Source organism: Zeus faber, assembly GCF_960531495.2.
Source record: "Zeus faber genome assembly, chromosome: 11".
In the NCBI taxonomy this organism is placed as follows: domain Eukaryota; kingdom Metazoa; phylum Chordata; class Actinopteri; order Zeiformes; family Zeidae; genus Zeus; species Zeus faber.
The window spans coordinates 11462713-11606891 of record NC_137205.1 but is presented as its reverse complement, the minus strand read 5'-3'; the positions used below and the strand labels follow the sequence as shown (position 1 = coordinate 11606891).

The 144179-nt window shown below is 43.4% G+C and overlaps 7 protein-coding genes across 7 annotated transcripts in view; 2 read left to right on the top strand and 5 right to left on the bottom strand.

The window, feature by feature from the left end:
• Positions 1 to 22002, bottom strand: part of srebf2 (sterol regulatory element binding transcription factor 2) — a 22917-nt gene extending 915 nt beyond the window's left edge. The window contains exons 1-20 of the mRNA XM_080009745.1: positions 21822 to 22002; positions 17216 to 17601; positions 14859 to 15051; positions 14454 to 14617; positions 14227 to 14364; positions 13839 to 14123; positions 13364 to 13478; positions 13117 to 13268; positions 12800 to 13007; positions 12032 to 12207; positions 11501 to 11750; positions 10656 to 10825; positions 10247 to 10418; positions 9819 to 9936; positions 9587 to 9696; positions 8476 to 8608; positions 6943 to 7114; positions 5232 to 5408; positions 2817 to 2928; positions 1 to 1843 (exon numbers count right to left, since the gene is read on the bottom strand). The exon at positions 1 to 1843 is cut by the window's left edge and continues 915 nt beyond it. Of these exons, the coding sequence (XP_079865871.1) occupies positions 1626 to 1843; positions 2817 to 2928; positions 5232 to 5408; positions 6943 to 7114; positions 8476 to 8608; positions 9587 to 9696; positions 9819 to 9936; positions 10247 to 10418; positions 10656 to 10825; positions 11501 to 11750; positions 12032 to 12207; positions 12800 to 13007; positions 13117 to 13268; positions 13364 to 13478; positions 13839 to 14123; positions 14227 to 14364; positions 14454 to 14617; positions 14859 to 15051; positions 17216 to 17601; positions 21822 to 21912 (3540 nt within the window). The 5' untranslated portion in view covers positions 21913 to 22002 and the 3' untranslated portion in view covers positions 1 to 1625. The remainder of the gene's footprint in view (positions 1844 to 2816; positions 2929 to 5231; positions 5409 to 6942; positions 7115 to 8475; positions 8609 to 9586; positions 9697 to 9818; positions 9937 to 10246; positions 10419 to 10655; positions 10826 to 11500; positions 11751 to 12031; positions 12208 to 12799; positions 13008 to 13116; positions 13269 to 13363; positions 13479 to 13838; positions 14124 to 14226; positions 14365 to 14453; positions 14618 to 14858; positions 15052 to 17215; positions 17602 to 21821) is intronic.
• Positions 22003 to 22541: 539 nt separating this feature from the next.
• LOC307236397 (uncharacterized protein) lies at positions 22542 to 26204 on the bottom strand. The gene is made up of 2 exons (XM_080008809.1): positions 26107 to 26204; positions 22542 to 25202 (listed from the first exon to the last, which is right to left on the bottom strand). The coding sequence occupies exons 1-2, from the start codon at positions 26126 to 26128 to the stop codon at positions 23194 to 23196; spliced, it is 2031 nt and encodes a 676-aa protein (XP_079864935.1). The 5' UTR covers positions 26129 to 26204; the 3' UTR covers positions 22542 to 23193.
• A 7063-nt stretch (positions 26205 to 33267) lies between these two features.
• ccdc134 (coiled-coil domain containing 134) lies at positions 33268 to 40447 on the bottom strand. The gene is made up of 7 exons (XM_080008988.1): positions 40299 to 40447; positions 36785 to 36892; positions 36450 to 36571; positions 35615 to 35699; positions 34569 to 34750; positions 34046 to 34117; positions 33268 to 33399 (listed from the first exon to the last, which is right to left on the bottom strand). The coding sequence occupies exons 2-7, from the start codon at positions 36885 to 36887 to the stop codon at positions 33274 to 33276; spliced, it is 690 nt and encodes a 229-aa protein (XP_079865114.1). The 5' UTR covers positions 36888 to 36892; positions 40299 to 40447; the 3' UTR covers positions 33268 to 33273.
• A 951-nt stretch (positions 40448 to 41398) lies between these two features.
• Positions 41399 to 114577, bottom strand: mei1 (meiotic double-stranded break formation protein 1; the record flags this gene model as incomplete). The annotated part of the gene is made up of 29 exons (XM_080009587.1): positions 41399 to 41557; positions 47671 to 47777; positions 48364 to 48445; positions 57966 to 58150; positions 59895 to 59979; positions 60285 to 60430; positions 62524 to 62634; positions 63532 to 63645; positions 68966 to 69152; positions 71801 to 71974; positions 75759 to 75909; positions 77649 to 77829; positions 80820 to 80917; positions 82565 to 82622; positions 83896 to 84007; positions 86015 to 86156; positions 87105 to 87196; positions 87316 to 87430; positions 87698 to 87832; positions 95652 to 95751; positions 98322 to 98441; positions 100387 to 100501; positions 102231 to 102421; positions 103317 to 103535; positions 108682 to 108787; positions 109493 to 109566; positions 111005 to 111055; positions 114141 to 114264; positions 114434 to 114577. 29 exons carry the CDS (start codon positions 114575 to 114577, stop codon positions 41399 to 41401), a joined length of 3678 nt encoding a protein of 1225 aa, XP_079865713.1.
• A 6962-nt stretch (positions 114578 to 121539) lies between these two features.
• Positions 121540 to 132514, top strand: LOC307237263 (ankyrin repeat and fibronectin type-III domain-containing protein 1). Its single transcript, XM_080009966.1, has 18 exons — positions 121540 to 121902; positions 122172 to 122472; positions 122728 to 122928; positions 123487 to 123600; positions 123842 to 123939; positions 125339 to 125429; positions 126001 to 126108; positions 126321 to 126420; positions 127035 to 127164; positions 127423 to 127542; positions 127683 to 127789; positions 128002 to 128116; positions 128353 to 128519; positions 128605 to 128782; positions 128896 to 129058; positions 129866 to 130032; positions 130131 to 130335; positions 130600 to 132514. The coding sequence occupies exons 1-18, from the start codon at positions 121741 to 121743 to the stop codon at positions 131301 to 131303; spliced, it is 3231 nt and encodes a 1076-aa protein (XP_079866092.1). The 5' UTR covers positions 121540 to 121740; the 3' UTR covers positions 131304 to 132514.
• Positions 132515 to 133377: 863 nt separating this feature from the next.
• Positions 133378 to 135055, top strand: LOC307236986 (GTPase IMAP family member 9; the record flags this gene model as incomplete). Its single annotated transcript, XM_080009586.1, has 2 exons — positions 133378 to 133411; positions 134013 to 135055. 2 exons carry the CDS (start codon positions 133378 to 133380, stop codon positions 135053 to 135055), a joined length of 1077 nt encoding a protein of 358 aa, XP_079865712.1.
• A 624-nt stretch (positions 135056 to 135679) lies between these two features.
• kdelr3 (KDEL endoplasmic reticulum protein retention receptor 3) lies at positions 135680 to 139696 on the bottom strand. The gene is made up of 5 exons (XM_080009634.1): positions 139370 to 139696; positions 138705 to 138805; positions 138370 to 138528; positions 137548 to 137800; positions 135680 to 136972 (listed from the first exon to the last, which is right to left on the bottom strand). The coding sequence occupies exons 1-5, from the start codon at positions 139458 to 139460 to the stop codon at positions 136929 to 136931; spliced, it is 648 nt and encodes a 215-aa protein (XP_079865760.1). The 5' UTR covers positions 139461 to 139696; the 3' UTR covers positions 135680 to 136928.
• Positions 139697 to 144179: the final 4483 nt, after the last annotated feature.

Below are 144179 nucleotides of genomic sequence, written 5' to 3'. Positions count from 1 at the left end.
CATGTAAGACTTTTTTCCCCTCCAGTTTACAGGAGGAAGGGCTGACAGTGTGAGTTGGTTGGACCGCAGACTGCGATCCTGGTCACAGCCTTAAGATTACGAGCCTTAGATCCAGCCTGTGCTTGCTTTTTTTTTTTTTTTAAACCGAAAGTTGACCCAAGAATGAGTTGCTGTGTGATGTGCGTCTCTCTATCAGTAGGGAAGGATATATCCTATACAATCTATTTAGGAACGTTCATCTTATCTGATTATGTACAGCCTATGTACAGTCACATGAAAGTATGTGTGTATTCATGTATGAGTCTGTGCCTATCCATTTATTGGACTAGGCTTTTAACCCCCCCATCTGTATATGCAATTGGCTACTCTCCTGTTTAAATATGCTTATAAAAAATTGTTTTCTAATCCAATCATCCCAAGTTTCTTTCTTTCCTTCTTGTTAATACGCCTACATAAGGCTGCTTGGTATACCAATTTGATCATGTTTATTGAACTCAAGTATCACTTTACTTGCTAAATTACTTGATTTCAATTGAAGTAGACCGACGTGGTCTTAGGATTTCCTATATCGCGCCACAGTACAATGTTGCTGTTGCACAGTGTTTGAGGTAGAAAGGAAGACACCGCTCAGCAAAGCACAGATGAAAAACAAAACAAAAAAGGTAAACAAACCAGCCAGCTAGACAGTCAGTCTGCTCTCTATAGTAAAGCCAAGTTCAACTGTATCCAGATGGCTTCTAAGCTCAAAATGCACTGAAGCCCTTAACCGAAGCTTAGTTGTTATAGAAAACATTCTGCTTGTTGCCGTGCAGGCAGTTCCATGTGCACTGGCAGTGATTGTACAGCTTGCTACCCTAGAGCCCATTAACGCAATGTGCGCTGCATTAATTCAAATAGCCGTTAGTTAATGGTCCCTTATTCCCTTTGGGACCCGTAGAACCCGATTCTCCTTGTACTGTAAGCGGGAATGACAGTGGAATATGCCGGTGTGTTGCCGTTTTTGTCCAGGAGGTGGCGTGATTGTGCTGCAGTAGCATTTAAAAAGAGAGAAAAAAAAACGCACGCTCTGCTTTTCCGTGGAGTGCAGGGGCGTCAAACTGGAGGTCTGGGTGCCACATCTGGGGGCCTGCTCGCCAATTAAATTCGGCCCAACGGCATGTTTATGTAGAATTTGGTCCGGATATTAATTTTAAAATCACAATTCTTAATGAATCCACACAGTTTTGCCTAATGTTTTCAGAATGTTAAGACAGAATGGAATAGAATATAACAAAGATTTTAAGATTGTTTCAACAGATGTATTATTAAGCAATTCACTAATGTGCAGTGTAAAAACAAAATGCAACAAAAAAAACAAAAAAAAAACGAGAGTTTGTTTTATGTTCTAGGAGAACCCAACCTGGCCAGTGGCCCCCAGATCATTTGAGTTTGAGACCCCTGGTGTGGAGGCTTCCCGTACAGCCTGTGGATCTGAAGACCGGCATCTGGACCGGCATCTGTATTATCTTCAAAGCAAATTAAGAGGCCGTCAGATAATGTGACCTATCTGCAATCGGTGCTTGAGAATGAACATATGTATGTGTGTGGGTGTGTGTGTGTGTGTGTGTTTCTGTGGTGCAGGGCGGTCAGGAGGCGGCGATGGTGGTGCCCCCGCTGAGGCGCAGCAGAATCTGCTGGCAGTCCTGCAGCGAGCGCCGGTCGCCTACACGCTCCAGGGTGCGCTTGGCCTCGGCCAGCAGGCGGGCGCGGTGCCCGGGCGGGGTCAGCAGGGGTAGGGGCAGGTGGCGGCAGGCTAGCAGGATGGCGTGGGCCCGCTCCCGCTCACCCAGGACGCACTCGCCGTCTGAGTGGGTGAGGGAGGAGGGGTGAGGAAGAATAGAGGTGAGAAATAAACAGAAGGAGATTACAGTCAGATGGAAGTAAGTCAGGCTTTTCCAAAATCCTGTTGCTGAGGTTACAGAAAAAATAAATACCAGTTGTTGATACCAGTGTCTAAATGACACTTTTATTACACTAATATTCCTTTATATCATAGAAATACAATTAAATGTCAAATGAAGAGATATACTTTATTTATCCCCGAAGGGAAATTGTACTTCCCAGAAGCTCACATCAAAACAGTAGGAAAAATAATAATAAAGCAATACAATAATAATTTAAATATTAAAATAAATTTGAATTTTATATGGAAAAATTATATGGAAACACAAATTATAACAGTTAACTGTACACAGTAAAATATGACAATATACATGAAACCTAGTGATATACAATAGATATACTGTAACCTGAAATAACAGAAAAAAAACATAAAAATGAAAGAAAATATTTTTTAAATTCATGTCCAACAACAAAATATAGTTCAAGTTCAACGTCCTATACAATAACTTATGAGACAAACAGCTGGACAAGAAAGATGAACTTAAGATAGAAATGATGATAAATAAACCTGACATTAAATATGAGCCTTAACAGTAAACAAAATGCTGGCCATAAGCCTCTTAACCAAAAATAAATCCACAGTAAACATACACACACTTATTTAGATATTATTCACAAATTCACATTCTGCTGGCTGTGCAAACCTTTTTTTGAAATAATGAAATAATACGTGTATACTCTATGTGTGTAGATAACTGTGTGTCCAAATTGTCAGCTGTGTAGAAGTTGTGGGTCCTATGGTGACTGTATTCTCCCAGCTGGTATCACATGTCATGTCATAAGTGTGGATGAGCGTGTGTGTGTGTGTGTGTGTGTGTGTGTGTGTGTGTGTGTGTGTGTGTGTGTGTGTGTGTGTGTGTGTGTGTCTTCCTAACCAGCGCTATAGGAGTTGTGTGTCCGGCGTCGGAGGCTATGCTCCAGCAGCTGGTGCGTCCGCGTGGGACTCGCTCCGGCCATCAGCCTCACTGTGGTCTCGTGAAGAAACACCTGCAGGACGGAGACGTGACCGTTTCCGTAAACATTCTGTGCATGTCAAAGCACGACAAATTACCGCGCAAGAAGCAGTGATGAAAGAGCGTTTGATCGATCGGAACGGCTGCTGAGAGAAGTCAGGGCATGAGGGATGATTAGAAGGATCAATCCACCGTCGTTCATTCCGCCGGGATATCGAATGCAAATATAACTCAAAGCGAGACGTTACAGGCCCGAAATGAAAAGCCTGATGATTTATGACTTTTAAATTGCTTTCGTGAACACTCCCAGCATCTTCGAGGCTGTGATCACTTGTGAAACACTTTGTGTCAGTGCACACGCTAGTGGGGAATCCTATCTCTGTTTTTCCCATGCTGCATTACCCAGTTCTTAAATGATCGGATTCATGTCCTTAGAGTGAGATGTCTTGCCTGCATGGGGGTAAGAACGGCACTTTGTGGAGAGAATTCTAATTAGTTAAGAAACACTTTCACTGAGAATACCCCGAGTAAAATGAGAAATCGTTGAATTTTGCCTTTATTCATTTAAATGATAAATCGATTATTCATACCTTTCACGCTCACTTGGGTAAGATGGCCGCAAGCAGTGGAGACAATTATGCAGTTTAGTTCTTCTACATTTGAATAGAAACACTTTTTGTTTTCTTATTGACACCGTCAGTCAGTCTGGCGCTAGTTTCTTGATGAGGACTTTTCCATGTCAGGTCACGTGGCAGAAGACCAAAATAGCAAATAAAAATAAAAACGGAGGGCAAACTGTGTAGCATCGACCCTGTTGTTTTGGTTTGGGTTAATCACTGCTCAGTGCTATTTTGCTCCATCTCGGACCAACTGTTTGTGTTTGGTGTCAACAGGAGAAGCGGGGCTGGTCGGAAATTCTTTAGTTTTGTCACCAAAGGCGGGGCTGTGCAGTGTAATGTAGATTGAAAAAGGCAATTTAAGCCCTAGAACTCTCAAATGTACATAAAGATGTGCTGGTATATATTGATATAATTTGGATTTTGGTCAAAATATTGTGATATAGTTAAATGTTGTCTTTAAGGCTGCATTATAATGCCTTCTGAACTTTGTAGAGTGTTCTCTATCTGCCTCTACCTGCTCGGTCATAATATCCACATTACTTAAGATGATTGTTAGTCTAAAAAATGATTGTGTGTCAGTACTAGGCTTGGGCAGATTTACGATTAAATCGTCTAACTGTGAAACATTGATGATAGACGACTTAAAAAAAATTAAATAAATACAAATTATCCGCCAGGAAAAATCCGAGCATTGAAACAGTGTAAGTGCAATTTACCGTGTTCTGAAACTGGAGGGGAGAGGGGGCGAGGGAGAGAGGGAGAGGGCGGAGGCTGTCCCCCTCTCCGCTCAGAGCTGTCAGGTAACCACTGGTGATCGGATCTCACTTCCCCGCTCTACAGTCCCGTGGGGAGAATTTAAGAGGGGCAGATGCTCAAAGCCAAAAACAAAAAAAGAAGAAGAAAAGACGCATGGACTCCCAGATCCGCTTCGAGACATTTTTCCGCTCCGGGCAAACCGAGCAGTTACACATCACGGCTGCGATGGTGCGCATCGAACTCCTGGATCTAATGATCCGCTGTGTGCACATGGCGGGCGCGCCGAGGATACGTTCCTCATGAATGTGCATTATCTTGCCCAGACAAGCCGCTACCTTGATGCCCATTCATGCCTTAAAAAAATAAAATAAAAAGAAGGAAGAAAGAAAAAAAAAAAAAAAAGAGCCTGATATAAAGGGCACCACGGGGTATCAAGGGCCCCCCCCGCCTGCCGCTCTATATGCAAATCTTGTGATAATAATAGAGCAACATATAACATTATCTCACAGAGAGAGATTTTGATTTATTTTGTTTCCTTAGTGTCTTACTTGTAGGGAAAATGAAAAATCGTAAACCTAACTCAGCGTTTTTTTTGGTTTTTTTTCCTCCTCCAGACAGTGTTGTGCGCCGCCTCCGATGCCTTTCTTTTGATTTTAGATTTATTTATTTTCGTTTGTTTCCTACATGTATGAAACAAAGTTTTAAACAACAGAGTTAAGGGACCCATCCCAAACCTGTTGCTTCCGGTTGCTTTGGGACTTAATTTAGTAAAAACTAGATGTTTTTGTGTAAATACTTTACTTCTAAATAATAAATCCTGCACTTCTGTAATGGGGAGACAGGATTTGTCACATTACGACCCCCGATTAAATCGTCTATCGCGGCCAAATTCTCGATATTGTGGTGTTCTCCTATTTTATTTTGTCAATATCACCCTCACACAAAGTACACAGTTCCAAACCTTGTGCTGCGCCTGCCTGTAGCACTGCCCTAGCCTCCTGAGAGCGCTCAGGTCCCTCTGGAACCCGGCCAGCTGGGAGCCGGGAGCGGGGCCCGGCTCTCCGTTGCTGCCACCGCCCCGCTGCCACAGGCTGGTCCTCAGGGTCAGCAGAAGGTCGCACCCCAGGAGCTCCACCCCCTGCGGCGAGGAGATAGGAAAGCCGCGAGTTGTTAAAAATGCACGAGTCTGTGGTACAATACTGTATTGCTATATGCTATTGTAGTGACAAAGAGATGGGACAGAGAGCTTTACTGTAATCAAAGCCCAGTGCTCCATATCTCAATCATGGTTCAGAGAGATATCTCAAATTCCTCAGGCTGGACTATGTAACTGGAGTGGTGGGAGTAAAAATAAGAGCACATACTACTACATCTATTACTAGTACAACGATTTCTGAAGTAAGGGAACACAGCAAAAAAAAGTATAACTTTGTCCTATTGGGGTTGTTGGTTGTGAGGAGAAGCTGCTGGTGTGTGTTGCGGGTGCGTGCAGATAGTGGAGGCCTCTGTACTGCACTGCAGACACATTGCACTGGTCTGCAGGAGCATGCAATGCAACTACAATGCACCACAGCCACCTCCTACCACCCACACCTTGTACACACACACACACGCGGGCACACACGATAGCCTGAGAGACTCAGAGAGAGACTCTGTTCGGATTTGTGTGTGTGTGTGTGTGTGTGTATGTGCATGTGTACATGCACATTTTGAACCCTGAATACAGTTCTTCTACCGTAATTCCTTCTGATGCTCTCTTTACATCAGGGATCTCAACCTCAAACAACCTAGGGGCACTGGGCAGGTTGTCATCTCCTAGGGGGGCCATGTTGATCATTAAGGAAAGAAAAAGCATCATCATGAACAACGCTTAATTGTGTGGCAGGATATGGCCCCTGGGCTTGTGGTTTGAGACGCCTGTCCTACACAGGGTACACACCAGGCTGTGACAGAGAAAGCCTGGGGAACGCAGCAGTGTCTAAGCAAAGCCACCAGATGGTGTCAGTGTCGAGTTCACATACACACAGGTATTTGGGTGTATGTGAAGGAGAAAGGCAGTGGGGATAGAAAGAGAAAGAGAGAGGGGGGGGGAGAAAAGAAAGAAAGGGCAAGAGAAGCTGTGAAAGACACAACCATGAATTCACACATTCTGTGAGGTCACTCCATGCCTAGTGTGTGTCCGGGTCATGTGTCTGTTTGTTTCATTATACTTGTGAGGACTGTATGATAGGGTCATGTGTGAATGGGAGCAGGGATCGATATTCAGGGAACTCTGTTCTGGCAATTTCCCCCCTCAAGACCTAGTAAAATTTATGGGAAAATGCCGGGACGGCTGTGTTGTGAATGGAAGCAGTACCATTGCCGAAACAAGTACGCGAAGTAGGGGTGAAGCCAAATCTGAATACAGTATCAGCAAAGCTCAAATTGATAGCTTTTATGAATATTTATTTTGTACAAATATATCAAAATTTATAAGTATTATAAGTATAAGGAAAAAAAATATATATAAATCGGCAGAATGGTGAGTCTAAGTCTAAGGTAAGTCGAGAAACTGAAACTAAAACAAAAATTTTCGGACTATTTGGGTTTCGGAATAATGGCGTGTCGGAAGAATCGGCAGCCCCCTAGCCTGTGTGTGTGTGTTGTGTGCAGGGGAGTCTCTGTTTCTCTACCTTGTTGAGCCAGTTGCCAGACTGTGCGAGCGGGACGGCGATGCTGGAGCGCAGGTAGCTGCTGGCCCGGTCACAGTGGGACAGGCAGGCCACGGCTGCCTCTCCCTTCAGCGGTGACAGGCTCAGCTGCACAGCCTTGCACAGCAGCAGCACGGCCTTGGGCAGTGGGTGACTGCACGACCACACAGGGAGACACAGGGTTAGGGCTGTGGGGATTAGCAGTTTGTTGGGATTCACGACTACGAATATTATGAACGATCGTAGGAAAGAACCAATAAAACACAAGTTACAAGAGAAAAAAAAGGCAATGAACCCTGTGCAGCATTTTTATTCCCCATTTATTTATTCCCCTTTCTTCAGATATGGTTTTGTGCAGCAGCAGGAATTTCTATTTTTCTTCCTTGGAGGGCAGCAGTGTTTTGGCTTATCTGCAGGAACAAAGCTGAATTTCCCCAAGCTACAAGCTGAGGTCATGTTGATGCCAAGATATTAGGGAATTTTCGGCCGGATCCCTCAGTTTACATTTTTAACACAGATAAGTTGGCAATAAACTTTCACTGTCGTAATTGAAAAGCAAAGAGAAATAAGCAAAGATCAAAGGTTGGGAGGACTTTCATTAGTCTTAATTGAGAGGTTTGTGCAAGTTAAATAGGTGAACTTTTTGCCGTCCTCTGTGATGGAATGTGCCGGATGTTAGGTAGCATATCAAGTCTGGTGCAGCTATGGACAACGAGGGGCTAATAAAATTACTTAACATTACTAAAATTCTTATATATAAACAGACACTAAATAATTTAGTCAAATCATTTTAATTGGAGTCATCACCTTAACAACATATCGCTTGTTTTATTTTGCCGTCGTACCCTCTCCCTCACTCCGGGTTTTTTTTTTTTTTTTTCCCCTCCCCCCGCGCCGTTCAGAAAGTGCCATTATCCTGTTCCCGTCTACCGTCTTCCAACTGAATGCAGCATTAGTTGTCGAGCAACAATAAACACATAGTTTCCTTCTTGGCATCGAGAAGCTCACGTTTTCTACCCGCAGCCATGTTATGTTGTTTGTCGTTCTTCTGGAAGCCTCCATCTACTTTGCAGACTGTTCAGTTCTTATGGATAAGACAAAATCTTAATTGATTAAATTCTTATTAGCCATTAATTGATATTTGACTAATTGTTAACAACACTAATTTGCATCAACAGGTGTTTACAGGCGAGTGTGTGTAATGTTTGTTTGTTAATGGATTTGCAATAGACCAACACACACTTTAATACATCGCTTGTTCAACTGCAATATTGTACCAACAATGCAACGGCATTGTACGGTTGTGCTCTTTTCTGAACCTTTTTAGCAACTTTGGTACCAAGTTAATTAATTAAGTAATAGGTTGGTTCAATTTTGCACTTCTATTTTCCATTTTAACCTCCACCACTAATGCAAGTTCTGCAATAGACTAATAACGTGTAGTAGAATGTATCAATGTCAAACATCAACTTAGTTCAACTGATCCTTAATAAATCAAAGGGAGGTTCCACTCACTCGAGGGTGTGTAGAGCTCTTGGCATGCGCTCCGCCTCTGTCAGCAGTGACCTCACGGTGACATCGTCCCCTTGCAGCCAATGGACGGCCGCCTTTAGGACCGATGCCCACCAGCGGCTGACAGGGTCTCCGACTGGCAGGAAGACGGGAGCAACACAACAAAAATCTTTGAACAACGCTCGCCAATGTCTCCAGAGACCGGAAGGCTTTTTATCCCGTGTAATCATTCCTTCATGGTCCAACCTGAGGCCCATGCCTTTCACAACGCATCCTGGGGTGTTTAAGTGTTTGCTTTATCTTTATCAATACCATCCTCAGCCCTCTTCATGCACTTTGATCGTCACATGTGTCCTCACCACCGTCATTAACATGGTAGCCATCAGCCCTGTGTGGATTTGATGTAATGTGGTCTGTCATAACACATGGAAACAGAGCATGACTCTGAAGCAGCTGGAGTGGACAAATTATACCTTTGGGACCCAACAATACAAAATACAACTAAATAGGATAGAATAACCATATTTTCACCTCAGGGAACTTCAAGTGTAGGAGCCAGTTTGTGTTTCCAGTTTCTCACTGTTATTTGTAATTGTCAACAACCTCAGGCTTGTCAACACAAAGCTTTGTTAAAGCTGTCAAATGTCTCGGGTTGGTAATGAATGAATGAATGAATGAATGAATAAACAAAGATTGGACCATTTTCGCTTGTCGGTTAGGTAATTAGGGAAATCGGCGAGCAGCAACTGATAGTGCACTATCTGTCATTCAGACAGATACTGAGCTGCCCCAAGACTTCATATTTCATCTGCAGGTGTGAGATATGGAGCGGATGTCTCTCTATGCTATCAGGACCAGCCTGCTGTAAGAGTGAAGGAAATCAATTTCCACTATCACTAATTAACATGGCTATTATGTTTCCATCCCTTTCATAATTAATTACCTCAGAGCAATGACTAACCTTGTTAACTATGCTGGTTTTGATTAAATGTTTGACAGCATTGCCAAATTCACAGTCAGCGTTCCGCCACTTCGGAGGCATGACGGGAATTCCACATTGAATCTCTTTCCTCATACAGACAGTAATGGGTGTGTCGGCCCATTCCATCCATACCTGGTGTGGTGGTGTGATTGGGAGGAGCGGGGAAGGAGGGCGGAGCGGATGGAGATTCCTCCGTGCAGCGGTCCAGCAAATGGAGAAACTCCAGGGCACTGGAGAACTCCCTGAGAGGGAGGGAGAGACAAAAAGAAGACTAAAGTGATAAAAATGAGGCGATAAAAGAAAAAAAAAAGGTCCAGCACAAGCTTTCAAGACAAAACAATCTAAAAATAAAAAGCACTCCTACCCGGAGTCCTCCTTGTGTTTGCCTACGTCCGAGTCGCTCTGAGGTTGGATCAGGGTGTGAACGGCTCGCTCTATCAGCTTCTTACAGAAGCAGCGGTGGAGCTGGGCAATCGGGTCCGCTGAGGGGAAGGAGGAAACGAGGGTTAATGGTAGGTTAGCATCCATCAGTACACACAACACTGGAGCCAAAGAAATTAGCATTTTTTCCTTGAATAGTTTCCATTTGATAGCTGTTGCAATAAATTATTAATTATATAGAATATAAGCTGACCATGCATTACAAATTACTAAAGTTATTTGAACAAATTAAATGATCTCAGTTGAACTACCGCAAATCATAAACAATTGCAACAATTTCCCCAAAAACATTTCACCTTTGAAGACAGTTCAGTTCTACTAGAATGCGTTTTATCTGTTGATGTGGTTTACCTGGATCTCTTCGAGAGGTGTACACCCCGTCGCTGCCCTTTGACTTCACGGTCCAATCGCAGCTCAGGAAGAACTGCCGGCCCAGTGGAGTGAAGAGCCAGCGCAGGCAATCCGGGATGGTCTTGGAATCCGATTGGCTAGCCACGCTCTCAGCACAGCTCAGCAAGTAGCCCTGTAAAAACAGACAGAGAAGAAATTCACATGGCCTGAAAGAAAGGTAAGGGAAATGTAATCAAATCCTACGTTCTCAATCTGTTTTTATGTGAAGACTAGATAGAAAGAATGATATGGGAAAGATTCACAGATGAAATTATTTTCTCATTTGTCATTTAAACAATGTACAAGACGGACAAACGGCTTCACACTGCAGGTCTAAAGACTATGGTAGAGAAAGGGAGAAGACGCTGACGGGCAGGCAGGAAAGGTGGTGGCCCAGCACGGCGCGCAGGGCGGTCGCCGCAGTGACGTAGATGTGGGCGAGCTGCGCAGGAGCCATCTTGTCCTGGGCACTCTCGCCCAGGTTGACAGCACTCAGAGACAGTGACAGCGCCCAGAGGCTGCTGCGCTGAGGCAGCTTCCCTACAGGGAGACAAGCAGAGCGGGGAGTCAGCGCACTGCGGAGTGACACATATTACCATCACCCCCGAGTTTCATGAGGGTGGGGGGCTTGAGAGAGAGAGAAAGAACCCACATTTTCTAGTGATAGACCATACAGTGGAAATATGCCTTGATAATATCAACAGCTTGCAATCTTTACGGGCTCAGATATCAAATCTGTTGCTGTTGTGTCTTTTGGAAGATCCTCATTCAGTTTAATGCAATAATAACATCTAAACACTGTTTAAGGATTGGAGCTCTATAACAGATTTTGATATTGCTTAATAGAGTGGTAGAATTTAATTACGAGGTATTTAAATTGGATTGTATAAAAAAATAATAAAATCATTGAAGATTTGTGTAAAATTGATTAAGTGATTTTATGCAAGTGCCATTTTAAAGGTAATAAGCCACAAGAGTCTCGGCTTTAGCAATTTGGAGCAACTTTATAGTGATGCGTACACTGAAACAGCCATATTGTTTTGATTGTTTTATTGACAACCATTAGCATTTGATTATTTAGAATAATCCAAACGAACATTCCCCATCGGCAACTGCCTAGCTGGCAGAAATAGTGCCCAAAAGAAAGCCATTACCCCTGCAGTCTGCATGAGAATTGCAAAAACAAAAGATTGAGTCGTGTTTCCCAGCACTTGCCTGTCAGCTGCAGCTGGCTCAGCCTGTGGTACACCAGCGCAGCATCCTTAGCACTGGTCCGAGCCTCCTCCCCTTCATGCCGACCCCCCACCTGGTGGACCAGCCAGCCCAGCGGTGTGGGCCGGTGCAGGCAGTAGCGGATCACGTTCCAAGTGAAGGAGCAGACCAGGTCCAGACTGGTCGATGGGAGGGCGCGAGTCAGGATGGACAGGCAGGTCTCTAAGCTGGCCATGGCTGCGGTGTAGTCTCCCTGCAGGGGAGAGGAGCAAGTTAGAGGACGATTCAAATTACTGAGAGGCCTTCAGGGCTTCGGTCCCAACAACCAAAGTAAAATGAGCAAGCTGTAGCTTGGAGAATTGAAAAACAAAAAGTAACTGTTCTGGGCATAACAGCCCTGAATTGGCCTCAGAAGAAAGAAAGAAACAGCAGGAGGAAACTCGTCATATTGTTTTAGGCCTCTCTGGTTGTGTCTTGACCAAAATTAAATGATGAAGCTCCGTATTCTGATAGTTTTACACCTGGCGCACTCACCCTGTTGAGGTGCAGGTCGGCCTGTTTGCGGTGCCTCCAGAAGGACACAGACTTGGGAGAGTGGAGCAGGGTGACGGGCTCCCACAGGTAGAGCACCCTGACGCAGCCCCACACTGCCCCCACCCCGCTTAGCACCCACACAATCACCCATGGCAGCAGGCAGCGCAGCCATGATGCTGGAGGAGGCGGGAGAAAAGCAAGAGATGTAGGATGGTTTGAATGGTTTCATTTCACATCAGAACATCTGCCAAACTTATGGCTTGTCTGCTTTCCACACTAAGTAATCAATGTTCAAATTGAAGTGTTGCAATGAATCATTAATGACGTATAATAATGAATTAGTAATGAATAATGAATTAATTACTATTTTATTAAAACACAACTCCGCCCACACACACAGTTGACAATGCTCCAATACAAAAGCTATGATGCTTGGACATATTTTCTTTAAAATGGGTTGAGGTTTGAAATAAACAAAAAGACCAATACAGCTTGTTGTGTTTCTAGTAATCTATAAGATACGATAACATACAACTTTATAAATTGAAATTGCTCAATTTTGAACCAAATTGTATATTGAAAATATATAGTTGTTGGCAATAGGACTATTGCACAATACAACAAATGGGTCAAACATGTAACATGACCACATTACCAAAGTGACCAAGGTTTCAAGGAAAAATTTGCTTTCAAAACCTAACTCAAAATATTACGCTTGTTCAGTGAAACCTGTTGATTTTTTTTTGCAGTAAATTAATCTCTGCTCACCAAAGTTCTGCGAGTGGCTGGGGAACCAGAACAGTGTTCTGGAGGACCCGTGTCCTGTGGCCAAGCTGCCGCCTCCCCCCACATCCTCAGAGCCCAGCAGGGAGGGCAGTGGGTTCAGAGACAGGCAGAGGAAGGTCAGCGCACACAACAGGAGACGCGAGCGATCCATCACTCCCACAGAGTCAGCGGAGTCAGGGTCATTCTTCATCTGAGAGATGCAGAAAGAGAGGTGAAAGGAGAGAGAGAGGAAATTAGAAACCAAAACCAAGGAGGATATAAGGAGCATATAAAACAGTATACAAAAGACATCTAAATACCTGCTCGTGCTCCATTAGGGGGCTTCCCGGCTCAGAGTCAATGCAGTAGGGCGAGAACTGATGAGGAGAACCAGAGCCGGAGTCAGAGGCAGGAGGTGACATCATCACCACTTCATCTTTGAGCTCCACGTCCTCAGACAGAACCACAGCTTCTGGAGTGGGAGAGGGACGGAAATGTACGTAAAACACACGGCAGTGGGTTTCCTCAGTTGACATTTGTGCCTCTGGGTGATGTGGGGACACGTACTGTTCTTGTGGTTGGCCATCTTGAGGGTCAGGTTCTCCTGTCGCAGCTTTTGGTTGACCTGCTGCAGATACTTGATGTAGTCTATCGCTTTCCTCAGAACTCCAGACTTGTGCATCTGTGACACAGATGACACAAAGGTAGAAATCATGTTGTGCGCAGAAATCCGAGTCAGGGCCACATCAATTTGTTCTGTACAAATTCAAAAACTTGTAAAAAGTATTTGCATTTGTGTGTGAGAGTTGTGAAGATAAATTTAAATGTTTTTTCTACATTTAAAAAGAGTCACATCTACATACAAATATATAAATAAAACCACATTTTCTCAAATAGCCAAAGTTATAAAGTGTATTGTGTGTCTATTTAAATGCCTAAATTTACTGAGGGAAGAATAATAATAGCTTCACAGGAAGGCACAAACATTGGAATACCAAAACATAATGCTATAAACATCTCTAGAGATGAGAAGGAGACAGACCTTGGTGTCGTTGCCCATGACGAGGTCCCGGAGCTCCAGGATCTTATCGTTGATGGAGGACCTGTAGCGCTTCTCAATGATGTTGTGGGTGGTCCGCCTTTCGCCTTCCTTCACCACCCCACCCGGCCCCACCATTCCACCCATCAGCTGGCCCTGATCCACTATGGTGCGGACCCCTCCCCCACATTGGGAGGCGGAGCCTGGCTGCAGCTGCTTGATGGGTAGCTTGTCTCCACCCGCCATCATGACAGGGACGGTGGTGAGGATGTTGCTGCCCATCAGAGTCTGTGTGAGGGAGGAAATAAATGATCAATAAATAAATCAGTCGTCTTTCTGTCAGAGGGGGAAGGATAAATTGGAATGACTTTACTTAAAAAAAAATACATACTGGGACTTGGATGGGCGTGGTCAGGGTGGTGATCCCCCCGGGGTTCTGCATGGTGGACAGAACCTGTGAGCCGTCTGGCTTCAGCGTAGTCAGAACCAGAGACTCTGTCTTGAGGATCTGAGGCTGCTGGACCAGAACCTAACAGGAAACAGGGGGCCAAAGAACGCTGTTACCTGCTAGAGTTCGATGTTATATGCTTGGGCATTTTATCAGGATAGTAGTTGTACCTGCTGAACCTGCTGAACCTGCTGTTGCATGGTGTGGACTGTGGTGGGCGCCGTGGAGAGGGTCTGAATGGTCTGACCCGTGGGTGTCAGAACACGCTGATGCTGGATAGTCATTGGTTGAAGTTGCGGTGATGTTACAATGCTCTGCATCTGCGGTTGGAGCACTGTGGGCGCGAGGAGTAACGACACACAGATGGTTAATCACAAAAATGTGGTTCAAACACGAAACAACAATCCGGCTACATAAAGCCAATGAACAAACTGCATGCTAATAAAGATCTTTACAAATGCCAAAGTAGGCTGCGATCAAGTACTAAGTATGCTGAAATGTAACCCTGCGTTGTTAGCAGACAGCAACAAAGAACAGGAGAGAACACTTTATAGTGATATCTTCCATCTGGTCACCTTGGAAACTGTGCGCTGGGCTCTGGTGGCAGATGACAGGGTTCTGGATGAAACGAGACTGGCTGCCGTTGGAGGTGATCATGACAGTCTGCGCTGCCTGCGTCTGGATGGGCAGCGGTGTCTGGCTGTGGGTCTGGACTAGGGTGTGGACAGGGAAGTTCTGGGTCTGCATTGGGATACCCTGGGTGTGCATCTGGGGAGAATACAAAAAGAGTTACTTTTTGTTTTGTTCATTTTGACTTTTCAATTACTTCTATTAAGATGATGAAATATTTCTGGTAACATAATCAAATAATAAAAATCACAGACTTCTTTCAAGTAAATGTAGAGAAGAGCTGCATGATTGATCATATTGCAGTCATGAATCACAACCTTGGCTCATGTATCGATGCGGACCAGCAACAAGTGAAACAACAATCAATAATGTACAAAGTGAGGGTTTTGAGAAAATACCCACCAGAGAAACCATATCGGTCCAGTCCTCTGCTGGCTCCCAGTCAAAGACGGGATAAACTTTAAAAAGGCCCATAACAACCTGGCTCTCCCTGATCTCTCGCACCTCCTACACCATTCTTCATGTAAATCACCAGCACCAAATGCTGAACCTGGGGTGACGTGGCCCCTCTCTGTGGGAATGCCCTTGCTAATCGCATCAGAGAAGCCCCCACCCTGTCATGTTCCCTAGCCAACCTCCTTCTACATAACCTTTGTTTTAATGCCTAGTCGACACTTTCCTTATATATATTATAGTAGTCTTTATAAAATTATTGTGTTTGTTTTATTTATGTTATGTAAAGTGCCATTGAACACTACAAAGAGGCCTGAGGTGTTTTAATTAACGTTAAAATGATATACACTTAATAAATGCTACACGGTCTGTTCCCGCAAAAACTTTTCATTGCTGTATTTTCCGCTATATATGGAGGAGATACAGAGAGACACAGGCATTGTTTGTGTGAAAAAATATATATTTAAATGAGGCTCTCTACAGCTGACTGCTAGTTCACTTAGGTCATGAAGTTATTTTTAAGCTTTCTTGAAGGGTTCTTGAAGTGTTAACCACCAGTGTTGTGAAGTTGAAGGCAGGAGGTGTTAATGTTTGTACATGGAATATGTTTTGATGGGCACATTGCATGTTATGTGTGTTAAAGCAACACTATGTAACTTTTTTTACCTTAAAATAACAGCTTCAGAATCTTTTTCATGGTACACTGACTTGTAATATGGAGAACCTTTCGTTCCAACCCACCCCACCCCAAACAGCTGCTCTTGCATAATGTAACTCCTGTGTTCGGGTACGAAACCTGGGAAAAGTGCCTTACGCTGAAGGGCACTTTGTCACTTCCTTGATGTTTGGCTCCAGTAATTTTGCCTGGTAAAAAATAAAAAACCCAACTTTCCGGTCAAAATGTCTGATAATAATGCTCATACAAAACATAGCCGCTGCATCTCCCCGAGGACGTGGGCGCGATGGCCAGTTGTGCGCCCCGCGCCCGGCACCCGCACCCCAGCCGGGTCTCACTTTCATTGCGCGCCGATCTGCCAGGCCGAGCACCTCTGCTACCTACACCTGTAGCAGGGGGCCGATCCCCGCGCACTCTCTCCCCGCGGCTCCCCCGGAGCCTGAGTGCTCACTGAAGCAGCGAGGTCCATGCAAGGGCCGCTGTAGCCTAGATGTACATTAGATTTGCGTTTGTAACATAGACTGTTATTGAAATGTAACGGATAAGGTTCAAATTGATCCGGTAAAATAAATTATTTTTGGACACCCGACCCAAGTTTTACGACAGTGGTGTAAAAGTGCAATTGCACTCAGAAACTGTAGGGGCGCCAAATCCCAAATACCAAAAGTTACATAGTGCTGCTTTAAGAGCGCAATGCATGTATATTATTTACAAAATAAGTCCATCATGTCATTTCCAAGGCAAAATAATTGTGATTAAAATTTTTGTAAAGTACATAATTATGTACATTACAAAAATTTATGTATTTTAATGTATGTATTGAAATGCATGTAATGTATTTATGAAATATGTACAGTACGTATTTGTTTCTGTGTATGCATTTTCATTTCTATATACTTATCCGTCTAATGTTTGGTCTATATCCGTCTTAAGTGTGGAAGTTTGTGTGAATTGTGAGTTAGTTATAATAACACTACATAAAATCTGTGATCTTTGAATATTTTTTACATTTGAACGTAAGCTAGAGATCCACTGCACAAAATCTGTCAAACCCAGAGTACCATCACCAGAGAGAACGAGCAAGCATAGCCAGACAGAGTGACACAGCAACTTGAGAGCCAATCAACAGTTTCACAAAAGCTGCCTTACGTGATGTTGCCATGGAGCTGATACCTGGATAGTGGGCTGAAGCGTCTGCTGGGGCTGAGGCTGGATGGGCTGTACCACTTGGGGCCGTGGTTGGAGCAGCGGGGGAGTACGGGTCACCTGCTGCTGCTGCCCAGTGGAGGTGACAGTGGGTGCGGTCTGGACGGGGGTGAGGGGAGGGGTGAGGGGCAGGGACTGGGGGGCCAGGGTCTGGGAGGGGGTCAGACCCACACTGGGGGTCTGGTATACGGTTGGGATGGAAACCTGGGGCGTCTGGGGGGTCTGGGGAGTCTGGGGAGCAGGACGCTGGGCGACGCTAGCTGCTCCATTCTGTAGAGTGCCCGCAGAGTTCATGTGATCTTCAAACAGGTCTGGGAAGTCGCCCACTTGGTTACTGACGAACTGGAGCATCTCTGAGGAAACAGACAGAATCCACAAGTCAAGACAACCCCAGACATGCGGTCCTGTGGGAATGTCCACAACATCAGACATCAAACACAATTGGGTCATTCAACTTGTATGTCTTAAATTTCTAATTTATACTCTAAGGATTACCAAGCTGCAGGGATCATCTTAACTGGAAAAGTGTGGCTGTGGCTTGCAATAGATTACATCACCAAGGACAATAAGTGCAGCATGTCAGCAACATTGCAACATCGCCTACAAGACATCTAAGATTGATGACTACAGCTGTATTGCCTTACCAACTTGGCTGCCGCTAACTTAACAACAGCCAAGTCTTGTTTACAACTTCATTGTACAGTAATGGGAAGTAATAATCTCAGTCTATAAAACAGAAATCTTGCAATGAAGCTAATCCATGAGTGATATCATAATTTAAGGGGGGGGGGGGGGGGGGGGGGCTTTGCTTGAAGACTGGGCTGACTCAAGTCAAGGCCACACCAGTCAGCCTTGAATAGGTAGAGGACATCTAACACCGATGGCCCCGAGAGACAATGTGAATGGGGTAAAAGAGCATTGAGATAAGAGCAGGCAGCTATCTCTACACTTGACAGAAGGGCGACTTCTGTAACAATCATCTGGTGAGATGGGCGGCCCTTGTGCACATGCAGTTTAAAAAAAAAAAAAAAAAAACACCTCAAAAACCAGGTTCAAGACAGCAAAAAAAGTCTCTGCTGTTAAATCTGGGCGTTAGACCAAGACTATGAGTAAGGTATTACACATAAGTTATTACACATAAGTTATATGTGTTAACGTTAATTTTGCCAGGGGTTTTGTCTGGTATTAAATTATAAAGGAGCCAGTCTGTCCTTCAGCACACATGGATGAGTTGGTCACGAGCAAATGGCCCGACAGGACGACCAGACTATTCTAACAGAATCTTGAATCCGTACCTTCAGATCCATTTAAAAGAGACAGCCTGTTTAGACCTTGTCACAGACCTAGGAACCATCACATTCTGCCTTGATCAGGGCGTGCGGCCTTGAACCCATTTCAACTATATAACACCAGACAAAGCAACACTTGACTGAACCCATCATCAACAGTTCAAGGTTACAATCACTGAAAAGATCACACTTGTCTGTCCTAACTGAACATATCACATATGCTCTGAATAGATTAACTAATGACCCTCTCATTAGTTTATCAACTGAGATGATATGTGAAATGTTGGTACGCTGAATAAATACAGGCCAGAAAGCATATTCTCTCATAGTTTTAGTGATGCTGCAGCAAATGCATCCAACAGGTTTGTCCAATACAACCGGCTGTTAAGAGACCGTGTAACCAGTGTTGGATACAATTGTATATGCTAACACTAATGTGACATTAGGACATCTTGTCCTCAGTCCTGCACATGCAAACATGAAATGAGTAGACACACAAGGTGGAGAGCATGAGCACCCTCACCTTCATGGTGGTAGCGGGGCTACAATGAACAAAGCAGACCCCCCCTTCCTCCCATTCCCTCCATTTTAAACCTCCTGGAGCCCCGGACGAGCCAGACAACAAAGGGTTGAAACTGTCACAGAGTAACACTTTCCTCAACTGCTCAGAGCGCAAAATAAAAAACAAGTGTTATGTAATCGAGGCAGCAATTGTGCACAAATAAAGAGGAGTTGAAGAATGTTCTAGAATAATATGGGGTCAAGTGTACAAACCATTAGAAGGTCCCCAAACACCTCACACTTCTATCCTATGGATTGCATACTGGCCGGGTCAAGAAAAAAGTTCAACTGACTTTGTAAATGTACCGTACAACAAGCTGTGTACATGACAGACCATAAAACAGTTAATTTATTGGTTTTTAGGCTTTACATGTCAAAGTAAAGACTAAGACTGGTGAAACTGAAAGAGAAACTAAAGCAAATTTCCAGTTTATGTGCACAATCTAAGTTTTCCAGGAAATTAATGCTTAAGCGTGATTCTATAGCTTGTGGCCAGTTGCCTTTCTTGAAAAACTGATACTTTCTCACAAGAAAATATTTTATTTTAAATGACCAGAATGTTTATCAATTTATCGTTCTCTCATCACGTACTTGCGTTTGACATTATAGAAAACTTCCACCAAGGAGAAGGTGTTAATTGAAAGTTCAAGCACATTTCCAACTTGAAAAGCACAATTTAAAAAATTTGGCATTTGTAAAATTTCGAAGGCTTTGCTATATATTTAAAAATTTGATTTATTTTTCTTCTAAAATATAAACACTGATTAGAGACAATTTGAATTAAGGTGTTCTTGGGGCCTAAAGTATTTGCTTATTTTTATTTTCCTTAAGAATACATTATAATTGTATTGTATATCTATAACTGCAAGTGTAGCTTCAATTTTCACAACATACTGGAAATATACTGTTTCCAAATGTGCCCTGCACCACGGAGAGGAGGAAGCGATGCTCAAAATCCAGACACAAGTCTTGTCCGTGGTTTTAACTTACTCCTGACATTTTTGACTGTTATTCCTTTCTACAGTCTGTCTATAGCGCCACTCTTCTTGTATGAGTCTTATATAACCACAACCACATGTCTTACTGCTGGCTCACGCCCTGTCAAAGGCCTCAAACACAAGTTAACTGCCTGAAAATGTAGAAATTATGAGGTTGTCTACTCAATGGGCCTCTTTGGTTGTCAACGTGAAGAGTTTTACTGGTAAAAGAGTTTGCAAGGTGGCGCATTAGGGAATCCATGACTACTGCCAAATTGCTCAAACAAAACAGATAATACTGTCAGCTTCCTGTCCTCGAACCCCAACTTATCCCACATTGTCTCCCATTAAACACTGGCGCATCAGCCTTGTCTGGTGACAACCATTCAGTAAAATTCCGCCCTAATTGAAATCCAGTGATTCTGCACTGGCCAACCAAACAGCAAAAGCCCCATCTTTTCACTGTGTGCCAAAGGCTAAAACTTGTTTTGATAAGAGGGGGATTGGAACAGTGATGCTATCTGTTCATTGAATACACGCATATGGCCTTCAGCCTGCCTGCCCGCTTGCGTCGGTCTCTGCACTGTGAAAAACAAGTTTGTCATTCGATAGACATGAAAAAAACGTAATGCACAAATTGCATTCCAGTGGTGTTCCTTTATCACCCACACAGACTGCTGTGCAATGACACATCTGAATAAACATCTCCGAGAATTTCTGTGTTTCACCCTTTGATGAAAAACATCAGTGCAAAAAATTGACAAAGCAAGAAAGTATACCCATAAATGATGAACTAATATAGTATGATCGCAAGACCTAACGCATTCATGACTTTGTATAATCAACCTTAATGTGGTGACATCAGATTTCCAACATCGGGCATTAACCGTCACCTTCTCTGTGAAGCTGACTTTACGCTGAATCCGAAAAACAATCCGACTGTCGGAGCCTCCCCTCTGGTGGCAGTCGTAGTGCATGTGGCTGGATTTCGCGTCACACAGTATGTCGGAGAGCACGGTCTTCTCCAGTACAACAAGTAGTTAGCTCAGCTGGACATTTACCATTTCCCATAAAAAAACGTTTAAAACTTCCTTTATAAAGTGTTTGCAAAGTGAGAAAAAAAATAATAAACACAATTCCTTACCATAGATAATAAATGTGTTGATAGGGAATAGGGTGACAACCCAACAACAACATCATTATTTTTTTTAAACGTATTTAATTTACTTTAAGCCCTTTAGGCTGTCCTTTAGGTGTTTTTTGCATACGATTTTTGGAACTCCCCATACAAATGAATGGAATTCCTACTGAGTTGCTGTCTCGGATTCAGTGTAAAGCCAGCTTGGTGACATTCTTTTCTCGGCTATATGCCTTTTTAGGGTCGATTTTCTTTCCTTGGTCAATTGAGATGGGCACCGCGCTCCGCTGGCATTCACGTCAACACATGCCCAATCAGCCGCCCGGGGTCCGGCACCAACGACGGAAACGGCACATAAGAGGAGTGCATTCGCAACACCAAAATCTTACCGTTTCTTAAAATGAAAGGGGCAACATCAGATTTATCTTGACAAATGTGACGGATTGCCACTTTAATCTTTGACACTTCGAACTTGGTGAATTTGGTCCTCCGGAATGGGACGAATGATCTGGTTTAAGAGCGGAGCTGTCAAGAGACATATGGGGAGCAGCGACAAGACAACACTCTAGACTGTTGACGACACCGCTGGATAATTGTAGCCAACTCACCGTCGAGGTCACCCAGCGTAAATTCATCCCCCAATTCCGCTAAAGTCGGCTCCATGTTTTCTATCGTGGAGATATATTCCCCACCGTCCATCCTCCGCGTCTGCCTCGCCTCCCCGGCTCCGACCGGAGTGTTCAGACGCTGAGTCCGCCGACACCTACAATAAACTTATCTTATCGACAAGTTTACTGTTCTCTCCGAAACAATTGTGTGGCATCACGAACGGCCTCACGAGAGGCTCCGTTTGCTACTCCGGTAAATTCATTCACGCCGACTTATGTTAAAGACACCGCCATCTTGTTTTTTTGCCCCATTACGTCATTCACAAACAGACCCCCACGGCTCGGAACGCGCGCTGATTGGCTGGCGGCCGGCTGTTGTTGTCATGAGACCAGTCGGCGTCCGCCAATGAGAACACCGCATTCGGCGTGGTCTGATAGTACGTCAACGATCAGAAGCTTCGGTGTAATTTCAATAAACCGCGCCCCCTCCGTTCTGGTGCGGAAGTGACGCCCCGTCACCTCATGAATATTCACGTCATGTTTGGTCACGATTATGACGCTTGATTTACAAGCGTAGAATCGTCCAAGCATCTTGGCGAACATACAAAAATGAGCAGCAATCAAACAAATCCTCTTGGTAAATGTGATGCAGGAAATGAAAAAACAACCCTGGTACGGATGAAATCATAACAACATAAAAGGAAGACAACGATTCAAATCTTATAATTGTTTTTGTTTAATTAGGAATGCAATTCAACAGCATTCGAAAATTCGCGGAGACCATACAAATAGTTCTGGGTTTATCGCTATCAAATGGCCATTCAATAGTTTCAAAAGTGTCACACCCCTGCAACATTATGTGAATCTTCAAATTGAAGGGGAAAAATGATTTTTAATAAAACTCCCACACGATATTAAATGGTATGAAAACATCTCAAGAATATCCAAAAAAACGTGTTGAGATAAGGCCGATGCCATTTACTTATTTAATTTATTATTTTAAAACTGTGACACAAAGTGCTGGGCAGACATTGAGAAGTTGTTCAAAGTGCGGTGGGTTTCTGATGAATGCTCGGATAGCCACAACTAACAGGTTCGATTAAAGTCCTACCTTCTACAACCAAGTGTTGCTGAACATTTTCCTTTATTTGGGCTTTTACTAGTGTCGAAGAGCTTGTAGAAGACAGAAGTATCTGCAGAACTGCACTTCTTATTGTCTTTTTAGTCTTTCGCTATCACAGACCTCATATCATCCTACAAATCAACACTGCTATATTAACAAAACCAAAAAAAGTATTTTGTGTCACCTTCAGGTTATAACAAACCACTTCCAAATATATATTTCACCTCAATTGAGACTGGGTCTCCAAGCTTATTTGTTCCAGTAGATTTCGTAAGACCTCCTCTCGGAGTGGTGATCCTCAGTTGTCCCCATTCCCCTTCGAACCTTTTCTTTCACCACCTTCACCACCAAGCCCCCGGCGAGAGCGATGCCCGCCGCCGCCTTGCCTATTTCAGCCACTGCAGTCAGGATGCGGGCCGTCGCCCCTACGCTACTACACCAGGTGTCTGACACAGCTCCACCGGCGACTGACACCACGTTGGAGCCTGCGGCGCCGCACGCCGCCCCGCCAGACCCTGCAGCTGTTAGAGCATTTTCCGCCAACCCCGCCCCGACACACTGAGTCAGTCCACCACCAGCCACAGCTCCTCCTGCAGCGGCTACAGTCTGCTGACCTGCAATCCCCGTCGCTGCCGTTTCAGCTCCGGTAAGGGCAGCGGTGCCGACGGCTGCCCCCTCCAGAGCTACACCCAAGGCAGCGCCCACCCCCAAAGCACCCCCCATCCCTGCTGCCAACCCGACAGCAGAGGCTCCCATGAGGCTCACCTGGCCAAGGGCATCCAGAGCGCCTTCACCAGGACTGTCGGCCTCTGCTCCGGAAACAGCGCCCATGGAGCCCCCCAGAACCCCTCCAGTCGCCGCCCCCAGAGCCACGGCGGTTTTTCCCGTGGCTACAGCTACTATCGCCCCGATGGCTTTCCCCGCGCCTGTGCTCCCTGCTACAGATATCCCAGCCAGCTGACCTGCAGCAAGGCCCACCGTGTTCCCCATGGCCACTGCCCCGGCTGCAGCCGCTAAAGGTGCAGCTGCCCCAAATATGGCCCCTACGGCCATCCCTGTGGCACCTGCGGCCACCAGGATCTTGACTTTCTCCAGCACTTTGGAAGACAGGGTAGCCTCCCTTCGAAGCTGGTTGAGGTATGAACGGAGGGATTGTCGCCTGCTGACAGCCCTGTCACCAGCCCTCTTACGAAGCCTTAACAGGTCTCTAAATTTCTCCATTTCTCTTGCATGGCCTCCGTTTTCGACTATCTGCCTCTCCTCCGTTTCTCTCCTTCTCACATCCCTATTTCTCAGACTTTGTGATTGCCTGACTCCGCTCCCTCCTTCATTCACCATCCCACCCAACTCAAAGTCCTGCTTCCTCAATTTTGCTAGTTTAGCCCGATTCTCCATTGTGCCTCTGGTATGTTCTTCTTCATTGACCTCTGCTGGCCCAAACTCCCTCATCATCCTCTCCTGCTCCTCCCTGATAGCAGCCTCTGCCTCTAAGAACATGGCGTTGGTATAAAACCTTCCATTATTCCCACCCATCATCTCCTCCACCTTCCTTAACAGCTGTCTAACCTGCTTTACGTCACTGGGTTCTCTGTTGTTGAGAACGTGGCACCTGCCGCCGCACCTGTTAATCAAAGCCTTAAGGGCATCGGTGGCTGTTTCCTGTAGGTAGTCCTCGAGTGCCCTGCCCTCCAGCTCGTCGCCCCGGGTGAATAGGAGCACCGTATGGTGGCGGACCGCATCCTGACCGAAAACCTGGGCCATCTCGTCGACGGCCTTGCTCTCATCACCCGTGTAGCGTCCTAGCGGGACCACCAGGAGGAAGGCATGCGGGCCAGGGGCAGTGAGAGCCACACATTTGGCTATCTCAGCGTGGGTCTGCTCCTTGTCCAGGTGAGTGTCCCCAAAACCAGGCATGTCTATCACAATCACTCTTCTCACACTCCTCCTGCTCCTCCTGCTCCTGACAGCCCAGCTACCCTCCTCCTCCTCCTCCTCCTTCCCCTCTTCTTCTTCTTCTTCTTCTTCTTCTTCCACGGTGAGTTCGGCACTGGCCTGCTGGCAGGCCTGCGTGATGGAGCTCGCACTGAGCTGCGACGGGAAGTGTTTCCGGCCCAGGATGGTGTTTCCTGACGCACTCTTCCCGGCTCCCGTCTTTCCGATCAGGACCAGCCGCAGCTCTTCACCTCTCCTGCAGACAGTGCCGTCCTCCTCCATCCCATTTTCTTCCACGTCTGACTGCCCTGTCACCTCTGCATTCCCTATTGGATAGAATGTGCATTAAACACTGCCAAAACATAAACAGCAGTAGAGCTGTCACAATTACTGCATCATCGCCAATCACAATTATTTCGGGAGATTGCCATCTTCGTGAGATTGTACAATAATGTTTTCCCAGACTTATTATTAAAGAGTAATTATTTTTTAGTTTTTATCTGTTAAGTTGAGGAAAATGAACTGACAAATTGTTTTTTTGTTGAAATAATCAGTGTCAAAAGATAGCGCTTCTGCCACTGACTTATTAGACCATCTTTACACTATTACACAGTGACATAAAAGAAAAAGAGACATTGTTCATCGAGTATTTCTGACAATTAATCAAGTCATACAAAACTCTACAAGAATTCCATGATTGTGGCGGCTCTAAAGTAGCCCATAAAAATGTCTTAATCTACTGCGTTAACCTGAAACGTACACAACTGTACTTATTCTTAGCACTTTAAAGCGGCTGTTAAATCTCATTGGGCAGGCTGGATCTCTTAATCATCCCACATGCCATCCACTCAGGATTATCACACTGCATCTAATCATATTACATAATACGATCTGATCTTTAGGGCTCAGTAAAGAGCATTGGTTAACTCACTAACCAGCCTATTGTTGATCAACCATCAGGAATGTTCCATGCAGACACAAAACAAAGCCAATGAATGACACCTACATTTTCCCTCGATGTAGCTAAGGGAAGTCATGGCTAAAAACCGAACACTGATCAAACCTTCAAGTTTTCTGTTTTGACGGCCAGTCTGGAGTTTGGAGTACATGCCCTTCGGCTAGCATGTCAACATCATCCAAATTAGCATTAGCATGCTAAAGCTAACGTCAACTATGTCGATCAATCTGCGGCTTTTCGCCACTGAAACGTAACGAACGAACCAACCTTACCGGGTTCCACATTTTGAGACATATTCCAGTCTGAAGGCCTGCATGCGGGTGTCGACCACACTGGGGAGGGGGGGGGGGTCGTCTTGGCTGTCACGGGGCCACCGTTGTGTTTATTATGGCGGTAGTGCGCTGTGTTCTGCCCTTTTAAACACTTCCAACCCCGCTCAGCTGTGACGTGGGCCCCCTGGTGGCTGATCTGCTCCGTGTTACTACACCTTCACTCCGAACGTCCTGTCAATAATAATAATAATAATAATAATAATAATAATAATAATAATAATAATACAATAAATAATAATACATTTATAATACAAGTATTATAATACAACAGTAATAATAATAATAATAATAATAATAATAATAACAAAATACAATATATAATAAGAAATTAATAATAAAAGAACAATAATAATAATAATAAAGATAACAATGATAACAATAATACAAATATAATAATAAATTAACAATAAAATAATAATAATATATAATATTGTAATAATACAATAATAATAATAATAATAATAATAATACAATAAATAATAATAAATTAATAATACAAGTATTATAATATAACAGTAATAATAATAATAATAATAATAATAATAACAAAATACTATATATAATAAGAAATTAATAATTAAAGAACAATAATAATAATAATAAAGATAACAATGATAACAATAATACAAATATAATAATAAATTAACAATAAAATAATAATAATATATAATATTGTAATAATACAATAATAATAATAATAATAATAATAATACAATAAATAATAATAAATTAATAATACAAGTATTATAATATAACAGTAATAATAATAATAATAATAATAATAATAACAAAATACTATATATAATAAGAAATTAATAATTAAAGAACAATAATAATAATAATAAAGATAACAATGATAACAATAATACAAATATAATAATAAATTAACAATAAAATAATAATAATATATAATATTGTAATAATACAATAATAATAATAATCATAATAATAATAATACAATAAATAATAATAAATTAATAATACAAGTATTATAATATAACAGTAATAATAATAATAATAATAATAATAATAATAATAACAAAATACAATATATAATAAGAAATTAATAATAAAAGAACAATAATAATAATAATAAAGATAACAATGATAACAATAATACAAATATAATAATAAATTAACAATAAAATAATACTAATATATAATATTGTAATAATACAATAATAATAATAATAATAATAATACAATAAATAATAATAAATTAATAATACAAGTATTATAATATAACAGTAATAATAATAATAATAATAATAATAATAACAACAATACAATATATAATAAGAAATTAATAATAAAAGAACAATAATAATAATAATAAAGATAACAATGATAACAATAATACAAATATAATAATAAATTAACAATAAAATAATAATAATATATAATATTGTAATAATACAATAATAATAATAATAATAATAATAATAATAATACAATAAATAATAATAAATTAATAATACAAGTATTATAATATACCAGTAATAATAATAATAATAATAATAACAACAATACAATATATGATAAGAAATTAATAATAAAAGTACAATAATAATAATAATAATAATAATAATAATAATAATAATAAAGATAACAATGATAACAATAATACAAATATAATAATAAATTAACAATATAATAATAATAATAATAATAATAATAAGAAGAAGAAGAAGAAGAAGAAGAAGAAGAAGAATGGTTTTGATTCGGTTCTGATTCTAATAATAATTCATATTCTAATAAAATAATGACCATAATAATTAAAAAAAAAAGCAATAATAAATAAATAAACTAATAATGAAATAAATACATACACAAAAACAGGAATATAATAATAAAAACGATTTCAGATGTAACTTGTTAGCCTCAGTCACTTTATTTCATCAAATCATATAATAAAATGGTGGTTGTAGGCTTGTTCATTTACTTTGCAGTAATATAAATATCTCTGAATATATATAACATGTATAACCCTAAAACAAAATAACAATAATAGTCTCAGTTTCAAACTATCATTTCCAATAATATACGGTTCTTGCAAAACATAAATTAAAAACAGACTTTGTAATAACCAAAATAGCAATTCTAATGAATGAACAGGGGCTTGAAAGATGATCAAGTCTGACAGTTTATATTTCCACAGTGACAAAGCATTATTTAACTAATGGATAGGCACACCACCTCCATACAGATGAATCATCAACATAAAAATCATCCATGTTCCACTAGAAATCTTCCCGTCTCTATCGAACCTGGCTGTCAAATAAAGCGATGGAAATAGACCATAAAATAAGCTGGATAATGCCATGAATTCATGAATTCGTAACACTAATAAACGTAACGTAACGTAACGTAACGTAACGTAACGTAACGTAACGTAATGTTACGTAACGTAATATTAAAATGAGTGATAATCAAAGGTAAGGTCAAAGAGCTCAGGGCCAAGATGATCAATGTGTAGGTCACAGCTCGGTGCAAGCAGAATTTATTTGTCTATTGTAGTTCTGTGTCAAGCAAATGGAGAATCACCAGTCGAACAGGTTGAAAATCTCAGAGAAGAAATCTCCCATGATGGTGGTTTTGACAGGGGATGTGAGTTTGCCAGTGTGGCGTGTGGATGGGAGGGTTTGAGCAGCCACACCCGACGCTCCTTGGTTAGGCTAATGAGCGGCAGGTTTAAAAACCCCATCCACACACTCAGGATAGGAGCCCTGTCATGAAAATGTTCCATCTGCTCCTGGCTTATTCCACCTAGCCTCCTCTCTACAATAAACTGATGTCTACAACCCATCGTCGTCTGTGTCTCTGCGCCGGGGGCCCCTGAAAACGCCACTTGGGTGGCGTGTGGTAGTGAGAAACTGCCACAGCCAGTTCAAGAGGAAACCTCAACCTGGATGTTCTGGTGTTTCAATGGATCGGTAAAAGAAATGTGTGCATCAATGAGAGCAAGATTTCCAGCGCAGCTGTTCTCCACAGGGTGTATGCCTCCAGCTATGCTCAATGCCAGATTACCCGATGTTGCTTCTCTTACAGATCTGATTTTCTGTGAGTGACAGAATGGTTGTTGTTTTGTTTTTTTAAGTGCCTTATAGCTGAGCACCATAGAATGTTTAAAGAGTTGTATGCTCTCAATCTTATTCCAAGACATCACCATATGATTCATTAGCCCCAATACGTTAGAGGAAATTGGCCCTTTGGTTCATGTATGGACAATGAGACATTACACAAAGCACTTATTTTTTTAAATACCAGTATTAAAAGTTTCAATAAAATCAACCAAATAATCAGCAAACAAGCACCAAATAGTTAGAGCGTATCACTGTGAGTGTCTTATGAAAGGTATTGCGTCTGCGTCTGTGAAAACATGTTCATCCCTTTCATGTTGAGCAAGAGCAAAGTTTTCCACACGTACACCCAAAAAAATTATGAATGGAAGAGTCGGGATATTAAAAACCGTGTGATTGGCTGATGTCTGCAACTTAACTTTTATTTTGAAAATCAAATTCTGGAGTCCTTGTAGATTATAAAATGTCTGCGTAACGTGAAACCTATGGAAGCAAATAAGGGCCATAGTGTTTGAAAGCCATCGACACTTCAATGACTTTGAATTCATAACACTGAAATATTTCTCTTTTAAAACAAGGTATCTGAATTAATTGAAATTCACCTCCCTGAAATCCAGAAATAGAAATCAGAAATAATCGCTGCGACTTGGCTCTAGGTTTGGTAGCGCGTAGTGCCACAGAGGTGAAACAACAATCTGGTGAAGAGTGGATGAAGAGCCGGGGTTAAAATGCTGTAGAGGAGATGAGGCGCCGATTGCCTGCAGGTGTTACCAACGGAGCGGGGGCTGGGAGAGTTGAGGAGAAGCCACGCCCATGTCAACATACACACACACACACACACAAACAAATAGGGAGAGACAAGAGACACAAGGAAAGGGGGACAAATAGAAACACAAGGAAAACCAACAGTCGTAGGCACGGCCGGGGCTGTGACCACCGCTCAACGGGAGCCTCAAGGAGAACCACCAGGTTTGTCTGGGTGGTCCTTATGGAAGTCCCGGATGAGGATGGGGTTCAGGATGAGCTGACACCCAGCTAACCTCCTTCAGACCGTATCCCTCCCAGTCCACCAGCCCCAAGTGAAAGCCCCCCCACAGAGCCACACCCTGCACAAAAATAACAAATTGGATAATGATGTCATGAAGCGCCCCGCTCCACCACCGCAGCCCACCCCGCCCCGCCAACGTTTGGCCACTTCTGGTAGATTAGCAATAGTTTTTCACTAATTCCTGCTCCAAATATAAATCAATGTGGATCAAACTTGTACCTCAACATGTCTGAACTGCACAGAATCCAACAATGCTTCATTCATGTCCATGGGTTCAGCGGTTGCTGTGCGACAGACACTTTCAGCCGGAAAAATTCCAAGGAGAACAAAAATAAAAATCTGAACAAAGATAACAGGGTATTAGGCAGTTTCCATCAGTTTAATTGAGGAAAATTAACTGTTAACTTTTTAAACCTGTGCTGTTTGCAGGCTGGCTATGCAACACGCAGTATGCCATTGCAACTTAGACAAGTTCAAATGCAACAGGAGTTCAAATTTCCCAACCTGCAAAGCCTATATTTAATAATCATCGCAAACTGCTTACAATAACTCAAACCTTTGAAGGAACCTGTGGAATGACCAGAGCACAGAATTTCGGTTATACATATACCACCTCCAGCAGGCCAATCTTCAGAGGACTATCTTACCATGTTTTGATTAGCTAACCAACTAATCATCATTGCTTCTCCAAGAGGAGGGCTAAGGACCACAAGGGAAACTGCCACAGCCTTCTTCTAACAATAGCAATAAAGGTGAACAAAAGAGAAGGACATAATCAGGAGGATCTTCAAGGACGTGTGTGAGTGAGGCAGATGCCTGGAGGGTATGTGCATGTGTGTGACGTTCCCCAATTAGTGCTGTTGTATAAGGTCAGAAACCGTATTGTAGTGCCTCCAAGCAACAAGGCTCCACAGCCCCCCGCGGACGCTGCAGCCGCTCGGACACCCCACGGCCCCAAAGCACCACAGCTACAGAAGAATTCCAAACCCCTAGAGAAGCCAAGAGCCCACGGAGCAACACCCACCACCACCCCGAGAAGCCTAAGGAAGTCCCCAGCCAAGCAGGTGGGGATGCCAGCCCACGCCCCATGCAAAAGCGAGGCCCACCACACCGCAACCTGCAAGATGTCCCGCCCAGCCACTGGCACCAAGCACTGACCCACACAACCTGGCACTGGGACCCCGGAAAGCAAGCCCCTGCTGTGGCGGACGGAGCCCCACCAATACCGTCAGTCAGCTAGAAATGCTGTGAAATTAGTAAATCCTAATTTTATTTTTGGTATTTTATTTATTTTTTATCTTAATGCACAAGCTCATATACCTGTAATAACTACTATCTACATATTTATTTCTTGTTTGTTTGTATTTCATTATTTTTACTCTATCCCTGAGATTGTTTGGTGTCATCGATCGATTATGCAAAAAAAGTAATGGAGTTTTGACTGATTTGATATGGATTCTAATGATAAATATAAAAAACTATTACAATTAAGGATCATAATAATATAAAATAAAAACATCAATAAATAAAACTAATATAATAAAAAAGTATTTCAGATGTACAGGAGTTGTATTCAGTCACTTTATTTCATTCAATCATATAATAAAATTGTAGTTGTAGGCTTGTTCATGTACTTTGCAGCAATATCAATTTCTCAGAATACACACACACATATCTACATATATATATACATATACATATATATACACATATACACACATCTATATATACACATACATATATAGACATATATATAGACATATATACATATACATATATACACATACATACACACATATATCCACATATATATGTATATTAAAAAACAGTCATACCATTTCAAAATTACAATAATTGTCTTGATTTCAATATATAATTTCCAATAAAACACGGTTTCCTGCTAAATATAAATTAAAATAAAACCTTACAACCAAAATAAAATTTCTAATGAATAAACTGGGGCTTGGCTTAAAGACTACCACTTTTTTTTGTCTGACAGCTTATATTTCCACAGTGACAAAGCAGTCTATTCAACTAATGGATATATAGGTTATACACTGGTAGATAAGAGGTGGAAAAGACATATTTTAGGCATGTTGCCAAACAGGTAAAAGGCAAGCTCATTCAACTTTCTGACAAAGGACTGAAAACAAAAACCCACACAATAACACAAACAATCATGGGAAGCTGAGACGAGAACGAGATTTTCAAACATATGACATATGAAAGGGAGCCAGCTACACCTCAAACACCACCTTCATAGAGATGTATCATCAATGTAAAAATCTTGTTCAAAAGTGTAGAATATATAAACCTATCTGTCCATAAAATGTTCCAGTAAAAATCTCTTGTATTGAACCCCACTGTCAATTAAGGAGCTGGAACTAGAACATAAAATAGGCTGGAGAAAAAAACTAAACAAGATAAGCCCCATTTATAAATGTGGAGACAGTGATTTTCTAATTTAACACTAGAAGCTTATGGGCAGTACACACCTCCACACCTCAGCGAATCCAGACAAGACATAATACCATGATTTGAGTCTTTTTTTCCCCCCATTATTAAAATGAATGATATTCAAAAGTACAGCTATGTAATCCTCAAGTTATCAAAAATGAGCTTCCCTTATCAAATCCTATTAAAGAGACACCGCTCCAACTTAACCTTGACCCCCACCGCACCCCACCCATCCTTAAATTTCTGTTCTTCACTCCGGCAGAGTGTGGTGAGCTCATGGAGGCCTGAGATGGAAGCTACTCTCGGCAAAGTCGTGCTCTCTTTTTGTTGCTGTTGATTTGCTAACAAAAGCCTTTCTTTTATTCGTGTTCTTCGATCAGAGTAACTGGTTTCCACACTATATTTCCGGGTGTCGCTGGAGCTCAAGCCAGCCATCCCCTTGCGGGCGGCTCATGTGCTCCATGTTGTCATCGTCGTCCCCCCCCCCCCCCCTCCGGCTCCGGCTCTGCTTTCCCGGGGGCACTATAGCTCGGTGCGGGAACGCGAGATGCGGGGCCCCTTGCGGATTTCTTTCCTCTTCTCTTCCTTTCTCCTCCTCTTCTCCTCTTCCCTCAGGATCTTCTGAAAGGCCTCGGCGGTGTGAAGCACCTGCAGCGGCAGCAGCAGAGAGGGAGAGGTTTTATACGGGACATATGTGTAATGTAAATTTGTGATTAACTCACATGTTGTTGCAGAGTAATAAGGTGATGGAGGAGATAAGAGTGTGTGTGTGTGTGTGTGTTTTAGGGTTCATTTTCAAGGACATAAAAAAAAAAAAAGATACCAAACAACCAATTTTTAAATGTGATCTTTATTCATTAAAATATAATCTCAATCTCATTGTCTATTATTATTAGTATACACACACACACACACACACACACACACACACACACACACACACACACACACACACACACACACACACACACACACACACATCTCGATTATTAATCTCAAGTGTCCAACCATGCTGTATTAAATTTACATTTCCCTGGCATCATCTATGTCATTTAAATTCAGGAAAATGGTTATTACATTTGAATAAGAAAACCAGGGGGAAGACCACAGGTTTTCAATTATGCCTTTTTTTTTTTTTTCAAGGACTTTTCAAGCACTTCAGTATAAAAGGGGCCATTTTTAAGGTATTCCAGTACATCCAATTTCTGAGAACGGAATTCAAACACCTCAAGGACCCGGCGAGAACCCCGGTGTGCTACTGCGCACTCGTTTCGGCCGATGGCGTCTTACTCACGTCGTCTCGCTCCGTGCGGTACGGATTGGTGAAGTCCGGCGCTTTCTCCGTTATCCCCAGTTCCTGCGACATCTGAGAAAGACAGGATGACGGAGCACAGAGGAGGGGAAAGGCAGGGGTGTGAGAATTAACATTTCTTTGAAAGGACGCAAGCGACAAAAGTGGGCCAGCGCGCAGTGTAAAGACAAAACGGCGGCGTTGATGCAACCGCGCCAGCCGGCTGTGAATATGTAATCAGCTTTCTTCTGTTCCTTTCTCAAGAGTTTTTTTTTTTTTTTGATTTTTTTCCATATTACAGAATCTTTCCTCCTTTATTTATACAGTATCTCTAAAATACTGAATTCTATAATGTGTGGCGTCTCCTTTCTACTGTTACTGGCAATACAGCTTTGCTCAAAATAGCCCTGTTTCATTATTGTCCACCGACGACCAAATTTCAAAACTAAACTAAACGAAAACAACATAAAGCGACATTAAAGTCACGATACGAAGCTATGATGTCGGAGGTTAGCTGGTCTCTGACCAGCGTGAGGACGTGCTGGTGCGCTCCGCCCGTGAAGACGCCCGTCAGGTTGCAGAAGCGCAGCCCCCAGCGCAGCAGGCCGCCCCAGTCGGCGTTGCGGTCGTAGTAGTGGTGGACGATGCGGGGGAAGCGCAGCGCCACGTCGCCGAAGAACGCCGTGTTCTCCACCACGTGGGAGTACGCTGCGCGGCCAGAGGGGGGAGGAGAAGGAAGGCAGTTACCGGGTGAGGTGAAGCTGGCAGAGGGGAAGGGAAGGGGAACAGGAGGTTCATTCTGGCATGACAAAATGAAATTCAAGGGCTTTCAAGTACGTTTTGTTTTTTTTAAAGCATTATTTTTTAATTTTCAAGGACTTTATGCAAAATAGATATACATTTTAAATATAAGCTTTATTAAATATGATATAAACGCCTTCCTTTTGTCTATTATTTATGTTAGTATATCCACTATATCAATTATCGTGTTTTTTTTAAGGACTTTTAAAGCACTTCAGTACAAAAGGGGCTATTTTCAAGGTATTCCAGTACTTAAAATTTATGGGGACGTAATTCAAGCACTTCAAGCAACCCAAGCACCTGGTAAGTACCATGGGAATAAGAAAGTGAATATGGCGGTTAAACAAATGGGTGTTCCAGGTTGTTAGAGGAAAGTCGAGGTACGCGGCTTGATTTCATGGCAAAAATAAAAAGTCCCCCAAAACACCTCTGACTTACATCCCAAACACGCAGTCGGCCTTCAAGCCGAAAAGTTACATTAAAAGGAAGCCGGCGCTCGCACCAGAAAAAGGAGGAATAGGGATGAGAGAGTGAGAGAGAGAGAGAGAGAGAGAGAAGAGCAGGATAAGCAGCCCAAACAAGACGATTACAGCCCGAGATGTTGCGAGATAGCACTGCTTGGCAAGACAGGAGGGTGATAAGAGTTGAGGGGAGGCAGAGAAATAGAGAGAGAGGGAGAAATTGGGGGGGGGGGGGGGGGGAACCCCAAAAACAAACAATAAAAAAAACAAACAAACATGGGAGACGCAGGAGGAACAACGTGACGCCAACCTTCTTTGATCTTGTCATCCATGGGGAAGGGGTTGTCGGGCTGCATGTTGGCCGCCACCAGGACGGCCCTCGAGTCCTCCAGAACCTGACGGAATCATCGCAAAACAGAAAGTTCACCCAGACAGTTTAGCTCAGCCTGACCAAAAATAAATAAATCGAGGATCAAACGGGAACAGTTAGACGGCCAAATTCCAAAACAAGATACGTGCCTAGAATACCCACAACACATTCAAATAGTTTGGGGTTTTTTTTTGGATGGAGAAGGGAGGTGTGGATTGCGCACACACACACACACACACACACACACACACACACACACACACACACACACACACACACACACACACACACACACACACACACACACACACACGCATAGAAATGCTGAGGGCGTGGGTTAGCCGCAGGAAGGTTGACTGCGCCGACTGTCCTTGAGAAAGTGGCGCAGACACACAGACAGCCAATCCTCTGGGGGGGGGGGGGGGGGAGAACCGCGGCCCGGAGTGAAACAAAGCCTCCGAGCAGAACACGCCGCGCCGAAGAGCAACCCCAAATTAACATTCAAATGTATGCGGGCAAACAGACTGATGAAAGCAATCGGCGGATTTCACATTTCAAGTGCGTCATTTCTCCGTTTGGCCGCTGAGAGAAGATGAGCGAGCGCCAAGAAGCTTGGAAATGACTATCACTGATGCATTACAGTGGGGTGGGGACTTTTTTTTTTTGTGTTACCACTGGAGTTGTGAGCGTTTCACTCCGGCTGTTGTTCTCAAGCCTTGTGGGTTGAAGATAAAAACAGGATGTGAACAGACACACACACACGCACACACACAACCTTGAAGAGTCCTTTGAGCATGATGTCTATGATCTTGTACTGCTGGTTGATGTCGTTGAGCTCCACCAGGTTCTTCAGGGCGTTGAGCTGGTCTTTCCTCTTGGTCTCGAACAGTCGCTTGTCTGATAAGAGAGGGTTCAGGAGGAGGACAGAGGCTGGTCGCTTAGGAGATAAGGGCGCGTGCACACACACACACACACACACACACACACACACACACACACACACACACACACACACACACACACACACACACACACACACACACACACACACACACACACACACACACACACACACACACACACCCCCCCCCCCCCCCCCCCAAAGGATACAGATCTCCAGGTTGGTGTCATGTTTGGGTCTGTGTGTCTCAGGCTCCGAGGAGGTGAGGACTGTGCCGACCACCGCAAGGAGCGCGGCGCACACGCTCCACATGGTCACTGGGGGGCAGCGGAGAGGCATTTTTTAAAATGTATTATTATTATTATTTTCTCTCCCCTCTCTTCTTCTGTGTTGGCTGTGCACAGACAAGAGAGATGACAGGGTTTCGGGTTAAAACAATCGCTGAGGCACCCCGACTCAGATTGCACTTGTCATCTGTAAAATAGGAGTTCTCTAAAATAGGAGTGGCTGTCATGTGAAATGGAAGTGTGACGCTGGTGAGGACACTTTGACAAAAATGTTGCTTTCATACTTGAGAACTCTGTTGAGGCTCTGTGATACTGCTGGAAGGTGAGTAACAGAGGGACGGGGGAGAGATATGGAGCACCAGAGGGTCACATACGTTCACGCTCCCCTTCTGCGCCTTTTAGAACTCGACCCAATCTGACGCCTCTCTGGGGAACTTTTGGGATGAAGGGGGGAAACTCCGCTTCCCCCTTCATCGCTCCCCATCTCTACCACCCCTGTCTTTCTCTAATACCTGCTCTCTTCATCCAAAGCACTTTCTCAAACTTATTTTTCCCTTAAGAGGCATTCAGCTTAATATGTTTCAAAGCAGTGGCTCAGGTGGTTGGGTGGTGTGGGAAATGAGAAATAAACACTGACTATAAATATAAATAGGCTTGTCAAATGAATATTTGATGAAGGCCCTCAAAGGAAATGTTCGGAGAGAAAAAGAGACGTCGAGGGAGGAGACCGTAGCCTCAATTAAATAAAAAACATGCACGAGCCGTGTACCATTCCGATGATAATATACAGGAATACGGAGAGATACACGCAGGTTGAGGAGGGGGTCTTCTGCCCAGATAAACACTCTCCCAAAAAGTACCAAAGGCAAGAGCGGACTTTTAACAGTAGGATGTGAAAATATTCTGCTTCCTCTAGGGCAATTACGAGCCGGATGGAAGGAGATGCCATAATGCTGCCTTCCCCAAATGTAGTGTTAGTCCGAATAACCGATAAGGATGTCACAATGTTACAGCTGATTGGGATGTCACAATGCCGACTGGGAGGAAAATAACCTAAGTGCAGCCGGTAGGCGGCACCAACCAGGATGGGAGGGGGCACTGGGGACTTTCTTTTTTTTGATAGATGAATCCTTCCGCAGCCCAGCGGCTCATCCTGAAATCAGACTGGATCAGGACGCCAGTGTTCCACTGTGGAACCAACGCTCCACTGGCCGCCTGCGTCTCCGTGTGTGCTCAAACTCTCAGGGTGGGAATTACAATTACTTTGACAATCATGTTCATATCTGAATGGAAAGTAAATATAATCCTAAAAGGTTTACACTCCCATTCGTCTTCCTTTCTGGAGTGTGTTAACAGGGAGGAGCACCAAGCCGCTTGCGAGCAGACCGACTGTCCAAAGACACCGTGGTACTATGACTGTCGAAAGACACGGTGCAGCAGGAGTTCATCTGGGGACCCGCCAATGGACAGTGTGGCAAGACCGAGCTCCAAAAGAACACTGACTTACTCCTCCCGCGATCACAGCTGGCTCAACCTCAGACGGGGTTTCCGTGTGTGTGCGTGTGTGTGTGTGTGTATACATAAAAAAAAAAAATAAAATTTGAATAGTTCCCTGTGAAAACAGCACCTAAAACAACTACAAACCTCTACGGCAAGGACCAACTTCTGTGTCTGAGTGTTCTGAGTCCAGAGAACCTTCGATCGAGAGCAATTTATGCATTCTGAGAACACCTTTTGGGTAGCTACCCAGCTATTCTGAGAAATACCCTGCACTAAATTCCCCTAAGTACTGGTCAAGTAGCCCAATATGTCTCGATAACGGACGGGGTAGGGTGTTCGCTCTCTGTCCAGAGGGCGAAATCTCTAGTAAAAGGCTTTTTGACACATATATACAGCACACCTTTTTCGGTTCCAAGTGCAAAACAGGGTAGACTGACTGAAGTGTAAGGTGTAAGGTGTGACAGGTCATCGGTATTGGCGCGGTTCAATACAGCCAACACACATCCAGCGGCATTGACCGTGACAGGACAAAGCTCGGAGGTTTTAGAAGGCACTATTAGAAGGACACAAGAAGCGATCAATCATCTCTAACAAGGCATGGGCAGCACGGGAGTGAGATTCTAAATGTGTCCATTACCGCTGAGTGAGCAACCTCATAACATGGACCACTAGAGAAAATGAGTCATAGGAAAATCTGTGTAAATATTTGAGGTGAGATGAAAAATTGAAACACGTGTATAAGCTGATGAATATACCTTGTCTCGGTTACTGTGCCGCTATGTGCTATGACCATGTGTCAAGTGACAGCTTTGGTCATTTAATAACCGAAACATGAACCGAAAACACGAGAGGAAATGAGATCCTTGAAAGATAGGGCACTAACATGCATGCTACAGGTACATGCTGTTGCAATGCTATGGAGGCATCACCGCAATATCATTATGGTTTTTGTAAACAATTTAGAGTCGTGCATACATCAGCTTGCCTGGTAATTGCTGAAGCATGTAGCCTTAAATTAGACCTGGAGCCCTACATGAGGCGCTGTAATGCTCAATACTCTCCCTTAGAAGATGGATAGATCCCCATTTAAAACACTGGCAAATGCTTTCCAACTGATTTCCAGGTGGGGAACTCGGGTTAGACTTGGACCTGTCACAGCAGCGCAGGTTTGGCTGAGGGATCTGCAGAGGGGAATTGTAATTGCAAAGCAGTTCTACTTGAAGGCTTCATACTTCCCCTTTTGGAGCAGAAAATGTATTCTGGCCGAAACCCCCTTGGTGTTTTTGCATGTGCCAAGAATAATAACACTTGAGAATACTAACAAAGACCCGACTGTACCGTCTAAATATCTATTACGTTGCATTTGTTAATCATCTGCTTTCATGGCCAGGGTTTGGCAGCTCACTTTGAACACATGACTAAATATTGAGATCCTCATCACTAAGAACTGCCTTCAAAAAAACAACAATCGAGGGACGAAAACTGCTCGTAAATGTGAACAAGCGTCGCCGGAGGCTGGACAGACAAGACAGGGGAAGGGATCCCCGTTCCCCGTCGTGGGAGGTTCGAGGTTCAAACTCTGACACATCGTCCCTCTCTCCTCCAGCTCCATCCGTGGAGCTCGCAGCCATCAGTCATGCAGCCGCACTGCACGGACATGCGTGATGGTGGCGGCCAGCGATGACCAGAGATGTCGGACGGAAAACCACCGCGTGGACCGTCAATTAACACATTGGTTAATTGATCGCGCGTCCCCTGCCTGGCCCCGTTCCCCTTCAGCGAGAGGAAGCAATTAAGAGTTTCATTTACTTAACAGACTCACGATAATTACGAAAGAAAATGTGACATCTTCGACAAGCGGTGTTGGCAGCGGATTAAACGGGGGAACTGAGTCAAGCATGCAGTGAGCGCTGGACGTCAAACTCGGATCACTCACCGCGTAGTAAGAAGCAGCGGCGCCAGAAGCGAAAGCGCTTCAGCGGACGATGTTGCTTCAAGTGCGATTTAATCTGCCGCCTTCGGCAAATGTGAGGGTCCGTCTCCGAATCCGGTGGATTTGCACAATCCTCAGGTGCCGACGCCGGGTCTGGGGTCGGAAATGTCGATTTACATGCGGCGCCCGGCTCTCCACTCTGCCAGCGCCACGATCGCACCGGCTGGTTGGTCTTGGACGAATGACAGCCGGGAGGGTTGTGGTTTCCGCACGGAAGAATTAGAACGGTACACACACCGTGACACACGTAACCATTCCCCCTCTCAGCACATTATTAATGTGCACAGTAGTGGTATAGACATTGGAGATTAAAAGAGTGCGTACGTTTTTATTGACCCCCGAATATAAAGGCATTTATTATAAATAATAAATTAAAAAATATATTATTTTAATAAATGGCCCGCTCAGAATAAATAAATACGCGGGCAACATCACAAACAAGTGGCGCAAAGTGCTGGTTTTGGAACAGAATAACCAGAATATTGCAAATCAAATCAACAAATGCGGCGACAATTAGTTAGACACAACAACACCCCCAAATTCTTCTAAAAAGTCACAGGCATTTCCCCGGAGGATCTGCCCGTCGATACGGTAAAGTCGGACAGACAGATGGACAGGTCTCCCACACGCCTGAGGAGGACCGTCAAGGAGGAACAAAAGCAGGGCTTGGATGTGAGACAGAGAGGGAGAGAAATACAGTCTAATAATAGAGAATGTTGTGTTTGCGAGCGAGCGAGCGGCAGCCTCTCAACATTACAGATGTACCGAAGCTTGAAGTCGATGTTTAGAATGCCTCTCTGTTATACAACACACCCGAAGAGATTCCATCAGTAGCGATACAAAACGCTCTGGCAGCCATTCAAATGACGGTAAGCCACGTGGTGTAAAGGGAGGAGGCTAATTTGCATGAATTCATTTACAAAAATGTTTTTTATGTAATCCAAGTTCCAAATTAAAGTGTCTGGCGTGCATAAAGGTATTCCTGAAATGTGTTTCTATGTTCCGACACACTGTGTGGAGCCTGGCTGTGTGGTGTGTGCAGGTCAGAGGTGTTTATGGAGGAGTTCAGATAAAGGGTACATGATGCTGGCGGGAAGGCTTTGGCTGAGGTCGACGTCATCATGGGTCTGGGAGTCCAGAAACTCCAACGCTGTCCTTGCTCTCCGTCTGAGCTCCTCCGTCAGAACACTGCTGCTCTGGACCTGAATGAACCACCCAGACCAAACAGAGTAGGAAAATGTATAAATATATAAAGTATATATATATTCCTTCTCTTCCGTTCAGTGCAAACCTGCCCCGACGTGCACAAAGGCTTACTTTCATGCTTTGTTGAAATAAATGAATAACTGATAAGATCCTCCTAACTGAGGCGAAGTATCATCTTTAAGAATAAAAAAAAAAATTGGAAGATAATAAGAGAGGACAATGAAATCAAGTGGCAAAGGATTCAAGTCGTTTAATCTGAACGGGTTAAAGTCTCCACTGTGTTTGTCCCAGTGGTGCCAATTACTACTTCCAGAAAGCTTATAAACCACTTTTTTTTACCCCCTTCAAATTGTAGCAGGCTGTACGACACGGCTTCTTAATTAATAAACCAGGCATTGCAGAAACAGCCTTGAAACCTTGCCACACATTTAAACACACATCAGGCTGGAGGCTGCTGTGTTCTAGAAGAAACAAAAAAAAAAACAAAGACAAGAGACAATAGAGCAGAAACAAGTAGTGCTGTGTGTACTGAAAGATGTAAAATCATCTGTTTGACAGTGTGGAATGTATTGGTATACGGTGTATTACAGCACAGAGGCCATAGAAAAACATGACATGCATGAACATTAGCAGAGGTGATCTTTAGAACAGATTAAATGAGTAATGGTTTTCAGCTTTACCGTGTCGCTAGATGTTTAGTTCAGCATCCTGATTATGACCGATACACTGTTCAGGAAGGAAGATACCATTGTTCCTTTGCATAGCGTGGTATGTTTGAGGAATTGACAGTGCAATTTACAGATCCAACAGGTTATGTTTAAATATCTTAAACTAGATGTCTGACAAATTGACTGACAATTATTGTCTGGCTAACAGTGATAACCTGGTGGTTCCCTATTCTGACACCAAAGATTACAAGAGGGGCACAAGGGATCACCTGCTGTCAAATATTTGATTCATAAAAACATATTGCGCAAAATCATACTGCAACTGAATCCTTTCTAAATCTTCTGAATCTCAAAATCTTGAAAAAGGGCCTTTGTTGCACTTTCTTAAGCATTCAGCTTCACATCTAGCCTGGGAACCAGATTAATCTACAGCTCATGTTTAATTTGCTCTGCAGAGTACGTCTGGCCACCCTCCCATTCAGACAGATTTCCACCCGACCTTGTCGGGGTCGGGCCAATCGCAACCGTTTATCCAATATGGGGCGGGTTTAATACGATGACGATGCAGAGGAGCGGCGTTGACACACCAAGATGACTGCCGCGGAACGGTCTTTTGTTTTCGCTATCGCCGTTGAGGGATCTTACCAAGATGGCTGAATCTGCTAACGTGACGCCCTTGGAAATTGAAAATGAACTGCCACCCCATGTACAGCTAGATCCCGTTACATGTAGATGCGCAACAGGGTCTCCACATAATGGGATGGGGGGGTCAGGGGACCCTGGGTTTTACTTTGTAATTTTAGGTTGATGTGCAGTGACTAAAAAACATTTAAATATTATGAGTAAATCTATAATGAAACATACTCTTCCCACACATTTTATTCATTGATTGCATGAATAAAATGTGTATATATTTATATCTTTACTGAAGAAATTCTAGTTCTGAATCGAAACATTACAATGCAGAAATGATGACAGTTGATTTAATATATTTTGCTCTGCCAGCGGCCTGCGGAGCTGTCCATGGTCCTGCAGGTTCGATGCCATCTGTGGTTCCATGCCAGTTTTGACCACTTATTCCCTATAATTTAAATTTTTTATATCTTTGGAGTTCAATAGGAATTTCTAGAATTACTTTTGACAATGTTTGTAACGACTTTTGTACAATAAAGTATTCAAAGTTCTTTTGGAGTGCTTTTTGAAAACCACTACGGACCCATTCCGCTACCTTCGGATGCCATGACAGAAATAATATTAATTAAAAAATATTATTTACAGAACACTGCAAAGTCTGGGCGTTTCACCTCTTATAGATGTGCTTCATTTGCACCAGCTCTGAGAAGAGGATCACACAGCGGATCCTTTTTTTTTGGTCTCGCGCAGTTACCACCAGCTCTCTGCAGACGGTAATAGCGTCACCCTAACTGCGTGTGGCTATTAGCACCGGTGGTTGTAAATTGGACGCCATTTGTTACGAGGCTCATTTGGATGGGAAGGGGCCAATGTTGCACCAAATGTATGAATAATAGCTGATTTATATAGACGCAAATAGCACTCCGGCACAAGACGCTATTTGCGTGGCAGCGCAGTTAGCGGTGAATTCCACCTTTTGCAGGTGCTTTGTGAATTACACGCTTGCTTTTTTTGTTATTTCCGCAGATTTAGCGGCTGCAGAAGCCGCGCAATTGCTTTGTGAATTTATTTTGACTGTAATTTTTAATTAGTCAATCACAGTCAGTTTTACCAGTGGTGTGTAATTCCAGGTTCACAAAATAAACGTCCTGCCATGTTTTTGCTACCCATACACTAATGAATTTGAAAAGACTGACCCCACATACTGCAAAATGAGTCTACAACAGGTGAAGTGGTCATTTATTTTGAGGTGGTTCTCTAATCTGATGGTGCATTATTCCAAAACCCGAATAGTCCGCAAAATGTTGGGTAAGAGATTGTTAAGTTTAGGTAAAATCTAGAGATGGTGACGTTTAGGTATAAGGTTGGGAGATAACATTGAGATGGTTAGGGTTAGGGTGTCGTCCAAGTCCAATGGGACGTTTTTCTGACTTTCTTCAGAATAATGGGCCGTCAGAACAATGGCATGGCACCATTTGTCCACCACTCAGCCATTGTTTGGCCACATTGTATCAGTAAATAGTTGTTCAGCATTTGTAATTTCAATTTCAACGGAGCCGGAGAAAAGTCCACTGAGGGGGATTGTAGGGGAGGAAAGTCAAACAGGACGTGGTGAAGATAAGTGAAACCGTCAATGCCTGGATGTCCAAAACAACGGATCAGATGCAAAGTCTCCCATCCTCCTGTATATGTTGTTTCCAATTTATTAATACATAAGATACACAAACTGTACACCTGCCTAGAATATGTTTCCATCTATCTCAGAAAACACAACGGCAAAGATAAAACTTTGAGAGAGACAGGGGCAGAGTGGGACGGGGAAAGGTGGCATACAGGTTCCTCTCCGGAGGAAGTTATTAAGTCTGCAGGTAGTTGTGGTGATGAAAAAGACAATCTCCTCTAAGACCTGCACCGTTCTGACCAGCCAGTCACACAGGTGCTGCAGCAGGGGACTTAGCTGCTCACAACCCGTGCACGGACCACCGGGTCACACACACACACACACACACACACACACACACACACACACACACACACACACACACACACACACACCCCCTAAAAGCATGTGCATGTGACATGTCATATAGATTCAAGCAACCACACCAATACTAACACACACCCTCACACCAAGAGCTGACAGCTATATCAGGCCACACAGGGAGACAGCAATAAGGCTGTCTGATGGCAAATGATTTATGACAAATGAGCACAGAGAGCGCTCCCTCATTAAGTGAGATCTGATTCTAGCCCACTGACAAAACGGAACAAAACACTGAAGCCTCGCGTGTGCGGGCGAGCAAGGGTGATTTCTGCTTCAATACGGTATTCAGATTTTTCCGTAGCTTCTCGAGCAGCAGCATCCTCCTGCTTTTCAGTCAAACCCCAGCCTGATTATTCAGGTTAACTAGGCACAGGTGCAGCTCATTGAGCCTCCACCCGCCCACTGGCATCCATCCATCAGCACCACCCTCATGCACCACCCTGAGTGAGTCATGACATTTACATCTAGAGATAATCCTTTATCCTGTGGAGTTGAGGTATAGTCATTTTCTTATCAAGACAAAGGAAGAAGGGATGCAAGGTTGATCCATTAGTACGTTTTTGCCGATATAATTATATATAATATTGTATTATATAATTGGCAATATTAGTAGGATCAATAAGAGGAGCTTTCATACTACATGTTAGTGGAATATTTTCACAGACCTCATAGAGAAGTCAGTGATTACTGATAAGAAGCGCAACAAATTCTGTATTTCCTAAACCTGCACTTTAATGAGGAGAAATTATACCACAAAAATGTTTTAGAATAATCAAATCGTGGTGTTCCGTTTCCAAAACATCATGTATTTCTGTGATATCCTGTGTCAGGACCAACCAGAACAGAATTTCATTTTTTTTTATCCTCCGGGCCTGAAGAAGCTGATACTATCTGTTGTGAGGGTGGTTACAGTGTCCAGTGTTGGTCCATCTTGAGTCCACATGGAATGGAGATAGTGTGTGTGCAGCAGCATGAAATGTAAAACATTAAAGGGTTGTAGTTAGAGGTGAAAAAATGTTTTACGTGGGTGTGGTTTGATCCCAGCCAGAGTTGCGTTTGCCACAGCCGATGTGCGTGGCCTAACTTTTGGCAAACCACCCGGAAGGTGGCGGCATGTTTGTCAGAAAATTTGCTCCAGATAATTAAGTTTAATTTCCTAAATCAGTTAATTCAGTTTATTTACGTCATCAAATATCCGTTGTTGACTGAACAACTTTTGAGAATTTGTGTCCTGGCAACCAGACCTTAATGTTGCAACCGTGAAATATGGGCTGTGAAGGAGAAGGTGTTGAAATATTAATTTCAACACTTGAATAAAATGTTGCTAGTGATACACACAGCGGCTTCGATATGAATGTAATATTAAAGGGTATTGACTAAAAACTGATTAGACTCACTCGCCAGGCGTTGGGATCGCCCAGGAATGCTCCGACTGATGCTTGGGGCATTGCATACACTGACAATTCAGAAGCACTGACATGTGATACGTGAAACGTGTATTAAACGTGTGCTCTCCAAATGCTGGGTTATTGAAACCATGCTTCCATTAGTTTGAATCAACATGTTTTTAATTACCGTCTTAAAAAGAAAAGATTTGAGCGATGACGTATCGCGTCGAAAGGAAATAGTAAATGTGTGTCTCTCAAAGCCGACGGTGTGTGTATCGCCTTCCTTCTCCACTGATTGTCCCTTGCCAGTATTTATTTCACACTTGTTCACAGTGTCACTCCAAAACCACGGCTTAGGGGCAGTTAGGACGTTAGTGCAGATTTCTTTGCCCGTCTGAACGAGATGAGCCATTTTTGCCAGCGCTCGAATTGAAACACGTTTTTTTTTTACTGCCGGCAGAAGTGTTAAGCACTGTTGTATTTTCGTGGAATAGGATAAATCCAGGCTCCAACTTTCCTTTTTCACAGCGTCAGATGTTTCTCTGCCCTCACTGTTCTCCACAGAGGAATGAATGCCCACAGCTACGAACTTCAAACTACAGCTCAGGTGAACTTCAGGTGAACCTCTCTTACTGTTAATGCGGAGGGATGCTAATGTTCATTGGGGATTGTGCATTTTAAGGCTTGGGTATGGGAGATTTGTATATTCATTTGCTCTAGTTAGTTGGTTTATGTGTGTGTTTTCCTGGTTGTACTTTAACAAAGTGTGTGGAATTATGTGAGTGTGTGTGTGTTTAGCTGTGCTAGCGTCCAGGTGAAGCTGTACCTGTGTGAGGAACAGCCTGAGTGCCTGTGCTGCTTCCGCTGTCAACATCTTACTCCTCCTCCCCTCCACCACCTCCATCACTTGGCTCAGGCCAGACTGATACACTGCGGCCCCGCTGCCCTGCTGTAGGAGCTGCACCCCACACACACACACACACACACACACACACACACACACACACACACACACACACACACACACACACACACACACACACACACACACACACACACACACACACACACACACTCTTCATTGTTTTGACCCTTGATCCATAGAATAAATCTAGAATTATATCATAATTCATCATAATGTATAACATTCACAAAATCACAGTGCTACAATAATCACCACGCTTAGTGAATCAGCAGCTAAGATAACTGAAAACTGAACTAGAAGATCATTAGCCCAATCATCCGATCCAATATTTTTTTTAATAAAAAACTTACATGACTCATTCGACTGCCGTGTGTGAAAGTGGGAATCTACTGTATGAACACTCCTCAATGTTTACTCAGATACTCATTGAGGTATGAGCCCGAGGGCTCACCAGGGTGATGAAGGTGAGGGTGGCGGGGTGCAGCACGCTGCTCTCTCCTGAGTTGAGGAGCAAGTGGAGGAGGCCTCGGCTCCAGGGCTGACACGCCACATGCTGGGCTAGAAGGAAAGCAGTCGAAAGAAGGTGCCGTAGCTTACAGGGCGGTTCCGATTCAGTTCACTTACATCCCATTCGACTCAACTCCTTCCCCGGCCACGGAACTTTTTTGTTGTAAAAAATACCACCTTTCATGCCTGTGAATAGTGAAAATGTACTGTGGCATCCACTTCGATTGAGTAATAAAATGTAAAAACCTTCTGGAAGACCTGAACGTCAACAGGGAATAACACAAGCGCTTTCCAAAATACGTATAGTTATCTGTGTTGAATTGAGCGATTAAAGGATTTTAGAGATCGTTAAAGAGACGAACACCTGCTGGCTTCAATTTCATGGGATTTCGGGTTAAACAGAAGAATTGCAGCACGGGAACCGAAGAAGAGCCACGTTATCCTATGGAGCTTTCAAGCTTGTGAGACAATCAGCTGGGTGATCGGCAAGAAATGGTCTGTTAAAAATTCTTATTTTTAGATTAATCCACAGCAGGTTGTCAAAGTCGGAGAGATAGGCAGACTTCCTAAAATACACAGACACACACACACACACACACACACACACACACACCCTCCTGCTGACTCTGTCAGGCACCTGTAGTGGGACTCCTCCTGCGCAGGAAGCCCAGCAGGGAGCTCAGACAGTTGACGGAGACTCGCAGCAAGAGCTCGTGCTTCTAAGAGAGACGCCGGCATTACGGGAGGACCAGAGAGGGAGGGAGAAAGAGATGACAGTCAGAGGCACAACCTGGAGAATTAAAAAGCAAATATTTGAAAGGCTCAGATTTATTTTTAAATTGAGAAAAATAAGTTCAGATCAAGTTAGTGGGAGTTGTGTTGGCGTGTTGAAGTAGCTTTATCCTGTAGCGTTGTGCTTTTTATGTGTGTTCTCCAAAATTGTCTGCTGCTCTCTTTGTCTCTCTTGTAAAAGAGATTCTGAATCTCAATGAGATTAACCTGGTAGCATAAAGGTAAAATAAATAAAACACTTGTTAATTCTTGAAGAATATATGAATATATAATATCTGTAATAGATTAGATATCTGCTGACATCTGCAACTGGATGTGAAGTTGGATATTAGATAAACATTATCAAAGGAACAGACTTTCAATCTAATACACTGCACACACCCACAGACACACACCCACGCACAGAGCTGAAAAGATGGGAGACCAGGGTGGACACAAGAGACAGAAGGAGACGTGGGAAGACAGAGTGAGGGGATTTAAATCCCCACGCCTCTCCATCGTAGTGGGAGCGAACACATCGAAGTAGGCCAGGCTGATAGAGAGAGAGAGAGAGGGCTACGGAGAGTTGGGGTCTAATCCTAAAAAAGGGAGAAGAGGAGAAGAGTAATGGACGCGGTTAAAGGCGGGACGGCGCAGAGGAGGGGGAGAGGAGAGAGGAAGATGAAAGGAAAGCAGAGGTTGGGAGAGCGAAGGAGTGGAAGATGGAAACAGGACGAAGGGGAGAGGAGAAGAAAGGAGAGGGTGAGAAGCAGAGGGAAGATAAGAGGGGGGACGGATGAAGAGAAGCAAGCTGTTTTAACAAGAGGCAAAAAGAAGGTCCTTGATGAGAGACGGGGAGAAAGATGAGGGCGAGAATTGGGGGACGGATAAATGGGAACACGGGAGTTAAAAGAAGAGTGCGCAGAGGTAAGGAAGAGGTCAGAGGAGATGAGAGGAAACGCATTTAGCCGAGTGACAGAAGTGATTAAAAAGAAGCTCGCGAGCAGAGAGGCACATGAGGGTGCGAGGGGCGAGTGAGAGAAAGAGAGAAAAAGTGAAATACTGCGAGTGGACGGAATTCGCTCAGGACGAGCAACATGTGGAGTTACAGTTAAAAGCTTAGAAAAGGAATCAGTATCAGCATTGGTATGTGTCTGGCTTTTTATCTAACTGTTGGCAAATGACTGTTGACTTGTAAACCGTAAAAAATAGCGGATGCAAAATATGGACACTGCGACACAGTATTTGCTTTCCTGTTTTCTGCAGCCTTCAGTAAATGCTTGGTAGTGGCATTACAGATTTTATACATTGGATGTGAAAAAAACATGATCCTTCTCCAGCTCTGATCACATGTAATGACACCACACACCAGTCACTGTGAGGTACGATTGAATGCTGAAGGTCAGTGTATTGTGACTATTATCTAAGCTATTCCTCTCCTGCTGGCCAAAGGTGTTATTTTTCTTTTCTCTATCTCGCGATTGCAATTCCAGAGCGCTTTAAGAACCTTGGGACGATCAATGCAGAACTGCTCATTGTCTACTGTATTGGGGAGAAAGTCATGTAGGAACAGTATGGAGATAAATTTGTCTCAAAATTATTTGTGTGAACAAATTGACAATACAAATAAGATAAAATAAATTAAAAAAAGACTTGTAAACTCACAAAAATATTTTGCCAATATTAAACATACCTGGACTTTTCATTTTACATACAGGTTTCAGAATATTTTGTTCTCAAGTCGGAAAGAAAATCCACATGTATTACTCGGCTATTTTTGGATAGCATGTAAGTGACTGCTGACAACGTTGTGTGTGTGTGTGTGTTAATTGGAAAAAACGTGTGTAAAAAGAGAGGCAAGACAAATCTATCCATAGAATAGTTAAATCCTGCCGATTGATTGCTCTGGAAGGCTGCAAATTGAACTGCACATTCTTACAGTGTGTATGAATAGCCATACCACATTGTATGTTTGACAAATAAACTGTGCTGAGGTGGCGTTGCTAGGTTGTCTTTCACTGTAATAAACGAAGAAAACACTCAACTCACCACTCAATTCCAGATATAGAGCATCTTATGTGGGGAAAAAAAGTTAATATTTGATGCCTATATTGATTGGCCGTTAGCCAATGACAGCAAATGAATTGGCTAATGTATTTCGTAGTTTAATAATGTATTCTAGGATGTCATTACTTTTTATGTTGTATCGCTACAGTATCAACTGTGCCACTGCTGCACTTATTGGATTGCAGAGAGGTCATCAAGTAGAAAGAACCATAAAGCCACCTCTTAAAGTCTCTTTAGACTGAGGGGCGAATTCACAAAAGGATTGCGTGGCTTTAGCAGCTGATAAACTGGTGCAAATAACACAAAAAGCAACCGTCTTACGCACAAAGCACCCTCAAACAGTGAAATGCACGGCTAACTGTGCTGCCACGCAAATAGTGTCTTGGTGCATCGGTGCTATTTGCATGTATTTAAATGAGGTATTATTCATACATTTGATGCAAAATTGGCCCCCTTTTTTTGCAAATCGCTTCTGATTCACAATCACCGGTGCTTATAGTCACACACAGAGTGAAATTATTTGCTTCTCCAGAGAGCTGGGGGTAACTGCGCAGAGACAAAAAATAAAAAATGGCTCCGCTGCGTTATCGTCTTCAGAGAGCTGGTGCTATTGAAGTACATTCATAAGGTGTCAAGTCAAGTCAAGACAAACTTTTTTTATAAAGTGCATTTCATACCAGGGCAACACAATGCGCTTTACAGAGAAAATACTATCAAAGAAAATATATAAAATGTCTGTGCAATCATAAGAACAGTCAGTAAAGAATAAACAGATCTCACAGCATACAGAGCGCGCGCACGCGCGCGCACACACACGCACACACGCACGCACGCACGCACACACGCACACACACACACACACACACACACACACACACACACACACACACACACACACACACACACACACACACACACACACACACACACTTCCCAGCAAGTCCCCCACCTGTAGCAAGAGTCCGCAGAGAGTATTTGCGAGGCAGCGCGTCATGGGAGTATAAGTATTTCTGTTTTAGCTTTGTTCAGTTGTAAAAAGTTCTGTGACATCCATAAATTTATACCGCGTTCCAAATTATTATGCAAATTATATTTTTATCTGATTTTCCTAAATAGTCGATGCAAATGACAGTCAGTATAATTTTCAAGTCATCAACCGTTAGGGTATAATTCGAATGTTATTGAACAAACCTCCCAATAATAACAGTATTTTTTTCCAAAGATAAAAAACTCAAAATGCACTGTTCCAAATTATTATGCACAACAGAGTTTCAAAAGATTTTATAGGTTGTTACGAACTGAAAATGGTCATTTGTTGAATTTGCAGCACTAGGAGGTCATATTTACTGAAATCAAAAGCTATTTCAATCAAAAACATCTTAACAGGCCAAGTTCCATGTTAACATAGGAGCCTTCATTGATGTCACCTTCACAATTCTTGCCTCCATTGAACTTGCGAGTTTTTGGAGAGTTTCTGCTTGAATTTCTTTGCAGGATGTCAGAATAGCCTCCTAGAGCTGCTGTTTTGATGGAAACTGCCTCCACCCTCATAGATCCTTTGCTTGAGGATGCTCCAAAGGTTCTCAATAGTGTTGAGGTCAGGGGAGGATGGAGGCCACACCATGAGTTTCTCTCCTTTTATGCCCATAGCAGCCAATGACAGAGGTATTCTTTGCAGCATGAGATGGTGCATTGTCAGGCATGAAGATGATTTTTCTACAGAAGGCACGGTTCATCTTTTTGAACCATGGAAGAAAGTGCTCAGTCAGAAACTCTATATACTTTGCTGAGGTCATTTTCACACCTTCAGGGACCCTAAAGGGGCCTACCAGCTCTCTCCCCATGATTTGGGCCAAAAACATGACTCCGCCACCTCCTTGCTGATGTTGCAGCCTTGTTGGGACATGGTGGCCATCCACCAACCATCCACTACTCCATCCATCTGCACCATCCAGGGTTGCACGGCACTCATCAGTAAACAAGACTGTTTGAAAAATAGTCTTCATGTATTTCTGGGCCCACTTCAACCGTTTCTGCTTGTGAGCATTGGTTAGGGGTGGCCCAATAGTAGGTTTATGCAGAACTGCAAGCCTCTGGAGGATCCTACACCTTGAGGTTTGTGGGACTCCAGAGGCACCAGCAGCTTCAAATACCCGTTTGCTGCTTTGTAATGGCATTTTAGCAGCTGCTCTCTTAATCCGATTAATTTTTCTGGCAGAAACCTTCCTCATTATGCCTTTATCTGCACAAACCCGTCTGCTCTGAATCAGCCACAAATCTCTCTCACAAGTTTTTGTGAAATATCTAATGTTTTCATACCTTGTCCAAGGCATTGCACTATTTGACGCTTTTCGGCAGCAGAGAGATCCTTTTTCTTTCCCATATTGCTTGAAACCTGTGGCCTGCTTAATAATGTGGAACGTCCTTCTTAAGTAGTTTTCATTTAATTGGACTCACTCTGAGATTGATTTCAGTGATCCAAAGAGCCCTGAGACACAATACCATTCATGAGTTTAATTGAGAAACAAAAAATTAAATGTTTATGACACTTAAATCCAATTTGCATAATAATTTGGAATGCAGTGTATATCATTAATACACTGGGTGAGGGAGTGAATGGGGCGTAGGTCATCAGGAGATAGGGATATGTACAGCTGTGAATCATCTGCATAACTATGGTAATTAATTTTATTTTAATTTAATTTCTGTTTAATATGTGCAAGTGGGAGCTTATATAGAGTTTTCTTATTTATAGAGGTTAAACAATAATGGTCCAAGAATCGAACCTTGGGGCACTCAACATAAAACATCCATTTTGTTCGAGACAAAATCTCCAATGGACACAAAGAACTGCCAGTCCTGTAGGAAGGTTCTGAACTAGTTTAGAACCTATTTTTGTAATCTGGCTAATAAAATCTGATGGTCAACAGTGTCGAAGGCAGCACTGAGATCCAGGAGTAGAAGAACAGATAATTTTTTTGAATCAGCGTTTATATGCAGATTCATTCATTCGCAACTTTGCTGTTTCTGTGCTATGGTGAGGTCAAAAACCAGATGGATAGGTGTCTAAAAGGCTGTTTGAGGTTAGATAGTTGTTAAGCTGAAGGTAAACAGTTTTTTGCTGAGGAATGGCAGGTTGGCAATGGGCCTATAGTTGGCAATAACTGTTGCATCAAGGTTGCTCTTCTTCAGGGGTGGTTTAATGACAGCTGTTTTAAACGCTGCAGGAAATATACCTGATTGAGCCATTTAAAATTTCTAATACCTCATGTGCTAGGCAGTTAGGAACAGTTTTGAAAGATGTGGTAGGGAGAGGGTCCAAGCAGCAGGTGGAGGACCTGAACTGACCAACAATATTTCCAGTTTTTTAATGTCTAAAGGGATGAAGTGAGACATGGCAGCAGTCATATCACTGGAGAACTGGAGGGTAGGTTCATTTCCGGATGCTGAGGCACTAATATTCTGTCTGATAGCTATACTTCTGTTATTGATAAATGAAGCTGCTTCATATTTTTCAGTGGAGAGCATCTCTGATGGGGTTGTAGATGGTGGATTAATAAGTCGATCAACAGTGGAGAAGAGCACTTTACTATTGTTGATATTTTCATGAATGATTTTTGAAAAGAAGGACTGTCTGGCCTGTTTAATTTCTATGTTGTACTGATCTATCATTTATACAGTATATACACACATTTCATATAATAAATTAAGAAATAAACTAATTCTTATAGATTTACTCATACTGTTTAAATGTTTAAAAGTCGCTGCACATAAACATAAAAATACTCAGTGAAACTTAATCTAAAAGTATAGCATGTTTGAATCCACGCATCAGCAATTAGACAAAACAAGGGCCTAATTGCACTCAACAACAAAACGTTATAAGCGTGTTTGCACTGGCATATCATTAGCGCAATATGTTTTGTGAATGAATCCATGCTGCTACTTGCGGCCACAATCCATTCTTTGTGAATTCGCCCCTGAGACTCCAGCTTGTTTTTGATTAAGCATACATCAAAGGCTGAGACATTTTTGTGATATCTGTGCTAAATATTTGGAATCTCCATTTACATGTCATACTGTGATATTTTCTCTCTGAGAGCAGTAATTATTTCTGATTACAGAGTATAATACAGAGGAGACTGACACTTGAGGAAACTGGGAAGGAACAGATTGGATTAGAATCCTCCGAAAAAGAAAAAAAAAGTCTATACTGCAGACTGGGTATATTATATTGGCACTTTTAACTTCAGCGTTATCACACTGAAATAAGTAATCAATGTCATGATGTTACGCAAGTACTCTTACTTTTGTTACTGATATACATACCATGTATATATGTATGTATATATGTATGTAATATGCTATATTATAGCATATAAGATATGAATACTTCTTCCATCAGTCATGATCAACTAATATAAATGCCGGATGTATAAATGGTCAATATGTGTATTCAAAAAGCTTCCCCCAGTAAGGGCACCTTTTCAGAAATAATCCAGTAACTATGTTGTTCAGATTATGCTCATGGTTACGATTTTTCCTATGACAACCTCAGAACAACCTACACCCCCCATGCCCCCCGTGATCCTTGGCGCTCACATAAGAGGAGTGAACATAAGGTTGGGAACCGCTGCTCCAGAAGAGACAGAGAGGTATGTGCCAGTTGCTAAGCAGCAACAGAAAGTTGCACGGATGCAATGTTACCTCGGTGTAAATAAGGGCCAAATAAAATTTTCACCCGACAAGCCTGCTAACGAATATTTATTTTCAATTTCAATTTCGATGCAGAGGCTGCAGAATTGCAACGTGGCTGGTACCATCTGGACAGATCTGCAAAGTTGGGTGTTCAGTTTTTCCCCTCCCTATGATCAACAGCACACAGCAGGGCTCTAGATTGCGACCATTTAATCGCATTTTGCGACCATTTTTGGAGACAGTGCTCATCATCGTATATCATGTGAAACACTAGGGGGGGGGGGGGGGGGGGGCGTTGTTGAGCATTAGGCTTGGGCGATCGTGCAAAATTTCAATCGTCCAATCGCAGACCCCAGCCCCCTCCTTTTCCTCCCCCTCTGGGTAGCAGAGACCCATGCTGGGGGGTTGGATGGCTCCTTTCTTCAGGCTAATTACATGATTTGGTCCTTTAGTTTTAACCGAACCTCCGCACTGTCCCCAGGTGGTCCGTCCCGGGCTACGGTGTACTGTGCTGCAGGCAGAGCCCGGAACATCTGTAGTCGGCCTGAGCCTCTTCCAGAATGCTGCGTCTGTTTGTTTGTTTTTTTAACCTTTTTTATTTAATGAGCATAAAGCTGTCCCTGCACCTGCTCATCTGGCGGATAAAAATAGAGCGCACGGACAAAGCTTATTTACTTGCGCTCACAAAGAGGTGAGTATGTTGAGGTATGCGCGCAACTTTTTTATAAAAAATAACTAATTGCTGCTGAAACACTGCATATACACTACTCATAAAAAGTTAGGGATATTCGGCTTTAGGGTGAAATTTCAGGATGAACCTAAAATGCACTATAACCTTTACAGGCGAACTTGATTTCACCTTCTCTCAACTTTTGAATGCACATGTCCAACTGTTCAATGTTTCAGTACTTTTTGCACAACTTGCTGTTCTCTCACAAGGAGCTGAACGGCAAAATTCACAACAGGTGTTTGATCCATGAATCGATCAATACATTTCCTGGTTCAATTAGAATTGGTATTTAAACAGTCCTCTTCATCATGCTGTTCACATTTTGACATCATGAGACCAAGACGACACCTAACAATTGATCAACAGTACCTCGTCGTTGCGAGGGTTCAAACAGGATGTTCTCAGAGGGAAGTGGCCACTGAGCTTAGAGTGTCACAGAGTGTCATCAGCAGGTTCCAACAGAGATACAGAGAGACTGGAAGAGTCACAGAAAGGCATAGAAGTGGACGTCCTTTGGCCACATCCCACACTGATGAGCGCTTCATTGTGAACAGTGCCCTGCGGAACAGGAGGATGAATGCCACTCAACTCCAGGCACATTTAAGGGAGGTGAGAGGCACCCAAGTGTCACGTCAGACCATTCAAAACTGTTTACATCAGTGTGGTCTACGTGCTAGACAACCTGCAAGGGTACCTGACCACACCACCAGGCAGAGGCATCATCGTCTTGCACGGGCCAGGGAGCATTGACACTGGACGAGGGACCAGTGGCCTCAGTGCTGTTCTCTGATGAAAGTCAATTCACGTTGAGCAGAAATGATGGCCGCCAACGATGTTGGAGACGTCAAGGAGAGCGCTATGCATCAGCCACTGTTGTCACCAGACAAGCCTTTGGTGGTGGTGGGGGTGTTACAGTGTGATCAGGTGTTTCTAGTCAAGACAGAACTGCCCTACACTTTGTGAATGGTACAGTGACAAGCCCATACTACCTGAATAACATGATTAATCCAGTCATTGTGCCCCTGCATGAACAACACAGGCCTAATTTCATCTTCATGGACGACAATGCTCCAGCTCATCGAGGTGGCATCATTAGGGAACGGCTGCTGGAGACTGGGGTACCTCAAATGGAGTGGCCTGCACTTTCTCCAGACCTGAATCCCATAGAAAACCTATGGATCAGCTGAGTCACCGTATAGAGGCTCGTCACTCTGTACCCCAGAACCTCAATGACCTGAGGGCCGCCCTTCAAGAAGAGTGGGGGGCCAGGCCTCAGCAGACAATAAGTCGACTTGTGAACAGTATGAGACGTTGTTGTCAAGCTGTAATTGATGCTCAAAGGCACATGACAAGTTATTGAGACATTGACATTTTTTGTTGTGGTAAACCCACCACTGTTGTTGGCTTTTGTTTCAATAAATTGTTTGAGATGAGGAAATCCCCATTGCACGCTTCTACTTAAATGCCCTACTTTCATGATATAATATCAGCAGCATAATATAATAGCATGAACTTTTTACATTTTCCATAAATTTCACCCGAAAGCCTTATATCCCTAACTTTTTGTGAGTAGTGTATATTTTTTTTAATGTTAATTTTCAGATTTGAACATAAATGTTTTTTTACAATTCAAGTAGCATTTGAATATCGAACCAAGGTTTGGCAACCATAGTGCTACTAGTAAAAAATGTTAGTCTGGAGCCCTGCACCGGCTGCATTGTTCTCCTTGTTATTCTGATCTAAAACCAAGGCAGTACGTTACTAAATGGCCTACCTGTTCCAATATTTACACTTTAAACTGCATATCTGCCAGACTAATGGCCAGAAACTGCAAGCCTGCTCTCTGCTACGTCTCTGGTAAATGGCTTTCTTCTCAACACACACTCCTTTTCTCACACACACACACACACACACACACACACACACACACACACACACACACACACACACACATTTTCCAGCAAGTCCCCCACCTGTAGCAAGAGTCCGCAGAGAGCATTTGCAAGGCAGCGTGCGCCATGGGACCCTAGAGGGTGCAGGGTGCCGTCCGAGGCCCCCAGGGACCCAGACCCAATCAGCCCCGGACCGGTGCTCACACACACCAGTGGTGAAACCAGATCCACATCCAGGAGGGCCTGGAGTAGCCTTAGGGAGCTAGCTGGAGAGCGAGAGACCATAAGAGAGAGGAGAGGAAATTTGTACAAGATGAGGCGAAGAGGAAGGGGAGGAAAAGGAGAAGGGCTATTATTTGAAAATTATTTGAGCAAAGAGAAAAGACAGCAAGAATGAGAAATACTACTGACGGGAGCAAAGGGAATTAGCGCCAACAAAGAATACAGATGTGTAGGTGGAACAGGACAGGGAGAGGTAGCTTGACTCAAGAAATCAAGCAGTGATTCGAGACTCAGAGGAAAATGTGGTTGGAGAAAGTGTGCTTGTGTTAAATCGACAGGATATAGGGAAGACCTCTGGGAATTGGGGGGGGGGGGGGGGTTAAACGTAGGTCAGCAAGACAAGTGCACCTGATCAAAGGATGGAGGGACTGGGGATAGTAACAGACAGGAGATAAAGGGAGGGAGAGAGAAAAGCTCAGAGGGGAAGTCGCTGCTGTAACACGGTGGGGACGAGGTGGAGAGGCCAACTGGCATTTGGACAGCATTTATGTCATGTACGTCAAGGTATTAGAGCTTTTCTGAAAAGAATGATAGAAGAAAGATATGTATAATTTTGTGTGGGTTTTTAACAAGGTGAAAAGAGGGAAGAGGGGAGAGATAAAAGAGACCATACTAAGGGGGTGAAACATAGAGAGGAGACAAATGGGAAAAAAATAGAAGAATGAGAAAATAATTGAAAAAAAAGAGAGCGAGAGTGAGAAAGAGTAGTTGGAGTGAGATGAAGCAGTAGAAAGAATGATATATGCAGGCAGCAGAGGGGAGAAGAGCCCATAGATCACTGTGGCCATGACAGCCCACTTATCCTCCTGCTGGCAGACACAGGAGCCACAGGGATGCTCAGTGTCCCCCCCCCCCTCTCTCTGAGTGGCATGCGGGATGAGGGCCACTTAATAAAATTAAAGTGCGTGAAATGTCCACAGCCCTGGGACCATGGACCATAGACTGTGTGTGTGTGTGTGTGTGTGTGTGCGTGTTTCAAGGCAGAGCAGCGTTCCTCCGGCCCAGGAGACCGTTAGCTCAAGCTGTCTGCTCAGAGACACCATAATTGTACAAGGGGATGCCAAGCGATCCCAGATCCAAGCCAAATTGAGAGAGAGAGTCGTATTAGTTAGTCCTGGGAGGCTGCGAGTGGACAAAGATCTGCTATAATTGCGCACCGACGCTCGGAACACCCGGGTCCAGCAGAGAACGATTCCTGGGCTGTGTCTCTTGAGCTTAACACTTCTGCCGAGCTGCGTGTGAGTAAATGCAGCGGACAGGGAATTAGGGCGGAACACAAGGTCGATAGAGTAGCTAAAGGGGATGCGGGGATCTGATTTGGACCGGCATGACGACATATAAACACTTTGATGGAATTTAATTCAATTTGTGCTTCTGAAGAAAAAAAAAGAAAAGAAACAAACATTGTGTAAAAAACTGCTGAAAAACAGAATCACATGGTGGAAGCTTCAGCGGCATTTTCATACTCTTTATTGTAGTTGTAAGCCCGATGAACGAGCGCGTGTGCCTAATCAACCCGTGGTGAGAGACTGCTGCTCCCTTGCTTTTCTCTGTCGCTCCTTTGTTCTGCACTCAGTTCCTACTTCCTGTCTTGTCTCATCTTACGCTATTCTAATTTATTATTAAGCGCCACACTGTATCCTATCTGCGGGATCTTTACAGAGGCAGAGAGACGCTTTGAAAGAGAGAAAAAAAAGGCTTCAAAATAAAAAGTTGGGAGCGTGTTACCCAGGGAGAGAGTGTCTGTGTTCCTTTTGTGAAAGACCAGGCACTGCATGGCACTATCCAGCCTCCAACTGATTCTCTTATGGACCTTGAATAATAAAAGGAGAGGTTGGGAGGGGGAATCACAAGATAAGGGACACTCATTGAAAGTCACAATTCTGTTCACAACAGAGCGAGAGAGGGAGAGAGAGAGCCGCACAAAAAATACTTAATTTGTATCAGAGGGAAATTCAATTGGCTCTTATGCGTTTCAGCGTCACACTTTGGGATCCGTGTGGCGGACCGTGCAGCGCTGTACGCTCTCTCGGCTTCGCCCTTGACGGCGAGCCACTCTGTCCTTACAAAGCTGTGATAAGGGGGGAAAAGCCGAGCATCTGAAGGATGTGCCTGTACCTGCGCTGAGAGGAGGCGTTGCAAGGTAATGAGGGAGGACAGGAGCAGACGGGAGCAGCACAGCAGGGCCGGGGAGGAGAGGGCGGAGGAGAGGGCCGTCTGAAGCTGCTCCATCAGACTGCTGTTGGAAAGCAGCATGGCGACAGCTGGGGACAATGTCATCAAGCAGTTATCTTTATCGCGGCAGGTGGGAAATTTGTCGTGCGGTCCAGTTAGGAAAAGGCAACAACGATAAACGATAAATAAAAACAGCGGTACACGCATGACACAATGAAGAATAGCAACGTAAAACACAAACATAGGGCATAATATAATGCGTTTAATATGACCATGTGCAAATCACGAAAATTTAGTTCAGGTTGGCGTGATCCCCAACCTGGGTTTATCACAACAGTAATAGATGAGTCTTCTGAGTTAAGTGCTAGCAGAGCGTTTGCAGACACGGACTCCTACCTCTTGCAGATGAGCATACACCAGGCTTACCGAACCCATTTTATAGATAAAATGCCCAATACATATACAACGCTGTTACTTAGGGATTATTTAATAGATCATTAAGAATAGTCATTTTGCCTTCAGGCAATGGCGCGCAGAAGAAAAAGGAGACGGTACATGGAGAAATTCAACAACAAGACATGTGGAGCATTGATGCTGGTGGCGCTACATAAAATAGGTGCAAAAATGTAAAAATGTGCAAGACAAGACCTATTTTCCATGGCATGCGGTACACTTGAAGGAAAACGAGCCAAGCAGAGCCTACTTTGACTGAGAAAGGCTAAAGACGACGGCATGAGGACAGACATTCGACATCTCCCTCCGAGGACGCTCAGGACAGGCTCTCCAGATAACCATCTGTGTGTTTTTCTGAATTACAATTAACAGTTGGACACACTGCATGCCTCAGGAACACGCTCTAAACACACACGTTTGGTGGATAGATTATAAATGAGAGACATGTTAGTTTCTTTTACCTGTGTTTTTTGTTGTTTCCATTTTACAGCCACTGACTTGCTCCCTTTTGTTTTCTTTTCCCTTCTTGAGATTCCAAAATGATTTCTCGAATGCTTTGATGTTTTCATTTTCATCCGTAATCTCTCGAGGCGAGACCTCTGATAAGCCCGCGAGGCGTTCATTTCTTATCTTCACTCCTATCTGGGAGATTTAAATTCTTTTCACTTTTTTTTTTATCCATTTTGTGCAGATAGAATAAGAAATGGAGTGGGTCAGCTTGTTGACAACATGACCCGGTGTGTGTGTGTGCACCTGAGCAGGTGAATCTCTGTGCACAGTCACATTGTATGCGTTACTATGTATGTGTTTGCATTTGATTCTGGGTGTGCTGTAGTATTGCGCGATCATTTGATTATTAGTTTATTGTCTTTATAAAGTATTGTATGGAAGTAAACATTGTCATATTGTGATAAACAATTACGTATAAATTAAGTTCTAAGGGCTGATTTTTTTTGGGAGCTGTATTTGAAAACTACTGTTGCATGGTGTAGCAGTGTTGTTGTTGCTGCCTCACCGCAAAAAGGTCCTGGGTTCTATTCCCACCTAGGGGGAACCGTTAGCACCGTTCTCAAGTGGGTTATCTCCCGATTAGGAGGCTTTCTGTGTGGAAATATCATGTTCCCCCCGTGCTCACGTGGGTCTTCTCCAATATAAAAAAGGACCACAATTGAAAACATTCAGAACACTTTCCTGTCCTGTCTCTGACCAAGACATGGATCTACACTTGGAATTGGTCCCCGGGCGCCACTCTGCCCCTGGCTGCACCCTGGAGGAAGCACGGCTGGGATGGGAGAAACACAGAGGCTGACTTTCTCCAGCCACCACTCCCCTGCATGTGTGTGTGTGTGTGTGTGTGTGTGTGGTTGTCACCACTCCATGCGTGTGCGCGCGCGTGTGTGTGTGTGCACACACTCACAGGTGCCAATGCGGAATAAAATGACCCTTCTTGTGTTTTGATATCATTTTTATACTACCTAATGTTTCAGTGATGATAATGAACTTCAATAGAATAACAATTTAACAGGAGATATTGTGATTTACACAATTTAGTACCTCACTGGTACAAAAAAGGTACAAGTTTTATCCAAATTTGGCTTTGCAGGGTACCACCGGCATGACAAAGCTTTTGTGCCCCTGATACAATGCTGTCCAGTCATTTATTTACTATAAGTTGATAGAAACTAGAAAAGAATGGAAAAGAGAGAGGAAAACAGAAATACAGTCTCACCTCTGTCAGAGAGATGTACAGGGGACAGATTTAGGCTGCAGTAGAGGAAGCTGAGTGCGGGCAGCAGGCTCTCTGCGTCGGTGGGCTTCAACCTCCCTGCCAAGTTACTCACTGACACACACACACACACACACACACACACACACACACACACACACACAAAAAACAATTACCACACAGTCTTGTCTTACGTCTGCTATCTGGGATATATTTATCCTCAGTGCTCCCAACTACTGCTGACACTCATTCCATTTGTCATGAAGGGCCGAACAGATCGACAGGACCCGATGGACTGAACTTCGGCCACTGCAGCCCGTCACTCGCCTCGCCTGTGTTGCGCCTTAACGGCTGCGTTAAAAAAAATCTGCTGTGCTAATGAAAATGTCAAGGACATAGGATAGCAAATATGACTACTCCAAGGCTCCAACGCCGGTGATATGGAGCCAAACACAAGACAATATATCTTGAGAGGTTTGGGGGTGGGGAGTTGTGTAGATATAGAAGTGGAGCGGCGTTAGGCGAGACGATAAGGATTGTAATCACAAATCACTTAGAGCTGCTTTTTGCCACCCATGTCCCATTGATTTATTCTAAATAGTGCTTTCACCCAGAAATCATTGCCGTAGCTGAGCGGCTTCGCTGACGAGACGGAGAGAAGAAGTCAATCAGATTATACTGAATGAAGGGTTAGTGGGGGAGGGCTGTGTGGGCAGAAGATTAAATGTTCAGCACACCACGGACATGAAGACAGATTATGCGATTTTAACAGTGTTTCAGGCATTGCTGAACGTTAGTATGTGTGTGCAATGTCCTATTGTGTGTATGTGTCTTGAAGAGACTTATGCAAGCCCTGTGCATCTGTGCAGAGCACCTCATAGGTTTGTTTAATAGCCTTTATGCGTCTTTAGGGTGCAGGCCTGAATGTGTCTATGATGAGAATATGAAGCCGTAGGTCCGTATCGGGTTGGCAGTGAGTGTGTGATTGGCGTGACCTTGCCTTGACCTCACCGTGATAGAGCAGCTTGAAGTGGGTCCCATCCGTCTCGCTGTCAGAGGATGAGGGCAGATCTCTGGCCTGCATCGCACACAGCAGCCTTAGCACCAGAGGGAGGGAGTCCACTGCTAGGCAGAGAGAGAGAGAGAGAATGGAGTTTAGGGAACTTTAGGAAAAAAAAGGATGCAAGTTACAGATAGATAGATAGATAGATAGATAGATAGATAGATAGATAGATAGATAGATAGATTGATAATGAAGGAATGATAAGTCTGAGTGCAAATGGAATGCGTATGTAGAGTGTGGATTTGAATGTATGTGACAGAGAGAGAAAGTGAATGAGAAAGAGAAAAAGGAGGGACCGAGCTAGTAAGCTATCGGGGCCCGACGCTGAATTACTGAATTAGCATTTCTTTTCACATCATTATTCAGTCTGAGATCCTCCGTCCCCTGAGCAGCTCTCAGCCGCGCCCAAACAGAGGACATTGTTCAAACTGACACTGCTCAAACAGCAATTCTGGTGGCCTCACAACCAATAACCGTATCTCACGACAGCGCGGCTGCGCCCACACCAGAGATGGACAGAAAGGACATCACTGTGGAAAGATCCAACAACCAGATTTATTGCCCGTCAAAGGGAGGAAAAAAAGGAAAAAAAATTAAATATTCCTAAAAGTCAACAATAAACTTTAGAGATTACAGAGTTTGAGATTTTCTGGGGCTAGAACCAAGTAAAAGCGCAAGAAAATGATAGAGATAGGGAGAAAGTGGGAGGGGGCAGTGAAGAGAGAAGAAGGGGAACGCTCTAACAGGAAAAGGAAGTCAGGGAGATCATGCAGAACAGCAATCCACCGCTCTAGGGCATAACATTAAGATACCTCCCACCCCTGAGGCGTGCGTGCCACATTAGAGGATAATATAAAGTATATATTAAAGCAAATTACAGCCTTCTGTACTGGAACTCGTGCTACACTAAGCAGCCTGGGAATCCTGGTGGGATTCAGGCGTTTGCATAAGCAGGCAGAGGCTAACCGCTGCCACAGCTCCCGAACCCCCCTCACACTGGTGTTTCGCTCTTCAGCTGGGCTTATTTACCTGGTCATGCAGACTGACATATATAATCACATGTATTTTAAGTCGGCGGATACGATCATTGAGAGGACGGAGAAGTGATTTCAGACTTTTTTGTGTGCAGTTTTGTTTGTACGTTTGACTTCCAACCGTTAGTGCTGCTGGTGCCATGCTTTGTTTTTGTTTTTCTCAACACTTCTCAAAAGTCGATACTGGATCGAACAGAGCTGAGCTGCATGAGGTAGTGGGTTAGCAGTATATTGTAAATATTCATTCTATTAACAGTTTGCTAACCCTTGTATGAGAGATATTTGCGTGTACTTGTAAGAGGTTAGGGATGAGAAGTTTCATGGGGGTTGAAATTGATGTAATAGTCTGTGTGGCAGACGATGGGGCGTGGTTAAGCCGCGGACTGCAGGTGAAGGTGCTGGTTTCTTCCCGCTGTGGCACAGATGTACCGGGTCCGCCGAATCAACCCCATTAGCGCTGATTGGTCGGACCCAGCTGGAAGAGTTTTCCAGCCCGTTCTCATGCGTTTTGTCTTGAAGTGGGGACGCTGGAAGCCTGCAGACCAGACCGTGACTGAGCACAAACCAGACTCATATTAATGCTCTGCCTTTTTATGTTCCCGTTTTGGCCAGTAAGCCATTCTGTAAGCAGTTATGAGTGAAACTAATACCACGTTGGCGCCACAATGCCGAAAAGACCCCACATAATTTGACATAGTTTACAAGACAGCTTGACAACTACTCCCATTTCCAAGGCAACTGATTGTGCTACATGTGCGTTCATTGTTGAGGACAAAATTATTTGATTGAGGATACATACAAATTACATTGCCAATTTGAACTAATTGAGCAATCAATTCAAAACTACTTAAGTCCCCATCCTTACTTTTACAACACGTGGGCCTTTTACTTCAAATGAAGTGTGAACCAAACTATATGACCTCCCACCTCAAAGGAGAAGATGAAATTCCATAAATTGATGGTTTCATGAAAAATATAATCTGAAGCAAATTTATCTCAACAAGGAGGGCTTCTTTAGAAAAGCAAAAGCAGCATTAAACCCCCCCCCCCCCAAAAAAAACCCAATATATTTTTAAGCATTGCTATTTTCTTGCTATTTAGATTTTCTTTACAAGCAACATCTTTATAGTACTGTGTGGCTTTATTGGCTTGATCATATTTCTGAATCTGAGCTGACAGGCGACAAGGAGGAGAGGGAGGGAGAGCATCTTTTATGTGTGTGTGTGTGTGTGTGTGTGTGTGTGTGTGTGTGTGTGTGTGTGTGTGTGTTCGCCCTACTTGCTCTCGGGAGAGCAGCTGATCAGTTTGACTGCTGTTTACGTTCTCGTCTGAAGTAACACAAGCAGGCAGAGCAATAAATCCAACTTACTGAATCACAACAACTTATTGTGTTCTTTGATAAATCCACATCGAGGATGAAGTCAGAAGTAGTGTTTGTTTCAAACTTTCCATTCCTGGCAAATGGTTTCAGGTAATGCCACAGTAGGCTTTAATATTATGCAAAAAGTAGACCATTTATAGGGTCAAAAGCAAAATAAAGAATGCTTGGAATAAGTGGAGAAACTAACAGTTGATCCCCAGCCAATACTGAAAAATGTCAACTCCATAGCGTCTTAATATAATACACATGGAATTTCCCTTGCATGCACTTTTTTGCTTGGTAGGGCTGCCTTTAAAATGGCGGTGCGCAGGACGCATCGGCTCTGGCGGCTCCCAACAAAGTGCTATGGTTTTATTATTCTTATGTTAGTCTTAACTAGACCATGGACTTCCTGATCAACAGACCTCAGTCGGTTATGCAAAGTTCAGACTACGTGATTCTGGCCTGATTTTCCACTCGCCGAAAGGCTTTTGGAAATCAGCGAGCAAATCCCCAGATTGGAGGAAAAACATAGTGTCTTCCTGTGAGCGACGAGTGTGTGGTGTGAACTGCTCATAATGCGATCTGACTGCCGAACGCTCGCAGTCGCTGGTGAGACATCAAGCATGTTTAATATCTGGTCATGTCAGGAGTGACACAACGAGCTAGAGCCAATGAGAGCAGACACAGGGTGACGGTGGGGGGGTCGATAAGGAGAGACGGGAGTGCACGCAGCAGCCAGAAACACACAACATATCTATTCTAATTTTCTTCTCTTAATTTTATATATATATATATATATATATATATATATATATATATATATACATACACACACACACACACACACACACACACACACACACACACACACACACACACACACACACACACACACACACACACACACACACACACACAGACACCTCTTATTTAAATTTGGCTTTTATTGAGTTTCATACTGTGATCAAGAATTTAATTTAAAAAAATTAATAATCCTGTCCCCGGTATGGTACCTTTAATTTCCGGTGTCAATTCTTGTGTGTTTTTGTGACAAAACTTAGTTTGGAGACCCAATAGACTCGTCAGGGATTCCTCATAGTGAAAGATCTTGTAATGCGTGACCCCCTACCTATCGTGTAGTGTGCAAACTACAACATTGCAAGATTCCTGATCACCAAGTCCGAAAGTTGTGTAGTGTGAACAGTACAGAGATCTGACGACCTCTGACCTTTTTGGCAATGTCTAGATATTCAAAACTTCCACAAACAAGCGTGGCAGTGGGAACATTTTATGGAAAACAACAAAAAAACAAAAAACAGGACTTTCACTGTGACATTTCATGGGAAGCACACTTCCAGTCAAGATCACTGGATGGGAGGCTGACTTGAAGTAGTCTACTGTAGGTGCTGCTGCTTGCTGTTTACAAAACCGGGGCTTAATTGTGTTGCTTTTATGACGTTTGAGTGCAGTGAATAGGAGGCTTTTTATTAGATTAGGAGGCAACCTGTTGACGAGTTTGTGAGTGACTGTTTATATATGTGTCCGTGTAGGTGAACAGCATGTTACACATCTTTATGTGTGTGTGTGTGTGTGTGTGTGTGTGTGTGTGTGTAAACCCAGATGTTTATTACTGCAGTATGTGTTGGAGACTGTTTCATCAGAAGCCCTCATATGCTGTATGGATTTTGGAGGAGTTGGGGCAGTGAGACTGAAGGGAGACAGCCAAACAGGGCCTCTCGTATGTGTTAAGTAGCACCGGGAGAGCAGCAACGCTCACCTTGATCTATATTAACAAGCACAACCCACATCAGCTTGGGCCGTAATGAGACATAATGAAGCGTCAAGCCAAACAAATTGGCAGTAACCTTGATTCATGATGGTGACTTATGGTGATATTCTCCATTCATCATTGCTGCAATAAATTAAACCTAACTAGAAAAATTATGTGAACTGGGGGTTTAAAAGCTCACTGAGTTTCGGATCCGGCAGCCCCAAGCAACAGTGCGATATTAAGGTATTAGGGAGCATTACTGCGGCTAAACTTGAGTTCGGCACCGGACAAAGCTGACAGGTTTTTGCAGAAGAGAGATTAAGTAACAAAGGTTCCATAATGCTTGAGCAAGGACATTTCAGGGAACTGGAACTCAAGAGCTGAACTCTCATGCAGTTTTTTTAAAACCAGTAGATATGTCATACAGTTTACAGATTTGAAAAAATATAGCACTTCTTGCTTTAATCAACATGGATTGACGAGTTCCTCCCACATGTATCCTGTTAATAGTGTAGTAACTTCTGTATGTGCACATGTGGATCTTTGAGTGTGTGTGTGTTTTGTATCTGTCTGACAGGTGTGCATGTGTTTATTGTTTTTAGAAGCGGAACCATGTGTTGGTTGGCACCTTGCAGATGAGATTAAAACGTGGCAAGTGAATCAAAATTGATAAACGCTGATTGGTTCCGCACTAAGGCGAGTGTTGCTTCGGGCGATAATTGATCAGGGATCGCGCTGTAATTCGTGTTCTACAAAACAAACAAAAACACTCTTCCTTGTAATCAATAGAAACCATCTGGTTTGTGCAAAACATAGCAATCTATTTGTTTTGTTGTCTGCTGGGAGGCAACACGTTATTCAACAACTTAATTCTACTACACTGCATATGTGGTTTGTTCCTGCTTTGATTTTGTTATAACTTATGGTTATATGGTATTGTGGGGGTTACACTTTTTGATGAATATGTAATAATTAATTGTTAAATTGGTACATTAAACAAAATACTGGTGTGTTACTACATGCTAATTATTACATATACTATATATATCATACAAAGTTCATAAATAATAACCCCACAATACGTAATAATCACAGTATTACATAACAGGTCATTAGAAAAAGCAGCAAAACATAGGTCAAATATTAAAATATTACATTTTGGCAAGTTATTACAAAATGTAATGTGTAGTTGGATGCTTGCATGGATTTCTCACCGGGTGGGGTGTGTCCATGTCCGGCTACTTGGCTGTTCTCCATGCCGACCCTCTGCAAGGCTTGGAGGAGGGCTGGTCTAAGCAGGGCACACAGGTCGGCCCCAACGCCCGTCTTGCTCTGCAGGAAGAATTCCAGAACCCCCAGGGCTCGTTGTGCCAGAGGGGGGTCACTGCTGCACACCATGCCCTGTGTACAGAGAGAGACAGACAGAGGCCATTTACACGCTCCTGTCCACAGATAAATAAAGGTAAAGATAAAAATACACTTTGAAGTAACTATGCCACATTCTGCCTTTGACTGAAGTAGAGATAGTAAATAGTTGCCATAGCCCTTCAAACTAGGAAGTAATGCTGCATTCACATGGAACTCGGTAGACGGCAATTTCTGAACCGCATGGGATATATCAGTGTATACCGATATGTTGCTATGGCGATTTACAAAGACTCGAATAAAATATATTTAACAAATTATTTTGTGTCTGTTATTATCTATTCAAATTTTAGTAATGCATGTAGCTATAAAAATGCAGCTTACCATTAATATTTTATTGCAAACTTAAATTAATGTTAAATTACCACCAAAACGTATGGTCATTCACAGTTGGTTAACTTTACACAAGCTGGCTATTAAGGCTCATATCCATCGCCAAGCAGGTTGGACAATGGATTATTTTGCTTTATGGATATATTTATGGATATTGTTACGCAGCATTTAAGGAGATCTGTTTCCTGGTAGTGATCAATGATCTGTTAACTGAGTGATCGACGGCTGATCCCCTGGTTTCCACTGGCGATAGAAGCCCCGATAGATGCGCAGACTCTGCTCCTCGCTTTCTCCGGTCTGCTGCCTCGCCTTTCTCACCAGAGTGTCTGTATGTACAGTCCATGTTAAGTCCTCTGTGATGTGGACTCCCAGGTATTTGAAGCTGCTCACCCTGTCGACAGAAGTCCCAATAATCACCAAGGGCGCGTGCGTCCTCGATTGTGATCCTTGCCTAAAGTCCACAATCAGCTCCTTAGTTTTGCTGACGTTCAGGTAGAGGCTGTTGTCCTGGCACCAGAGTGACAGGTCAGCTACCTCCTCGTGGTAGGCCTTCTCGTCGCAGTCGGTGATCAGGCCCACGACAACGGTGTCGTCAGCAAACTTTATGATGGTGTTGGAGCTGGACCTGGCCACACAGTCATGTGTGTACAGGGAGTACAGTAGGGGGCTGAGGACGCAACCCTGGGGGGATCCTGTATTCAGGGTGAGGGAGCTTGACATGAGCTTCCCCACCCTGACTACCTGGGGGCGGGCTGTGAGGAAGTCCAGGATCCAGGCACACAGCGGAGCATTCAGTCCGAGCTCCTTCAGCTTGACAGCCAGTCTGGTGGGGACTATGGTGTTGAAAGCTGAACTATAATCAATGAACAGCATTCTCACATAGGCCCCCTTCTGGCCATCCAGATGCGCGAGCGTGGTGTGCAGTACCTGGGAGACCACGTCATCCGTCTGCCAAGTCTGCCAAGAATGTTGAACTCGAATCACTCGCCCCACACCTGCCCTGCAGACCCTGGTCTGGTGGAGTGCTGTTTGGAATAAGATTTGTGGGCGTGTGTTCTTAGCTAATATAAGTGTTACTAAAATTGCAGGACAGATGTAAAATCGCCAGGTCAGGAGCCTGACGGCCAAGATCGCAGAGAGATAGGCAAATCGTAACCAGATCAACCAGACTCGACCGTGCCCCAGCGTCCCCCTCGTACCAGGAGGCAACCCAACCCACAGCGACCAGAAGTTAAAGTATTTTAACACTGACGCCAAATGCCATGTACCCAGCGGCGGCACATGATGTTGATAAGCCCTGGTGCATATTTCTTATTGGAACCATCCCCTCCCCGCGCACAGACGCACCCACACAAGCCCGGCACTGTAATATGTAATACTATAATATACGGTGCTTCTTTTGTTTCGTTCAATAAGGAACAGATTAAAATAAAATAGCCTACATCTAAAAAAGTTTCTTTATTTGGAGGAATGGGGCAAGGGGACGACAGCCGAGCACAGTCCGCGGACGCCCCATCGCTGGCGCGCCGTTTGAGGGTGCCCCATTGCTAGCACGCCAATGGGATGGGGCCCTACTGGCCACTGGGCACCGGTACAATTTCACCAGTTGCACCCTTGGTACTTACTGTACGCCACTATGCGCACCGTTGTCGGTATTCTCTGCCGGTCTGCCATCATCCACTGACATGACTTCCGGTTTGCTGTCTCCCGTGTTCCATGTGAATGCAACTTCAGGCAGATGAAATTTGTAATTAAAGTAGTCTGTAGTAGTAGCAGTCTTCTTGCACTCGTTTTGAAAGTTACTTTAATTTGGCATTTTAAACTATCTGAAGCTTTCTTGATGAGATGAACCCACTGGGTATTCCACCCAGACTAAAAACAGATTATTATTGAGGAACAATGACTTGATCCTTAACTGATTTTGATTAAGGGTTTTTCCAAAGAGATAACCTTGGAGCCCGCAAGATAATTTGCTAGTTTCGGTGTTGTGCAGCTGGAATTTCAATAGTGGTGTTCCCATGGTGGAGCTCTTAAATCTCTGTCCCCACTAGAGGTGCACCCAGCCCCACCTTACCAGCAGGGTCACTACAACGGCCGGGTTCTTCGCTATCAGAGTTAGTAGCTCCATGGTCTCTGGGTCTGGATCCTGTCTTTGTGTTTCCTCTGCCTGGCTCTGATTCTTCTCCTCCTGTAGCCCCCCCCCCCCCCCCCCCAGACAACACGTTTGTAATAGACTTCAAAGCTATTTTGAACAACTTAGCCTCGACCTCAGCATACAGGTCCACCCTCACCTGCATCCGCCCTGCAGCGGCATTGGTCAGCCACAGCTCCAGGACGAGGGGGCCGAACACCTCGGTCAGGTCCTGGTAGCGATAGACAAAATGGAGGAGCGGAGGGTGATGCACGTAGAGGGAGTGGAAGCTCTGGCAGGACAACAGGGCTTTACGGACGCAGTTGAGTGAAGCCTTGAGGCGGATAGGGGCGGAGATTGGATCAGTAAAGAAGAGGTTAAAGTACTTGCATTTTTTATTTTTTTGTCACAAGTTCACTTCCTCTGTAACACCACTATATTCCTCTGTACCACCGCTACTTAATAAAGCACTGAAAAAGAAAAGGTAGGCTTTTGAACAGTGGGTTGTGTCCCAAATGAAAGCTTTACAAAGGTAAATAAGGCAAATAACCAATGATTGCATGAATACAAATTAAAGATTGAGGGAAAATGTTTTAAGGCAGGCATGGCAAGGGGTGTACACAATGATAGAGAAGGAGAAGAAAAGACATGTTAGTAACAATGGGGATGATCGGACCTTCGCTAATGACTTAAATACATTCTATGCTATGTTTAAAACTGAATGTAACTTAATTACGCAACAACTTGAATTTGGCCAGCCCTTGGTCTTAACAGCTGAGGAGGTTTGTAGAACCTTTTTTTTAAGGTCACGATTTGATCATATGTATTTTGTTTTCAGCACTGACATTGCTGTTATTCCTGTAAATCACAGGGATAGCCTTTCTGGCACCACTAGTGAGTTTCGCTATTCACACATGCAACTACATTCAGGAAAAATTCCTTCTTGCACCTTTTCACACATGCCATGATAATGCCGGAATTGATGGGGCAAGGGACAGTCCAGCAGAAGTCACCCTGTGCAGTCCTGGCCCGCACCCCCCGTGATGGAGAGTGACAGATGGGGCAGCAGTGCACGCAGCTCATTCACTGGCGTGCACAAAGAGGATGTATGCTGAATTTTTTTTTTAAAAGGCTATTAAAAAAAAAGCTTTTGATTTTACTGTTGACATGAAGAACACAGAGGGAGTCTGTTGTTTAGTCGACACAATTTAACATCCCTAGTTTGTACATGTGTGCAATAGCATAAATGGACTGTAACTTCAAATAAAAAAAAGGGCTGTAATTAATTTCCGCTGGGGGGCGGGTGCAGTGTGCGTTGAGGGATGTGGCGCCACTGCCCGCACTGCCCAGCGCACACTACATTTGTTAACCAGCAGATCTTGATCCGGACTATGTCAGACAGATATATTGGTCTCCTTCTATCGCTCCTTTGTGGAAGGCATTCTAATTTTATGTTCCATTGCCTGGTATTTTTTATTATAAGTGAATAATAAAAACAAACTGCATAAGATAGTCAATTTGTCTAGTAAGATTGCTGGACAACAGCAGAATTGCATTACGATGACCTGTGAGTCCCAAGTGGTGAGGAAAGGGCAGGCAATTATTTGAGATGTACAGTATCACATCCCCTATTTAGCGTATACGAGTCTGCGGTGTGGGGGTGGTGTAGATTGAGCAGCCACACTTGTCTTGGGTCTAGGTAATAAGGCCCAGAATCAGTGTGCATCAGCAACAGGTAACCCCCCCTACCCCCCCCCCACACACACACACACTCACACACACACACCCCTTGTCATGACATGTTGTCCATCTGCTCTGAGCTTGTTGCACCTAGCCCACTCGCTACAATAAAAATGGTGTGTTTTTCTACTCCATCGTCTGTGTCTCTGTGTCGGAGGGCCCTGAAAACGCCACTCGGGTGGTGGTAGGCGGAACTGCCACAGAGTCATTACCATCAGGCAGATGGTAAAGGGTGCCATCCGGACCAACCCGGCTTGCGGATCATTGGTGCCTACCAGTATTGAAACAAAACAAACAAACCAAAAATAACTGAACCTCTGTGAGTGAGGATGCTGCGCCCTATAATACTGTATGTAGAGCACTTTGGTGATATATTGTGTATAGCTCTGTGATTATGTTGAGGTGTTCTGTTAGTTTGTTGTTGGCGCTGTTGTGGTTGTTGGTATTGTAGTTGTCTGTTTGTCTGTCTGACGATTGCTGTATGGCACATGATTAATTTCCGAAAGGACTAATAAATAACTATCTATATACAGTACCTATGAGACAGGCAAGAAACTCTGTAAGCTGCATTTTTAGGACAGTATGACAGTTTGGCCCTGGGATGGTAAAAATATACCAGTCGTGAATTGTCTATACAGTCTCTACCATGCATTACTGCAATGTGTACATGTTGCCAAAATGAGAATTTTCTGAATCTAATACACTTTACGAGGCATATTTGTTTATTATGCACATGGTAGCTTGCCTGTCCACACATGGCCTGCCCTTAAAAAAGGAGCGAGAGTGCCTCTTCAACTTAATACACAGCAACCAATATCATACTAATAACGTCACGATCTATGGCTTTAGTTTGGGTCGATTTATCTAATGCCACAAAAATGGTAATAAGAGATATTAACAAAACACCACTACTTGATTCTTCCCCTTGATTTAAAAGTAAGACGATAGCAGTGTTCTAAAAAGACAGAGAAAGACAGGGGAAAAAAAGTGGAGATGGCGACCTGGCTTTGGTATTTTAATAATTATATATTGAACAGAGGGAAGGTATATTAGGCTATTGAATATATATATAATACATACCCTAACATCTAAGAACAGGATTTTGATGAACAATGAATGAAGTTCTACACAGCCCAAAGTGACAGAATAAGAAGGAAACAAGAGAAGGGTGAGTATGAAATATTTGTACGGAGTTGGGAGTTCTATTCAGTGCTTGCCAAAAAGCTGAAACCTTGAAAATATGAAAAGCCAAAAGATGCATTGGTTATTTCATATATAACCTGTTTTTATTACATTTCCACAAAAATCGCTTTATGCTATCACATACCCTTAACATGACAAAGAATTAGTCTGACCCTGGACTTACCCTAGTTAATAAATAAAGTTCTGGTAAGTATAGTAAGTACTGGTAGGTAAGCTACAAAAAATATACAGTATAGGGACGGTAGGAGAAAATAGTTAAGATCTTGGGAAATATAATTTAAAAAGTTACATGTCCCATGAGGGATTTTCCCCCCCCTAAAAAATCCTTAACCCATCCTTTCAAACACGCACATGGGCTGTGGTTGATGGGTAGTTTAAGATGCGCAGCAATTCTGCGCCTTGTATCGTCACATTCTCTCTCGCGTCAAACAGAAATAAAAACTGACATTCTGTATTTTGGTGTAAGAATACTGAGCCACAACAGGCAAACTGTGTGTAGGTGGAATATTTAGTCTAAATTAGTCCTTCAAAGTGGATTATCCAATTCATGCCCTGAGGTGTGCTAAAGGTTTTCTGAGATGGTGATTTCCTGTTCATGATTTTGGTTCTCTGACACAAAGATAAGAAATATCCATTTGCACTTACAGTATATATACACAGTTTATATATGTCCTGTTTGTAATCATGTACTGTATATGTATGCGTGTGTGTTCCTGGAAGATGCATGTTTTGTATTTTTTTTTCTTTCTCCTGGACTCTGTAAATCACTGTGGAGTGAGTTTGTTGTTTTTTTAAGCCCTCTATGAATAAAATAGAATTCAATCTGTACACGAAGGCTGGGCAATAAGATCAATATCATCTCTCGGGGGTTGTTTTTGACATGAATTTCAGCCACATTGTTCTATTGTGATACAGATTTTTTCAAAGTCTAAAGTAATGATTAGGAGATTTGAACATGTTTCATAGTATGAGGTCTGAGAATGTGAGAAGGCGTTTCATTTGAAAAACCATAGTTTTAGACCGATATTAAATCACCATATACTGTAGTTCAATGAAACAACCCACAGATGAATTTTGTGACTGTATTTCGATGTTGGACGTTGTGTGAAATTCAACATGATTATTGTGTTGATGAATTGTGCTACGATGCTTTCAGAGGATTAGCTTGGTCTCACCCAGTCGAGAGCGGGGCTCTTGTCCTGTGAGGCGGCCAGCAGGTAGAGGGCAGACCTGAGCATGGTGCGGGGCACCAGGCAGTTGTCCTGCGTCTGGAGCGAACGCAGCAGCTGCACCACACTGGAAAACACAGTCTGCTCTGGGACGAGCCTGGAGTGAATGTACACACAAACACATGTATACAAAATACTGAGTCTGAGACAGATGTGGACATAAACACACACACACACACACACACACTTTACACAGATGCAAGTCAAACACGCGCTGTAGAAGTAAATTACATATACAACCACACAAAACACACATTCACAGACCAACATATTATCTCTCTCTCTCGTTCTCTTTTTTTCATTTGTATTAGACACACACACATTCAGATACGCTTACACACATACAGTATAAGCAACAAACATAATAAAGGGAGGACACACACACACACACACACACACAAACAATTAAGAGACCATAAGCTTTACAAAATGCTCGTGCACACAGCCACAGGTCAACATTTATATTTGAATAAATATGACACACACACACTATAATAACAAATACACTGAGGCAACCACACATGGTTTTATGGCAATTAGGTACACATATGCAAACATTGAAGGCTCTCAGGGATCCTGTATAAGAAACCTCCTCTATCTTTACTCACACAGGGACTGCACAATGCAAACACAGACACACACACACACGCACACCACACACACACACATCTCCCACGCGATGCAAATCTTAGTGGGCGACTCATTAATCTTGGCAAGGCCACGCACAGGCAGCAGGGAGGCTTTTCATCCGCCTGCTGTGAGGACAAGTTGAACTGAGGTTCCACCGTTGGCTTTCTTGGCCATACAGCAGGGACGTTAAGAGTGCAATCTGAGAGGAGCCACTGTAATAAGAAAGGAGCTCAACAGCTTACCTCCTCACTGACACATACACCATATACACCTAATCGTTCCTGTCCGTACATAAGTACAGTAAGTGCATCTGTAATAGGATTTCTGGGTAACTGCAGAGCATTTGCAGATGCTGCAAACCTCAGTAAGTTGAGAATAATCTTTCTTTATAATCTGCGGTTATGTGCTTTAAATAAATGTTGATGAATTGAACAAGGTGGGATATTGGTAAATGTGCGCAAATACAAATCTATGCTAATAGTGGAGCAAACTAAAAGAATGCTAAAGATGAATAAGTTTGAGACAAAGGAACAAGTCTTGAAGGTACGAAGAAATCTATAACCCTCCTAAAGGGATAAAACTAAACGGGATAAAACTCAATTTGACACCGGTCAAAGCCATAGGATTTTAAAGGACCCAACCAGTGTCAAATTGGGTTTTATCCCGTTTACCATTCAGCACCCACAGTTTTACTTTACCCCTGACCATTTCCTGATGATAGTTCACTTTCTTTCTGTTTTTTTAATATTGTCTTATATTAATTCTTATATTATTGTCTTATATTATTGTCTTATAATATTTCAAGGTAAGGGGGCGTGGCCATTGCAAACGCTAGTGTAGTGAATACTGACAGACTGCGGGAACAAGACTGAGAGCGGTGATGATATGAGATGTATACAGTGTCAATGGTGTATATAGTATAAATAGTGTATACAGTGTACATAGTGTATACAGTGTATATAGTATATATAGTGTATATGGCATATATAGTATAGAAGCACAATTGCTTTAACATGGAATTAAAACTACAGCAAAATGAGTAAACAGGCTAAAGCTCAACTTGACACAAGTATGGTCTTCTAATTGCATGGCCATTGTCTACCCCATTTTTAGCTTTTAACTTTCTTTAAAAACCTTCTTGAGTTTTCCAGTGATTTTCTTGCAAGAGCTTGTGAGCTTTGTTTCTGCCCGTCTGTGTGCCATCACCTGTCCCCGTGTTCCAGAGCCAGGTGTAACATGATGACCAGGCAGTACTGGGTGAGCCTGGGTCCTGTGGGGTTGGACATTTGGGGGTCCGGGGCCTCACAGAGCAGAGAGGGCCACTCTGACACACGGCAACACAGAGGGGGAAGACCGCATTGCATGAGGGACTCCGCCTCGTCAAGATCTGGGTTACCAACAAGATAATAAAAATAAAATCAAGGATACGCATAGAACATAGAACACACCACGTTTTGAGTCCAAGCAAAGTTGTCAATAAAATCTACAGTGAGTTTCACTATTTTATTATTCAAACCATGAAGGTTGTGTATGTTCTTATATTCATTTTTTAGGTACATTCTTGAAATTCATTTAAATTCATCAGTTGCCGAGGGAAAATTAATAAGAAAAAATAAATTATAAGAAAGGGAGAAGCAAACTGGTAAAAAATAAATAAATAAATAAACAGTATAAAGACAAAACATGCTCTAAAAAGAAGGTAGAGAAAGAACAAAGAACAGTGAGTGAGGGAGAGAGAGATGAAGAGGGGAGGCATGAATACAGCACATGATATGCTCCACTACTAGATGGTCTTTGGGGTGCACGGAGGAGGGCCAGCAAGAATAGAAGAGGAATATAAGTGTAGAGAAATGCAGAGAAAAAGCTGTGTGCAATGCAGGAACAATAGACAGAAAGAAAGACAGACATTAAGAGAAAGGTCTGGAGTTAAAGTGGACCAAAAGACATATTCAGTATATGAGAAGTCATCTGTATGTGTGTGTGTGTGTGTGCGTGTGTATGTGTGTCTGTGTGTACGTGCGAGAGGAGAGCCACAGGAAGGAAGGATGGGGGGGGATAACAAAATAAACTGGGAGGAAGAGCACAGCAAAGTGGCAGGTACAGTTAAAAGGAAAACAGGAAGGCATGACGGAAGGGCAGAATAGAATAAAACAGAATAGATTAGAATATAATTAAACGGTACGCTGTGGAACTGAGCAGAGTATGTAATAACATAAAACTTCACAGAACAAAATCCTTTTTCAACCATCTCGAGGAAACGTATTTCACACAGGCATTACAGGAGAGAAAGGGCAACGGATGAGACAGGCCTGATCTGTCAGAGACTGAGTAATCAGCCAACAGGAGGCAGTAAACCAACAGGACAAAAAAGGACACGGCGTGACATGAGGGGAGATGGTGGAGGGGAGGAGGAGATCCCTATTGAAAACAAAAACACAACTTGTTCCAGACTGACTCTTCTAGTGACATAAAACACTGATACATAACATAACATCTAACTATAGCTCCGTATTCACACATGCACACACACATACGCAAACATGCACACGGACGTGTACTTCTCATTACCTAAAAAGAAATATGTGATTCCGCTCCTCTCCAAATGTCACGGCATGCTTGATGGTGACAACTGGGGTGCAGTTTCCGATATGTTTTTTGATCTTTCGGTTACCGGTCATGGTGTGACAGCAACACGAAGAGGAATTTCACAGCAACATCTTGTGTCTCGTGAAGCTGCATTAGACAGCTTTTTTTTTTATTTTTATATAAAATGGCATTGAAAAATACTGTGCTATGCAGAAAGACTAAGTAACCAGAAAGACGTAACCGTCTCTATTCCCACTATTCCCTCCTTTCTTAACTAATTTTGATCTTGGACATGAACAGATACTCCTTTGCTATTGGTAGAGGCAGAATTTTGCACAAGGTGGCTTTAAGGTTTTGTACTGTATGTTGCACCCTGAATTTGAATATTTGCCTCATGTTAAAAGTATGATGAATTGCCATTTAGTGCTCACATGGCTTTGATTCAACGTTGTTTGGCAAACAGTGATGGCACCCATGACCTTGCTCTTACAGGCCGGTGTCTAAACCCATATGAAAAGGGGGTTTGAGAAACGACGACATTGCTAGTATGCCAGATAATATCTAAAAAATGCACATTTTGCACTCATGAATCGATAGCACCGCTGTAGTATGAAGCCCAATGGGGGGTGAAGCCTGAGAGCTAAATGTGATGATTCTCTTTGTGGTAAACGGTTGAATCTGCTATTAGTAAAGTGTCCTTATCTCAACAAAACTATCAAAGCATGAGATGGTGTGATCCACTGGATTGTACACTGGCAGGGAATATCACAGCCAAACCGAAAGTATTGCAATTTGCACATTACAAAAATCAGTAAACGGGTACTGTGGTGGCAGGAGTTCAAAGAAAGTCGTCAACACATTCTGGCATCATTTAGCAGATTATTCTACAGAAATTGTGGGAATTGCAGATAAACACCAGAGGCACTGCCAATGTGAAAATATGTTCAGTTTAAAAATTTCGACTTGAAATGTTGTGCTTAACATATTTTATAATGATGCCATATTTTAAATGAGGTCATTTACTGCTTATTATTAGTGCCTGTACTTGCAGCTCTTTCCCACGCTATTCACATCAAGCTTTGTATTAGATAAGCTGCCATTACACTACAAACACTGTAGCCTCAGCAGCCGAGTGTAGGAAAGTGTGTTTCACCAATCTTTGCTGTTGTGACCACACTGTGCTGGTTTAGCAGGACATTGTGACTCTGCAGACTACACCTGGAAAATTCAAGAAACTTGATTTTTCCAAAGCAATTAAGGGAGGATAGTTTGGACACATTGAATTCCGCTTATTCTATTCACTGTTGTTTACAACAGTATCCTGAAGCCCTGTCTAGGATGTCACACATCACATACCCACATTGGTATTTCGAACACAGAAACCGCAAAATGTTTTTATATGTTATATACATATATATATATATATAGGTTTTATATACAGCCAGAGGTGTACCGTAATATATAGCCAGGGGTTTTCATTCATGCGATAATCGAAAACTTTACATGTTTCCCCAGATCAAGCATGAGGGATTGTCCAACCCCACACCATCCTCCAACACCTGAAAACCCTTTTTTTCATTTACCAAAAACAATGTTTTATCAATAAATCAAAAAATCAAAAAATCAATAAATCAATCAATCAATCAATAAATAAATAATCATGTCATTATCACACAAGACGATATCACATCACTGCAGTAAGACTGACGGGAAACACTGTTATTTACTGTCGTTTTTTGTTTAGACATCTGTGTTTGTGTGTGTGTGTGTGTGCGCTTGTGTGTGTTTTACCGTGGCACTTGGAAGTGACCGCAGGCAGCGACTGAGACAGCAGGCAAACACTGAGCCTCTGCAGAAAACCACAGCATGACTCATTCAAGCTATGATTCCTGAAAAGAACATTGTCACTCAGAGGTGAAAGGTAGTGCCACAAAAGGAAATACAGACTAGACACTAGAGAGAGAGCGAGCAAGAGACAGAAAGAAAGGGAGATTGAGGTAGGAATACATACTGTAGAATCACGATCAATGCATTGAAGAGGAACATTTGACGAGTGACAACAAAAAGTGCCAAGATATTTTTTGGGGCAGGTATCCCTTTCGTTGAAGCTCATGGTGCGTCGGGACTGGCGTACAACCTACTACATACACCATATTTGTACTGACGTTCAGCCTCCTTTAGTAATTGAGCCAAAATATTGATGGCTGTTGGACAGGACTCATAGGGGGTACACATGCCAGCGTTGTGTGCAGTGTTTTACATACTGCCACATATCACTGGATGTTGTATGTCCTCCTGGTACTTTCTGCATACTTTTCGGTTTCAGAAACACTAAACAGTAATTTGGGACACCCAATAGTATACCAGTGCTAAGGGCTCACACACACACACACACACACACACACACACACACACACACACACACACACAGCAAATATAAACACAATAAAAAAACAATAACCATCTGCTAATATATCTGTTCAAGAATCCACCAGAAGTTCATCACATTAAACTAATGTAATGGCAAATAAAAAGACACCTTGATTTGCTTGTGTTACAATGTTTTATTATCATTCCTGCTTATCTACTCAGTAACGAACAGTTTATTAATTATATGGTAACACATTGCACTTGTGACTGACTCTTCTGTGTACGTGCTCACATCTTACTATAGATATCCTGTGCTTATCTGATGTTTTATTATCATTCCATTACGCTGCAGTATATGATAATGGAGACCGAAAGACAACCCTCATAGAAAAACGGCCTCAAATAAATACCAAATTGTGTTTCCTGATATGACTGTCTCCGTTTGATGACTCTACGACGCAATAGAAAGATGATAATGAGAAACTATAATATTAAATCACCCCAAACCTACCCGCCCTTTAGAAAAGCCCAACAGCACACACACACACATTCACAAATGTACTGTACTGTACATACTCTCACTCACACGCATGCACACACACACACGCATGCACACACACACACACAGGGCTCCCTGTGAAGCTGCACGTCTACTTCTCACAGAAAGACAGTGTGCTGAGAGGACAGGCTTAGTGGAGAGAGCGAGATAGAGTGACGAGAGATGACAGGCGCCTCATTCTGTTTCATCTGTCTCACTGTTCAGTGTACCCCACTGGGGAACAGAGCTCGACAGGCCTGGAGACACACACACACTCTATTTGGGAGGCAAAAAGGAGCTGTTGTGGGAGCCTGAAACCATGCTCTGAATGTGTATGTGTGTGTGTTTGCATGAGTATATGAGGTGCAAGCTCTATTGTGTGTATGTGTGTGAGGCGGGTACGCTCATGTCTGAGTGGATGTGTGAGCGTGTGAGGTGGGTACTCTATAGGTGTGTATAGTGCAGGCTCATGTGTGTGTCATGTGTGCATGCGCACACACGTGTGCATGCGTGTGTTCTTGAGTATGGGTAGCATTGGCTCTCGCGTGTGTGCTTTTCTGTTTGTCTCTGATTGTGAGGCTGTGTGTGTGTGTGTGTATATGTGTATTTCCTCTGGTTATCACGTTACCTGTTTCCCACACAAAGAGCCTTGTGTTCCAGAGCCAACCTGTAGAAACCAGAGGATGCTGGAGGGGAGAGGGGGTGGAGAGAGAGGGAGAAAGAGACAGAAAAAGAGGGGAATAATAGAGGTGCTGATCAATGACGGATGACGAAAGATGGGATGAGGAAGCGGCATGAGCAGAGACGTGCAGGTCACAATTACCGTACATCCGAAGCTGAGCCAAACACCTCGATCCTGACTTCACGGGCCACAAAACTTTTATCTCAAGCTGTTTGAATAAGCAGAACGATCCTCTTCCATACACTCTTAAAATACTGTTGATTCAGTGAATGAAACGCGCCATTGGACAGCATTAACGGCAGCTGCTTCATTTGGTCTTATACTGAGGGGGAAAAAAACTAAAACAAGCCGTACACACTTAACGCAGCGGTTGTTTATGATCTGTGGTAACCTAAACACAGCCTCCTGCTTATTACCAACTTCAATTTATTCCATAAAAGCAGCTAGTCTCTCCGTACTGCTTTTGAGTTCGCTGCCAAAAGCCAGCAGCTCCTCCTCGAATCTGGCCTGTAGATTCTCCTCCTACTCCAACTCTACTACATTTTCTTCAAGTTTCAGAGTTTTTTTCACACCCTGGTACATAGTTGTTTTTCATTTCAGTCGGATGTCCGTCAGGGGCTCGAGGCGGCGAGGTTTCCCCACCTGTCAATAATGTGAGATCCTGGCTTAAGCCGGAGAAGAACTACTCAGGATGTAAACTTTCCATTTCCTCTAGTATTGACACCCACCAACAGCATACTGCATACAAAGTACTGTGTAAAAGAGAAATATGTTTAAAACTGTTCATCTTGGCAGGAAAAAGTGTTTCATTGGACAAAGACAATATAACTATATTGTCACAAAACACTACATTATTGCTAAAGCATGTAGAGAGAGATTGCTATAAGAACTCCTCAAGGAACATGAGCCATTCCAGGTGTTAAAGTGGTAGGATTTAACAAATGCAGTTTTATTGAATGGTAATGAAAATGTTACCTTGAGCTATGAATTGTCAATCATAATATGACATGGCCTTCATTTCATCACACCAGAGACAAATGACACTAATATTTATTTAGAGCACGGTTGTCTGTAAGCTCCCCCTGCGGAATGCCACTCTAGAACATTTTAATCGGAAGGACGCTAGCCAATTTGCTTGCTAACCCATACATAAAACATCCTTTTGATTAAAAAATGATTTAATTCATAAAATATGCTAAATCCCTGTTCCCCCTTTTCACTTTCAGGCATATTTTTACTATTCGTTTGCTGTTGTATTATGGTGTCATTGAAGTTACCAAGTTTGGTGGCGAAGAGGGTCATGTATGAAGGCACCAGGGTGAACTGTCTGGACAGGATGAAGTAAAAACACTGCAGCATTTGGACACTGGGACTACGCTCACACCATCTCTAGAACACACACACACACACACACACACACAGTGTGTAGTTGTTGGTGGATGGATGAGCATTTAAAAAAAAAAAAAAAGCAGCTCCCGCAGATTAAAATGTATCCCCACCACCTCAAGTGACCAAGAAATAATGAAGAAGGCACACTTTAAACTTTTAAAAAGAAGCACAGTTGTGCTCTCCTGGGTGAAATAGTCCTGTGTCAACCTGTCTCATAATGGAGACAGGGGGGAATGTGGCTAGAGCTTGTTAGATAATTATTTAGAGGAACAGGTAGAAAGGCAAGCAGTGTTTTGGCAATGAGACACAAGCAGCAGCTACACGGACTGACAAATACAGTGGGGGAATTATTTGATCCCTCACTGATTTTGTAAGTTTGCCCACTGACGAAGAAATGAACGGTCTATATTTTTAGTGGGAATTTTTGGTAGGTTTATTATAACAGTGAGGGACAGAATATCAAAAACAAAAATCCAGAAAATCCCATTAAATAAAAGATATATATTATTTTGCATTTCATTGAGTGAAATAACTACTTGATCCTCTATCAAAACATGACTTAGTACTTGGTGAAAAAACCCTTGTTGGCAAGTACAGAGGTCAGACGTTTCTTGTAGTTGATTACCAGGTTTGCACACATCTCAGGAGGAATTTTGGACCACTCGTCTTTCCAGATCCTCTCCAAATCTTTAAGGTTTCGAGGCTGTCGCTTGGCAACTCGAAGCTTCAGCTCCCTCCACAGATTTTCTATAGGATTAAGGTCCAGAGACTGGCTAGGCCACTCCATGACCTTAATGTGCTTCTTCTTGAGCCACTTCTTTGTTGCCTTGGCTGTATGTTTTGGGCCATTGTCGTGCTGGAAGACCCATCCACGACCCATTTTTAGTGTCCTGGCTGAGAGAAGGAGGTTGTCACCCAGGATTTCACGGTACATGGCCCCATCTATTTTTCCCTCGAAGCGGTAAAGTCGACCTGTCCCCTTAGCAGAGAAACATCCCCAAAGCATAATGCTTCCACCTCCATGCTTGACGGTGGGGATGGTGTTCTTGGGGTCATAGTCAGAATTCGTCTTCCTCCAAACACGGCGAGTCGCATTGATACCAAAGAGCTCGATTTTGGTCTCATTTGACCACATCACCTTCTCCAAAGCATTCTCTGAATCATTCAAGTGTTCATTGGCAAATTTCAGACGGGCCTGTACTTGTCCCTTCTTGAGCAGGGGGACCTTACGGGCGCTGCAGGATTTTAATCCATTACGGCGTAGTGTGTTACCAATGGTCTTCTTGGTGACTGTGGTGCCAGCTGCCTTGAGATCATTAACTGTGTAGTTCTGTGCTGATCCCTCACCTTTCTCATGATCATTGATACCCCACGAGGTGAGACCTTGCGCCGAGCCCCTGACCGAGGGAGATTGACGGTCATTTGGTGTTTCTTCCATTTTTGAATAATCACACCAACAGTTGTCTCCTTCTCACCCAGCTTCTTACCAATGGTCTTGTAGCCCATTCCGGCCTTGTGCAGGTCTACAATCTTGTCCCTGATGTCCTTAGACAGCTCTTTGCTTTTGCCCATGATGGCGAGGTTGCAGTCTGAATGATTGATTCTGTGGACAGGTGTCTTTTATACAGGTAACAAGTTGAGATTAGGAGTAGTTTCTTAAAGCGAGAGGACTTATCTGTGGGAGCCAGAATTCTTTATGGTTGGTAGGGGATCAAATACTTATTTCACTCAATGAAATGCAAAATAATTTATCTTTTTTTTTAATGTGATTTTCTGGATTTTCTTTTGATATTCTGTCTCTCACTGTTATAATAAACCTACCAAAATTACCACTAAAATTATAGACCGTTCATTTCTTTGTCAGTGGGCAAACTTACAAAATCAATGAGGGATCAAATAATTATTTCCCACACTGTAGACAGGAGAAAACAACACAGACACCATATGGCCAATCAACAGGTAGAAATTCATGTCGTGTGTGTGTGTGTGTGTGCGTGTCCAACTCACAATGACTGTGGGTATGCAGACAGTGTCACAGCAGTGCAGCAGACACAGACACAGAGACTCCAAGGAGGTCTGAGTGTGTTTGGCCGGAGCTGTAAAGGCGTTGTCCTTCAGTAGGGGTTCCGATGCACACTGCTCAGCCAATCTTCAAAACACACACACACACACACACACACACACACACACACACACACACACACACACACACACACACACACACACACACACACACACACACACACACACACACACACACACACACACATGCAGGTGTAGCACTTTCCCCTTGTCTGTTTTGGCAATGAACCCCTTAACTAACTCTGTGGCTCAGATGATAATTAACAAATATTAACAAATGTGGATTTAGTTGCTATGAATAAAAAGCCTTTGTAAATGGCTGAATGTAAGTGTAAATTTAAGTGAGGACAATGCTCACAATAAACACTTTTTTTCACACCAACTCCGACACAAATTTAGTCCAACATAACAAACAACAACGGTGCAATTTTCACACACACACACACACACACACACACACACACACACACACACACACACACACACACACACACACACACACACACACACACACACACACACACACACCAAGTTCAATAAATATTTTACTCTTCATGCTTGTATCTGCTTGTTCACATGAAAACCTCAAGTTATAGAGATCATCAATAGATAGATTTTCAAGGTGAAAAATATTTCTAGCACTGACAACCTATACAGAACAACTTTTAGAAAATACCTTTTTGGGGTTGTTTTCAGCTCAGTCAGTACACGGCAGGCTTGCATAAACTACATTGCATTTACCTGCTACTGAGGATGGTCTGGTTTGAACAGCTACACCTGACCTGGATCTAAGTGATGGGGATCAGAGTGGCTGCATACCTGTTGTTAGTTTATTGGTCTAACGAGCAGCAGGTAAAACCCCCATCCCCACACCACATGATGTAAGAACCTCGTAAGACTTGGCAAGCCTAACACTGACTAAATGGGCCATACTACCGCAGTGTCCCAGTGACCTCCTTCACACACACACGCACACACACACACGTTCTGTACTGTCCATGGGATGGAGGCTGACCTGCAGGCTGCCTGGAGGCACATCAGGGCCTGGAGGAGAAACACTCCAGGTCGAGAGCTGCGACTGCTGGGGTCCCCAGTGTTCTGGCTGCCCTGGAGGACCACAGAGAAAGCTTGTGTGGAAGTGTGTGTGTGTGTGTGTGTGTGTGTGTGTGTGTGTGTGTGTGTGTGAGTGATGCACAGACACAAGCCACATTAAAACAGTGACCCACGGTGCTATGCAGGTGCGAGGAGGAGGGCAGTGGTAGTTCAGTGCATCTGCGACAAATGGCTTCCACCAGCTTCTCAATCTCCTTGTACTGGACTGGACAGGACTGGTGGTTTAGTCTGAACCGAGAGAGAGGGATAGACAAAGAGAGAGCAAGATAGAGGGAGGAAAGCAAGGTAGACAGTGACAGAGAGGGAGGAATAGAAAGAGGTGGGTGCTGATGGTTGTGTGCATGTGTGTGTGTGCTTGTGGGTGTGTTTGCGTTTGGTAGGTGGGAGGGACAGAAACTTAAGGATAGAGGGAAAGAATGTATTTTCAGTTGACAGCCAGTTGAAGGGAAGGGAATTGGCATCAGCGACTCAAGCAGTCTGTGTGTGTGTGTGCACCTGAGGAGGGCTGTAGCTGCGCAGGCTGCCTCTTTGGCCACCAACAGACAGGAAGTGGACAGTCCAGTGACCAAAGCCTCGGCCACAGCAGCAAAGCCCGGACCGCTGGGGAAGAGACGTACGCCATGGGGCTGCCTGGAAAACCAGACACACACTGCACACTCTAGTGGAACAACTGCTCCCCAGGCAGTCCCTCTGATTGCCCCAGGGGTATTTTAGAGTTATTATTGCCCCAATGTAACTGTGATAACTGGTTTTGGAAAAAAGTTGACTAGACACCCACACACACACAGAAAGCCTGCATAAAGTGTGGTAATATGGTAAGCTAGTACAGTCGGAATTAAGGTGTCGAGATCAGCATTTTTTTGTTGATGAGGCAATTTAACACACACACACGCACAGACACACACACGTGCACCCATCTTTCCTCTCTTAGCCTTAAAAGAACACACAACAAACAGCAGTGACCTACTAGCTTTACAAAGATCACCACTGTTTTGCTCTGACGCTGCACCATGACAGCTGTTGCCACAACAGCAGACACATAGAACAGCCTTGAGGAGCCTCAATGAGAGACAGACACACTTGCATGTACAACACACACACACATATATATACTGTATACTGTATGTGTATATGCCGTAAATATACATACATAGACCATACTACATCATATTTCAATATGCCACTTGCTGCTGGTACACTAGTACCGTTACAGTACCGTTAGTAAGTCGTACCGTTACACTCACTTACTCAACACAAGACGCTCACAGACACAAAAACAAGGTAAACCTATCCGGCAGGGAACATGCATAGAATCGGGGTCCAGGAAAACAGGCAGAAAATCAGAGTCCAGGGGATCAGGCAGGGGGTCGGACTGGAATCAGGAAGTAGTTGGGCGAAAGCTCAGTGTAATGCAAGACAATCTGGCAGAGAACAAAGGGGAGTGGACTGGTGTTTCTACTGAGGAACTAATGAGGGAATGAGCAGCTGGCGGGAGAAACCAGGTGAAGGGAAGGGCGTGACAGCAAAGCAAAAGGGAGTGGCTTAAATGACATGGAGGTTAGTGACATGGCATGAGACAAATTACCAGATGAAAAAAAAAACAGGAAAACAAATATAAATACTGGGGAGAATTCATGACAGAGCCCCCACTCTAGGGACATCCCCCCAGGCTGGTCCAGATGGTCTAGCTTGAAGTCCTGGATGAGGGATGGGTCCAGGATGGCACATGTAGGGACCCACGAACTTTCCTCAGGTCTGTATCCCTCCCAATCTACCAGATAAAGGGGAACCCCTCATCTGCGCCGAGACCTTAGTAGGCCGCTGACCATATAAGCAGGAGACCCATCGATGATCGGGTTTAGGCAGTGGGGGTCTGGAGGAGGGCTCAAGAGGTTTCTCCTTAAGCGGCTTGAGTCGAAAGACATGGAAGGTGGGATGGATGCAGAGATATTGGGGAAGACGAAGGCGAACAGCTGCTCGATTGATGATCTTGGCTATGGGGAATGGCCCGACAAAGCGCAGGGCTAGCTTTCTGGACTCAACCCAGAGAGGTAAGTCCTGGGTGTGGCGACGGTCGAGTGATCTCCGATAGCGGTCAGAGGTGCGTAGTAGAGTGGCACAGGTCAGGCGCCAGGTACATTGGCACCGCCGGATGAAGGCTTGAACAGATGGGATGCTGGCCTTGCGTTCTTGCTTGGGAAACAGAGGAGGCTTATAGCTCCGGCAACACTGGAAATGAGAGACACCGGTGTCTGGACCATGAGGCAGGATTCTGTGAAGCAATGCAGCTGCTCCCTCCAACCAGTGCCTCCACCCTGCAACGCCATCCTGACTGCCAACAGCTCCCAGTTTCCAATGTCATCATTTCACTCTGTAGGGGAAAACTTGCGAAATAAGAATGCACAGGGTGAATTTTTTGGGCGACAGCAGCTTTCTGGGAGAGTACAGCCCCCCCTGCCTAAATCTGAGGCATCCACTCGCACCACAAACTGACAGGAGGGGCAGGCAGGTTAAGAATGGGTGAGGAGGTGAACCGTCTCTTTAACACACAGAAACCTTGTCCGCCAAAGGTGACCAAAGGAAAGGAGAACATGGGGAGATCAATGAAGTGAGTGGTGCTGCCACCACGCTATAGTTCTGGATGAATCTTCTATAGAAGTTGCCGAACCCCAAGAACTGCTGCAACTTCTTCCTGGAAGTTGGTACTGGCCAGTCGACAACCGCCTGAACCTTGACTGGGCCCATCAATACGTTTCCTTCTGCCACCACAAAGCCCAAGAATGAGACCTTGGGGAAATGGAATTTGCACTTCTTGGCCTTTACAAACAGCTTGTTCTCCTCTTGCAGGAATGTTGGTGAGACCAAAGGGCATGACCAGGTACTCGTAATTTCCTGTGGGGGCGTTGAAAGCCGTTTTCCATTCTTCTCCCTCCTTGATTCCGACCAGATGATGAGCGTTCCGGAGATCCAGCTTGGTGAACATGGTTGCCCCATGCAGGAGTTTGACAGCAGAAGGCATGAGTGGAAGGGTGTACCTGTTCTTCACCATTATTTTGTTCAGACCACAGCAGGCGACGCAGGGTCGCCGTGACTTCTCCTCTTTCCCCACAAAGAAGCCTGCTCAGGCTGGAGATGAGGAGGGTCGAAAAATACCCGCAACCAATGACTCCTGGATGAAGGCCTCCATGGCCTTTGTCTCAGAGATGGACAGGGAGTATAGGCGGGCATAGAACCACGAAGAAGCAGCTCCATGCTGCAGTCGTTAGGCCGAGGAGGTGAAAGCAAGGTGACCCAAGTTTTGTTGAACACCTCCTTCAGCGGAAAGTACTCATGTGGTACCACAGAGAGGTCAAGGAATTATGCGGGAGAACTAGGGACAGGAGACAGAGCAGATCTGAGCCATGCACTCAGCATGCAGTATGAACTCCATTGAAGAATGGAACCCGTTCTCCAGTCAATCTGTGGATTATGTGTCAGGAGCCAAGGGAAACCCAAGGTCACCGGTAGCTGAGAAAAATCTATTAGGTGGAATGTAAGAGTTTCATGATGGTTACCTGATATGCAAGAAGTACAGGAGCGGTACGATGAGTGACGTAGCAGAGGTGACCATCCAGAGCTCTGGCACCAATGGGTTTTGACAGAGGCTCCCAGGGAATACCCGGTTGCTCTGCCAGGAGGGAGTCCAAAAAATAAGCATCAGCTCCAATGTCAATGAGAACCGACACTGTGTGAGTCGGCTCAGCCGTCGCCCTCTAGTTGACTGATGAGGCCCTCCTTTTACCAGACAGTTGGACATGTAATGGCCCCCCTGGCCAAAGTACAGACAGTGGTTCTGCCTCCGGCGGCACTGTCGTTCCACTGACAACAGCCTGGTCCTGCCAAGCTGCATGGGCTCCGCCGAGTTACTAGGGGTGCTCGAGGTAGGATCCGACAAGGAAGGAGGAGATGCCGGTGGTCGCAGAAAACCTCGGGAATGACTGGACAGTGCCCTCTCACTCAGGGGGTGTCCGTCAATGCGATGGCCGTGGCGATGAGAGTGTTCAGATCTGCCGGCCGTTCCTGAGTCGCCAGCTCGTCCTTGATGACATCGGAAAGCCTGTGGTAAAAGGCACCAGCCCTCCTGGACCGATTAACAAGTACACAAGCAGCCTCACAGCCACATGTAGCATAGTCGAAAACCCTCCAGAGACCGTCAGAGAAGGCTGTCACCAAAGAGGAGAGGTCCAACTACTTCTCCCACTCAGCGGTACCTCAGTCCTGAGCCCATCCCGTGAGCTGGGTGACCATGAAAGACTTCTTGGTATGATACGTGAGGGGTTACAGTTCAAAAGTTAACGACCAGCGTATGAGGAAGGATCGGCAGATACCTGGGGCTCCAGAGAAGCATTCGTGAGCGGCAAGGACTGGAAACGGCACAAGCAGGAGAACGGCTAGATGATGCAGCAGCCTTTATTTGACTGTGAAGCGCTGGATCTGGTCACAAAGAGCCTCCAAGCGTTCGTCATGGCGTGTAAAGGATTCCTGGGAAGCCCCTGCAATGGCGGTGAGTTGTTGCTCGTGTTGGTGTCAAGCACAAGCCTGTGCCGCCATCTCTCGTCTGAGAGTTTCTGAGTCGGCTGGGTTCATCTCTGGCCAGATTGTACTCTTATGCTCACTGTCTCAGAACAGATGGGAACCCATAAGCAAAGCATCAAAAAAATCAGGTAAGAAGTCAAAGTCCACAAGGTTTCTTAAAAAAAAAAAACACAAAACGGGCAGGGGTCAAAGCCAGGAGTTAAGTCAGATAGAGCAAACTTATCTGGCAGGGAACAGGCAGAGAACCAGAGTCCAGGGGACCCACTGGCCCCAAACTTGGGGGCCCCGGGCAACCACGAGACTGGAGGGCCTGGACCCCGGGGACGGGCCACGGCACCTGGTCAAAGCCAGCTGAGATCAAGGATGATCAGGCAGAGGTTCAGACAGGAATCAGGAAGTAGATACAGGAAAGCTCAGCATAATGCAAAAGACAATCTGGCAGAGAACAAAGGGAAGCAAATTGGTATTTATACTGAGGGACTAATGAGGGAATGCGCTGCAGGCGGGGGAAACCAGGTGAAGGGAAGGGAGTGACAGCAAAGCAAAAGGGAGTGGGCGAATCTGAAATGATATGAGAAAATGACAAGATATAAATAAAACATGAAAACAAATATAAATACTGGGAGATCAGAGAGGATGGCAAGTACTATCTTTACATATTCTTACTATGCACTTTATACTAATATAACAAATTTGTACTTGCTTTAGCGTACTGGAATGTTAACTTGAACTTGCCACCTATGGGCAGGTGGCGGTTCAAGTGAACTGCACAAGTGCTGCTCCCAGTTAACTGCTCTTTGTAGATGTGTACATATATTTTATTTCATTTTTACAGCATTTATTTTGATCTCTTTGACTGGCACTGTTCTGTCATCTTCTGGTACTGTTACACTTATAGCGGTATATTATATATATCACAAATACTTATATTTACCATCATACATGTATGCATATGCATACTTACACAGATTCATACACACACACATACAATTTACACACACAAACAGTAATAATACTGCAAACAGACAATTACCATATGTCTAACTTGGGTAATATTACCTTTATCTCTCTTCCAGATGCATGCTTGCTCGCTTAGCATTTTCATATTGCTAAACATGTCTTTCTCTTAACTGCTCCACTCAGTGTAAAGGACAAATTTCTCTACTGTTTGAAATAATTTATTCCCTGAATCTTTGTCGTGTGATGGGTGGAACATTCCATTAAAATAATGTCAACCTTGCAGAAATATATATATATATATATATATTTATTTATTTATTTTTTTAACGGCTTTGTGATATATTCTCATCGGTGCGCTGGTCGACAGCTAATTCAAATCTAATTAAACTGCCCAGTGCTTCGTATTTAACATGCTTTACAGAAGATCTACCCTTGGAGCCGGCACAGATTAATTTGCACATTTTGTTCCGTGTGATCACTCACCTAGGTAGAACAGTTTTTGTTCTAACTTAATCAAACAACGATACATTGAATCGTGAAACATGTCTTGCAAAAGTGCAATACATGTGAACAATAGCTGTGACAAGAGTAAGGTTGAGTAAGGTGTTTCAAGTCACTGCATTTGACTGCATTACCAACACCCCACTCCTGAATGTAACTTAATATTAAACCCAACAAGCATTTAACCAAGACATTTAACCAACATTTAAGCAAGACAATTTCTCTTCTCTGTTTTGCAAGGTAGGGTTTCCCACACATTGATTTATTTGTGGTGGCCCGCCACAATATAAACATTGACCGCCACATATAGATTTTCCATTTTTTGCACTAATTAAACTAATATCTTAGTGGAACTTCACGCAACACACAGCCCATCTTCGCCCCGCTCTGAGCATGCTCTCTTTTACACGTTTACTATTTGTGGAAACAATCCAAAAAACTTCTAAAGGCCTGTCAGAGCCTAGAGCATGGGGATGGAATGGGAAATGGGCATTAGATAATGTCTGATACGGTACGGTGCGGCGCACCACCGACCAGCCGCTCACAGCTCCGCTGTCAGCAAGTCAGCACCGTCCTCACCCGAGGCTACAGCGTTTATTAAACGTCATGTCACGCCTCCATGGTCATCTATCTTAAATCACAAACGGGGGCTGAATTATGCCGCCTGTTTGGTTCTGTGTGGCAGTATTGCAGGATCTCTGTATAAAAAGCGACTACGGACGGGTCGGGAGAGAGAGAAAGAGAGAGAGAGAGAGAGGGAGAGAGAGAGAGAGAGCGAGAATAGTCCTTTAAATCTTTTGTGCTGGATCTTCCTGAATGCAGTAGCTACTTCCTCTCGCAAAAGACTCCTAAAGCGCATTTTACATTACAGATTGCAGAGAAATTTGAATGACAGAAATCTGTTCAGAATTACACACAGGATCTTAATGAATGAGTGTATAGGTATGTGACAAATAACCTCTTGAATCTTGAATCTTGAACTGAAGTGTGGAATGGGGGGGTAGGAGGGGAGGAGACACGTTGCACGCACACGTTACAATATTATAACATTGAATGTTAGGATCCATCTAACATTCTGATTCTCACACTAATAATATATAACGTGAACATAACTTAAGAGAGGCCGGGCGGTTCTGGCGGGGTGTCACTCTGTCGGCGCAGGACCTGGCTCCAGGCCTGCGTTCCGTGCCTGACGCCCACGACCCGGGTACCGTGCCTGCAGCTGCGTCTTGTGGCTGCACATGGGGGTGGGTTGTATGTATGCGCCTCGGGGTTGGCGGGGTCTCCACGCGCTCACTGGGACTGGGTTATGCTCCTCGGGGCCGGACGTGGGGGTTGCTCCGCGGGTTTCCGGCTTCTCTGGGGGCCGGGGGGGTCTTCTGCTTTCCTGCTTTCTATGCGGCTGCGGGACTCAGGGATGGCTTTGAGGCCCTTTCCGCTGCTTAGAGGCGCTACGATATAATACCGACCTCATACACCAGAACCAATTATGGCAGTCTCATCACAGGCACACACACAGTACCAGCACCAGCACCAGCACCTGCTTTGAACACACTCCAACACCTTTTCTTTCTCATTTACTGCCATAACTATGAAAGGAAGAGGCCACGTGTCAAATTGCTGTTCCAGTTTCCTGAACTTAATTTACTCTGTTTTTTCGATACATGTTGTCATCTGACGTTTATGCTTTTCTGTGTACATGTGTAGTATGTTTCTTTGATTTATGATTTTTCCATGTCCATGGTGTTGTTTGGTTCTATGTTTATTTTGTCTCACCAATGGTGATTCTCCCCCTCTTGGAGTAGTGATTAGTTGTTTATAGACCCAAACATGGTAAGATCGTTCTCCAAAGTGGGGGATTGGTGGGGATTCTGTATCACAAAAAACTGTCTTGTCATCCTACAGGTCGTCCACAAGACAGAGTTGTTGCAGCAGTTCTTGACGATTAAAGAATGAATAAAGAGTTGCATTGCAGGTTGAGAACTTGAACTCCACTTGCAGACTCTGTCCTAGATGCAATGGCAAATACTCTGTTTCGAATGCCAAGAATGCTGACAGCAAAGGTTACAAAAAAAAAAGAACATTACTCAGAGAATTGGAGTGGATTATTTCTCCTCTACAGCGATATATATATATATATATATATATATATATATATATATATAAATGATTATTATATATTTTTAAATAAACCATTGATCCTTTCCAGCTACTCCTGAGTTGAGTCTTGCATTTGGGTTCACCAGACAGCACTTGTGACAATGTCGCGACATTAAACTACAGCCCAAATCTAAAGCCCTGTTCTTTTCTAATGAATACCTCACATCTTGCCTCTTCATCTTACCATATTTATGTACAATGTCTTGAATCACAAATGTCTTGAGTCTCGTGCACATGTAGGATAAAGCCTCACCTCTCCAGGATGGCAGTGAGCAGTCGCAGGCCCTGTTTCTGCACCTCCCAGCAGGTCAGTCTCAGAAGCTCCTTCAAGCTGCGCACCAGGGACTCAATACCTGGCACACGCATACACATGTGTACACACGTGTACAGACACATTCACGCAGTTCCACAACACCCATGTACAGGGGTGGACATGTCATGACACTTTTTTTACCTACACAACATAAACAACATGTGATTAACACTTTGCCTCACTTTAAAGCTACATGTGATGACTTCCAGGGACGAAATATTTACTTTTATTTATTATTAGAATTTGAGTTGATCGTTAACAGTCTAAAGACACCATTAACATAACATGAGAAACTTTGGATTTGATAATTCATGTCACTGGAAAATGTCATGTCTGCTGGAGAGTACACTGGCAGGAAGTAATACTGTGACACACGAAGTGATACAGTGTTCATGTTACAAATTTCAAGTGAGTTACTACGGAAGTAGATATGATTACTGCATCCGTAATGCCAGTCAAATATACTATTAAGTACAAAAAATTTGTATCATCATCAGCCTGCAAAGTGGGCAAAGTATGTAAGTGGCGTGACTATATGATGATGTATGAGAAGCCATTGTTCTTTTTACTCACATGCTAAAGCATGTAGTGCTGCTGTTACTATGACAAACATTAAAAGGGCTTCTGAAAGCCTCAAAGTGAAAAGAGAATATACTGGATATACTGCAGATATAATACAAAAATACAAGCTGATATCAAAACCATCCGCTTTTGGTGCCACCTATTGCGTTAGTGATTGTAGAGGTGCACTTCACCACAGTGGAGGCTGATGATCTGATTTGCCAGTACACAGAATGTGATGTAACAACACCCCTGGGAGCTGCCGTTCATCAGCTGAACCCACTTGAAAAAGCGTCCAAGAGTAGCGCTGCATCAGATCTTGTGTGCTCTTCAATTAAATTAGTCCTCTAAGGCTGTTCAAAACATGTCCTTTGAGGAGAAGCAAGTTCCAAGTATCATCCATTCAAAATCCTAGGGGTTCCTAAACTTTTTTCCTTTACAATTGATTTTTGAATACTTTGTGAATAGTAATAGATACTGCTGGATTTTAAACTAACATTTGACTATTAGGAAACATCAACTGGAAACCTCAAATCATCCAAGGCCTTGTGACCCCCCCCTGCGATCTACGGGGGGGGGGTCTATTTATTAGCACCCAAGCATTGCAGCACTGTCTTCGGTTTTGGATTGCTTGATTACATTAGACTTACATCACCGCAATGTGAAAAGAATACCATAATGTGACAGCTAGTGAGTGACTAGTTGCTGCAGAGTGTGTGAGCAGGCAACGGCAGACCACCAGCGTTTGTTTACTGTATGTGTCATTTTTTTAACTCATCCAAACATCAAAGGGACGCCCACTCAAATCCTGCACGCCAGAATCAGCTCACTTTCATTCAACTCCTTTTTTGTTTGTTCACTGTCATGGAGATGAACACAAACTTCTCTAGAACATGCACACTACAAGCTTTCAGATCTGGTCACACACGCACGCACGCACGCACGCACACACACACACACACACACACACACACACACACACACACACACACACACACACACACACACACACACACACACACACACACACACACACACACACACACACACACACACACACACACCAGAGTTTCCGTTATCCGGTAATTGCCGGTTTTTGACCTAGAAAATCTCTTGAAGTCCGACATATGTAAATCTCTCTGGTCATAATGTCCGGTGAAAATAATTCCCTCTAAGCGCAATTTGAATTAGTGCTGGACGATAAAACAATAACGATAATTATTACCACGTTTTTTTTCCTCAATGTCGAAATAAAATAGACCCGATAATTTTGATAAAAAATTCCACAGATCTGTTCATTTCCACGTTCGACAGGTTGCAACAGAAAGCCAATCCGTTTCGACGATCTACTGTAGAGCTGACCTTTAACCTCTAACCAATCACATATGTTGGTATAAAAATAAGCCCCGCCCACAGGTTGCACTTGTGGGCGGGTGCAGCATTGAATGCAGCATCCAAAATTCAAAGGAGAAGCAGAAAGATGATGTATTGTTCAGAACAGGGCCACATACATAGTTTGGCATTTTTTGGGATATTTAGTTCTGACCCAAAGCAGAGACGGTAAATATCCATTGTGTAAAATATGTTGACGAGACATCCCGACGAAGATCACCACAAATTTTATTATTCATATAGACCTACTTGCCACATTTATTTTGTTTTTGATTGAACATTTTAGTTAAGTCAAATGTTAATTAAAGCAGCTGCACTTGTTACTTATTGTTCACCAACAGAAATGATAAGATTTCAAGTTGTAATATTACAAATATTTAGTTTTTAAATAGCTTAAGTAACAGGAGTTATTTCATTTTAAATATTCAATAAAAAATATTATAAATCTACATGCCTTCATGATTTGATTCTTTATCTAGCCTGCCTATCAATTGTCTATAAGCCAAATAAACACAGAAAATATTTGACCAGAATCTCTCTCATTTGTCTGGGACATTGAAATCTTCCAGGACACGTGGACTGGCACCATTGTTTTCTCTGCTCTGCTTTTAAACACACACAGACACTTGGGTGGTTGCAGTGTCTGTGGAGTCTCACCGTAGACAGAGTGACAGTGGGAGAAGAAGAGCGGGTCCTCAGTCAGCAGCAGCAGAACACTGTAGACGGACCACTGCAGCACCTCGCTCCTGCTGCTAGACACACACTCAAACAGAAACTCTACCAGGGACACACTCGAAAATAGAGATAGAGAAAGTGAGAGACGAAGAAAAGGAAACAAGAGGGAGGGACAGTGAGTGACTTTTTACTTCTTTCGTGTTTTTGGCATCTAATAGTGATCTTTGTTTACTATATGCAATTATGTGTGAGGGTGTGTGTGTGTGTATGTGTGTGTGTGTGTGTGTGTGGGGACATGTCTGTAATGCCAATTAATCTCTAACAGTCACATTAAAAATATAATTCAGTATGCCTGAAATTACAATCCTTTTTTTACATAGTTATTATTTAGATCATCAGTTATAATGTACCTTTTATACGTTTTGGCAATATGGAGATGCACAATACTTCTTTTCAGTTCCAATCCGATTCTGATACATATGTGCTAATACCAATACTCTCCCGATACCAGAGCTCTTTTTTTTACTTGGTGTAGAAATAAAAGTTTTTTGCTGACAACTCCAATTGTCAGTTCTTATTCGCACATGCCTTGCATTGCGTTTTACAGGTTAGTTATTTGCCAAGTTGAGTTCTCGAGGAGGCAGACCATGGAATGGAATTTGGATCGGCACACGGATCGGCGACATCAGTCCAATATCCGATGAGTGAATGACGTCAGTATCCTCATCCGATACTGGGGGCGTCACGATTCCGATTTGAAATCGAAAATCAATCAAAATAAGCCTTTGATTTCAAACTTCTAAATCCCAATCAGGTTCGCGATTTGCCTCTATTTTTGTGGGTAATGTTGTCCGACATTGTGGCGGTCAAGATCCGCCGATAAACAAATGCAGTGTGCGCCGGTGGGTGACGACTGCCGACTTTCATAAAGTTTGGTTCAGATTTGGGAGAGCTGTGGTTCGGCTCCGCAGAGTGGTCCACTGCGCTGCATCCCTCAACGCACACTGCACCCGCAGAACGAAATTCAAATAGAATTTGAATATTACAACAACACTAAACAATAAAGTTCAATATATGTTCATCCAGTTTGTTGCACAGTGAATGCACGTTAGAAGGAGGAAAATAGGAATGTAGGAAATATTCCCAGTAACGGTGCCAAGTCCACGTCGGCGGAGAGGTGATGACGCGCCTCCCTCTCCTCCAGCGTTTCACTCTGTGTACAAGGAAGGCTGCGCCTTTGACCAGAATGTGAAGTAATTCCACAGATGTGGCGATGAAAGTGGGAAATAGACCCAATCACCACAGACAGAATGTCTAAATCTCTAGTGCAGAGGCTCCCAACCACCAACTCGTGGACTGTGCTGGGCTGTGGGGTATTTGTCACTGGTCCGTGAGAACACCGGCGGGATTTTTTCAGGAGCGATCTGCTCTGCAGCAGAGCAGCAGCAGGAAACGGAGTAAATTAAATACATCTAGAGTTTTTATTTGCTTTGTTTGGAGAAAAGATGGCTGCAGAGCTGCAGGTAGTAATTTGTCTTTTACGACCAGTGTTTTTTAGTACAATAACTAACTCATTGTTTATTATTCTACAGTCTAGTTTTACTAAAGCTCTTAACTGTTTAGGTGTGCTGTTTAAATATTCTCATATTTTTGTTATTATTTATAATTTTTAATATTCAAATAAAAGTTACTTATTGAGAAACATGTGTTTTTCTTTACAAATCAAGACTCGATAGTCCAACATGGTATAGCCATCAGTTCTAAACATATATGTTTAAATCGAAAATCGATTCCAATCGTGACCTTAAAATCGAAAGTCAAATCTAATCGTGGATTAGGAGAATCGTGAAACCCTTATCCAATACCAATATTGGATCGGATCGGTCCCATCTCTAATAAATTGATTCTTTGTCATGCCAATGAACAATGAAATTTGAATTCAAAATGATGATGCACGATATAAACAGCAGAGGAAATAGGGAAAATGTGTGTGTGTGTGTGTGCGTGTGTGTGTGTGTGTGTGTGTGTGTGTCTGTCTGTCTCTCACCAGGCACATCGGCATGGATGAAGGGGGGACTGTACTGACTGGGGGAGTGCACCAGGATGGACGCCATGCACTGAGCGCTGGCCACCTGCAACAGCTCATCGCCACTCAGCAGCAACTAGAGGACAAAACAAAACACATCTTAGGGCTTTGTTGGATCGGGAGAGATGCTGACATTGATGTGATGTTTAAACACACATACAAGAACACGGACATTGATGACAGACTATTTTTTAATTTTTTATTTTTTTTTATCCACCAGTTTTTTTTTATCAAAAATCTGAAAATTTAAACAGTGGACGTGCACTTTACCATGTTCTGAAACTGGAGCGGAGCGGGAGAGAGGACGAGAGGGGGACGGAGGACGGGGGACGGGGGACGGGGGGGCTCTCGCCCTCTCTGCCCAGCGCTGTTGAGAAACTAATCCGGATTTCACTTCCCCGCTCTGCAGTCCTGTACAGAAACTTTGAGGGGCAAGTGTTCGAAAAAAAAGCTTCGGTTCGAGGCATTTTGCCGCTCTGGTCAAACGGAGCAGCACAGCAGAGTTCAGATCACTGGGAAGAGACACCCCGTCGGGGGGCCCGTGATCTGCACCTCGAAAAACATTTTGATTTATTTTGTTTCTTTAGTTTCTTACTTGTATGGAAAATGAAAAGCGTAAACCTAACTAAGAGACTTGGAGCTGATTTTTTTTGGTTTCTCCTCCACACAGCACTGTGTGCCGCCTCCCATGCCTGTCTTTTCATTTTAGAGCTATTTATTTTCGTTTGTTTCCTCCATGTATGAAACCCCACTTTAAACACAACTGAGTTCAGGGAATGTCTGGGTTCTTACTCCGTACTGTTCCAAAAAAACCTACGCATCCACACGGTCGGGATTTAAGGTGGATGGCAGGACACGTCATACACTGTCACAGTAAGTCACGTGAACGATTCTACGCTCGACCACCCAAGCCACCCACACAGAGGGAATATATGGCGTTTGATTTTTATCTTCAATGTGCTTTTCTATGTTTCTGCTCTATGTGTAAACAGTCCCCAACCACCATGCTACTTGCAAAGATTTCACGTTCACTTTGATCTAATTGAAGGAGTTGGGGGGCGTGTGGTGTGGGGATGGGATGGTTTGAGGGTTTTTTTTAGAGGAAAAGGCCACTTGGGTGGCATGCGGCAGGAATAACTGCCACAGTGCGTTACAGCAATGTCATCATTTCTGACAGCCATGAAACCTAAAGGCCACATGGAAAGAGGTCTGAACTCCTTTTGATGTCAATTTATGCCCATACACGATTTTTGTTTTTCTGAATTTTTTTGTGTCTAAATCACCCCACAACTGAGGGACTGTGGACTCCAGTTCCCTCTGAGTTGTTTATGGTGTTCCACAGTTGTTCATGGCAAATAAACAATGATTCAAGTTACAAGAATGTCACACACACACAGATACACACACATACACACACACCCACACACACACAGCGTATCCGAAATTCTGTTTAGGGAGCTGACCTTAGCTGATGACTGGCTAGAAAACAACTCCTAGCGCACAGAACATAGAATAACAAAGCATCACACTTGTAAACTGCGCTGAGAAATGGTTGAGAACACTGAAAAAATTTGTCAGCCTGAGGTTGTTTGAATCGTCGCAGCAAAACAAAAGCAAAACAAAAAATTATCTTGCTGTAAACTCAGCATCGCTTTCCCACGCGCAAATATTTTCCCTTGAAAATTCTCCATGAGTCAGTATGAAAGACACATTAATCCAGGATTAGAGCTTTTTGTTGCTGCTGTCGTCAGTGCCAGAGTGCAGCCCTCTGGGTTAAGCTGGAAGCAGGATGTTTAGACAGAGACCTTTTTCAGGAGGAGCGGCAGAGGCCGGTGCTCAGGGGACCGTTCTGGCTCGCGGTTCTGGCCCAGGATCTGGTCGCCATTGCTGCCGCTGCTGGGGAGGTTCTGCCCCGCGTCGGGCCCGGTCAGATCTCCAGGGCTGTTCATTAGGGTGGACACCGCCTCCCCGAACCGCACCAGCTGCTTCAACAGACCTGAAATGCAAAACAGGCACACGCACAACACACGCAACACAGTGTGTTTAAAATCTGCGATGGATGGAGCACGCAAAGAGATAAATACAAGCAATGACAACAACAAGCATAAACACACAGACATGCTACAGTAAACAGAACAACATTGAGGAGCAGAAGACGAGGCTGATCTCCACATCTAACCCCTAAAAATAAACCAGCATTTTATTGTTCATAAGATAAGTTAACATTTCTCCGTTGCTTCTTGTCATTGTAAGTCTAACTTCCACACAAACACAAATACAACAATTCTGCAGACTTCAAACACTTCACACCACACTCCAAGCTCTACTTCACCCAAGGCAGCAATGAAAATAATGACAATTCTTTCATTTTTAATTAGACACTCCAATTAACCCAGCCTTTCCCTCAGCTAGTTGTTTGGGAGATGATCACACTTTAACCAATTCCTGGTTTTGAATTGCATATACACTCTAATATATTCAGTTGAATGCTGCCCAAACTAGAATTGCAATCTTTGTGGACTTTTTTCTGCTTGGAAGTTCAGACAGAATCCCAATAATTGTGCTCATGTTGCTCTTGAGAAACAATAACTTTTCAATATGATATCTCCCATGTCCCTGATGTAATGTAGTACAAGAGCATCCAAAAGCATCAACATTTATACTCAATCACTCAATCAGAGTTCAACTTAATTATTTTCTGCAACCATTATTGCTTATTTTCATTAACCAATATAATGGGTGGGTCACATTTTGTTGGGGCATAATGTTCCTCTACACAGGTTTCAGGTATGAAATAGTTGAGTAGGGAATGGTAGGGAAGCTCTGTCCTACAGTATCACTACGAGTTTTCTCGACTCAAAACTCAAAACTGATATGAGTATATTGCTCACCCAGGCAGTTGATAGTGAGCTCAGAGGAGACCGCATCGGCCAGGGTCCTGAGCAGTGCCGCACACACTCGGTCCCTGAGGCTAGGGAGCAAGGAGTGGACCGTCGCTGCACCCCCAGGCGTCCCTCCGCCCAGCACACGCTGCCACATATAGAAGAGTGAGGCCTTCAAGGCCTCGTCCGGGTGAAGCAGAGCTGAGCACAAGCACTCCAGTAAGGGTGCTGGGCGATGAGAGCCGGCGGTAGGTAAACAAAGATAGAGAGAGAGAGATGAGCGAGGATACTACCAGAGTAAACATACTACTTATTATTAACATGAGGGGAGGGAGTGGGTCAGTGCTAATGATAAACTATCTTTCCACTTGTAGATGCACCTGAAGGAATTCCTCTTCTTTTCTCATTACTTTGTCATAACCTACTTTGTAATACCCAACTTTGTATAACTTACGTTGTGATAAACTACTTTGTAATAACTTTGTGCGCCAATCTACCATCAGAGAGAGAGAGAAAGAGAGAGAGAGAGAGAGAGAGAGAGACAGAGAAAAAGAGAGGGGAAAATATGTAGCGGGGGCTGTGGATGAACAGGTGGTGATGATGAGACGTGCTGGACATCTCAAGCTTTGACCGACAGATGTGACGAAAATTATGTCATGTGAGGACGACAACAGAGACTAAGTGCTCTGAGGCAGAGACGGACAGACAGAAGAAGAGACGCAGAGACAAAGAGGGAAAGAGAGAGCGAGAGAGAGAGAGAGAGAGAGAGAGAGAGAGAGAGAGAGAATGTACGAGAGCTCCGCTGAGACGCAACAAGGGAGATGGATTAGACGGGCAACTACAGAGAGACATGAAGGGAGCTTGAGAACGAAACAAGAGACGGACATACAGTCTGAGAGAGTGAGAGAGCGAGAGAGACACACACACACCCACATACACACAACAGAGAGAGAGTTAAGCCCGGGCCCGGCTGGTCTGTGAAGCGGATCAAAACCCCAAAGCCACGCAGGAGAGGCTCGCAGTCATGCTGGATTAAAGCAGAATATATACGAGGCAGCCCAGATGAGAGCCAGACAGACAGAAGGAGAGGGAGGAGAGAGAGAGTGTGAAAGAGAGGGACATGACACAGCCAAAACCAAAGACAGGAGAGATGAGAGGAAAGAGATGATAAGGGAAGGAGAAAAGGGGGAATGAAGGTGGGTGGGTGACATGGCAGCATGAAAGACACCAATGTGTCTTTTCACATCACATGACCAACAAACACACACACACAAACACACACACACACACACACACACACACACTGTGAAAGAAATTCTTCCGCAAAGATCAGTGGGGTTAATCCGCCCGCTACAAGAAAACAACAACTGAGAATACTCAAGATATTTATTCTGCAGAATAAAGAGAAAGATTCAATACTGCTCCAAAGCAGCGTTACGATCAATCTGGTATCATTTCTGAAGACAGCAGGCGTGTGAGAGGGTGTGGCTTGGGTCAGAAGTCACTTACAAGTCTGTGGCCCCCCAACTGTTTCCTTGGGTGCCACCCTCAGACAGTGAAATTCACAGGTACTTTGCAAACTTGACCTGGCAGACGCAGATTACAATCCCTTACAATGCACCTCTAGGCTCCCCTGTTGAGTTTCTTCATCTCCATAGAAGGCAAACAGAGCCAAATGTGATCTGATTCTTTCATGTTAGAATTGACATTGTAGGGAGCAAAAACATTTCTCTTTACATAAACTCTGGGGTGTTCCTGGGGAAACAGAGACAAATGTTTTAAAACCTCCCTCTGGAGGTAGAGGCCTTTGTCCTCATCCAAAATAGTTGATCGTATGCATTTTTCTCTCACAACACACACACACATACACACACACACACACACACACACACACACACACACACACACACACACACACATTAGCAGGTTTGAGTGCATGTGTATGTGCATGTACAAAGATATACACATACACATGCACTCATCATTAAAAAAAAAGAAAAAAAGACTTTTTCTTCTCTGGCAGAGGAACCATAGCTTTATCTCTGTTTTCCTTGTTTACTGTGTCGGCGCCACGCTCTGATGCTGTGAACTCTGGACCCCTTCCCTTTGTTCTCTCTTCTAATCTGCTCTTCGCAGCGACTCTGACTTTCTCTCTCCGGACACTTTACCACGCTGCTGTCTTCCTTCTTTCTCTCTGTATATGTGCCTATCATCACCGCATCCCCCCTGACCACTGCTCCTCGCTTTCTCTACTCCCTCCCTCCCTCCCAGTATCAACTCTTCAGTCCAGTCCTGCGGGTGAAGTGAGCAAGGGAGTGAGTTGGCAAGAAAGCGAAAGTGAGTGAGCGAGTGAGTGAGTGGGTGAGTGAGTGAGTGAGTGAGTAAGTGAGTGTGGAGACTAACAGATAAGGATGGGGACAGGTAGAGAGGAACAGAGAGGAAGCGAGAGAGAGATAGAGAGCAAGAGAGGCACACAGGCCAACACAGTGTGAGGAGCAGACAAATGGATTGAGTGAGGGGCCCTTGTTATCACTGTAGAAGAAGGGTGGTTGTCATTAGTCCAAACAGCCCCACAGCAGCTCGCTGAGTGACGTCCGACAATGGGAGGGGTGCATGTGTGTGTGTGTGTGTGTGTGTGTGTCTGGGGGAATGATGCAGTCAATAGTGGCAACCCGCAGACTGCATCAGCTCACGGCGACAGCAACCTGCACTACCTACCTGCGGATGCTCAGCTCATCAAAAGAAAAATCTATTTTACTGTTTGGAAACGAATGAGCGGTATACTAACTCAACTGCAGGAAAGTGACTGCTGAGTCTGCTCACACACACCCCGACACTGACACACACACACACACAGAGGTGATTAATATTCCCCATTGGAGTGATGGTTCAGTGCGGTGACAGGTGTGGAAGATATTGCTGCGAGGTACATTATCTTTTTTGCATTAAAAATAAATCATTCCACTCAAGTTCTATGTCTTTATATTTCTCTCCTTCACTGATGGGACAAAGTGGATATTATGTACCATTTAGTTTTGAGAGTAGAATTTTAGTAGAGATCGCTAGAAGTGAGCATACTAGCTAAGGTTTTTTTTTCCCCCAAGGGTATCCTGTATGAATACATCTACATAGTCAGAGCATTGTCTCAAAAGGTTGAGGTGGCCTGAGGGCTTTGAGGGTTTTGACTTGGAAAATGATATCAAAAGATAGCGCTTGTTTCTTTAATGGGGACCTATTACGCTCCTTTTCAACAAGTAAATATATGTCTCTGAGGTCCCCAAAACCTGTTTGTGAAGTTTTTCAGATTATGCACTCTTGCCATTCTAACATGCCTCTAACCCATCCTGTTCTAGGACGGTCTGTTTTGGTGGGTGGCGCCTCCCTCCTGAGGCCCCTAGTTCTGTGGGCCGATGGGGTTTGAGCACGAATTCCGGGTTCTGTGAGCCAATGGGGTTTGAGCTTGAGTTCTGTGTTCCATTGTATGAAGTCTTTCATACATACAAACATCACTTATTTCACCTTATCAGTCCACCAAAATGTGTTTCTGAACAAGTTTGAGGTGAGAAATAAGAAATAAGCAATCCAGTTGTTGAATCTTCACTCATGTTATATCTACAAGGCCTGATTAAAAAATTTGTTCTGATACGCACAGCAGATCAAGGTTACTGACAATACGCAATTGTTTTTTAAATACTTACATTTCCATCATCTGCAGTTTTGTCACGGACAGCTGGTATTAATTCCATTTTCTTTTCAAAGATTTGTGCTGGTCTGTGTAGCCAACAACAAAGCGCTTCCCATGCTTAGATCTTAGCTTAGCTCTTAGCCACCGGACCAGCTAGCGGTGTTGCTTAAGCCGTGAGTGGAGTTACTCAGATGAGGGGCAGTTCCAATTCTAAGGAGACCCAACTAACCCAATCACATGTTTTCTGACTGAGGCAGAAATGATGAAAAAATAAAAAAATAAATAAAAATAAAGCTGACAGGGTTGTCTTATTTCACAGATTGTCTGTTAGTAGACCAACAGAGACCCAAATGTATGCGCTACGGCTGCAGGAACAAAATTGGAATTCGAATAGAATCCCAATATGAAAAAAATATCACTAATCGAATGTTGAAATTGCCATTCGCCACCTGCAACCTGACCGTGAGACCGAGGGTGGGATTTTTTAAGGGGCGATCTGCGATCTGGTCTGCAGCGGAGCAGCAGCAGGAAAAGGGGTAAATTAAATACATCTAGAGTTTTTATTTGCTTTGTTTGGAGAAAGATTGCTCTTATCGGATGCGGTAGCCATGCGTAACGCCCCCCCAAAATTCAAATGAAACATACAAATTTGAATGGGAATACAGAGGAATATCTGCAGCCCGAGTGTCTGCACAAGCACTGAAAAAATTAGTTTTTCATAATAGGTCCCTTTTAAAACAAAAGTACACTTCTTTGGAAGTACGTGCTCAGGATGTGATGTTTTTCTGCAAAGAATATCCTTTCAAATGTCCAACACGGCGATTTCAAAGCAAGCGGTGTATAATTGGAAATGTTAAAAATAGGCTGACGCGATAAGAGTCAAGGGCCTCGCCCCCCATGTGGAAAGGACGCATTCTGTGGCGGTGTCGGGAATAAAAATATATTATTTATTATATATTATATATATATATTATATTTTATTATATTATATATATTATATATATTATTATATTATCATTATTTTCTTTTCTGGGAGAGGCGGACTTATAAAATTGTACATTATCTTTAAACTATTCATAGATTTTCCCCAAATATAAACATGAGGTCTCGGTGGATGATCATCTGCCTAGCAGCTTGTTCCCCAAGTCTGCACAGTTACAAGATTCCCAAATTGATTGGGGACAAGCCCCACTGCTTCGATCTTAACCTTGACGTACATTGAGAATTAAGGGGGTTTTCTTTCAAATGTATAAAGGCATTCATCCCGGAAAATATGTGAAAATCAATTATTCCTTAGGGCCCTGCTGGGGCTATTTTTAACCTTGACTGGCCCTGCCCCAGGTGGCATAGCATGAATGCTTTAACTGGGATTATTTTTACTGGATATCATATAATCAGTTCTCCTAAGCACTTTACTTTGAAAAATATGCCACGCAGGGGCAAAATACAGTAATTGTGTAGGTAGCACTACTGAGAAAAAAATCACAAAAGCATTTGTCAACCTGCTACAAGTTAGTGTTGGCCAATAATTGGAAAAATAGTTCGAGATAGTATAGAGAATAGTTATATTACATCTAAAGATCCTTTCATGACTTTTGAAAAATACTTAACCCTGAGTGTATTTTACCTTTCTGAATAAGTAATATTAATTCAGAAAATTCATATTAAAGAAGATGATGGTAGTCTCACCATACTGGGAGACGAGGCCCTGGGCAAGGTCTGGGACGGACTCCACCAGCTTCCCTAGGAAGGTGAAGGTGGGCAGGAACCCCCTCATGCTGCGCTGGTCACACAGCTAGACACAGACCAAAGCAAATCAGAACTTACTTTTCATGCAGGTTATATTATGCATGTTTGTGCAGAGACCTGAAGAGCATTTGCAGTTCACAGAGGCCCCTGGCATCAGCACATAGTTAATTCAATATTAATTGTTTATACATCAAACAGCAGCCTTTTGAAACATTGTGATTTTAAACAGACGAGGTGATTTCTCAATGTGAACCTCACTGCCAGTCCAGACACTCCGATCATAATAAGAACGCCACCTCCCCATTCTCTTCAGTGTACTAACTTGTATTCTGTATTCAATCTTGTGGGTTTTTTTCTGCTGTACACACACATCTAATTTGAAACCCCTCCCAGGGAGATGTTTTTTCAGGCATTGCGTCTAGAAGCCGAGCTGCCTTCCACCTGCTGCCTCTGCTGCTGCTGCTCAATGCTACAACCGCCTGCTCCCACCCCAAACCCACCCTCAAGTTGACACATCATCATCTGGGGCTGAGGAGAAGAACACACTAGCTGTTTACCAAACAATGCTGACTTGCTGGCAGCTTCTGTCAGTAACCGGTGCTCTTAAATATTTGAAAATGTGCTGGAGTTACAGACAAGGGGAAAGCACTACGTGTGTGTGTGTGTGTGTGTGTGTGTGTGCGTGTCTGTGTGTGTGTGTGTGTGTGTGTGTGTGTGTGTGCGTGTGCACATGCCTGTGTGTTTATCTCACCTGCTTGTGTATGTCATCCAAAATGTAATGGATGTATTGTTCACTCTTGAGCTCGAGCAGCAGCTGAACCAGCACTGTGGGCATGTACACACACAATACACACATTGAATAAAAAGACAGAGCGGAACAGAAAAAAGCAGGTATTTCAGTCAATGTGCGGTGCTCTCTGCTGAGTAATACTGAAAGGGAAACAATAAGGGCAATAATGAAGGAAAAATAAATATTGATTTTACTGAGCTTTAAACGCTTCACATAAAAAAAGACATGAACATAAAGTAGCAATTTTTCTTAAGGTTATTCCTCCCGATACACAGCCAGATATAATTAGTGCCTAATTCTCAACCTTTAAAGACCATTTGTGAATACAGGTGTTCCTCACTTAACAACCTACCTGTTTAACGTCTGTTTGGACTTACGACCAGCTCTCTGACCAGTCTGTATTGTACGCTGCGTACAATACCGCAGCATCTCGGGGTCAAGCATCTCATCACGCATCACTCTTTATCCACTATATACACTGTATATGCTATATACACTATATATATTATATATACTATATACCTTATATATACTATATATACTATATATACCATATACACTATATACACTATATATACCATATACACTATATATACTACATAAAGTATATACACTATATACACTATATATACTATATGAACTATATACACTGTATAGATCTCATCTCATCACCGTTCTCAGCCTCGTTCCCGCAGTCTGTCAGTATTCACTACACAAGCATTGGAAAAGGCCACACCCCTTACGGTGAAATAACACGGGTCCTCGCTTATCGACCAAATTCGCTTGACGACCTGGTCATAGGAACAGAACTTGATCGTTAAGTGAGGAGTACCTATATTATAAACACAAGACTTCCCTGCGGCGCTTGATTCCAGCTGCCATAAAATGTTTCTACTGCTTGCGCTCACCAGACGTTATTGATTTGTAAAGACCCAGTGACAATCAGACCAGTCCCTCGGAGAGGTGAAACCGCGCCATTTCCATTGAGAAGCTGACACTAAAATCGATCATTGAATAGAGAGAGAGGGAGGCATGAGAGGGTGTTTCATCTCAGTTCAGCTCTGCGGCGAAAGACAGATCACTGTGCAATTTAGCCTAGACATGGTCAAAGTCTTCAAATGGTAGACTCGGGTAAGAGAGTGTTTAGTCAGTATGGGGTCAAAATTACTTTGTAAGCAGGAGTCAGCATTATGGCTGCCACCAAAAAGATTCTTGTGCTTATAAAAGGGAGACAAGCGTAGACTTTGTGTGTGTGTATATGTGTGTGTGTGTGCAAACACAGTAGCACTGTCAGTGTACTCTCCTTTGTTCCTCTGCATTTGTGTGTGTGTGTGTGTGTGTGTGTGTGTGTATGTGTGTGCTTGTGTCTGTGTGTGTGTGTGTGTGTGTGTGTGTGTGTGTGTGTGTGCATGAACTCGTGCCCTTGTGTATCTTTTTATAGTACCGCACCACAAAAAAAAGATGTCCGCTCACCTTGGACGACCTGCTCCAGAGTGGTTGGGTCCTCCACAGTGCGTAGCATCTCTGGGGACGGGACAGAGACAGGCTTTATTCACAAACATATTTCACTGACCCAAAGAACCATACACAAGATTCAGGGAGCACTGAAAGAAAGAAGAGGAAAAATTAACAATCGAAAATAAAACTGGATAAATTGGATCACAGGCACACTAGCCAATATAATTATTGGAAATGACTGAGACAAATATTAAAGGGCTGTTTTTTTTGTAGTATAATAATTCAAAAGAGGGATAATTTATCATATAGTATATCTCAGTGTTACATGTAGCTGCAGCCGAAGCACCCTGCCTTTTCTTCTATTAATAATAGCAATAATAATAATAACTGGGGGAAATTCAGGATCATTACCTGAATTTCTCCCAGGGGATGATAAAGTGCTATCTTATCTTATTGTTAGATGTTCCAATTTCTCTGAATCCAACAGCAGGATGTCGCAGTGGGCCTGTAAAATATGACCCCCACTTAACTTTGAAGCAAGAATAATGTAGCAAATGTGTGGTGTGAGGGATTCAAGCAGTTGTCTTAATGTTTCCCATTGCTGGTTCTATTAGGTCCAATTCAGGGCCAATCAAGCAGCACTGTAACAACTCTTCTATCTTTATAAATTAATATTCAGAGCTCAAGCCAATTTACAGCAACACCAAGGGCCGAGTGTCCAGCCTGACCAGGGTAATGAGTACACTGTGGCCTTCAGATCGTTAGGTTTCTGCCGAGCCATCACAACTCCAAGCTAAGATACGATAAGATAAGATAAGATACAAAATACTTTATTAATCCCCAAAGGCAAATCCCAGTGTTGCAGCAACAATCACATACATGACAAAACACACATAATTTAGAAAAACACATGTTAATCATCCTCAGAGAAGTGTCCGATCTTCTAGGCTGGCCCTTTGCTGGGCTCAGCACACATTAGAGGCATCTTCTAAACCAGTGGTTCGCAACTGGTGGGTCCTGATCCAAAGCTGGGTCCATTTCGGATGGGCCACAGGCATATACATCCACATTGTCAAAGCAAAGCAATGGCAAAGCAATTAAGTGGTTTATCTGTTATTTTCCTGATAACTGTTAACATTAAGAAAAAATGTGTTTATTTCTGTCTAAATAAAACTGTATTTTGAAAGCTCAGAAAATTAATTGCTGTTGTTAATTTATTTTAGCCCTTTGTCGTGTGAGGATGGTGTGGTTTGAGCAGCCACACCTGTCCTGGGTCTAGGTGATTGGGCCCAGGATCAGTATGGCTGTATGCCTGTTGCTCGTTGGATGGTCTACCGAGCAACAGGTAAAACCCCCATCCCCACACGCACAGGAGAGGAGCCCTTGTCATGACATGCTGTCTATCTGCTCCGGGGCTTCTTCCTCCTTGTGCCCGGAGGGCCCTGAAAACGCCACGCGGGTGGCGTGGCATGTGGCAGGCGAAACTGCCATACGCTTATTGCATTTTGTTTCTTTTGAGTACAAAAGCATTGTGGATTACTGCACTGTTAATTTCATGAACTCAATTAGATTGGTTAAAATCTTCAATTATATTTGGGTCGTGACATAATGATAAGGAAAGGATCTGGACCTTGAGGCTAGATAACATAAGAACTTTTCTAAACCGCTAATAATCTTACAAGGTTACGAGGAAAGAAGAGCAGTATATGTCTAGGAAACCGCAGCTAGACATCAGTCAGTCAGTTGTGTTTTTCATAATACTTTTTCATCTGATATTGTGTTAAGTCCGAATTTCAATGACATTTTTTTACCATTATAACAAGTTTTTATTTTTAATTATCCAACACTTGTATGCCTTCTTGTTAAGCCCCTTGGAAACAATGCTCTTAGCATTCAGAACAACTTGATGTCAAAAACACAGAAATAGCCTACAGGCATGGCAGACATAGTCGATATGAACAAACCTATTTTAATGGATTATCTGTAATATTAAATGGAATAAATGGATGTACTATTATGTGTTTGCAATGGTATACATGTTAGCTCTCTTATTTATTCATATAATGTAATAATTATTTCATTAATTTGACGATTGTACCTGACTGCCCTCAGCTCCTCTTCAATGTCCTTTAGTGGAGTGTAGAATGTTGTAACAGAAAGAAGTCTGATGATAGTTAATAGTAACATAAACAATAAATCACCCAAAAGATGGGAGACTTCCATTTGTCCTAAATAAAATGCCATTATATAAGAAAGTTATCACAATAAAGTTGCAATTCCCTTGGTGTAAATAGTTGCTGAAGCATCGCTACAAATGAGAGATATAACACATCGACCAAATACTGTGTACAGATAAAATAGACTGTTATTGTGTTCTTGGTTTCATCCTGCGCGGAGGAAGGAAACTATTTGTAATCCTCCCACAAACACCCCAAAAAATCACAAATACCCAAAGTTAGGACTTCGGAAACTACAGTTTCCACAACACAAGCTGTGGTATTTGGCTGCCCTCTGCAAAACATGTCCAGTTCCAATCTAAAACACAGTCTTAATTACATTAGGTCATTAATCTGAAAACGACTCTTTCCAAACGTTTTGAGTTTTACCCTAAACCAGTCCCCGGCACTCAATGATCGTGATTGTCAGTCCGGCCAGCATTATCAGGCTTTAATCTTAAAGAATAGTCACAATAGCCATAAAAATGCACAGCCTTACTGGTGAATGAGTTTTGTAGTCTAAGCTGACGATGATATGATGATGACAATGATGACAGATCCTAAAATGTGTCAATATATGAGATCTGCAATATTCGAAAACTATTTTTGGTCTATCATACCTGACATTACTTGCGAGTGAATAGATAAGTAGGTGTGTTCTATATTTCCTCTGACCACCATATTCAATTAGTTGATATCGCCCAGCCCCGGTTTTACGTATGTCGGTTGTATCTAACCCTGGTCTGGGGTGAGGTTAAATTCAAGATGACAGACATGAAACAATGCTTTGGACTGTTCAGCGTTCACACACACGCACACACTTGATTAGCGGGGAACGTGATGGGACAGAAAGCTGCTAGCCACAGTCGCTGCCTGCGTTAGGTTTTGGGAAGCTGACAAGCTCCCTTGGAAATACGTCATAAACAGGCTGTTACCCAGCAGAGAGGAGGTGAAATGCAGGCCGACCCTGTGGTCCTGCTGGAGCAGCTCTCTCAGAGCCCCCGGGGAACACTTCAGCATTCCACTGATGCCAGACAGGGCCACGTTCTTCCTCAGTGACTGCACAACAAACAAACCACAAAACACCCTCCTGACTTAAATGTCCAATCCAAGGTATTAACCCCATATGTTATGACTAGAAAATGTGGGGGAGGTTAGAAACTGCTAAACGCATTTTTTTTTTTCATTTTTTTTTTTATTTTTGAGTCGCCATTAGGACCCCCCTCACCGAAATGTCCTCACTGTCCATCATCTCGATGACACAGGCCACGCACAGAGTCACCCCGCCGCCGTCCTGGGGCCCGAGGCGGCCGGTCCACGTTGAACCGTGTCTGAAGTGGATCCTGTCGTAAACGATGTCCACGCTCGTCATCCTCGCACGCCCGGCTGCTCCACGCGGGGCAGCTCGGCACACCGGCGGCGCCCGTCGTCCTTCGCGGGGTTTCAATTCGAACGTGACGTGACGTGACGTGACGTGACGTGACGTGACGTGCGTGGCGAGCGCCCCCGGGCCGTTCCCCGTGTGGGTTTACTGTGTACGTGATTTGAATTGTAAATTTTTTTTTTTTTTTTTTTTTCACTTAACAGGTGAAATGTAATAACAGCGTGATATGGGAGTGATAATGAATAATAATAGCGTTGTATTTTCTATATATTTATAACATATAATGTTATTACAAGTGGTACTTAGCACCACCTCGCAGTATTTATTGTTACACGAATGTTGTTGTTACACTCGTCTCTGTCGCAATGTAGCTTGAATGTTATTCTCCCTTGTAAGTCGCTTTGGATAAAAGCGTCTGCTAAATGACTAAATGTAAATGTAAATGTGCAATGGTATCATATTAAAAAAAAAAAAAAGATAAATAATAAGTAGAAAAAAATAATATAAACATAAAATTGCAGAGTTTTGGAATGTTAATTATTATCGGGTATGCAGTTAAGAATCTTTTAATTGATAACAAAATTGTAGTATTCTTATTATTAAAGTACACCTTAAGTGTACCTTGTTTTATTTTATTGTCTTTGACACAAAAACAGGCAAACAGACAGAATCGTATGATAGCCTTCGTTAATCAACATATCCGTCAAGAATTGCCAACGTATAATACAGGTTTACAGAGAATAAGATAAAGACTAGCATGCGCGTAATGATTGATCAGTATAACCAAGACAATATATTTGATTTCCTGGAAGAAGTTATTTTCTGTGGTGAGGAAAAAAGTAGGTACAAGGCTGGGTTCTACAACAAAAGCTCATTTGCTTCCGTTGTATAATAACCCTAAGTCTAAATGCTCACTATATCATGTCGCTGTGAGGCCGATATTTTTCAAAATTCAACTTCAAGGACACACTCAGATCATATTTTTGAACAGCTTGCAAGCAGTCATTATGTCCCAAACAATGTAATTTATTTATATAAGGAATGTGTGTGTCTGTGTCTGTGTGTGTGTGCGTGCGTGCGTGCGTGCGTGCGTGCATGCGTGTGTGTGTGTGTATGTGTGTGTGTGTGTGTGTGTGCGTGTATCGAGGCCACAATTTGGTTATTGCCATAGCAACAACATTTTTCAGTTACAGTTGTCAAATGAGTCACCTGTCATGGAGTAAGGAGGCCAAGTTTATAAATGTGTGTATCTATCTATCTATCTATCTATCTATCTATCTATCTATCTATCTATCTATCTATCTATCTATCTATCTATCTATCTATCTATCTATCTATCTATCTATCTATCTTTCTATCTATCTATCTTTCTATCTATCTATCTGTCTGTCTGTCTGTCTGTCTGTCTGTCTATCTGTCTGTCTATCTATTTATCTATCTATTTTGTATCTATGTATCTGGACATGATATAAGACATGACATGGTCTGTATTATCAACAGATTCAGTTAAATATCTGAATAATATGGATATCTCTGGATTCTGAGCCTTTTCGCCCAGTGTTGAGTTATATCTGTATGTCTTGCTTTAAATACAGCAACAGCATTTCATTTGAAAGGGATACATAGGTTGCCGGTCTGTGTACTAGGAAGTGGTCGAGGTTAGAAACGCTAGCAGAACCCCCCGAGAAGCAAACAGAATGTATTTGTTGCTGAACTCTCCATTTAATCCTGGAAGCAGCTCAGTCCCTGCAGCTCTATTGACCCAAATGAGGAGGGGGTCGCTGTTTCAATTTGAATTGAAGCCTATCTGTCATCTTTATTTGACAATTTAAACAGAATTTTCACAGGTGGCCGATAAAGACAGAAGATGAAGACAAATTACTTCAGAGGCAAACACTTTCCATGTCCATGTAAGGGGTCTGCTTTTCTCTCTCTTGATAAGATACATTAGACCACTTCCTGCACGCACACACACACACATACACACACACACACACACACACACACACACACACACATACACACCCACATGCATAGTTACATCTACACAAACTTTTGCATCCATGTGTTGATGCACCATTTATATATATATATATATATATATATATATATATATATATATATATATATATATATATAATATTTACAGATTTACGTATATTTTTAGTATATGGATTGTGTATAGATGCATGTATATTTTTCTGTTTCTCTGTTATTCTCTGCCTTTTATACTCGGAAAAATACTTCCTGTAAGCCACTTTGGTATTTACATTCACATCGATTAATTTAGTAGACACTTTTGTACAAAGAGACATATTGGAGCAACCTCAAACTTAAGTGCATGAGCACATGTTTCTAAATTCAACCACATACAAGTGCAAAATAGCTGCAAGGAGTCAGAATAATATAGAGTCGTTAGTAGTATGTTTTTTTGTATATAAGTGCAATATGGTAAGTACTCATGTTGTTAGTGCATTATGTTAATACAACAACTTAAAACAAGGCAACGTCAACAAAAACAAGAGGGGACAGTACACAAAGTTAGACAAATTGACTAAACCCTTTAGTCGGTCTGAATTTTCTTTTGTTGATGTTGCCGTGTAGCACCGTAATCTACAGTTTGTCTGGTGGTGTAAACTATAACAGAGTGATGACCAAATTCTGCTCCTTTGAGTCAGAGATTAAATTTTATTGTATTTGCAGTAAGGACCATGAATGCATTGGTGACTGACGTTGGTGTTTATACTACCAAAACAGGAGATTTAGCTTTAATTTGTTTAGATGTTTTGGTGACCAAATATTTACTACTTTCATATTTTCAGAGGCAGGAGAAACAGGGGTGCACAAAACACATCTACCATACCATGAGTATAGTACAGAAATATTATGAAGATGACAAACTTAGTCAAGATTTAAGATAGTTCATTTGTCACAGAGGTAAGTCAAGTATGGTGCAGTAAAATGCTAAAAAGGGAACAAGGGCTGTGCAAGACATTTGGATATGTATGCATATATACAGTATACAGCAAAATTAATATATAATATAAATATAATAATCAGACAGACAAAAAGAGAAAAACATACAAAAAGAAACAGTGCATGCTGAATTTATTAAAAAAAAATGGAAAAGCGTTTTTTAATGTTAATATAAAGACCTGGGGTATTTGCGGGGTTTTCGGTTAATCTTTGAGAGTTTGTGAAGTGAGGGGAGGGAATAAAGTTGTGTGCGTGTGTGTGTGTGGTGTGTGTGTGTGTGTGTGGTGTGTGTGTGTGTGTGTGTGGGGGGGGGGGGGGCCGTGGCGTCAGAACGCTGCGTGTCCTTCACACAGTGCGTCTCCGAAGGCAGCGCCAGGAAACCCACTTTAATTAATCTGGTGGTTGATCAGCTCCAAGGATTGCTTTTTTATTTGTATTTTTATTGATCGTTAGAGATGAGGATCGGCGAAAACGAAGATAGATAACGACGGCAGCTTCACAAAGAGGGCCAATTTGGCTTCGAAACCAGGTATTGTAGGACACGATAACGCATTCAAGTTATTATCGTTTTAAGAGTTGGTTAAACTGAAGAAAAACCTGATTAAAAAAAGCTGGCATATTCGAAACTTTCTTCTTAACTGCTTTATGCTTCTTGTTCCATCCGAAGGATGTGTTGAATAAAAGGGAATTTTAATAGCGGTCTCAAATAACTGATGGCGAGGCTAGAAGTAAAGATTAGGCTTGCAAGTTTATAAACGGCTGTTAAAGTCATTTTGTACAGAAAGTGGATTTATTGAACATTTCTTTCCTGCAGTATTGGAAAATGTGAGTCCGATTTTTAGAGCCTTTGAGACAACCAACTTTAGATTGAATAGTAAACTTTTATTTTACGAGTTGAGATGGAATTAAAGCAGGTGCACTTGGAAAAAGTAAGAGTAAAGTGAATTAATTTAAATATAGATTTATATTGCTGCATCTGTTGGTCATTGTATTAGTTTGTGGAATTGTTGATAGGGCCATCAGATTGCAACTGAATGACAATAAATCCCCATTGCATATATTTTCTTTGGTATTGGGAAGATAAGTATGGGTAGATATAAATCACCTCAATGCGTCTGCACAACACGCCTCTGTTCGGAGATTAGGATTTTAACATATCCATCTAAATTCACATCCGTTCTATGTCTTTTGCTCTGATTACCATCTTATTATTGTTGCCTCTGTGGTGCAGAGCCTGGAGCTGCTAATCCCCTCTCAACAGGTTCCTCTGATCAGCACTTTCCACCACACCAATGATATAAGATATGATAAATAAACATAGGAGAGAAAGAAAAAAAGAAAAGAACCTCCACCAACAACATTGGCAGGTATAGCCAGACGGTGCAGGTGCTGGTGGAGTAGTAAACAATATAGGGGTGTCACACAAGTAGGCAGCAATAACAGCGGGGAGGTGTCACTTAGGGACATGTCATCATCCAGAGAGACGGACAGAGAAACGGACAGGGTGACGGATGGGGAGACGGACAGAGAGACGGACCGGGAGGAGGACAGGGAGACGGACAGGGGGACAGACAGGGAGTCGGACACAGAGACGGACAGAGAGACTGAGAGACGGACAGGGAGACGGACAGGAAGACGGACAGAAGGACGGACAGGGAGACAGAGCGACAGACAGGGAGACAGACAGTGAGACGGACAGGGGGCACGGACAGGGAGACGGACAGAGAGACAGACAGGGAGACAGAGAAACAGACAGTGAGACCGAGAGACAGACAGGGAGACTGACAGAGAGACGGACAGGGAGACAGAGAGACGGACACAGAGACGGACAGAGCGACTGAGAGACGGACAGGGAGACAGAGAAACAGACAGGGAGACCGAGAGACAGACAGGGAGACTGACAGAGAGACGGACAGGGAGACAGAGAGACGGACACAGAGACGGACAGAGCGACTGAGAGACGGACAGGGAGACTGAGAGACGCACAGAGAGACGTACAGGGAGACAGACAGGAGCCATCACGCGAGGTCCCAATCTAGAAGCAACCAAGAGAATATTGAGTTTCACACAAGGACAGTCACAGAAGTCAGACTACAGGGTCTGGACCACATAGAGAATGAAATGTAAGCGAGTGTGAGTTCACAAGAAAGGACATGGAGAATATGGATGAGGATGAGGAGAGTAAGAGGGTCATTCCATGAGATGGATGCCATTTTCAGTTCAATTTTAAAGGACAAAGAATCAGTTAGTTTAACATTTCATCGTTCAGTGTACATGTTAAACTCCCCAGAAAACATACTTTCCCAACCTCAAGCACAAAAGCATTATTTTTATCATCCATGACACATATATTTCGTGTGACGGGGTGGAATATTTCATACTAAAATGTCCACCGCTCAAAAAATAGATTTAGGGTTTAAAAGTGCAGTGTAGAACTTACGGAACAGACTTTGCAGAAATGGAATAAAATATTCAAAAGTATGTTTTAACTCGTGTATAATCCTATGAAATTAAGAATTGTTGTGTTTTTGTTACCTAGAATGAGCCGTTTTTATCTATATAGGGAGCGGGTACGCTTCACGGAGGCAGCCATTTTGCTCCGCCATGTTTCTTCTACAGTAGCCCAGAACGGACAAACCAAACACTGGCTCTAGAGAGGGTCTTTCACGTTTTTTCGCTAGTTCCGTGGTCACCGGCTCTTCCAGGGAGGCCGGCATGATGCACCGCCATGGGGAGCGGTATTCAGTTGAGTGATTCCTTTCAGACAGACCCTTATCAAACATTATAAAACATCAAATTATGAGTTTTGAATTGAGCTCCTCTGAAGACTTAAATGATGTCACTTCCTGTTTGTGTCATTTAAAGAAAAAGTTCATTCGTTTTGGAGAAAAAAAAAGGTGTTGTGATGGGGAACGGGACAACAATAAATGATCATATTTTTATTTATTTCAAATAATGGCTGTTTGGATGGGAGGACAGATTTACTTCTGAAAATAACAAAAAAGTGATGGCAATCCATCTTTTATTCATATTTTATTTTAGTCATATTTGTGATGCCACTTCCATGGCTCTGGACATGAAAATAAACAATAGTGTTTTGAAAAAAAGTTATAAAAAAATATATATTATTATTCACTCGAAATAACATTTTTTTGTAGAGTATGTTAGTAATGAAATATAAATTAATAGTTTTCAGCTCGGCAAACATTTTGCAGGTTATTGTGTCATGGAATGATTCGAGAAATGGCAGAAGCAGCCTTCGTATCCAGAGGAGTATTTTTGGAAAATTATAAAACACTTGTGTTGTACTAGTCTTTGGTCTCTTTGTGATAATGTTCCTGTTTCCTTTTCATCTTACAGCCAACTGATTACAATGTTAATGCAGTGTGTTGGCGTGTGGTGGAATAGCGTCAGCTTTGGGCCGCGCCCCAGCAGATTTCTTTACTTCAGTTGGTTATTAGGCTGATGGGCAGGTTGCTTTATGTCTACAAGTGATGGGAAATAAAGGCCTCGTCGCACAATAGTTGGGGGGAGGAGGAAGCAAAAGGAAGAGCGAGCATTGTGGGGTTTTTTTAAGTGCCGCGGTGCATTTTTCATCTGCCGTTGTTGCAGCCATGTAGACTTTCATCCATTTATCCGCCCACACCAGAACACTGCTCTGCTCAGCCCCCACCCAAAACCAGCTCGATAGGGAATTACCTCCACTGTACTTGGCTCACTGTATATACTGTACTCAGGATGGTTTTTTTTTGTCCTTCTTTTCTTCTTCCTCTTCTTCTTTTCTCCCCACCACAATTCATTCTAGGTTTTCGAATGACTTCCCCTTATGCTCATACTCTCCTCATCCCCCCGAAGTCCCATCTCTGTTTCGTGTGCCACTGTCCTCATCTCTTCGGCCTGTCATATGGCTCATAGTGTGGGGGTCCCCATCTTTCTTTCTATGGACTAACAATCGTTCATCCCCTTCCCATCATCCCATCACCTCAAGCCTCACAGTACTCCTTCTCTTTCCCCCTTCATTCCCTCTCTCTCTTTGCTGTCTTCCATCCGTCACTCCTCTGCTTCTTCTCCGCTGTTCAGTCCTCTCTCTCTCTTGCCTTTTCTCCTGTTGCTTTCCCCTTCTTCTCCTCTCCTCCCCCTCCTCTCCTCTCCTCTCCTCCTCTGTACTGTGGGTCATGTCAGTATCGATGCAGAACCCGCTCCAGCGCCGCCGCTCTCTGGGTCCCGTCTCGCCAAAGCGCATCTACAGGAACTTGTCGGTTCGACTGAGGGGAGGAGACGCCTCCGTCGCCAGAGAGCCAGACGCCGCCAAACACCCATGCAAGGCGGCACTGACCGTAAGATGTTTTCCCTTGCCATTTTCAGCCGCGTTGAATCCTTGTCTTGCATTTCATTGTCATCCCGACGTCACTATGAATCCATTGCCCCCGTGGGCAAATGGCCCCACATTCATGATTAAATTTATGTGTCCTGCATTACTGTCTTGTCCACTGTCTGTCTCTTTGCACCGCAGCTCCCTCTGCTCCGCCTCTTACAACAAACCTTTTTAAATATAAACCTCTCTCTATCTCTGGCCTTCTTTCCCTCCACCCGTGCATACTATCAGTACAAGACCCTGTGGGAGGCCGTGGAAAACGAGGACACTCTGGCGGTGCAAAGCCTGCTGTCCAAGGATCACACCAGCTGGGGAGGAGCAGGAGGAGGAGGACGAGGAGGACTGGGCGGAGGTGTAGGAGCGCTGTGGGACCGGGGGGAGAGGAGGGAGAAGGACAAGGAGATAGACAAGGAAAAAGGGGTGAACAGGGTGAGCGACCAGGGCCTGGTCCCTCTGGACGTGGCCGCCCTTACCCACAATTACCCTCTGCTCCACGTCCTGACCAAAGCCGGAGCGCGACACAATCCCATTTGTAAGTGTCCTCAAAGAGGACAAAAAGTCATTATTACTAAACATAAACTGTAGCGCAAACAGGATTTTAATATCAATAAGTTCTTAATGTCTTTATTTAAATGGGAGTGGATGAGTGTAAACACGCTGCAGTGTGAAGTGTTCCTTTATTATTTGTGAAACAATATTAAATGGATCTTGTTTCGTCTCCTTCCTTATTTTCTTTCTTCTGTTTTTACCTCTGTCTGTCTCTCTCTCCTTCTCTTTCCCCCCCCAGTGTGTCGTCCGACGGAATGGGCCCTGAAGCTGGATGCCCTGGTGGTGCTGGCGGGTAGGCGTGTGGAGGAGAGGAAGGAGGAGCTGGTGAGGAGGGCGGGCGCGGGGCCACAGGCCCGGGCTGACACCCAGAGACAGCTCTGCCTCTGGAGCCTCCGGCAGCAGCTGTACTGCCGCATGAGGGAGAACTTCCACAGCACAGGTCAGCCCCCACGGGTCATGTGCAGATATGCACTCTGTGAAAATGCAGCTTGGGAACCCATCTGAGGGTCACTGGCCTGTATCCTTGGGGAGAACTGTGAAAGTTTATTCTTATTTTTTTGTGAGCAGGAGACAAGACTAAATGTATTTTCACTTTGGGTTGCTTGGGGAACCGGACTAGAATGTATGCGAGGATGTCTTGACTAATGTGTGTTGAGACTGAAGAAACCCATTACTAATGGGGCCCAACCCTGAGGTTAATGATATAATGAGAAGAATATGTGTGTTAATTGATGCGCGTGTGAGTGTAGAATATTACTCTTTTTTTCCGCCCCAATTTTAGGCAGGACAATGATACTTTAAACTTGTTAGAGTTTGGGTCCTCTACACTTCCCTATCTGCCCATTTCCATGTAAAAAAAATCTGGATTCTTTCAAGAATTAACATTTAAAAAACAACTTTCAGGTGTCATATGGGGCTTCTTTTACAAATGCAGTATATGCTTGTTCTGTCCCTGTCTTTCTCTAAATCAAAATCCTTTACTCTGTTGTCTATTAAGATCTCCCTGGCCCCCCAAGCCATGTGTCCTTACTGGTGACCAGCACATCCTCCCTGTTCGTAGCAATCAGAGAACCGGAGAGCGGTCCTGCAGGACTGGTCACGCGCTATAGAGGTGGGCCGTGGTACAAAAACACATTTTTTACCATTTATACCATTTGATCCGCAATTAAATATGTAACATGCAGACTGTTCAGTCCACTGTGCATTCATGTTATACTTCTCAAACAAAGACAGATTAGGCCAAGGTACGCCGAGAACACAAAACTATAAACATCTAGAGCCTTTGTCTTCTCGGCAGAGTTTAAAGCAAAGCCAGGGAATAATCTATCAGCGCAATTGTCTTCTCGCCACAGTGGAATGGAGCACCTCGGCCAGCTTCAAGCGCATCCTTGGCTCGGTCCAAGTTACAGAGACCAAGAGCCCGTCTCATAGCATCACAGGACTAATGACCGTAAGGCAACCAGTGACACGTACACTCACACACACACACACACACACACACACACACACACACACACACACACACACACACACACACACACACACACACACACACACACACACACACACACACAAACAAATCCTAGCATTCAACCCTACCCCAATACGTGCACAACCTTTACACTTGGCCTAGCCATGATCTTATCCTCACCACAATCCTGTAGATAGAGAGCGCACACTTAACCGACATTTGCAGATTTTTGCAGTCTCTGACGCACGCACATAATGACGGCAGTCCCTGAGTAGCACACATCAGGAAATGGAGAAAAACAGACACCTGCTGTTCCCTGCTACAGCCGTTCTCATGAGAATGTATTTTCTCTCGATATTTTGACCATAAAAAAACCACAAGGCCCGTACAGCTTGCACTTGTGAGCCTGAAGCAAATTGACAAGACGCTTTTACAGTCATTTGCAATCATATGCAACGAACAGCGCCAGACTCACCTAACCACACTAAATCCATACCTAGAGTCTCTAAGCTGATTCCTCAAAGTAATTTTCTGAGGAAGCACCGCTGGGGTGCCACCCATTACATAAAAGACAAACACGTCCCATTTCAACACTCCAGAATACACATTTTCATCGCCGTCTCAGGTTGCACCTCCTTTTTTACACCTGTGTATTTTCACCTTTTCCTTCCTCTGTCCCAAACGTAATTTTGATTGGTTGCTTAAATCGTTGGTTGGTTTCTACCATATTATCACTGGCTCCAACAAAATTGAGTACATTAAAACTTTAGGGGGAGACTCCTAAATACAAGTCACGTGTCACTGAGCTCAAATTTCAGCTGTCCAAGCCAGTAAAGTATAATGACCTGATTCATCAACTAGGCCTTTTGAACCACCAACCTGCACAAATTATATCTCCCTTTATAACACATTTAGTAAAAACAAATTTTATTTGTGATGGCTGATGAGGCTCTGTACTATGTACTCTAGTATTTAGTCGAGATACTGAAGGATGAAATATGATTCCTCCATACAAAAATCCATCTGAAAATCCTCAACAATACCCACTTCTTAACTTTATCATCAAAGTCACTTACACTTACACACACACACAGACACAAACACACTCACATACACACACACACACACACACACACACACACACACACACACACACACACACACAGACACACGCACACACACACATACACACTGTGCCCAAACAATTCCTGTACCAAGCCATAACCTCTCATAGGTGGCACTTAGCTTGCTGAACTTGTTCACTTTAAAAGATTAATACATAATGATTGCTGTGTGTGATGCCTCAGCCCTGGAGTGGGCTGTTTTTAAGGTTAATGCTCAGTAATAATCTGGCGGTGTGACGCTTGCCCAAACGCAGGGAGTGCATTACTTTGTGCGAGTGAGCGCCTACAATGTGAAGGGATGGGGGCCGGCGCAGTGCTCCACTCCAGTCAGTGCTGCCCCTTCCAGTGAGTATACCTAACTGCAGCCTTTGGTGAATGTGGAGCGAGCCTGAGAACTCTCCGTTCTGTCTTTCTGCCCGTCTCACAGGGCCGACATCCCACTGTAGCTTTGATGTGTAAAAAAGTGGGATCTTAACACAAAATAATTGAGAAGTAGAGTTATCTTTGTGTCTCATCAGGCCACATCCTTGAGGTCAATTTTTCCTCAATAATCGTTGTTGCATGTCATAATGTTCTATCCTTCTACACTATAATAACTGAGGTTTCAGTGCAGCTTAGCACAATAGAGCAAAATATAATGACTGGCAAAGTAGTAGCTAGATAGTGCAATTAGGTTATAAAGCAGAGGGATTCAATGAAAGAGAAGATATTTAGACACCCTAGCCATTCAGTCGCAGCAGACAGATCTTTTTTCCCGGGGAAAGGCTCTTTCCCACTAATCACCACTATGTGCAACTTGCAGCACTCAAGACTTGTCTGGGAAAGAGAACTTGATGTGTGAGTGGTTTTCCCTGAGTAGATGAAAAAGGCAGTGACGCATTACGTTATTTTTTTTTTTCAATTGCTTGTCCTGCAGGCTGGAGAGAGTGCATCGGTGTGAAGTCGCAGATCAGAAACCAGGAGGGCCTGGTGGGGAACTTGCTGGAGCAGATCAGAGAGCCAGATTACAGGGGATATTGCATAGGTGACTCTATTTTTTTGGATCAAGTTATTTCTGATATGATTTCACCTTGTTTCCTGTTTAGGCCCAGGACAAGTTTTACCCTTTTTAAAATCCGCATCAAATTTTCCCCCACAAAAATCGAATGATCTCACACAAGCAGATACTTTGTCTGATCAATAGATCCTCACCCTCTCCCCCCCCGTCTCCCTCTTCTCCCCCTTTTTCCTCAACAGAGAGCTCCAAGCCCCTGAGCCCCAGCAAGCGTCTCTCCATGTCTCGAGGCATCAAACAACTGTTTCAGTCAGCCACCAAGTTTGTTCGTCTCCTGCAGAGGTAGAGCTCTCTCTCACTCTCTCTTTCTCTCTCTCGCTCTCTCGGGGGTTTGGCGATTGAATTCCTCAGAGAAGGTTGAACGTGGGTGACATCCTCCCCACACACACACACACACACACACACACACACACACACACAGACACACTTTCTGTTACTGATGAAGTACCCTTGAGCAAAGCACTTAATCCTGGCTGCCTAGGGGGAGGTTCTTCTCTGTGCCTACTGCATGGAATGCTGTGTTTGCATTGTAAAGAATGTGAATCAGAGTATACTCAACTGACTTTTCTTGTATAAATAGAAGTTTGAAAAAAAAGGGCATATTTTCAAGTAGGTCAGTGTGGTGCGATTATGGAAATCGCACTATTGAAATATTTTATACATTTGAATTTGAATATCTTCTTATTTCATATTTTCCGTTCTAGCGGGAGGTTATTGTAACTCGCATGAATCAGATTGTAATGGATTTGAGCATTTGGTCCAGGCAGTTTCATTTTGGTAGCAAACCTTCTAAAACCAACATTGGCTTAAAAGTCAAATGTGTTCTTCTGTTCTCGTTTCTCATTCTCAATTAATTAAAAATCTTTTTTTTTTCTTTTTGCGATGAATCTTCGAAGGGGCGTCTACATGGCTACAGTGTTCTATCACAAGGAAAACATTCTGGTGACAGCGGAGGACCAACTCCCACTGGTGGAGTTCCAGTGCTGCTCCACCTCCATCACGCACGACTTCCTTTGGTTCGCCAAGGTCAGTCACCACTGAAATATTGATTCCTGCCTGGCTGCTGGCTTCACACTGGTCCGTCCGTCCGTCTGTCTGTCTGTCTGTCTGTCTGGCTGGCTGTCTGGCTGTCTGTCTGTCATATCTATTTGCATAGATAAATAAAAATTTTCATTATCACCTGTTGCATGATCAAAATAATTCAAATTTGAATCATAATCATGATCATGTATGTGCATTACAATTATAATTCATGATCATTATGCTGACGCTTATTTCCCACAGTTGTCCTGTGCATGGCAGCAGGTGCCCTGGCTCCAGCAGGCCTTATCCTCTGCTCATTCCTCGCCCTCCTCCCTGATTCAGAACAGGCACAACATCCTCAGGGCTGTGGCCCAGCTACAGGTATGGTGTTCATGTTGACAATGAGCAGTAAATAGCCAAAATGTTCCTTTCTTTTTGGAACTCCCTTGTGAATAATCCTCATGTATCCATTTCCCCTGCATTTTTTTCTTCTTCATTTTCTCCCATGCCCTCCCATTAAGTCATCCCTGGGGACAATGGACCTGGGCCAGGTGTACTACGAGCCTTTGAAAGACCGACAAGGCAACATTCTACTGGTGACTGTCAGGGAGTTCCCCAAACCTCCCAGGTTAGCACCAGCAAAGCATCTTTTGTGACTGATTCACAAAAGGAAAAAAATCTCATATTCACCCTTCACAGCCCTCACAACATCATAATCCATTCACTACCAATGAAGGAAACTTGACTGAAATTGAAACAATTAAATCCCAACGGATCTGGAAGGCAATTTTTTCTGTGTGTGAGTCTTTTTCACTGTACTTTCTGCGTCCGTCCCCCCAGTCCTCCGGACCCTCCGCTTCACTGGGTGCCCCTTGCCCGCCTGGAAAAGAACCGTAGCAGGACGCCTCTGCTACCAGAGCCCACCGCCATAGACACGCTCACAGAGCAGCTCAAGGTGAATCTGTGTTCATGTGTACGTTTATTGAAGGAGGAGAGAATAGGTTTGCTAAAGTAGCACATCCATGTTTGGAAGTAAAACATGTGTGTCATTCTTACTGTGAGCCATTTACAAGGATGTACAACCCCATAAAAGCATCCATTAAAATTCTATACAAAAGTAAAAGGCAGAAAAGCTCTCCAATAGTATCTCCCAATCGCCCCAGCACAACACGTTTCCCTCCATTATGACAGGAAAAGCTGTCGCATCACAGACACAGCCTCCAGTGGGCCCAGCCCGGTCTGTACATCGGCATCCTCAAGCTGTGCAGCTCCGTGGAGCAGATCAGGGTCCTGGTTCCACAGAGGCTTCCGAACCTGCTCTGCCACACCAGAGTGCGCCACAACGCCCACGTGTCCAGGTACCGCACGCCGTCACTGTGGCACAAACCCCAGCAGCAAAAAATAGAACGTGCATCTTTCAGCTTCTATTTACTCTGCTGGCAGGGAGGAGTGGGAATGGCTGCAGAGCCACGTTTTCAGTTCGGCCAATGGGACGGCTCAGAACCTGTTGAGCGACGAGGACGACGGCCTGACGGAGAGCGGCGGCCTGGCGGAGTTTGTCAGGTCTCTCAGAGCGGCGGTCACGGTCCTCTTGACAAAGCTCAACATCCCCCTCTACAGGGTAACAGCCACTCACGCCAAGTGAAACGCACGCAATATTTATCTCCCCATCTGCTCCGCTACTGTATGTCTTTCCTTTTATACCCTCTCCCTCTTTCTCTCCCACTGTGGTAGGCGTATCAATATGGTGTGTACACCCAGGAGCTGCTGCAGTTCGGGGACAAGTTGTCCATGCTGCTGCTGCTGCCTCCCAGTGAGGACTTCAGCTCCAACTACTGGCCTTTGGTGGGCACCAAGGAGCCTGGCCTCACCATGCCGCTGCAGATCTTTGAGCTGGGTGCGTGTATACGTTTGAGCCTTCCCTGTTTCATAGCGATGATCACCCCATTTTCCTTGCTATCCATTGCAAGTACACAAAATAATGCAGCCAGCATAGCCAGCCAGCATCTCCAAACACCGAATTCACCTCCATCTCCGTTCGTCCGCACTTCTGTGTTTTCCATTGACAAATATCATCCCAAAGTGACATATCCATTACTTTTTATCAAAATAAAAAATGTAAATTTGTCATTAAAACGTCATGGAATTAACAACATTTTTTGTAATTACAACATAGCAGGCAGAAAATATTGTCGTTAAATGAATGGAACACGCTACCGAACAAATCAGCGTAATAAGGTCTGGATGTTTTTGGGAGGAAAGTGTGTTATCCTTATCAATGTTATGGTGGTGGTGGTGGGGGGGGGGGGGGGCTCACATGGGGCTCATTTTCAAAAGATTGGAAAAGAAAATCTGAAAGAAAGTTTAAAAACACATGAAAATGATTGGCTTTTTCAATTTAGCTCAAATGAAGCTCCATGAGCTCCCGGGCGAGCTTTTTGATCTTTTGAAGATTAATCACATTTAGGGTTTCTTTTCGTATCTAACGAGGCCTTTGATCCCTTTTACACAATTTATTAGGACTTCATTTTGTTCGGGTGTGTCACGTTTAGGTATGCCATGTCAGTTTGGCTCTTTGGCTGGTCTTCCCTCCAATGCTATATTAGTACATTTCCAGGTATTGGATTTTATTTTTTTTTTTTTATCCCTCAGATCTGCTGTTAACGTTGTTTGGTTTTCCCTCTTGACCCCGGCTTACCACCAGTTCACTTCTGGACCTACGAGCGGGACTTTGTGTCGCAGTACTGCCAGGCGTGGGTGAGGCTGGAGCTGGACACCCATCTGGCCCAGCAGGCGCTCCGGGAGGCTTTGGACACCAAGGAGGTGCAAGAAGCCAGGGAGCGTCTGGGCCACATCACACAGCTCTCCCAGGTAACAACATGTCAGCGAGGGATGGCACACGAGGGGTTCTAGTACGTTTTGGCAAGCCGTTCTATCCCATAACGACCTCTCTGACCATGCCCGGACAGCGTCTCGACGCAATGTGGCGAGACTCCCGCTGGATCATGGACTGCCTCCAGTGCGTTCGTTCCAGGCAGTGGGTGGGGGCAGTGCCCTTAGGCCTGGTGATGGGCGGAGACCCGCCACCACGGCCCGACACCGAGGAAGAAGAGGAAAGTCTCACCGCCAGGTTGGCCTGGCCCCATCGCCTACAAACGCTCAGAACCATTCCAGGTATGAGGAGAATGGAGGTTCCCAATTTCCATACTGTATTGTCTAGTTTTTGTTGTTGTTTCTTATTGTCGGTATCTACCAGTGAACATAGATCTCACATTCAACTGCATTGGAAAAGTCAACACACTCTCTTACGGTTTATGTAAGCTTTTCTGTGTGTAATGGCTGCTATATCGAGACAAAACAATGCTATTGCTGGCTAGAAATGGCTTGGAAAATGATCCGAAACAGCATTACGATACGTTTTTTTTCTTCTCCTTTCAGAGAATTTGGTCACTGTGACTCCCACAAATGTCAACGCCGAGGTCTCCTCTGCTGCGGAGATCATGCTGGCCCCTGAAGAGGCAGCTATAGTCCTGATGGAGGGTGTTGCAAAAGGAGGATACCCAGTAGATATCGCCGCCCAATCCACAATGGACCTGACTGCTCTCGACCAGGCAGAATTAGGATGCGGAAGCACCTTGACCCAACAGGTCATAGATCCAGCCCTCGATGGCCAGTCCGAAGTGGAATATGATGGTCTGGTCTTGTCGGAGGTCCAGGACTTTCCCTCCAGCTTCAGTGAGGTTATCCAGCCGATGGAAATGGCAGAGTTGGTGGACATCTTGCCCACGCTCAGCCTCATCGAGGAGGAGACTTTGCCGAGCGACCCCTCGACACCATCGATGATGGAAATGTTTGAGAGTTTTGGACTCGGGATCGGGGAGAGCAGTGCTTTCTTCGACCTGGAGAACTTGGACTTGAGTAATGGAGCTGCGAGCTCCTCCTCACACTCCGGCGCCCAGAGCAACGGCAGTAGTGTGACGTCGGAGTTCGGTTCGGCGGAGGGATTCTGCGATAACGGCGTTTTAGTGGGAAGGGCTGCTGCGAGCTGGGATTTCACCGTAAAGGAGGCATCCAACGAGGGGAATAGTTTCCCAGTGAGAAACCAGGTGGAGTGGGTGTGCTCCTCCAACGAAGCATCCTGATGCATTCTGGTCTTGGCCCTTTTCTACAGTGTGTGTACGCGTGCATGTGAGCGTGTGTGTGTGTGTGTGTGTGTTTGTGAGTGACTCATTTTGGGAAAGTACTCCAATATCAAGTTGAAGTTCAACATTGATTCAACATATCCTTTGCACGAACATAGTTAAACATCTTCAAATTTTAGGGTATTGAACGTTAGAATACTTTTGTAACCCTGAGTGTGATACAATTTGTGTCAGTCTATATGTATGTTAGTATATAGACCCACCACCCACCACAGCACAAAGCTTTAGGGACAATTGACACTTTTCCGTAATTCATTGAGTTTATCCTGGTGAATTTCCTGCATTGCTGCTATTTGCATACATTATAGATTGCTTATGTCGTCAGTACTGTAGATGATATGTTTCATTCATGGAAATATTAGGTGTGGTGGCAGGGCAGAACATTTTTTTGGGTGCCCAAGTTTCATGTTACCTTTCCTATGCTGCGTCACCGTTTGGAAACCACACGGAACCACTGTACTATGTTTCTACAGTTTTTAACACCAAAAGTCTAGACCACCACCAGAACCCTGAAATGATATCTTTCAGTGAGTCAAGATAGTCAGAAGATGTTTTGGGGGCTTTTACCAGATTAGAAATTATACCATTCAAAATTGCTATATTTTCACGCATGAGCTATTCAAAGCAGAAAATCCATTCAGTAAGCGTGCATTCCTCAAACAATATATTTTAAAAATGAAAGTTGCTATGTAGTCGATGACAGTATGTTAATTATAAAAAAATTAAAGGTCACCATATGTCTGCAAGCGATGCACAGGATCTGCACAAAAGCCAGTTATGAGTGAATAGAAATGTCTTCAGTAGATGGTTTAAAACATTGCATTTTGTCTACAAAAGGGTCATAATACAAAAATAATTAACCCGTTTGTTTGTATGGTGCAGATAACACTTTAGCCAAAAGCTCATAATGTCCAAACTTTATGAGCTTTTTGAGTTTGAGTGAATATCCCCCCTGGATTAATAGTTAGAGTGTTATAGTGTTATATATGTGTTATCTTATCTCATTTTCAAGACATTGTTTTGGTCACATCCCTTTTTTCCTCTTTGTTCCTTGCCATTATTCACATCATTTAATAGCATTATGACAAAATGCCTTTTTTTTGCCTCCTTTTTGTCTTTAATACAAATAAAATTTAGATTTAAAAATTTAAGTTTCTCTCCTGTTAGAAATGTGATGACAGGAACCAGTGAGGGACACTGGGTGCAGAAGGACTGGGCCTGCAGAAGGACTGGGCCTGCAGAAGGACTGGGCCTGCAGAAGGACTGGGCCTGCAGAAGGACTGGGCCTGCAGAAGGACTGGGCCTGCAGGGGACGCAAATACCACTAACTTTTGGACACACTTCTATCAACCGGCTGTTGTTGACAATTTAAGACCTTATCAAAATAACCCCATTTATTCGCCCAAAATCAGAAAATACAAAAGCTTTTATTGTAGGATAAAGGGGCCATATACAATATATAGTCTTTGAGTGGGTCCTCAGAACAAAGGCTGTAGAAATGTCTTAATTTGTGCAAATTTATCTCAATGAGAGGATGTTGATGATGTACATTCATTTAATCCAATTTACTGTCATTTAATATAAACTCAGGGGGTTTAATTAAAAGAATAACTTTTTGCTTGACAAACTATAATGAAATAAAAAAAGTAAATAATATATCAATTAAAAAAAAATATTATTATTATTATTATTATTATTATTTAATAAGAATTCTTTTTTCGTCCTTTTTGAGCTCTGAAAGTATTTTGTCATCTACAGTATTTTATCATGCGGTCTAACTGGAATTTAAAAGTTTGATGGCGTGGGGGTGGTGGGACAGTGCTGCAGCGTCACTGCGTGGGAGCCAGATGAACGGCAGATCCCCCCAAAAACCGAGAGAGAGAGAGAGAGCATCGCTTAAATACAGCGGAAATCCTAATAGAATCGCGTTTGCTGAATTCGATTGCTTGAGTGATTGATCCTTGAATTAAATATCCTCTCTATTTCAATTCTCTGTCCGTGAGAGCACCGAGCGATGGCGTCACTGGAATGTGCTGCGTCAGACGGAGGTATGTTGTCGATGGGACACTGAAAACTGCAGTTTAAAGTGGTAATCCGTGACATTATTTTGTAAAAAAAAATTCTATATTTAATGTTTATCCCCATCCGTAGTTAGCTGGTAATGATAAGAAGGAGCTATTCAGTGTATTTGCGTTATATGCAGTATATGTGGTCCTCTACTGTATATGCCGTTTCCATTGTTCAGAAAGAATGCACTAATCTGGCACGAGCATGAATTGAAAGGCAGCGGTGGTGCATTTGATAAAGAGGTGTAGATAGTTGTGGTCGGTAAACTACATACCCCCACAACCTCAAGTGACCAAGAAAAAAATATATATAAATCAATCGATCATAATAACACCTACGCACAACGCAGACAAGGACGTCGATTAAAAAATGTTTTGTAAGCAGTTTCGAAAGGAATTCTGGCACACAGACAAGACAGTCTTTCGGATTGCCACTTCGGCTGCCATGTGTGAGCAAGAAGAGACCAGTTCATGCAAACATCACAGTCTGATATTGGTTATGATTGTATGAGTCAGAACAATCTTTTTATTCATAATATCTGTAGTAAATGTGTTTTAGATTTTTCCGTCTACTGTTCCTCAGCCCTTGAGCAGCCGCCTCCTGCAGGGGAGCCCCATGTTTGCCACGAGCTCCGGATGGTTCTCGTGGGGAAAACGGGCACGGGCAGGAGCTCCTCGGGGAACAGCATCGTGGGACGAGATGCCTTCCGGACGGACGTCTCCCCCCGGTCTGTCACCACGCGGTGTCAGAGGGAGACAGCCACACGCCACGGGCGGAACATCTCCGTGGTGGACACGCCAGGGTTCTTCAACTCGCGACTCTCCGCCCTGGAGGTGACCGCCGAGGTCGGCCGCTGCGTCGCTCTGTCGCCCCCGGGACCTCACACCTTCTTGGTGACCCTTCAGGTGGGCAGGTTTACCCAGGAGGAAAGGGACACCCTGGAGTGGCTCAAGGCCACATTTGGACCAGCGGTCACCAGGTTTGCCCTGGTCCTTTTCACCGGGGGAGACCAGCTTAAAGAGAAAAGCATTGGGGATTTCTTGGAGGAGAGCGATGAGCTATTGGCATTTGTAAAAAGCTGTATGGGTGGGTTTCACGTCCTGGATAATAGTTCCGGTGGACAGGACCAGGCGACAGGAGAGTCAAAGCAGGTGGTGCAACTCCTGGAGAAGGTGGACAAAATGGTGGCAGAGAACGGTGGCAGGTGTTACTGTGGGGAGATGCTCCAGGAAGCCGAGAGGGCCATCAGGGAGGTGCAGAAGAGGATTCTCGGGGAAGGGGGAGATGGTGGGGTAGAGTCGCTGGAGGGGCCAACAGAGGAGAAGCTGGGAACAGAGTTGGAAAGGAGAAGGAGGGAGGAGGAAGAGGAGGCCAGGAAGAGGGCAGAGAAGCTATTCTGGTACGAACTGGCAACCGCGCTGGGCAGGGGGGCAGCAGAAGGGGCCGGGATCATGGGGAAAGACAAAGGGAAAGGGAAGGTCTTGAAAAAGACCAAGGTGGTGGAGAAGGCCGCAGCTCTGGCAACCACACCGCTGTCGATCAGTTCGGCTGCCAAAGCAGTCGGGGGTGCCGTCAGGGAGGGAAGCAAGATCATATATAAACACCGCAAAACTCTGCTAAAGTGAGGCGTGGTCAACAGAGAGGGTCACTCAACTGGATATCAGGTAATGGACAACATCAAACTGGGTCCCATGTTTGGCTGGCTATCAGAATTTCTTGATTTTCTAATATTGACTTCAATGCATTGAAACCATGGAGTGTTATGTATGACGTGATTTTGCTGGGGTTTCAAAATAATTTCAGATCATTTTAGAACAGTATAATGATCTATAACTCTATCATCTATTGATTTTTTAACAATAGGCATCTAGACCTGTTGTTTCCCACTCCCAACAACCATTGTTTTTTTTAGAATGTAAAGTAAAATCAGTTAAATTTAGTTACTCCTGTGTATCCCCTCATCCATTCATGCATTCATCCATTAATTAATTCATGTGCTGGCTCCATAGGTGCTGTTGTAGTTTGGTTTGCTTATCTAAATTACATGGACAATAAGTTTCTCATCAGTGGTAGTTATTGACTGAACAAAATCTCTCGCCTGACTGTTTAAGTGTGTGTGCTTGTGTGTGTGTGTGTGTGTGTGTGTTTGTATTTGTGTAGGCTAAGACCCAGGAAAATTAACATCCTGGTCTGTTATAACACCCCGGGATATCCCACAAAGAACAATAACACACCTTGTATTAATATGATTCATGTGTAATAAGAATCCATGGAATAAAATGCTGTGCAATTCAACATTTGTATCAAATTTGTATATATGTGCCACAAAATGAAGCCATTCCTTTTCATATAGCCAAAATGCTTAAATATATATATATAGTTTTAATTCCACTAGGGTATAAGCAATTTCTGTCAAGGTGATGTGCTATAAAACTTTTTTTAAGATATCGCCTCGTGTATAAACTTCTCTTACAACTGTACAGTAAATCTTATTTATCTGCCTTTGGTTTCATGTATGACAAAACAAAACATTTAGCCCTTTTGTTATTTTTAAAGAAATACATGAACATGGAAGAAAAAGACTGATTACAAAAAAAAGTCACATACTCAGCCTGACGGGTAAAGATTGCAAATGATAAAACGTTGCATATTACCACAACTGAGTGAGTTTAAGAATGAAAATGTAAAAAAAAAAAAAGCTAACGGGAAGACAAACTTCTGGAGTGAACAGGAGTTGGCAAAATAGAAACGTAAAAAAGATCAACCCAGTCACGAGCCCTCTTTGGCCAAAACACACACAACAACATCAACATTCTACTGTGCCTATTCGTACAGAACCCCTAACAGGTTGATCTGGGCATATTTGAAACCTAAATATACAAATCCCTTTATCCTTTAAAATGCAAACTTTGCTTAGAGCACACACAGGCAGACTAACTACCCCACTTTTGAACGCTATGTGTCAAACTTATGGACTCAGCATTTCATTCTAACAATGGCTCCAATGCAAAAGAAATGACACAAACGGCATTTGGTTGTCTCTACAGTAACAGACTCCCCCGGTGTCTGTATGAGGGGAGGTAAAGGAAATAACAAAAACAAACTAATTCTGCACAAAACTTTGGAAGATAACGCAAACAAACGTTGCTTGTGCATCTCACGAAGGAACATTTTAAAAAGGAATCAAACACATACTACACATACTTTTGACAAGAACAGTTAGACAGACAGACACACACACACACACACACACACACACACACACATACACATACACATACACACACACACACACACACACACACACACACACACACACACACACACACACACACACACACACACACACGTCTTCTGAGGATGCTGAGGCTACTTAATGGTCTCAGGGACCATTACTGCCATTGATAAATACAGTTGTGGGGCAGGGGACTGGTTGTTTCCCATTGCTGAAGTTAAGCAGGCACATAATGGTAGTGTTTGGAAACAACAGACTCCCTTTTAAACCGGCATGGGCAGACTCATCTTCCCACTTCCTCGAAGTACTGTATGATTCCAAAAGAGAAGGAAGAGAAGGGGGAAAAAAAACCACACACACACAAACAGGTACAGTATGAGTCATGGAGCAATTCAATTAAAATGAAACACAACTGAATGGAAAGTAGTCAGGAACCAACTGAAGTATCTGGCCCAACCTTGTGCATACATACATATACTGTACATACTCTACATCAGTGTTTCCCAAAGTGTGAGCCGCGGCTCCCTGGTTACAATAAATACATAAACCGTTTCTCATTTTCAATTTTGTAATTAAGTTTGAAATGACCATCAAATATTTATGATTAAATATTTACATTTCAAAAAGTAATCAGAACTAATAAAGAAAAGCCATCGGACGTGTAATTCTTAATTTATCTGACCTCTTTTTGGTCCGGATCGTATCTTATATCTCGTGATTGAGTTGTGAGTAAAGGTTTGGGCGGGCCGCGGAAGATTTTCAGATTTCAAATTGGGCCACAGCATTCTTAAGTTTGGGAATGGATGCTCTACATGATCGCATCAAACACTCACGGAGTGTTTCTCCTCCATTTCCACTTTCACCGCTGTTCTGGCCACTCACCTCTTGTGAAGTAAAGGTAGAAGAAGTCACAGTAGAAGATGGTCTGCACCACGCCGGACACCACGGCGATCTGGTCGAAGAAGCCCTCCGTGTGGTAGCGCCACACCCAATTCGCCAGGTAGAGGGCCCGGTAGAGGCCCAGAAAGAAGAGGTAATGGGTGGTGATGGACTCCGCCTCCCCCGTCTTGGTGATCATGAAGAGCTGGGGCATGATGGCCACCGCCTCCAGGAATATGGAGAAGGTCCACATGATCTGCGGAGGGTAAGGGGGGCGAATGGAGCAAAACGTCAGACCGATGACGTCAGACACATCCGTCATTGGGATTTAGCAATGCTCCAACCCTGCGTCAAAGAGCCCACGATGAAACAAACGAATGAATGAATGAATGAGCGAGCGGTCACAGCATCGGTGGGTAGTGATGTTGTGCTCCAACCAAAGTGTTTTGAGAGTTAAATCCCCTCTGTCGGCTAAAAACTGGCCCAGTTGTTGCAGTTATAGCCGGAGCAAAATACTTTAACCGAGCGGCTGACTAGGCCATCCTGCATGCCCAAATAAACAATGGTGGCAAAAGCAAATGAAAGGTTATTGATGAGCTCAAAATAAAATGACAGAAGAATCATTAAATATAAATATATTTTGAATAAAGCCTTTTATATGTGACTTTATTTCAGCAGCGCGATCCTAAACCCCAGAGATCACATCAAACGGTCTTACTTTCTTTTGGAGCCTGTAGCGCCTCATTTATAAAATTGAACGCGCAGCGGTGCCAGATTTCCCGTTATCGTGTCCCGACCCGCAGCAAGCGGCGGCATCGGGTTTACCTCCAGCGGAGTGAAAGCGTAGTTCTCCAGGAAGGACAGGCCGACCACGGGCACCAGCAGGAACTCGACGCGAAAGGAGTCGTTCTCCGAGTCATAGCTGCTCCTGAAGCGCAGGTAGATCAGGTACACCGTGGCATAGGCCAGGGCCAGAAACACCACCTGGAAGGAAGACATAAAGGGAATCTAGGGTCAGTTGGAGACAGGGTGGTGAACATCTTTATACTGTACTGACGGATGCCCTGTGCGTGTGGCTCTGAAGATGCAAGGTGGTGTGGTGTGTGTCCCTCCAGGATTTGCATGTATGCGTTTAAGTGATGATGGATCCACACACGTACCTTCATGACCGTATTGTAGGCAGAGATAAAGACGGTGAACAGGTCCAGGTACCTGGTGGTGAAAACCAGCGCAAACAGCACCTGAGACTTTCCGGAGATGCCTACGGAGGAAACAGAAGGTGTGCATTTTAATCTGCTCTTGGTAAAACGTGCAGCACGACAGGGGCTGGCAACACACCGGTAAAGCCCAAACACAGTCAAATAGCTCCAGTTCACTCCAGAGGAAAACCATATCCACATCCTTTGCTTGACTTGACATTTGGAGAAGCAGCAGATTAAAACGTCACTTTGCCACGTAGCTCGTGCAGAACTGCTGGACTACAGTACTCTTAGGGTGAGGTCACCCGTGGGTCGAATTGCTTTAAACCTGCTGAGAACCACGCTCCCAAGAATCAGAAAGCAGTGTCTTTGATGCCCTGCAACGAGGTCTGTATTGATCTAGTTGCATTTATCCTGCTGGAATCCACAACTGTGCTTCCATGCATTGGGGAGTACTGTCTTTAAAGCCCTTGCGATCGGCAGCACGTTCATATGGAGGAGTGCATGCGAAGCCTCCGGTCTGCAGACTGCATAAACACCCGAGCGTCTGATTTTTATTGTCTCGGTAGTTGAGTGAATGATCAACAGGAAAGCATCGGCATATTGGAGGGTGTCAAGCGACATACCAGCACAGGACTTGGACCTCCATATCTTCAGGAACAGGATGATGATGGCCACCACATGTGACACGTCACCGGCCAGACGAAAGACGTTCATCCTGAAATCTCCTTTTAAAACAAAACAAAAAAAACCCCAAAACAAACAAAAAAGCTAAATTCCTCCAAGCCGCAGAGTAAAAAGTCAGTGTTGACGCAGGGAAGAGTTGAACAACAACCACAGCCACAACTCTCTCTCTCTCTCTCTCTCTCTCTACAATCGACGAAAATGACTGGGTAACAACCTATATGAGGACTGAGCGATTCCTCCGGAGCGATCGGCTGTGGCGCGGAGGATGTTGTTTTCTTTCGGTCGGGGTGCACAAGCTTTCGCAGACGGATCCCCGAGCGGCCCAGGAGCTCCAGCGGTTCAATGGAGGTGACGTGGCTGACAGGAGATAAGATCCATCCGAGCTGCGGCGGGGAGGGGAAACGGGGAGGCGACAAAAATAAGTGGGCCGGTCCACCGCGGCGGCCAAGTTGAACTCTGAGGAAGTGCACTCTTCAGAAGGGAGCGCTAGATGGCGAAAGAGGACATCTGTGGAAGTCCCGTCGGAGAACCTCCAAAGCCCCGGACTCGACGTTGCGGTCAAGCCAGCCTCCACTCCGCTTTAGGGCACGAGTATATACTAGAAATGATAAATAACTGATTGAAAAGTTAAAAAAAAAAAGACATAAATAACTAGAGCAAAATAAACAATTATTAAATAATAAATACAATTAATAATAGCAGAAAAGTAATAACGACCGCCTGACAATTGCATTGCCTGTTTCCACGGACCGATTCCACTTCAGAATGATAGCAGACCACCTCACGTCACTCAGACAACATCAGCAAATTATGATGCTGAATTTCAAATTTGAAGTTTCCCTTTAATTAAAGCGATCTGAAATCAGAGGGTAGGCAGCTCATATATGACGTTTTAGAGGGCTCTCGTTTCAAAATTCAACATCAGAACCTCCTGATATTGTCTGAGTGGAGTTAGTCCGTGGAAACTGGACATTTCCCTTTAATAGTCATTTTAATTTTCAGAGGGAACAACACTTGTATTTGATATTTTAGAGGGCATTAGTTTTGGAAAAACCCACTCGCCAAGGGTGAAGAACGCTCGGCGCCTAGCTGCTTCTTACTCTTTTCCGTTTTACTTTATATTCCTTTCCACTCTTTCATTTTCTACCCAGGCTCGCGCCTAAACCGAGTGGAGTATTTCCAGTAGGTGTAAATGCGTCTGACGGGGACAATCTCTCCTGAATGTTTACAGACTTCAAACAACAGAACCCGGAAGTCGAGCTCAAACCCTATTGGCTCACCGAGCTAGGGGCCTCAGGAGGGAGGCTCTACCCACTGAAACAGACCGCCTGGATGGGTTAGAGGCATGCTAGAATGGCTAGAATGTAAACATCTGAGTGGTATTTTATAAACTTCAAAAACATGTTTAAGGAGAGACCAAAATGAACTCGTTGAAAAGGAGCTTAATAGGTCCCCATTAAATACCTGTACTCTATGTTAGAGACTCCCATCAGGACTATCAGTTCCATAATCAATGGTTTCGGCAGAGCTCATGTGACAAGCAAGCAAGTAAGATAGTTTGAGTGAGTACATCACCTATGCAGAAATCACAGATATACGCCAACAAGAGAAAATGATGGTTTGAATTGTGTAATTTCGTCCAGATGATCCATAAAACTGGTTGGGTGGGTGCTCCTTGCAATAAGAACGGATCTCATACAGTGTTATTAGACAGTGTCCTGAAGGTAGAAGATGGAATGATAGACAGATATCTTGGTGTTCTGCAGAGCACTGGAACATTAAGGTTGCACAGTACTCAGAGCCATTCCCGGTTACGTACTATTACCAATTCCACTACAACTACATTTAAGTTCAGTGTTTTTGTCCTGATCTATGAACAGCATTTCAAAATGATGTGTATACAATGGTCGTTTAAACTCTCATGTTGATTTTAAGTGTATTTTTTGGATTGCCTTCATTGAAGGTTTTTAGGTATTTCATTATGTCATTATATGAAATGTATTTACGCATTTGTGCATTGCATTGCAACATTTGTGTCCTGTCCTCTTACAGGAGACAGACACACGCAGCATCGGTAGATGGAGCCCTCGGGAGAGAGAGAGTCATGTAACTTAGCTGACGTCCAGGTATGGAGTAATGAGTGCGGACCTAACAAAAGGTTATGAGAACTAATCTGGCACCCAGGCCTGATTAGTTTCTATTTATACCCATGCAGCCTGGTATGTTCATGTCCTCACATCCTATACTTGAAAATGACACTGTGTCTTCCCACTGTGATTCCAGCTCTACCAACTCGAAACTTTTTGTACAGCTTAACACAACTTCAGCTGTGGCACCCAGTCAAAGACAGTCTACGTCAACTGGTCTAGCCTCAGGATCTAGATTTTGTCCTTGGTCATTAAGCCATTGTCTAAATATAGTTTAAGATTTGAGCCATCCTAATAAATTTCACAAAATAAATACTGTAATGCAGTAATCCACAATACAATATGTATGCATGTTAAAAACACAAAACAATAAGTGTAATAATGTATTAGATATATAAATAAATAAAAAGCCCTTGAAACAATATCATGCCCTCGCCCGGGGTCAAATCAAATCACACTGACATTACAGGGGACAGGCTGTAACCCTGATAAAAAAACTAGCCATTATGTTATTAATAACTATCGTTGGGTTCCAATTAATGCATTAATTCATGAACGGACACTACTTTATTACCTCTTTAAGCAGCAATTATTGTATTGTTACGTATGTCAGAATGCACAACGTTGTATGTTGTAAGCACGTTGTAAACATTGTAAGATGCCATGTTTACAATGTGCTGCGTTTTTGGGTGGGCCTTTTCAACTTGTGTTTTTTTTTTCTTTCATGATGGAGAAAAGCTCTGGTTCAAAAACGGAGAAAAAAAAAAGAAACAAAACGTCTCTCATCCTCAAACCCTCCTCACAGCATTTTGACGAAGAAGTGCGTCCATGCACACTATACGGAACAAATTGGGAGGATCTGTGAGAATCTCATTAAATGCAACAATTAATGATACTCATCAATAGGATAGAATTTTCATAATGTAGGATGTTTGTCATTGCATCTTCCTTTCAGTCTCCAGATCCAGAGACACGTAAGACCGTGCGTCTTTTTCTCTTTCTGTTTTAAACCTCAGTTGTATGCTTTCCCTGTGATTTGCCATTCCTTTTATTTAGTTATCTCACTTGCTTATTTCACTCTATCTATTGTCTCTCCTGTTGCTCCTCTGTGAGAATTTGTTATCCGCCTACTGAAAGGCCCACACCCACCTTCCTATTCAGAGGAAGAGAGTGTGTGATTTCAAAAGAAGTTCCCCCAGCTCTGCAGTTTCGAAGCAGAAAAAGAAGTGGGTGGGAGAGGGATATAGTGTGCGTAAGCGGGAGAGAAAAAGAGAGCGAGAGAGACCAAGGAGATATACAGAGAGACAGTGGGAAGAGGTGGGGGGGGGGGCAAGGGGGAGCCAAAAATAGGCCAAAATAATGGTTTCCATAGGAACAGCTTTTCTCATTTCATATACTGTGGATTCCAGCTGATGTTCAGGGATTTTTAAATGAGCAAGTGACTCAAAGATGTTTCTCACAGAAACATTATTGAGACAATACTTCTCAAAAAACTGGACAAGCTTTAGCTCGCCTTTTATGATCACACACACACCACAACACATGCATTACGTGCAGCTACAGCCGACGCACACATACACACACATGCAGATGGAGGCCGTGAAATGTCTTTTCCGCATTTTTCCCATCGAGGCTTGTCCTTCCTCCAGGGGCCAGGCCAGGAACGGTGGGCAGCTATCAAGGCCCCAGGGGACCAACTCCAACGTCCATCACTGGTCAGATGATGTTTCTTGTGCATGTTTTTTTAGTTGAGATTCTGATGTGTTATATGGAGGAAACCCATGTGAGCACGGGCTGAAAATGCAAACTCCACACAAAAAGGAGCGCGGTGCCAACAGCACCCCAGGCGGGAATCGAAACCCAAGACCTTCTTGCTGCAAGGCAGCAGTGCAATGCAAGGTGTCAAGTTGAAGTATATGGATATTCTGTGGGAGTTCCATCCAAACAATATCCAAAACTTAGGAGCAGAGACCAATGTATCCACATTTGCAATAATAGGGCCAAACTTTATTTTGAAAATAAATGTTAAATCCAGGGACTTGCTTACTAGAATGAGCAAAAACGCAGGTTAAAAAGATATATACATGTATAAGTTACCAAAAATCCAGTAGTTAACATCCACTGCAAGGTTCTCCCATTGACTTCCATTGACACACAAGCTCTAAACTGTGAAGAAAAGAAAGTATAAATGGTATCGCTTAGATATTTGCATTGATGAGCAAGATTTGAGGTTAATGAACAATGCGATGTATCATCTGCCCAAATTGGTTGAGAATCGTGGAAGTTACGATGAACTAAATAGAAGCATGAAAATGAAAACATTTAGAGCTGCAGCTGGAGGGGAGAGATTATCTTTCCACATCATCAAATGTCCCTATCAAAAACTGTAACTTCAATTGGTTTGGCGTTAGCCTCGTGAGTGAGAAAACAAAATTTGCCTACGTTTTGAAATATTATATGTTTGTGTTCTGCAGGAACTGTGGTGAGTTAAAAATGTGTGCCAAAATTTCCTCTGGGGCACTCTATTTTCCCACAAGGAACTTCTTGAAAATGTTGACGCAAAAAGTTGAATTTTCACGGCTGAAGGGGACTGCCCGTTTTT

What these genes read in the sequence shown, in the direction of transcription:
- LOC307236397 (XM_080008809.1), bottom strand. Translation starts at nt 26,128, where the DNA reads ATGTCTCAAAATGTGGAACCCG. An exon ending in GTCTCAAAATGTGGAACCCG is followed by an intron (nt 25,203 to 26,106) that starts GTAAGGTTGGTT and finishes TCTATCCAATAG; the next exon opens with GGAATGCAGAGGTGACAGGG.
- ccdc134 (XM_080008988.1), bottom strand. Translation starts at nt 36,887, where the DNA reads ATGTGGAGCGTGTGCGCCGCGCTCCTTGCGGTGGTCGGCACAGTCCTC. An exon ending in TGACACCAACCTGGAGATCT is followed by an intron (nt 36,572 to 36,784) that starts GTATCCTTTGGG and finishes CTCTCTTATCAG; the next exon opens with ACAAGCGACTGTTCGAGACC. An exon ending in ACCAGCACGTCCTCACGCTG is followed by an intron (nt 34,118 to 34,568) that starts GTCAGAGACCAG and finishes TGTCTTTCTCAG; the next exon opens with ATGTCGCAGGAACTGGGGAT.
- LOC307237263 (XM_080009966.1), top strand. Translation starts at nt 121,741, where the DNA reads ATGTCAGTATCGATGCAGAACCCGCTCCAGCGCCGCCGCTCTCTGGGT. An exon ending in AGCGCGACACAATCCCATTT is followed by an intron (nt 122,473 to 122,727) that starts GTAAGTGTCCTC and finishes TTCCCCCCCCAG; the next exon opens with TGTGTCGTCCGACGGAATGG. An exon ending in AGTCAGTGCTGCCCCTTCCA is followed by an intron (nt 125,430 to 126,000) that starts GTGAGTATACCT and finishes CTTGTCCTGCAG; the next exon opens with GCTGGAGAGAGTGCATCGGT.
- kdelr3 (XM_080009634.1), bottom strand. Translation starts at nt 139,460, where the DNA reads ATGAACGTCTTTCGTCTGGCCGGTGACGTGTCACATGTGGTGGCCATC. An exon ending in CCTACAATACGGTCATGAAG is followed by an intron (nt 138,529 to 138,704) that starts GTACGTGTGTGG and finishes TCTTCCTTCCAG; the next exon opens with GTGGTGTTTCTGGCCCTGGC. An exon ending in ACGCTTTCACTCCGCTGGAG is followed by an intron (nt 137,801 to 138,369) that starts GTAAACCCGATG and finishes TACCCTCCGCAG; the next exon opens with ATCATGTGGACCTTCTCCAT.